Source organism: Drosophila rhopaloa, unplaced genomic scaffold (genome assembly GCF_018152115.1).
Source record: "Drosophila rhopaloa isolate 14029-0021.01 unplaced genomic scaffold, ASM1815211v1 contig_47, whole genome shotgun sequence".
In the NCBI taxonomy this organism is placed as follows: domain Eukaryota; kingdom Metazoa; phylum Arthropoda; class Insecta; order Diptera; family Drosophilidae; genus Drosophila; species Drosophila rhopaloa.
In genome coordinates, this window is record NW_025335142.1 from 2,842,270 (window position 1) to 2,967,792 (window position 125,523).

General features: G+C 39.9%; 13 protein-coding genes across 18 annotated transcripts; 10 read left to right on the forward strand and 3 right to left on the reverse strand.

Annotated features, from left to right (window-relative positions):
- The first annotated feature begins 537 nt into the window (after positions 1–537).
- LOC108038551 lies at positions 538–46,139 on the forward strand. The gene is given in 17 exon segments (XM_044461685.1): positions 538–804; positions 19,564–20,046; positions 29,030–30,264; positions 30,266–30,578; positions 30,581–30,984; positions 35,309–35,488; positions 38,191–38,288; positions 38,357–38,451; positions 38,519–38,640; positions 39,072–39,449; positions 39,512–39,739; positions 39,807–40,151; positions 40,795–41,275; positions 41,278–41,472; positions 42,057–42,228; positions 43,207–43,311; positions 43,613–46,139. Coding segments are annotated over 15 exon segments (4,440 nt in total). The 5' UTR covers positions 538–804; positions 19,564–20,046; positions 29,030–29,265; the 3' UTR covers positions 43,938–46,139.
- Positions 46,140–57,909: 11,770 nt separating this feature from the next.
- On the forward strand, positions 57,910–59,417 carry LOC108038650 (ketohexokinase). The gene has a single exon (XM_017115481.2). The coding sequence runs from the start codon at positions 58,293–58,295 to the stop codon at positions 59,208–59,210; it is 918 nt and encodes a 305-aa protein (XP_016970970.2). The 5' UTR covers positions 57,910–58,292; the 3' UTR covers positions 59,211–59,417.
- Positions 59,418–59,526: 109 nt separating this feature from the next.
- Positions 59,527–70,289, reverse strand: LOC108038651 (tuberin). The gene is made up of 16 exons (XM_017115482.2): positions 70,267–70,289; positions 69,925–70,065; positions 69,729–69,859; positions 69,417–69,668; positions 69,219–69,355; positions 68,984–69,158; positions 65,244–65,450; positions 64,277–65,188; positions 63,605–64,208; positions 63,257–63,456; positions 62,940–63,196; positions 60,772–62,851; positions 60,569–60,712; positions 60,131–60,301; positions 59,973–60,068; positions 59,527–59,908 (listed from the first exon to the last, which is right to left on the reverse strand). The coding sequence occupies exons 2-16, from the start codon at positions 69,977–69,979 to the stop codon at positions 59,786–59,788; spliced, it is 5,544 nt and encodes a 1,847-aa protein (XP_016970971.1). The 5' UTR covers positions 69,980–70,065; positions 70,267–70,289; the 3' UTR covers positions 59,527–59,785.
- On the forward strand, positions 65,739–66,959 carry LOC108038653 (ketohexokinase). Its single transcript, XM_017115485.2, has one exon. It carries the CDS (start codon positions 65,785–65,787, stop codon positions 66,901–66,903), a length of 1,119 nt encoding a protein of 372 aa, XP_016970974.2. The 5' UTR covers positions 65,739–65,784; the 3' UTR covers positions 66,904–66,959.
- On the forward strand, positions 67,183–68,708 carry LOC108038654 (peritrophin-48). 2 transcript variants are annotated; one of them, XM_017115487.2, is made up of 2 exons: positions 67,183–67,473; positions 67,532–68,704. In XM_017115487.2, exons 1-2 carry the CDS (start codon positions 67,467–67,469, stop codon positions 68,590–68,592), a joined length of 1,068 nt encoding a protein of 355 aa, XP_016970976.2. In that variant the 5' UTR covers positions 67,183–67,466; the 3' UTR covers positions 68,593–68,704. The 2 variants fall into 2 exon arrangements, with proteins under 2 accessions (XP_016970976.2, XP_016970975.2); XM_017115486.2 differs by having other exon boundaries at positions 67,452–67,473; positions 67,514–68,708.
- Positions 70,290–70,367: 78 nt separating the features above from the next.
- On the forward strand, positions 70,368–72,048 carry LOC108038652 (fibroleukin-like). The gene is made up of 3 exons (XM_017115484.2): positions 70,368–70,537; positions 70,593–71,729; positions 71,790–72,048. The coding sequence occupies exons 2-3, from the start codon at positions 70,885–70,887 to the stop codon at positions 71,881–71,883; spliced, it is 939 nt and encodes a 312-aa protein (XP_016970973.2). The 5' UTR covers positions 70,368–70,537; positions 70,593–70,884; the 3' UTR covers positions 71,884–72,048.
- Positions 72,049–74,790: 2,742 nt separating this feature from the next.
- Positions 74,791–78,863, forward strand: LOC108038318 (phospholipase B1, membrane-associated). 3 transcript variants are annotated; one of them, XM_044461591.1, is made up of 4 exons: positions 74,791–74,952; positions 76,258–76,458; positions 77,141–77,938; positions 78,421–78,863. In XM_044461591.1, the coding sequence occupies exons 2-4, from the start codon at positions 76,270–76,272 to the stop codon at positions 78,694–78,696; spliced, it is 1,263 nt and encodes a 420-aa protein (XP_044317526.1). In that variant the 5' UTR covers positions 74,791–74,952; positions 76,258–76,269; the 3' UTR covers positions 78,697–78,863. The 3 variants fall into 3 exon arrangements, with proteins under 3 accessions (XP_044317526.1, XP_044317525.1, XP_044317527.1); XM_044461590.1 differs by having other exon boundaries at positions 74,793–75,082; XM_044461592.1 differs by lacking the exon at positions 74,791–74,952 and adding an exon at positions 75,135–75,452.
- Positions 78,864–81,433: 2,570 nt separating this feature from the next.
- LOC108038317 lies at positions 81,434–82,089 on the forward strand. The gene is made up of 2 exons (XM_017115094.2): positions 81,434–81,498; positions 81,678–82,089. The coding sequence occupies exons 1-2, from the start codon at positions 81,441–81,443 to the stop codon at positions 81,992–81,994; spliced, it is 375 nt and encodes a 124-aa protein (XP_016970583.1). The 5' UTR covers positions 81,434–81,440; the 3' UTR covers positions 81,995–82,089.
- Positions 82,090–83,023: 934 nt separating this feature from the next.
- LOC108038316 (glutamate receptor ionotropic, delta-2) lies at positions 83,024–86,755 on the forward strand. The gene is made up of 5 exons (XM_044461544.1): positions 83,024–83,569; positions 84,456–84,795; positions 84,940–85,133; positions 85,625–85,926; positions 85,981–86,755. Exons 1-5 carry the CDS (start codon positions 83,114–83,116, stop codon positions 86,597–86,599), a joined length of 1,911 nt encoding a protein of 636 aa, XP_044317479.1. The 5' UTR covers positions 83,024–83,113; the 3' UTR covers positions 86,600–86,755.
- A 2,014-nt stretch (positions 86,756–88,769) lies between these two features.
- On the reverse strand, positions 88,770–93,638 carry LOC123038074. Of its 2 annotated transcripts, XM_044461568.1 has the most exons (5): positions 93,555–93,615; positions 90,208–90,577; positions 89,746–90,150; positions 89,440–89,658; positions 88,770–89,380 (listed from the first exon to the last, which is right to left on the reverse strand). In XM_044461568.1, the coding sequence occupies exons 2-5, from the start codon at positions 90,457–90,459 to the stop codon at positions 88,928–88,930; spliced, it is 1,329 nt and encodes a 442-aa protein (XP_044317503.1). In that variant the 5' UTR covers positions 90,460–90,577; positions 93,555–93,615; the 3' UTR covers positions 88,770–88,927. The 2 variants fall into 2 exon arrangements, with proteins under 2 accessions (XP_044317503.1, XP_044317504.1); XM_044461569.1 differs by lacking the exons at positions 89,746–90,150; positions 90,208–90,577 and having other exon boundaries at positions 93,555–93,638.
- Positions 93,639–94,171: 533 nt separating this feature from the next.
- Positions 94,172–96,054, reverse strand: LOC108037605 (leucine-rich repeat-containing protein 56). Its single transcript, XM_017114222.2, has 3 exons — positions 95,944–96,054; positions 95,656–95,871; positions 94,172–95,065 (listed from the first exon to the last, which is right to left on the reverse strand). Exons 1-3 carry the CDS (start codon positions 96,052–96,054, stop codon positions 94,172–94,174), a joined length of 1,221 nt encoding a protein of 406 aa, XP_016969711.2.
- A 3,731-nt stretch (positions 96,055–99,785) lies between these two features.
- Positions 99,786–108,465, forward strand: LOC108038373. Its single transcript, XM_044461552.1, has 5 exons — positions 99,786–100,874; positions 102,035–102,467; positions 102,845–103,255; positions 107,015–107,192; positions 107,266–108,465. Exons 1-5 carry the CDS (start codon positions 99,899–99,901, stop codon positions 107,419–107,421), a joined length of 2,154 nt encoding a protein of 717 aa, XP_044317487.1. The 5' UTR covers positions 99,786–99,898; the 3' UTR covers positions 107,422–108,465.
- A 1,793-nt stretch (positions 108,466–110,258) lies between these two features.
- On the forward strand, positions 110,259–112,088 carry LOC108038374 (fibrinogen-like protein 1). Of its 2 annotated transcripts, none has more exons than XM_044461614.1 (3): positions 110,259–110,494; positions 110,570–111,769; positions 111,825–112,088. In XM_044461614.1, the coding sequence occupies exons 2-3, from the start codon at positions 110,652–110,654 to the stop codon at positions 111,958–111,960; spliced, it is 1,254 nt and encodes a 417-aa protein (XP_044317549.1). In that variant the 5' UTR covers positions 110,259–110,494; positions 110,570–110,651; the 3' UTR covers positions 111,961–112,088. The 2 variants fall into 2 exon arrangements, with proteins under 2 accessions (XP_044317549.1, XP_016970637.2); XM_017115148.2 differs by having other exon boundaries at positions 110,595–111,769.
- The last annotated feature ends 13,435 nt before the right edge of the window (positions 112,089–125,523 follow it).

A 125,523-nucleotide genomic window follows, 5' to 3' on the forward strand; every position in this document is an offset into this window, starting at 1 on the left:
TATTTTTTTATAAATTGGAAGATGTAAGTTTTACAATAGTAAATATTTTTTAAAAATTGAAAGAATGGTTGATAATCAAAGGTCGTTCATTGATTTTTTTATAAAATGCAGAAAAGCTTTTAAATACTTGGTATAAAACCAGACAATTATTTCTTTAATTAATATAAATAGTTTTAATTTGTTTATCAACTATTTAATGTGCCTAACAATTCCTATAAAAATATGTTACACTTAATTTTATCCTACTACCCCAAATATATGTATATCATTTAAGAAAAATATTTTGAAACATCAGGAAAAAAAATAATTGTATTTAGAGTGCTATTATTCCATCCACAACTGTGCCAGTACAGTCATAGACCTATGCGTGGGTCTGGGTGGATGGGGGCCTTGTTTAACCAGACCGACTGCCGAACCCCATCTTCGTGTCGTTATCCTTATCAGGCGAGTGTTGTGGCAGCCTTCTCTGCTGCCTTCGTGGTCCTTTAAACGAGCGGTCGGCGTCGCAGTCGCCTCAGTTCGTCGGCAGCCGTCCCACAGTGCGGATGACCCAAAGCGGACCGCCGACCGCCGACCTTTGACATCAAGTTCGCTCGCGTTCGCGATTTTTGCCGCGCTGTCACCGCGGTTTTGAACGCTTTCGATTTGTTCTGTGTTGGTGCCGTAACTCCGAGCAAAAAAATATACTAAAAACAGAGTAAACAAGGCAGCAAGAGTTACATGACTGAATAACGTAAAGCCTCCTCGTTCGACAACAAATCAATCAATGAAAAATGTATACCCGCTTTGCTGGATGCACCCACGGTAAACAAGAGCTCAAACATAGTATGATTGTTTGTTTGCAAACATCGGATTCGTTACCAGTCCGATTTTTGGGAGACAGTGCGTTTCGCAACTAAGTGAAATTTGCATACCAAAGTGTAGGATAAACCCCAAAACCCGCACTTTAAAATGGGTTGCTAAGCAAAAAACCACTTCGAAACCAATTCTTAACAAAACAAGAGAATTGGGCTTAAATTAAGTTTTTTGTTTAGAATGTTTTGGGGCTAAGTTAATTTAAATCATTTCAAGTTAATTTCAATATAAGTTAAATGAATTTTATAAAATTTGATAAATAATCCTTAAACTGGATTTAATGAGAAATTCGGTTTATTTCTTAATGTTTCATTTAACTTAAAATAACAAGATATAAATATTAATTTAAAATCTCCGAAAATTGTGGTCACATAAATCTGTTTAATTGCTTCTAAAAATGAGGCTTATAATTCTGAAACGCACTGTAAGGTATCAATGGTAGATGTGTCACTTATCCTTGTTTGAATTCAATCGTATGTTGTCCTTGATTCTGGCGTTTGCTTGGATGACTTTAAAAGGGGATTTCTATCTAATAATAAAAAATATTCAACGATTATTTAGCTCAAACAGTGTTACTTTTATTGAATGAACGAATTCATTTGTTTACACTACGACGCGGAAATGCGTTATATTTCCGCAGAATAGCTTGCATTCAATTTAAATGTCCGAAGGAAAAGCGAATGAGGAAATGTGGCCATAAAAATTCAATGAAATCATTTGTTTGAATGGCTTACATTCTTAATGAATATTATGGACTGCCATTGACTCGTTTTCATTTAATCAGTGTAACCATTTAGCATATGGTAATTGAATCGATTCGAACATGTTGTTGTGATTATTTCTTTAAAATGAAACTTTATCTGAGAAAAAATAAAATTTTAATTAGTTGTAATTTATTGTTTAAAACTTCAATATTGCCGTGCTTTTTATATTTGGGTTATTTTATATTTTCATTTAAGTAACTGCTTCTATTTGAAATTGACTTGAAACTAAAACACAACTTTAAATAGCTGAACCTCCTGGTTTAAAAATGTTCGATTAGCAATTAAAAAAATAATCAATTTATACTTCAAAATTCGTAACTGGGCCTACTGGTTAATAAAAATTACTTTTTAATGTTTAATCAAAGCTGATAAGGTTTAATTATGAAATGCTTCATAAAATCTGCTTCACGTTAGCTGTGTTTCTTAATTTTTATCGCTTTTGTACTTATGTGAATTTAAAAATCTTAAATTGTCCCGAGCCCTGTAAAGTATTAAGTTTTATCTCCCATTATATCTCCTCCAAGCCGTGGATTAATGTTTGCCTCCACAAGGAATTGCTCTCGGCATTTATTTCTCTGCGACAGAGATTTGTGAATTTGTAATGCTTAACATACTTTCGGGCATAAAAAGTACTAGATAAATGTAATCATGGCGGAGCGTTTCCTTTATTGGAAACACAAAAGCGAGTGGAAGGCGATGCCTCCTGCCCCAATGCCTTTTTTTTTGGCCCCCATCGGAGCCTTCAAATATGCATAAACTAATTTTGGCTTATGCAACATACTTCTCGTCCAGGCCCACGGCATCGATGCTGCTGAGCCCCCCCTCCTGCTGTAATATTCATTACCTAGCCAGCCAGCCCATATGTGCACTCCCCGTCCGCCGCTGAAACATTTAAATGCTAATAAATTTCGTTTATGAGCGAGAGCCGTGCTGGACAGCCGTGCACTTGGAAAAATAGTTTGGTTTCTTTCTTTCGAAAAAATTCAATCAATGTTGTCTGGACTAAAACTTAAATATTATATGCATTTTATCGCAAATTTATGGTATTGTCCACCTTAAGTTCCTTGCTATCTCAGCTTTTGTTTACTCGAAATTTAAATGAAAACTGTGTATCAAAATTTAAAATTGGAAAATGCTTTAATCCATTAACAAAAGGATTTACTTACATTGTATAGTCCTGTGACGAAACAAAGCCAATCTCGAATTTTGTAATTAACAACTATTATTCAGGCACCTTGGTTTAGAATCGAAGTCTTTATTTTGTGATTAAGCAAAAGGCTATTATTGGTAAAATAATTCTCATTTTGGTTATCAAAACCAAAACATGTACCTGTCTCCGGAAATTAAATAAATAAAAATTACCTTAAGTAAGTCTTCACACTTTAAGTTGGCAGCGGTGCCTTAGCTAGTTTTCCCGGAGGAAATATATTGATCAATCAATCTATTTTTTATAAATTTGTACTATGTTTTATTCTCATTTTTATGTGTGAATAATTAAAGTAGGGCAGTGGTTTAGATTTGTAATTAAGATAAAGCTTGGGTTTGTTGTTACTATCGATAAAGTCTGTTTTTAAATTTTACATAACATGTCTTTAAAACACTGTTTAATTTTTCGACCCGAATATTGTTAAAGAACCGAAATGTGAGCCCTACTTGGCAGAGGTCATCAAATGACACGAGATGTAATTCTTTGAGTGTAGAAACTGGGACAGGTCTCCGATGACGTTCGTGCTAGGCACTCGTCGTGACGTCCGGGCTCCGAAAAAAAGGTGCAAAGTCAGGTGGGGACGGGAAGGAACAGGGATCCTGCCCAAGGAGGAATCCTCCGCGTTGCCAGAAGAAGAAATGGCCACGGGAAATGATTTATGGCTGCCAGCGCTCGCTAAGGCTGCAAGCCAATTCCATTCCTCGGTTTGTTTGGTCATCCGCTGAATGTTCGCCGGATGTGGGAGCCAACACAAATAGCTCCAAGATTTGTCGAATGCGTCGGCTGCTGAATATTTGGTGTATTGTGTTTGGAGTATGGTGGGTGGTTGGTGGTAGGTGGTGTATGTGTGTAAGCCATGGAGCGTCATAAATCAATTTTAATGTGAAAATTATTGCCGCATACTTTTGGGTTGTTGTCGGGCATTTTTCATAAACAAAACATAACAGGAATTTGTGTAAACAGGAATGAGGGCGGATTCCTAGCCATTTTGTTACACATGTGACACCTTAAATCCATAGCTTTTAAAGGCTCGGCTTGAATTATTTTACGTTTTAAGATGCTGCATCTTTTCGTTCGTAAAACATTTAATTTTATATCTGATTACTTTATTTCAATTAGGCTTAATTATGCTATAATGTATATCTTCTTGTAACGAACGAATACTTAATGGCTGATCATTATTACTAATTTTACGTAATCAACGTTCTTTACTCATGCTAAATTTTCTTTCTTTTCAGGTAATTGAACTTTTTTATCTTTGAAATGGTGCTATTAAATAAGACAACTGTTCAAATGTAAGTTTTAAGACCTTGACAAATTATCTGCCTATTTACGAGGCCAAAATTTCCTCTTAAGATAACAGAGAAAAGTCGATGCAAAGTTTGCAACGGAAGCTGCACACGCCTTTGAACATTTTCTTTTCAGCCTCTTTGGGGGAAAATTATTGCTTTTCCCTTTTTCTTGGCCAGCAAAATAAATATCCAAAGTTCAGGGCCTTGGAAAACTTTAATGAATGCACCCACATTTCTGCGAAATGAAAAAACATATTTGACTGAACCATTGACTTTGTGGAAATATGAATTCAAAATTAATTTTTTTAATACTTGTGTCAAATTAAGTTTAACTAATTTAGTTCCTTGAAATTATTTTAAACATTCGTTTTAAGTTTCCCCTACATTTTCACGTGAATTTTCACCAACCAGCTTTGGATAAAGTTTATTTTAGTCTTGTTATCTTATACGTTTTTATCTTCTGCTAAAACTTTCAATTTCCACGTACGTGTCACCTGAAGTTTTCTGCGTGCGGGGCCAAAAGAACTTCAATTTAACATGCCACAAGTTTATGAGCTTAAATTTAAGAGCTTGGAAATTTGAAAGAGAAAATTCGGTAGCAATAAATTGGCTAAAATGCGGCAAACATGGATTGCTTCTTCACTGCAGCATAAAATATATTTCGGCAATAAATCCAATCGAATTTGGGAAAGAAAAAAGAGAAAAACTTATTTTGTTAAATGGCTGTGTGACTGGAAAGTATTTTCTTTCAACTGCTTAAGAGAGAATGTTACTAACTGTGTTTTTTCTGTACTTTATTCCATGATTGCCAATTTAACTGAATTAAGTATCCCTCAAAATAGCTTCACTAGTCCTTTAATTAACGATTCAAAGGCTCAAAGCTAGAAAATCTCGAAAAATACGTATTTTGCTTTGTGACCTTCGCTGTTATTGATTTAAAGTAGGAATTAAATCCTTAAGTTCGCTTTCAACAAAGCAGGGCCCCTTCTGCTGTCTGGCGCAAAGCCATTTCAGAGCTATTTCTTGAATTAATCTCCTTGGAATGCTCCTGGCCCAGCGTGCCACATCCTTCGCAGGACCCAAACAGACAACGACAGGTGAGCGGTGAAGAGGCGGCCAAGTGGTTCCCCAGAAAACCAATTTGGTCATTATCTGAACACATAAATCAAAGTCAGTGCAATTAGCGCCCAGGTAGAAGTCCATTTTAAAATTAATTAAACCGAAAACAAATCCACAAAACGAACCGCACGGAGCCCACACACAGCCGGATCCGGATCCGGACCCGGACCCAAACCCGGAGTCGAAAATACAGAGACGGACGGGGACCGCAAGCCAACAACACGGGTGAAAATCGAACGCTCTTCTCCGGAAGCGATGGCCAAACATGGGACAGAAACAAATGGAAAACTCCTGGCTGGTTGAATTACAAACAAGCACCAGGATGGATTTCCCGGTGAGTCTGATTGCTCACTTTTGTGCCGTTGACGAGGGCGCGGAAAAGTGCAATACGACCACATTTCGAACTTTCTAAATAGAAACCAATTACCTTCGCACTGATACCAGGAAAGCCAAATGAAAATGTTTCATTTCTATCGCATAGATTTGTTATGTTGACTTCTTTTTAATAAGAAGTATGAGCCTTTATATTGCAGTAGACAATTGTATAGTTGCCTTTTTAAATAAAAGCTTATCTACAAATTCAACAGATTTTACTTCTATATTTAAAAATTAAATTATCCTTTTATGAATTCATAAAAAAGACGTCTGATAAAAATGCAAATTTGTTCAAGGAAATAATCGAGTTTAGTTAAATTTACAAGAATTCCGAATCAGGTGAATTAGAAAAATTCGAACCCATAATAATGCAAATGAGCATGAAAATCAATGAAGGCCTAGTCTTTCAAAGTCAATCAGGTATTGGGCTGTACAAAAAATACGAAACACATTCAATTATGAACGACTGCTTATTGAAAGTCATTCAGTCCATTCGCACATTTCGTTTGTTTTGGCTCATCGCATTCGGGGAAAAACTCGACGATTATCTTCCATTTATAATGGCGGCTTCGGCTGGAATTGAAATCTAGTTTTAATCAATATAAATCACCAGTCGGCCCTCGATGGGCGCGTCAGGGGCATAGATTCCGTGTTCGCTGAATGCGAAGTGATTTATGCACTATTGGTGGGTGGCCGTCACATGCCACCCACTCACCACCCACCGCCCGCCACTCTTCAGTAATTACTGCCGGTCCGGTTTGGTTTGGTTCGATACACTGAGAAGAAATAAAACCTTTTTTTGAAAAAATATACACTGATTTGTGAGTTCTAACAAAACTCAGATATTTTATAAATTCAATTAAAAGGGGTACAAATAAATGTTATCAACATCTTTAAATTGGGTCTTTTTGTGCTTTTTAAATTTAAGTTCCAAATTTTCTATATTTACCTTATAAAATGTTTTTGGAAAACCAAAATCAAAATTGCCTTTATATTTAAAACTTTCTTTCGCACTTGTATGGAAAAAAACCACTTTCTAGATTAAACTCAAAATTAAATTATAATTTAGTAATTGTTTAGTAACAGCATTTTTTAAATGCAAATTTTTTTTTAGGCTAAAATTATTAGGATATCTTTTTGGTTAGTAGCTTTCCACTTTAAAATGGTCCATTCATATGTGATAAATTTGTAAAATTCTTTACCTATTTGTTCCCACAATTTTTCTCAGTAAGTGGTGTTTTTTCGGTGTGGTCCGGTCTGTCGGTTCTTAATTTGATTTGTGTCCTGGGCGCGGCGTCCGGCGATGCAGGCTCACTCGGCTCCGAGGACTCCCGCCAGGTGAGAGGGGTGCGGCCGGACTGGACAATGGTCACTGATTGTGCGGCGTCGTCTGCCGGAGCTGCATAGTTGCGGCAGTCTGTGGATTTTCGCAAGAGCCTCTCGGACAGCCGACTTCTGTCCATGACTGGATAAATCCGAAAAATTAATTAAATTTTATAAATTGCGGAACAGTATTTTTTTTAGCTACATAGCAATTCAGCTCGCTACGAAATCTAATTAAGTGTAGCAAACACTATGTAGACAGGAACTCTAGTTTTTTTCTCTGCTCTACTCATCGAATAATAACTTTTCCAATGTATGTGGTATGTTACCAAACACAATAAGCTTATATAAAATTAATGTAATTACCATGTAGAAAATCTTATTTTTCCTTTTATAATTTTTTACGGAATACAATTTTTTGTTTATTCTTTCTGATTATTAAATGAGAAACTTTAAATTCCTAGCACTTTTTTGAACGTACCTTCAGCCTGTAAATCACAATTACAAAATAATGATGTATACATATATATATTTACAAACAATCCCAAAAACTTTAAGAAAATCTTTGAAAAATTGTTAAAAGTTTTAGAACGTTTGGTTTGACTAATTTATCGGATTAAAACAATTTTTCAAATGAAAATCTTCAAAGAAACTTTCGGAAAAACTTTGGCAAGTTAAAAAGCGAACGTTGAAGAGAGAATTAAGGATGTCATGGCAGACATGTGGGGTACCCTCCTCGGTCCAATTCCGCACTGACGTCGTTCGATATTTCATTTCTGAAATGGCGTATGAATTACGTTCACCCCTCAATTATCATGCTCAAAACCCGAAACCCGATAATGTCCGAGGGGCTGGGGGCAGTATCTTTAACCCCGACAACTGCGACGTCAAAAAGTTAAGGCTAATTAGCATGATGTGGATCAACAAGCGGGTAATAGCATCAGAATTTAATATTCCCGGGCGATTGCAAAAGCGGATGCAAAGTCTGAAATGTCCGCCCGCTGAGCATGTCTTTGTTTTTTTCTGGTCTCGTGTTTTCAGCAGATTGAAAGTTAAAGTTCCGCCACAGCCCCAGGAACTGCGACACCCACTTTGTTGCCAATTGGGGTCAGTGGAGATACAGGCCAGCCACTTTTCAGGGGGTCATCACTCAAAAAAATAATAGAATCATTTCAAGCATATGTCACTGAAATCTTCACCGTCACAAAAACTAATAACTTAAAACTAAATATCGAAAATACAGTTTATATACGATTGAATAGGGTTTTTTTTTATTTGTAGTACAGTTGGTTCTTAAGTCTTCTGTGATAATTCTTAGTTTATTTATCGGAAACAGTGAATTTTGAAGTGCTTTTAAACTTAATGAAAATTTAAGGAGATTCCAATATGTTAAATAGAAAGCGAAGAGATTTTCAAAATGTTTTTATCCTAGAAGAAATATAAGAACAGGTCACAACTATATTTGGCATTTTTCCAAGAATATTTCTGTATGTGTGCCGAGGGGCGCTTCTTGTTTATCAAATTTATTTAGCAAATGGACTTCAAGCGTTTTTCCTCGCTTTGTTCTGCCCTGTGCGCCGCCAGATTGGTTCGGATGAAATTGTTTGCTTTGAAACGGAAACTGGGTTTGAGTGGCGCATCTCCGAGGTCCCATTGCCACATCGCCAGATTGCCACGATGCCACGCCGCCACTTGCCACTCAGACAATAAAGGATAACCGCAAATGTCCTGTGAAGCGGAGCGTGCCCGAATGAGCCAAGTATGCGTCATTTTCCGCTCGCTTAATGAAACGTCGCCAACAAGCCATACGGCGGAGATGGCGGGCCAGCGATTCCGAAAACACCGAGAAAATCCCCAGAATGTTAAACTATTTCGCAAGAGCCCAGGCAGACACGCACAATACACTGGGAATAAAAACAGGCACTAAAATGCACTTTGCTTTCTATAGGAAATGTTTTAATTTATTTCTTTTACGGTATTTAGTTTAAAACCATTGTATGTAATTTCTTTAAAAAAGTATTGTTGAGAGTTCTTTTTTGTGATATTCTAAAACAGATTAATAGCTAAAACCTTACCATTGAAAATCTATAAAAAACTTAAAAAATTTTATAATCTTAATTTAATTTCGAACTAATGAATTCAAATTAGAAAGGCTTTAGAAATGTGGGTGCTTATTTTAACTAAATTACAGCAAGGAAATTATATTTTTGACCAACTACCTTTGACACTTATTGCTTCTTTCTGAGTGTATATCGATGGCATATATCTCAATGTCGGCGGCTTATGGGAGGGACGCCTCCTCTTTTGATCCTTTCAGAGCCATTCTCGGATTGTTGTAAATAATTGCCGGCACTTGAGGGGACGTCTTCGCCTCTTGTAGGCCCAAAATGGCCAACAAAGGAGGCATTGTCGAGAGTGTGCATGTGTGTGTGTGTATTAACAGTTTTGGGTCCTTTTGGCCTTGTCCGGAAAACGGAAACCAAATCAGGCTGACAAAGCCTTTCGAGCAACAAATGGCATAATGGAAATCGAATGTAAAATGCTGGCGAATGAAACGCTCGTAAGCAGCAATTTGCCTGAATAAATAATATTCGCAAGTGTCATCGAGTTTTCCCCTTTGGTCAACATACATATATGTATGGGTATGCCAGGGAGTGGTTATTTCAAGGATAACCCTGCTGGGGGAGAGCTTCCTTTGTCATCTGTTAATTACAGCCACTGCGGGGACAATTGTCTGCCATTGATTAAGGCAGCAAAACACTTGGCGGCGAAGCCCTAGAAAATAATAAGCGAGAATGTCATTAAAAGTTTCCAAATGCTTTCAAGTACCCGAAAGACGAAACTCAAACATGTTTGCCTCCGTGAGGATGTGTGTGCACAGTACACACTCGCTCCAGTCACAAAGGACACGAAAATGCTATCCTCGTTTCCCTCACCAGCATTTGCCATAATTGTAAGTGCTTAATCAACGTAACGTGAAGTGTCACTCCAGTTTTCATCACTTTGACTGTACGTTCTCGAGCATAACTAGCAGCTCGATAATTTGATAAAGTTTTTACTACGCCCCGTCAGATGCAAATTGCCTGAGACACTCAATTGATAGCCGGGCCTAATCGAATCACTTTGGATGCCCCACTTGCGGCATGTCATTCCGGGAATGGGTTATCCTTTGATGCCATTAGCGACACAATCGTTGCCAACATCTACGCCAAGGCACATAAGCGGCTCAAATAGGCAACTACGGGATTTCATAACACTTTATGTATGCACTGAAAAAAATCGTGTTTGTTATACCAAAATTAAATGAAGAAAAATGATTTAAAAATTGCAGCTTCAAATATTATATTAATAGAATTTATTTTACGTATTTTTCAATCCTTTTTTTAATTATGAAAAACTTTATTATTGTTTTTTTACTTGAAAAATAACATTTTTAAAATGTAATTTACGAAATGTTTATAAATAGACATCTTGTTATTGTTCTTCTCTCTGATTTTATATTTTTAAACGTTTAAAATTTATTGGAAATGTAGGATTTGTCGAATTTAAATATGGTTTTAACATATATTTTTGGATATAATATTTATATTCATGACATTTGTTAATATATAAACAAATTTAATCAGTAATAAAGTTAACTTACTAAATTGACTTTTTATCAATGACTGAATATAAATCAATTTTTAAATCTTTCTTATACTGTTTCTTAAGTAATAAACACTTGAGTATTCTACCGCAGTGATTTTTAACATAGGCTCTTATTTTTTAATTAAATAAAAAGATTAAATTCCAATTCCAAAAATACTTGAAGACTAGAAAAGTGATTAAAAAATTATTTAAAGAAACTAAGTTTTCGCCAGTGTACTCGTGTACATAGAGAGCACAGGTGTGCGGGGTCATATATGTATGAACGGCCAAGTGAGGTGGCAGGAATTTGCCATTAATTAGTCTGCAGGTGTCGTTGCCCAGAAGAAGAAGATGGCCAAGAATTTGACCGCACCACCGCATGAGTGGGTGGGTGTAATGTTAAAGTGGGCGGTGGGCGGTGGACGATGGGCGGTGCTCGGTTGGCGGAAGCGTGGCCTGCTCATAAAAATTGGCAAACAAAGGAAACTTTTCGTCGAAGGACGAGCCAACACGACAGTGCGTGAGCAAATGTGTCGGCTGAGTTTGGAAGGTCTGGGGCAATGTTCGGGCACGATTTACGTAAATTTTTATTACAATAATAACGCCAGGCGAGAATACAAACCAGCGGCGGGGGCAACGCGCGAAATATACTTAATGAAAGAAACCACAGCGATCGATTTGTGTATTGGCCTGGCCAAAAAGGCGGCGAATGGCCGCAAATGGCGGGACGTGGGGACGGGGGGAATGCACGACGAGCCCTAATGATGACACATCCTTCGCGGTGGGGGAAAATTGTGGAAAATGGGGGAAAACGTGGCCCCAAGCCAGCCAAAGCGAACCAGTTGCCGAGTGTTTCCCAAATGACGTAAGAAGTTGCAAAAGGACTGCGCGCCAAACTGGCACGGATCAATAATCGATGTGTAAAAAGTCAGTGACTGTGTATAAAGAAGAGGACCTCATTAAAACTGCTCTAAAGATTTCTTGGTTGCCTCATGGAACGAACTTTCTAGCAAAAAGTTGATACCAATATAAAAGCCAGCTAATGTAGTGGCAAGTGTTTGGCTCGTTACTTTTGACTACATTGGAGTTACAATCTTGCTAAAGAATATTTATTCACAATTTTGATTACATTGCCAGAGACATCCCTGGTATTTGTGTTAGGATTTATATTATTGGAGATTAAAAATGGCTTGAGGTTGTAGCATAACTCTTTTATATAATAAAGACATACGTCAACTACAGTTAATTTTAATTAAAGACCCCTATCATATTTTTTTATTTGCCTATCATCAATTAAAGTTTTATTTTTCTGATTGAAGACAAAATAAGAATAATTATAACTAACACAATTTTGTCGCTAATTCACAATACATGTAAATAAGTTGAAAATCAATATATGAAAGTCCATAAGATCACATTTAATGATTTACATGTGTTTCACATGTAATACAACATATTTAATCATTGTGAATATGTTCCAGCTTAGCCATCCGTGACATCTTATATTTGCATACAGTATAAGCATGTATTTTAGTCCACAATATTGGCATTTCAAATTTTCGGTTCAATAAATACAACAAGTGAAATGCTACGTGGGTTTAGGCTTTAATCTACAAGACATTTAACTACTCACTTGTATGAAAAATAAAAGCAATACATTCTGAGAACTGCAGGGCTCCATTCAATGTGATTTCCCAGTAATAATAGGTTGATTTCCTTCCAAGAAAAGTTCAACCCTTAGAAATGGCTCATGCATGTTACACAGGTGCGAATTACAGAAATTTATGCTGAAATCATTTGATTTGTAGGGCCGTTGGCGAAACTTTGAGTTCGCACATAATTCATTAAGCCGGCTGTCCCCGCTTTTTGGGCCATTTCGGCTGTCAAGCCCGGCGAAAACTAAATGTGCCCTAAGCCAGGCCGAGTTTGCGAGCTGTCACATATGTGTGTACGTGTCAAAAGTGAATCCAGCTCGCTCAGTTCGTGGACAGTCACTACCGACTACTGACTGCCGACTGACTGACTCACCCTGGCCTGGAATATTCGGGTTTCAAACTGTGCCCAATTTAGCCTTTTTCCGTCAAACGTACATTTTTTTCGACAATTTCTGGGATAAGTTCCTTTGATCGTTTTCCACTTATTTATATATTTCACCTTGCTGTCCTCACTGCGATAAAAAATGATGTCGGTTTTTAGCTGTCGAAATGAAGTCCTTTTTTATAAAAAAAATCCAACGCGAATTCTTCAGGATATTTCTCAAATTACAATATTATTTTGTTCAAAACATTTATTATCGAAATCGATGATTTATTAGGGAACATGTATAAACTATAGTTTTTCCAAGCTAACTATTTTTAATACTTTGTCCTTAGACTGACAGGGAGAATTATAACGTAATATTAAAAATTGTTATTTAAAAGTTTCCTTTTTTTTTGCTGTATTGGCAGTTACGTTTTTGTTTTGCCCGCCAGAAAAACTGCCAACTCTTCGCCAAAAGAGGGTTCGGTTCGGTTGGCTTGGTATGAAATTAATTTGACGTATCTGGCCCGGATCCGTTTGACTGGCCATCGACATCGGAGGACGGCAAATGGGAAGGTAACATATTAAAGCGCTCCGCACACGAATGAAAAAGTCGACTCAAAAGTGAAACATTTTGCCATCTTGCTCTTCTTCTGGGCGATGTCATTGCCATTTAGGTGGCAAACTGGAGGCGAAATGGCGTTTATGTGTTTGCATGTCAGCTCGTCTTTTGTGGGCGGTTGGCAGTGGGTGGTGGTTGGTGGGCGGTGGCTTATTGCCAGTGGGTGGAAGGGGGCGGTGGGTGTGGCCGGGCCAGTTGCATGCTCCACTGACACGGGGCAGACATCAGGCAGCAACAAAGTCCGTACACGTATCCTTCGAAAATTTGTGTTGATTTGCTTTGCAACAATGTATTAGGCAAACAAGTGCAACTATACTCCTTGGGGGCATACAAGAACCCACGTGTCTATGTATGTACGTATGCAATGAACTTTCCGCCCTGCACATAGGTGTTAACACACACAGCCGTGGTCAAGATTGTAGGAGGGGCTGTTGAAATATGCCAAAAACATGTTCGAAGGATGTCAAAGGAATCCGTGCCAACAGAAAGTTTAATCTGGGTGAATTAGAGGCCTGCCCAATTGTATACCTAGATTTCAAAACGAATGTAACATGTGCTTTTAGAAAATCATTTTAATCATTTATTAAAGAATATTCCACAGGCCAGATTGTAAAATAAAATTCACATCTCCTAAAAATATTTATTAAGCACTTAGGATTTATAAATAAAATGTTTTACTTTGGAAGTAGTACAGTAGACGCAGCATTAACCAACTATCTTTTTTGTTCCCAAAGCTGTTCCTTTAATAAAAACGTAACTTATTAAAGTGATACCAAAATGTGATACTATTATTTGACTCGCAACTGTGCAAAAGTGCAGGACACGTTCCTATTTGGAATGGAAATTGGTTCGCACTGACCCCGTAAGGATGAAAATTGGTTCGTGTGTCGCACGTTTGCTAAGCATATTTCAAATGCTTAACTAATTCAAAGGGACTTTGTTGTTTAGCCTCACGGAATTAGAAATGCAATAAGCTCAATTTTATATTTTGTATCAAATGAGCACGCATAATGATTTAAATTCTATAAGCTGAGATCATGTCTATTGAATAGTGGTATTATAAATTATTGTGAAAGGCTTTATCAAAAACTTGTTCACTTCTGTAATACATATTATATGTGGGTGTATAGTAGAGGAATCATTGCAATAACGCACACATTCATCAAGCTATGCTAACAATTTAATTTGTGTTTGTGAAAGCAGTAAAAAAATATAATTCGGGATTTACACTGTGGCAACAATTCCATGCCCCACAAAAAAAAAAACCAGCAAATGTTTGAAATTAAATATTCCCCTTATGGTCTTCATAAAATTCATCACAATCGATCGTCAAACAAGCCGCGACCCATTCGCATATTTGTTCGCTGTAAGTCCGTAATTATCATTGCGTGCGGTTGTCCCGAGCTTTTTAGTGGCGGTAAAATCGGTGAAATCTGTTTGTTCGAAAGCAATGCATCGCACACGGAAAGCGTATTCCCGGGCTGGGGAAACCATCAAAACACGTCGGCGTGGTCGGTTGAATGGAGTCCATCCTTATCAGCAGGTCCTCCGTTCCGGTGTCCAGGACTCCGGCTCGTCCTTGCGGCTTATCAAGCGCCAATCGAAATGGTGCACGCGGTGGAAGCGAGGACGGCAGATGCCACGTGTCGGGCTATTTAGCATGGAAACGGCGCTTAACGGCGGCGGCTCAAACCGGGACACAATGCGACTGCCGGACTGCGATGCACATGGAGAAATAATTATGAGTAGTCGGCGTCAGCTTTGTAACATATCAATTGTGTCTTTAGAAAAAAAGAAGCGCAATACTTTAACACAGCCATTTGCAAAACCATGGTCTCAGAAATACAGCATTCTGATAAGAAATTATTTTGTAATTTAAAAAGGACTACAAAAACTAAATTTAATGGTTAGAAGTTAAATTTATTATGGCTAAAATCTATGTGAGCTCGATTTGTTTGATTAGCTATTTCTCATATTGCTCTAATAACAACCACAATAATTTATTATTATTAATAATTGGCAAAGGTCATGTCTTTCGATATCGATACGTGAGCTTCAATCAAAGTTATGCAAGCTGAGGTATAACAACCTTATCATTGCCAAGGATCAAATTAAGCCCGAGACATCCAATTCAATATAGGATCGTATTTATTACTGTGTACAAATTACATAAAGACTTCAAGGTAACCGGCGGACTCAGAACACAGAACACGCAAACGGAGCATTTAAATCGATTTCGCCGGGAGTGCGGGATTGGGGAGTCCGCCGGAGTAGCTTGTTTATAGCTCCTGCAAATTTATCTGACTGTTTTGCCGTTATTTATGGACGCCCCCCAGGACCCTTCCACAATCCGCTCTGGTCAACGTTCTCGTACAATGGCCATTGCAATGGGGCTAAAGCCGCCCGAAAGTAGGTCCATTCAATTTGCAAATTTGAACATTTGTGAGTGGCCCAGTTGCAGTCGGGCCATGTCGGAAATATTTCCCATAAGACTTCCTGTTAAACCAAACGTAATCACACCAACACACTTTAGGCTGGCAATCAATTAGAGAATGTTGTTAGAATCGCATTTTGTCAATGTGGAAATATTTGTTGATTAATTTAACATATGTTTACTCCAATTGGTTTTTATACTGGGCTATCTACAATTAAATAAGCTTTTATTGTTGCATCTGAAAAACTTTTACTATAATTTAGAGTACATTCTGAAACATATATTTTTCATTTAAAAGGTTTCAAGTTTGCTTTTAATTCCATTAGGTATATAAAAACATTTTGCAGAATATTTTGTCTCCAAAAACATAAATTCCCAAAACATAAATTAGCACCATTTAAAATACTTCAATGAAAATGGCGAGCCGGGCAATCCGCTTATGGGAGTATTAGTAAAGAATTATTTATTACCCTTTCCATTTGTAACTCTTTAAATGTCTACATGTGTAAAACATTTATTTTAAAGGGAATCGATATCAGCTGTAATATAGTATTACTTATGTTCTCTGTACGTTTTTGTATCCTAAGGTCTCTATTTATATATTAGATACATTTTTGTTAAATTTATGTAAATATGTTTCATGTTTTTGGTATCTTGATAATTGATATTTCAATTATTTGTTTTTATTAATATTTAACAATATTAGGTAGTATTTTGGGGGTTAGTTTTGAGAATATCGACCCGAAAAGTTTCATAGTTCATAACCCACCATTATTACCTTTCTCAACTTAAATTACTTGACCCCCTAAACTTTTGAAATGATGTTTGCTGTGTTGTCAGAGGCAAAGAACCTGCCAAAAAATTTCTGCTCTGCCTGCGCCAACCCAAAATCCGACATGTGGGGCTCATTCGATTGCCAAACGATTATCTCCGGCCTCATCAAACACATCTGCACATCTGGACATCTGGACATCGGCACATCGTTCCTGACATCCGACGGCGACCCAACCAGAAGTCGATGCGAGCCGCCTGCAAATGAGCGGCGTTTGTTTGCGGTCGTCTGCGGATCTCCGGCGCATACGGGTACTGGATACTGGAGTGAACTGGACTGGCCCAAACTGGACACTCGGACATTTGTATGCCAGCGGGTGGATCCAATCTTTGCTCTGTGTGGACCCACACTTCCGACAGTGTGCACTCGACTGGATTTATCGACGGCAGACGGACGACGGACGACACAGGCACAGTGCCTCACAGCCATTGAGACCGCAAACTATTTCAGGTACCTAAGTAATCGCATTCTGACAAAAACAATTCGCACTCGTCGAGCCCAATGCCCCAAAAAAAAGGGCCGGAAAACTGCACCACAACAAAAGGCAAGTGGAGAACTGGCTGGCAAACTGGCAACAAACTGCCGCATTGTCATTGAAATTGCTGGCAGACTTTTTCCCTCGGTGTTCTTTGTAGTTTGACTTTATCGCCGGGTTTGGTTTTTGCTTTCGAGGTTTTGGTTTTTCCCTATTTTTGTATACCCCCTACTCGGGGAACACCGAGGTATACAGAAATCGTGAATATGCTAAGTCAGCATAAAGAAAGTAACTTTTGATTAAAAACAGGCCACTTAGGAATTCTTCAAATTGTAAACCTAATTACACTTGTATACAAATACAAAGCTTGTAGAAATACATTTTCAAACTATTTGTACAATTGGTTGTTAAGTAATCGTCTGCAATTAATAAACCTATTTCTAATAAATTTGAATAATCAAAATATACACACTGAAAATCGTAAAATTTTGTATCTTAAAATTTTTATTTTAAATTTTAATAATTTATTTTTACCACTTTCCAGTTTAGTTTGTCAGTATTAATTAACTTTGTAACAGTTAACTTCCAAAGATGCCTGAGTTTCTATAGTTGGGTTTTAAAATTGAACTGAACATTTACGTTTATGAAAAGTTTTTGTAGAATGTAATGTGTCTTTTAAAAATTTTTAATAAATTATATTTGAGCACTTAGAATTTATATTGAATATTTAACTTAATTATAGTATAGTTATAATTTTTTTGTATAACTATAGATTTGTGAACATGGTATCCTTAGGTCGGAGCACTCGACTGTAGCGCATTTGGCAGCCTTTTTTTTGGCGTTCCCTGAGCTTTTGCTTGGCGCCCGCCTGTCATCAGTCGCTCCCCGCCCTGCCACGCCCCCGCCGCCATTGGCCGAGGCACATCGGGAACTATAAATCAACAAATTTGACAGCAGAATGTGCAAAGTGGTAAACAAAAAGCGGCTCGAAAGCAGTTGCAAGCCAAGGACAAAAGGCAGAGTGGCTGTGGATTGCACTGGGGAATCGAGAAATCGAGGAATCGAGGACTAGCAGCTCTCTAGTCTCCGCTGTCAGAGTCCTGCCATCTGGATGTCCTTTGGTCGATGTCTGTTGCCTGATGCTGTTGCCCCGCCTGTTGGCGTTGGCCATTATTGGTGCTAATCAAGCGTGATTAATTGAATTGAAATTGAATTTTTGTTTTGCATAACATTCTGGGTGGGACACATGGGAGAAGGTTGGTTGGGATTTGTGGAAATGGGGTTGTGCATGGTCGATAAAAACAGTGTGCTTAGCTCTTTCTATTATTACACACTACACTCCAACACCTCGCTTACACGTTTTACGACTTATGAATTCCAGTAATTTAATCAAACAATTTGGAGCGAACAATCTTGAGGGAATTACGGATGAATTATAATTTACATATTCATTTTCTAGTCTAATTGGGGGAAAGTTAAGCAATTAATAAATAATTTGGAATATAAGCAAAAGGAATGTACTAAAAGCCTAATTATTCTTAATTACTAGCTTGAGTAATTTAAATACAGTGCAAATGCCATTTAATTAACTCGAATTTCAAGAAGTATAGTGAAAATATTTCAATGAGTAGGCCTAAAATGGGTTTAGTATAATATAGATTTTATCCAAGTTAATTCTATATATATTTGTCATTACTACAACCATCGAATACTGCAAAATTGTGTGTACAACCAATTTGTAAGTTTAGAGACGTTGGTTTAAATATATCTTCTGCAGTGCACCAATCTTCTTGTTTACCACATTAATTTGTTGTATTTTTTGTGGCGGTTGGTTGCTGGATTTAAAAGCTTTATTATCCTCCCTAGCTCCTCCAGATTCCATAAAAATTGCGGCGGCAGCTGTCTTGAATTGCCGTTGCTACTTGTACCTTGTCCGTGAAATGAGTAATCTGACTACGGAGTACACACGCCAAGCAAGTAACCCGTAATTGTGTTGTGGGTTCTCCGGGCCTTCGTGTTTACTCTTGTTGACTTTATATTTGTTCAAAAGAACACGATATGGAATAAACTGTGACAGGTCTTTCATTTGGTATATTTCGATTTAATCTAAGTATGTTTAAGAGAATTTTATGAAATGGGCAGGAAACTTATTTTAATTTATTCAGTTGAACTAATTTTTAACAGTCTTAATTATAATAACCAATGCTTAAGTTCTATTGACAAGTGCTTTAAATAAATACACTTGGCATTTGAGCACTAAAAATAATCTGGTCTTTTATGCAATTCACTTTAACCATTAAATTTACCTTGAAATTAAGTGTTTTTTCCATAAATGGGTCAATTTCATAATGGAAGCTGTATTAAAAATTCAACGTCAGCACATTCAGTTATTATTTATAAAAATATCTTTTAAATCTTTACACGAACAGCCACAAACAGCCATTTTAAAACTCGATTATAGCGGCTTTTATGTGGTAAAACTGTGCGTTTGAGTTTCAAAGTTCGATTCTTGGGCCTTTTTGGCGTTGATGAAATATGACAGTAGTGCAAACCTTTTAAGCTATATATAGAAGCAACGACTCATCACTAACCGCTTACCTGTGTTCTGTCTCTTTCAAGGTAACGACTCGAATCCAGATGATATATTGCATCGATGCCTCTCGTGCAGGCGCATTAAGTTCGCTTATTGCCGGCAATAAACTCATTTACGTACTCGAACCGAGCGCGTGGCTCCTTCTGGCAGGACCCAACTCAGTTACGGAACTGGGGAAAAGTACGGGGTCCTCGTCAGGAGCAGATACAGATACAGATACAGATACAGGTACAGGTACAGATACAGATACTGTGCCCAAGTACTTTTCGCGAGTGTTTAGGTGTGTGTGAGCTGAGCAAACCAACCAAGCAGCAGACAAACAAACAAACAACAAACTAACCGAGAGGCAAACAAATTGCTAAAATAAATGTACGGCGGGGGGCAGAGGCAGAAGCAGCAGCAGCAACAAAGACTCAACAAAAGGAAGAGGACTCGAAAAAAGAAGAAACAAAAATCGGAATCAGAATCGGAATCGGAATCGAAGAGGTCCCATTAATGAACCAACCAAGGTGGGTAAGTACTGGTGACAATCATCGAGGAGTGGGTGCACCGCGACAAAAAATGGCTTTGTTTTCATATAAAAATTGGTTAAGGATTTTACAAGGATTAATATTGTTAATAAAAATAATGTTAGCATGTAAACCTACTGATTTTAGAAAGAGTGTAATTTAAAACTAAATTTCAGTTTCAGTTTTGAGAAATATAAAATGTTTTTTAAATTTAAAATATGAAGAATCGCTATATTCCAGTGCCACTTTAATCAGAAACCCGTTATTCTTTTAACGAATCTCAAAATAACAGATGGCGTTATTTACAATTCCATTGATGCGCCATCTGGCGGTGTCTTCTGTTGTTATTAACCATTTTAAATTAAATTACAATTTTTTAAAGTGCATTTTATGAAGGGTCCCCAATAATAATGAGAATAATGTAATGAAAAGTCATTTTTTGTATTTTTTTTCTCTGTATATAAATGTAAAACCCAATGATAGCGGAATGATGGATGGGCATTGTTTCACTTTTGTGGGGCTTTGAGTTGTGTTTTTGTTTCGGTTTTGCACTCTGCACCCTGACCCGATTTGTTAAGACAAAACCCCAGCAAAAGTTGCCAACCTCTTTGCATAAATCACAGAAGCCGACTCTCTGATAACTTTAAAAATCAATTTTGGCCCGATGTGTCGCCGGCATCAAAGATTAAACTTTGCCTCTGACACGGGGCTCTGCTGGATTCAGCCGCCTCAATTTGCGAGGGACCTCGGTTTGCTCTGGTCGGGCTTGGGTTGGTTTGGTTTGGTTCGGTGGTTTGGTTTATCGATCAAACTCTGGCTGCAAGTTGGCCAGGTGGGCTCGGCAAACGGATGCGGTTCGTCCTCCTCCGCCGCAATCGCCCAGTGCCCCTCGAACTTGGAAACTTTGCTGCGCCTTTTGATTGCTCAGCAAAATGTTACATTACCACAGCCACATAAAAGCCGGCATCGTAATAATGTGCTCAGGCCAGGGGCATAATTCTAACTCAGCCCAAGCCATCACCGCGGTTGTCTATATACAGTCTATCCTCCATAACCCGAACTCTTATATTTTCTATACTTGGAAAAATAGGAATTTATCAATTTCTCTAATACTTAAAGTATACAAGAATTTGGTAAGCACTTTCAAGCATTTGTTTTTTTTAATTGGAATTTTAATGGGTATAAGGTTTCTAAATATTTAGGAAGTGCAACAAATAACTTTGAAAACCTATTTTCATTTGAACGCAAATTACAAAGGTGCCACAAAAATCACTATGGTTTTTCTTGGTAATCCTTTTCGAATTCGGTTCTCTAAATTATCTATTAAGGAACTCGAATTTTACCTATATTTTCCCTATAATCACCAAGTCAGAAGATCTTTCAATTTTTACAAGTTTTGATTTTTTTTTGTCTTGGTCTATAAACTTTTAATAGTAAAGTTCTGTTTCGAGTTATAGAATTTCGACTGTATTTGAAGTGACGGCACAGGGCAGCTGGCATTTCATCGGTGACTGGTCAGCGATTCGAGTAAATCCTGCTGGGCAAATGGCAATTCGCGCATAAATCGCTCTTGGACCCAAGGAAGACGCCGCCGGGGACCTGGAATAGTGGTTGTGTTATTTTAGCGCGGTTCTTCGACTCCATCACACTGCCAATTTGTATGAGCTTCACGTCGTCCGAGTGCGTCAGCGAAGTCTGAATGAAACTTGCTTTGGATGTGGATGTCGGGTATGGGGTCTGGGGTCTGGGTTTTGAGGTCTGAGGTCTGAGTTCTGGGCTTCATGGGTCTGGGGGCTGCAAATGGCACGGGCCTGGTTCTTATGCTGATGACATCATAACAATAAAAATTAAATTGTTGCTGCTCTGACAGGCGGCGGAAATGACGGCGCTTCGCGGCTAGTTGTTTTTGGTTTTGTGGCGGACGGATTTTGTTGCTGCACTGAAATTGAAAAACGCCTTGAACTCGCTCGCGACTTGCGACTTGCCACTTGCGACCCACATCCCCGAAACCCCCTTCATAACCCACTCCACCCAGCCACCTTCTGGAGTGGGGTCTTGAATATAAAATTTTATCGCAAGACACACATTTAATTTAATTTAATGAGAGGCGAACAACATGCTCGCTTATCTTTAAACGTTCTGCGATTTGCCCTGCCGTGATACAACGTATTTTTGAACCCACTCCAGGGAACCCCGGTCCTCACGGAATATTTAAATTGGTTTAGGAGGTGGCGGCAATTATGCAGGGTGGGCCTTTGGCTGGTTTATTCCATTTATATTACCAAATTGTGGGAGTTATCACCCCAAGGTGTAAACATAGACCACTTAAAAAGGGTGCCAAATATTTAAATTTTGAAAACGGTTCTACTTTAATATTGCATCTATTACAAAGTAATGTATATGCTGTAATGAATTTCAAAACTTAAATAATTCTTAGAAGTTATTTTATTTGGTTCTAATAGCTATGCGATTTTCTTCAGTTTTCTTAAAGTCATAAATACATTTAGGAAATTTAACAATTTATTGTTAAATCGCAATTGTTTTTCGTGTTTGCTCAGATTAAAGGCCAACTTCAATTTTAAAACGAAATGCAAGAAACAGGCCATTGAACATGATTTCCAGTGGGAATTTCCCAGAACGAATCTCTTCCCTTGGGTAGATGGAATCACATCATGTCACTGTTTTTGCTCGACCTTTTGTGCGGCTCCTTTGGCTTTGCAGTAATGTGATTAGGAGGCGGTGTCCCCAGGACCCGGGGGAACATGTCTGTCGATTAGGCAACGTGTTAAGAACACTTAATTGAAAATAACTTGCTAGATGCCCCTCCGAAAACCCTGCACTCCGGACCCCACAAAGGGGTGAAAATCTGCAAAATCCGGGGGAAGGACTCACATCCACCACCACCCACCAATCACCGTACTCCTCGTCCTTGAGCTGTCAGCACCCCCAATGTGTGTGTGGCATGAAAGATGGTTGGCTTTATTAAAGGCCCGGCCGAACTCTCTGCTCCCAGCTTAATTATACATTATTTTGGCCTAAACACAAGCAAACACCGGTGGGGTTCCCCCGCTGGCTAGCAACTAGGAGGTCGAGTATATGGAGGGTTAGACTCAAGGATCGGGATTGGGGGCATGTTGCGTGTTTGAGGGGCGTCCAGGCGTGTGCAATGATTTATTTGCAACAGCCAGGGGCAGGCTGGCTGTCAACTCTCGAGCTGCGAGTGCCACACTCCATCCACATACGCACTTTCTATGTTTATTTACTGTTATATTTATGTGCAAATAATATTAATAACAATAAAGTTTTCTGGCCCGTTTTATGGCCAAGTTTGCTTGCCCACGCTTTGCCACCCTTTTCCAAAAAAAAAAAAAAAAGAACCGAAGGAAAATCAGGAAAACAGGCCCAGGAATTGTTTATCGTTGCTTTAGCCAAAAGGTCTTTTCCATAGAAGAAGATCTTAAAGTTATGTTGCGAATATAAATGTACGATTATGGCCAGAGTGCAGAACGTGACTGAGCAGCAGAAATATCAATAAGCAGGATGAAATTAAGGCAAAAAACACAACATAAATTTAAATCTGTAAATATTTAACATCAATATTATTGATAGCGATTCATTTTTGCTGTGTTTTTGTAAAGCTTCCGCAATTCCTCTGATAGGAAAATTTTGACAACTTTAATTAAAAATTCCGATGAAACTGCATCAGACTTGAACTTCGACTCGTCAAATTGGTTTACCATTCTGCCTGATTAATTCAGTTTTGCCAATCGGTTGACAGCAAAATATGCACATTGATTAAACTTTTCGGATTTTCCATCGATTGCCAATCGCTTGCCATCGCATCCCGGATTCGGAAAATTATGTGAAAACCCGGCGGCCAAGCTCGTCGTCTCGTCTCTCATTTGAAATGCTAACACGTTTTCCCAATTTCCATAACAGCCGAAAACTTTAAAGGTTGCATACACAATTTTTTTTTTTTTTTTTTTTTATTTAACTTTGCTTTTGTTTATTGAATCTTCTCTTAATTTTGAGACTAACAATAAGTTTACGAATCTTAACATTAAAATTTAACTAACAGTATAATAAGACTGCATTCTGGTTGCGCGTGCCTCAAGTCGGTCGCTGGGTGGGTAAGTCATTGCGACGAAGGCGTGATTGGTTGATCAACCTTGTAAGACCTCTCGCCAGGTGGTTAGGGTGCAACGATAGCTTGGTAAAGTACTTTTCCTTCTGTTCTGCGATCACTTCTTTGACTGGTAGAATGTTTAAGTCGCGATGTATGGTTTCGTTGCGAACGTACCACGGTGCCCCGGTGATTGTTCTCAAGATCTTCGACTGAGCTCGCTGGACTATGTCAATATTGCTATTGCTGGCATTCCCCATAACTGAGCCGTACATCCATATAGGTTTTAGTACCGGTTATACAGCAGGACTTTATATTCAAGACTAAGGGAGACCGAGCGTTGATAGCCAATGAAGGCTACTGGCTTTTAGCTTTAGGTGTGTTCTTTTGGTTCAATGTGCCGGCGCCATGTGAGTCTTCTGTCAGTGTACTCCTAGATATGTCACTTCGTTTGCTTGCGGGAGTAGAGTATGGTTTAACATGAGCGGCGGGCAGTTTTGCCTGTTCAGGGTGAACGTAACGTGCTTGCATTTTTGTTCGTTCACTTTAATTCGCCAATCTGATAGCCACTTTTCTCATCGACCAGATGAAGAGCGAGCTGCGCGTTGCTTGCATCGGGCATTTTGGCGGCTGAGAATGGCTGTATCATCAGCAAACGTAGATGTTGTTAGTCGTGTGCTTGTTGGGATGTTGCTGTGTAGAGGACATATAATGTTGGCCAAGCACGCTTCCTTGAGGAACTCCAGCTCCAATAGTGAAATCGTCAGTTATAGCAGTGTTGCATCGAACAGCAATTTTCTGTCGTAGAGGTAAGACTCTAGAAGCTTATGGGTGTTGTAGGGAGCATTGTCTTGATCTTGAACATTAGACCTTCTAGCCAAACTCTATCAAATGCTTGAGAGACGTCTAAAAATATGGCAGTACAGTACTCTCGTTTTTCGAACGCGTTCCGAATTTCTGATGTTATCCGGTTGACCTGCTCAATTGTTCCGTGCTTTTCACGAAACCCAAATTGATGTGACGGAATTCCTTCCTGGATTCTTAGGTATGTGTTTATCCGAATCAATACGCATTTTTCAAAGAGTTTAGATAAGCATGGAGTAGGCTTATAGGTCTATCGACGTGGGAATTGTGTGGTCTTTTCTGGCTTTGCTATCATTATTATAATTGACTTTTTCCATTACTGGAAAGTGGCCTGTTTTGGATGGCATTAAAAGCTGGGTGATAGTGCAAACGGCGCAATATGGGAGCTCAATGATCATTTTGGGAGTTATGAGGTCGCAGCCGGGGATTTTTCGGATTCAGCTGATTTTTGATGATGTTAGCGATTTCGTTTGGGCGAAACTCAATTGGTTCATGTTGAGCTGAGGCTCATGTGGTAAAGTCGGCAAGGTGACGCACTAGTGGCAGGATTTGGTTTGAAGACATTTTTAGGTGGTTGGCAAACGTGCTGGCTCTGTCTGCATCGCTGGCGCCCAGCCGCCTGTGGGGTTTCTAATAGGCATCACGGTTACTTTCGGTGAGCTTAGAGTAGGGTGAGCTCTCCATAGTGAGTGTTTTGTGCTAGATGTTGACAATTGCTCTATGTAGCGTCGGTGGCATGTGCTTCTTCTTGCTGTAAAGCTTTTGTGAGTTGACGTGAGGCATATTTTAAGCTTTGCCTAGCAGATGGTGATCTGTGGGTTGCCACTCTCGACGTAAGCGTCGCTTTTCGAGGACGAGCTGTTCTATTTGTAGATTTGTCTTCTTTGGTTGCTTTGTGTACTTGTAGTTTGGGGTGTTGAAACTCGAGCTGCAGAGACGAGTACAGACTCCAGTGTATTAACAAATCTGTCTACGTTGGCTTCATCGTTGAGATGAGGACTTAGCTCAATGTGTGGCTAATGTATTTTTGTACTTAACCCAATTGGTTTTCTGAGATGTCAATTTAAACGATTGCTCCAATGCGCCTGGATGTCGGAGAAGAATAAACAGGACAGGCGAGTGATCCGATGAAAGATCCGAGAGGCATTCGGCGCTTATCAGATTTTTAGAAATGTTTTTGGTAATTGCAAAGTCTATTAAATCGGGTAGTTTCCTTGGGTCTGCCGGCCAGTATGTTGGTCTGCCAGGAGAAACATAGTCCAGCTTGTTCTTGGCTTTTATAACTGCATTATAGAGCTGTTTTCCTTTTGGAGTCACGAGACGTGATCCCCAGTGTGTGTGCTTGGCGTTGTAGTCCCTGCTGCTATGAAGTGGTCTCCTAGTGAGTTGAAAACTGCATAAACTCATCTTCAGCTATGGTGAAGCGGGGGCAGTATACGGCGGCTAGTGTAATTTGGTTGCCAGTATTTGTTTGTATATTTATAGATGTGGCCTGTAGATAATTTTTAGCAAATTTGTTATGATAGTGGTGCTTAATACGGCTTCTGATTAGAATTCCAGTCCCACCATGTGCTTTACCATCTGGATGATTTGTTCCGTAAATGAGTAACCTCGTAGTTGAAAATTGTATTTATTTGTAGGTGTGTTTCTGAAAGCAGCATTACGTCGATATGGTTGTCGAGTAGGATTGAGCTAACTCAGTTTATGCTGTGAGACGCCGTTAGCGTTCCACGTAGATATCCTTAGGGAAGTATTATTTGGATTGTTGTGAAACCAGCATTTGAATCAGTAGATTTTGGTTTCGCATTAAATCTTGCATAGTTGTGCGCATAAACGACATAAACTCCGTAAGGCTTTGCTGCAGGCTGTATATCATATCTTCGAGTTGCTTTTGACTGCTCCGGGAATTGTTGTGCTGAGCCGTGTTCGGTTCTTGGTATGCTGATTGCAGAAATGAACTTTTTGAGACAGGGTTAGCCAGTCCTGATTTTAAAGCGCTTGCGTAAGTCACATTTTATCAGAGTTTAAGGGTCCTAGTGAGGATCTGGCTGCAGTCGAAGAAGACTTCGGGTTTGATCTGGAAGCTGTCATCTGTTTATTTTGGGTGCGGGCGGCAGTTCCTCTCTGGTGGATGCGACTTTTCAGTCCTTGTAAACAGGGCAGCCTCTGTAGTTAGCAGTGTGATTGCCACCGCAGTTGCCGCACTTTTTCGAGTTGCAGTCATCTTTGCTCGTTGGGCAGTGTGCGGAGTATGAAGATCTCCACAAACTACACACACCGGGCGCGTTTCGTATGACCTTGTATGGCCATATTCTTGGCAGTTCGCACATTGTACCGGGCCATTGCGTTTGTGCGGTTCCTCAACTGTAATTCTGCGGTGCAGCAGGAACTGAAGATTGTAAATGGGGTGCACTTCGTTTTTTTGGGGCTTTTTTTGGTTCGAGCTCAACCTTAAAGAGTGGCTGCGGCTTTCTATCCCTGTTAAGGATGTTGAAGACTGTCTTAGCGTTAAATCCCTTCTCTTGAGCGCCTTTGTTATCTCTGCGGCGTTACGTCGGACTCTATGCCCTTAAGTCGACTTGCGGCCCTTGCTACTTTTTAGTGATACGTGTAAAAGTTCTTTTTATTCTCGGAAAGATATTTCGATAATACTCTGTAATTATCTTCAGACTTATTTGAACCTTTGTTTCCTGGATGTTGCCCTTTACTAGAGGTATTATGTGGAAGTTATCCTTTCAATAAGCTCGATAATTTTGTTGACAAGAACATTGGAACTTTTTTTCGAATATAAATAGGCGGGGTTTTGGCTTCCTTTTCGACTTCAGTGGATTCGGCCGCCTACGTCTAGGCGTCTCCAGATTTTAAATCGGTTTGAGTTCGTGGGCATTTTTTCCAGCTAGGCTAGCATTGTTCGGGTTATTTTGCGTTGGAATTTGAGGGCTCAGCTTCCTTTGATTTGGATGTAGCGATCCATACCAGTCTGAGCCGGCTAGTTTTTGGTTTTGTTTGTTTTCGGGCGCGCGTGGCAGACGTATTAATATTTGGCTGCTAGCTGATGATGTATTAAACGAGCAGTCGTACTGTTGCGTTGTTGTTGTGTTACAGTTGACGTTGTTAAAGAAATTGCGGTGCTAGTTACTGCTGATGAGCTTAGGTTATTGCTACCTGCATTGGAGCACTTTCGCGCTCTTTGGCCGCAGAGACGTCGATGGTAGCGGGGGAGCAGACGCGCTCTCGCTCGATACGTTTAAGAACTCGGTAGTTGGGGGTATTGCCCGCGCTTGATCGAGCTTGTTATTTTGGTTGCTTTAAAAGAAAGTAAGCGTTATTTTTTGTACTGGAGCCGTCTCTCGTCTTGTCGTTGACGTTGTGTGGAACGTCGTTCAGACTCATTGTATTCGTGGTAAGTTAATTAGAGTTTTAAGTGTTAGTTTTATATTAATTAAATGACCAATCAATATAAACATTCGCGATTTCATCGCGAAAGCGTCTTTTGCGTTATGTAGATTATTAAACGGTCACTGCCTTTTGTGATTTTATTGAATATTTTTCCGAGACAATAATACACTCACGGTTTTGCATACACAAATCGAAGGGCGAAAAATAGCAATAACGGTTGGGGATTATGACTGAATGGATTATCCTAAATTGATTTGCTCCGAAAGTGCTTATTTGCATTACTTATTGTTGCTTGCCATTCAGGGAGGTTAGTTTTGAATTTGAAATACTCATGTTAGGGAAAAATGGGTTACATGATGCAATACATTTCTGTATTCTTAAATTTATTGGGTTTAGCCGATAAGAGATTGCTGTGTTAGTAGTAGCTTTAAATATCTCAATTGTTACTACAAGAAGTTGAAGCCATTTAATAAATGTAGTATAAAGATAGAACGCCCACTCCTCGACAGATACCAAAGCCAAACTGACTATCCAATCAAAATAAACTATTTTATCAAACCAACTTAACACTTTTCGGATCCCCATTTCTCATTTCAGCAAACCAACGAAAGTCAAAATAATAGAATAAGCAATACGAGCAAACTATTTATAACGAAATCGCTTTAGTGTTAGTCAAAAAAAGGATCACATCAGAAGGTGTATCTTGGGGAAAATCAACGCTTCATAAATTAACGAATTAGTGAGTAACAAACCACGGACCAGCTAAACTAGAGACCACCCATCGGGGACAGCCGCCGGAGAAGCATCAACCACCACGGCGAAGGGCGGCCGTAATGGGTGGTGGCTTTGCGGCGCCACCGATTACACTTGCCAGCAACCAGCGACCGGCTTCCAACCAGATCCCCATCCCTGCGACGGCTATGCACGAGAAACTCCTGGAGAAGGAGGACAAGACTGAGAGGACCAATCTGCTGGGCAGGTCCAAGGACAAGCCGCCCAAGGACAAGCCGCCCAAGCAGTCCAAGTTCGCGGAGCGACTGCGCCGCTCCTTTCGCCGCGGCGACCATCGATCACTGGAGATCAAGCGGCAGGAACCCACGCCCGAGGAGCTGAAGGCTAAGAGCCGGGCCACTCCACCGCCGCCGAGTAGTCAGCACCCGGACAACAACAACCGGCTGCCCTTTGCCCTGAGCCACCTACACTTGCCCGGCTTGGGCTTGGGTGGCCACATCAATCCCGCCCTGCTGCTGGACAGTCCGGACGAGGGCACTCCGCCGGAATACGCCTACCGCCACCTGAGTAGCGTGGCCACCACCAATTCGAGTACTTCCCTGGAGAGCAGCTGCGAGTTGGGTGAGCTGAGTGGCTCCCAGAATAGTGTCTTCTATTGGGCCTCCATGGGTGGCGAGGTGAGCACATCGTCGGGGGGAGCAGGAAAAGGAACTGGAGGAGGAGCAGGAGCAGGAGGAGGAGGAGCAGGAGCAGGATCAGCCCCCTTAGTATCTAGCGAAAACCAGGACAGACGTCGCCTGGAGACACAGAGCAGCAATCGCAGCGATCAGCAAGCCATAACCACAACCGCATCCTCGGCTCCTGGGAACAGCAGCAGGAGCTGCAGCCTGACCAGCGAGAGCAGCTCCATCCGGCTGACCCGCCTGCAGAACTTCCTCTTCAAGAGCAGCAACGAGAGCTCCAGGAGCTGCCAGGGTCACTCGAACGAGGGCTTCACGGTGTCCTCGCACAACTCCTCCTCGGGAGAGTGGGAGCAATTGGGGGCCTATCTATCGAGCAGCAGTGGCGTGGGCGGAGGCCATGATTTCCAGGGCGGATCCTTTCCCCGAGGAGAGCACGCCCGACGAGACGGAGGGCACGCTTCCGGTGGAGACCAGTAGCAGCGGGGGCGGGGGCTACTATCAGTACACCCTGACCTCGCCCAACAATCCCTTCCTGCCGGAGATCACGGCGCGAACGTATCACAGCACCTACAGCGAGGATGGGGCAGTGGAGGGGGGTGAGCTCCGGTCGGATGACCTTCAGCTGGACGGGTGTGTGAAGTACGGCCGAGGGGGATCGGGAGCGGGCACCCGCTCCGCCCAGCTGCCCACGCCCTCGTACAGTCGGGCAGGATCGCAGGAGTCGACGCACAGCGAGGGGGAGGACCTCCGGGACCCTCGCCCAGTCCCGCCTCCAGTTCCTCCTCCACGCCGGGGAGGCATCGCCGGAAGCTGTTCAGCCTGAACTCGCCCACCCGGCTGCTGCACCACCAGCAGCAGCAGGCGCCGCAGAGCGGGGCCACCTCGGCATCGCCTCCGTCCGGCGGGAGTAGCAACGAGGGCGGTGGATCCGGGGGCAAGTTCAGCTCGGCCAGTCTGGTGCGGAGCCTGAACCCCTTCCTGCCCAGCGTGTCGTCGCCGAAGAGGGCGCCGCACAAGCAGGCGGCGGTGACCTCGCCCGGCTCCGTGACCCCTGACCTCAGCACTAAGCGCGAGGAGTTCCTGCGCGCCACCATGAAGATCTGCCTGGTGGTGTCGCCGCCCAACAGCAAGTTGCAGGTGAGTCCCGGAAATCGGCGAGGGGCACGTGGTCAACAAATTATGCGCGGCCATAATCAAATGTTTACTTAGCGAAATGAGAATAAACATATTTCCACTCTTATGCACGCTCGTATTTTTTGTTTTATTTCCCTCTGTTTTCGCTTCGCCTCGTGCTCTTGTTTGTCTTTTAAGTTGGGATATTAAATTACAGAATTACTTGCGAACAACAGCGCCAAATGTTTTCAGCCATGACGTCAGCGCGGATGTAAGTCCTGCATCCCCGAAAGATCCTTTAACAGCGATAAATTATTTAATGCCCTCTGAAACTTGTTATTAAACTTTATTTTTATTACTTGAAGCACTCGCTTTTCATTCCTTGAGGCAATCAGACAGTCCTCTTCAAAATATATGTATAAAAGTGTAGAATTAAGTAAGGATTATTGCTTTTAACAAACTTGTTACATGGTTTTCTTAACCATAAATAAATTAGTTCTTAAACCACCTTTTAAAAGGTTTGATTAAATATAAAAGAACAACTGTACAAATTTTAATTTGTATTTGAATATTTTTAAAAGAATGTTCTTGAAAAAACTTGGTTAATATTTATTTCTATTGCTTTAATATAGATTTTACCATGATGTTTTCTTTTAAAGAACGCCGTAAAAGCTCTGTTTTTGTAGTTTATGTATTAAGTAGAAGCTTAAAAGACTGGAAATTTGCGTAACATTTTATTTTAAACAATAATCCATTTAAATTACGTAAAACAACAGAAATAAGTTTATTATAAATTAAATTATTCTTATACGTGCGCTCCTAGCGTGGTCAAATGCATAAATTTAGTTTGCCATTGGTATGCCTGAATGGCATTGCAATAAACGACTATGACCGCCATGGAATTTATGAATATTATAACAGAGACATTACACATAACGTATACGCAGTGTGATTGCATAGAAACTAATGTGTGTGCTTATGTTCGTGGGGGAATTCAATTGTCGCCGGAAGATATTTAGAGGCATTAGCGCAAGTGCAGTGGAGCAATAAATTGCATCAGCGATTTGTCCGGCCCACAATGGGAGATATATATAACCCCCCCCCCCCATGAAAGCCTCGACAAAATTCTAGCAAAACGTTGCTTTCATTTCGCATGGCATTGCACTGTTTTGTTGGCGAGTCCGTGGCTTAACCATCTATTCAACTATTTAGATTATCATCATTCCATCACAGAATCTGGCAAATATTTTCGTACGAGCTGGCATTCACGGACAAATCTCTCTTTTTACCCCGGCCATCTAAATAGGCCACTCCCAAGCCGTAATCATAATTGGTACGTTTATTACAAAATCTAATCCTATTAGTGGCAGGCTTTCTTCAAAGGCATAGAAAACAGGATGAGTACACGTAAACCAAAACAATTATGGGCAAACGAAATAGATGAATAACAAAAACCAGGGAAAATAAAATGCCAACGATTTTGGGGCGAACGATAAGCTTACTTGACTTAAATTGAATTTATAATATGTAGGCAACCTCTGATGCTTGAAGTTTAACTCGAATTTCTTGCACTTCCTTTGGGAAATATCCTTTTACCACGATGCTAAACTTCTTAGCACACGACATAATTTGTCAGGGTGTCCGGCTTAAACCCCAAAGTGATTTACCATGTTACGTGTCATGTGGACCAAGTTCTTTTTTCAATCGCTGTCCCCTTTAAGTAGCCATGTTAACATGGAAATTACGAGGGCAAGACAGACGTGTTGAGGTCTTTAAGTGATTAGGTAATCGCGTTAGCCACATTCTACGTTTAAAAGGACACAAGAGTAGACTATGCAATGTCGCATTGCACTGTTCGTACGAAGTATAAACAATCAGAATTATTATTTCCTCAGCCGAGATTACACAACAGTAACGTGTTCATTTTATGGGGACCTTCGAGTATGATTTGCTCTTGAATATCTTTTTTTGTGTGACAAGCTAAAGGCCAAAGTAAGCCAAAAGTGCAAAGAGTCAAAAGGGAAAATGGGTTTATTTAACAGTAACAACTATAAGATATCCTACACTTTTAAAAACAAGTTAAATAAATATTTTAGAATTTCATTAATACAATTATACAAAATCATTGATGGTATTTCATTAGTTAAGCTTATTTTGATGCAAGTTTTGATATAATAATTATTTTTATTATCAAAATATTAATTTGTTGTGTGATAACTAATTTTTTTTAAATAAAATTGAAAACTGATTTAAGACTAAGGCAGCATAAGGGATTTTGATTTCACTACACGAGTATCAAGCCATACAAGCCTAGTATACCCGAATCGTGTGTGATTTCTGGACGCAGTTTGCCAAGCCGCAGTGGGCGAACAATTCACAATATAACCGGAAACAAAAACATAAACTAGAGTAAAGGGCAAGGCAAGCCGTCGCACTGTAAGGGCCGCCAGCTGGAAATTGCCAAAACAGAATGTGAAATATTGTCGTCAGCAGGAATAATAGACCAGACCAGAGCCCGTATCCTTGGGCGCACTCCGGGGGAGTAACTGGTCCTGGATGTGCGTTCCATGGCAGATTAGCGGCATCAGGGGGCTGAATGGCATCCGTCCCGGAGCTTAAATTCTCGCAGCTCGGATGCCATGAATGCCGCACCCTGGATTCGGATGGCAGATACATCCTGCATTTCATATTTCAGCATTGCGGAGCAATCCAATTTAAGACAATACCAAATAGCTGAGAATATGACAGGAAGAACTCACTAAAATACAGTGTCAATTAACTAGCTGAATAATGAAAGAAGTTTTTAGGAAGATGCTGATTTTCTGTCTGAAATTATTTATAATTTTTTAATTCTTTAAACCGAAAGAGGAGTCTTAGAAATTACTTTTTAAAGTTAATATGGCTTTAAATAGAGCACAATTAATTCCGCAAATTTATTTGCATTTATTTGAAGTATTTGCAAATACGAACTGTACAAATTTATTTGCTAAAAATATGTTGTTTAACCTAAAAATTTTAATAAATATTTTAAAAAGTTAAATTAATTGAAGTAAATAGTAACAATTACAATTAATTACAGGAAGCTTTTAAACACCTATTTCAGATAAACTTTGATCTGAAATGTTCTAGATGCTCCCAGTCCTAGCATAAAATGGCATGACTAAAAAGTATCCCCTTGGATTTTACTGCGGTTAATGCGAATTTAAGCACAAGGTTTTTCGTCGAGCACAATTTAAAGCGAGGCATTGAGATGTGTAAATCGCAGACGGATGGGTGGGTCCTTTACAAAGGACGACGGGTGACGAGGGACGAGGGACGGGCGACGGGTGAGGCATTGACTTTGGGGCGAACCCTGACTTTGGTCCACGTCCACACTCAGTCGGCCAGCTGGGGGCACTTGACTGATGTAATCTCAGTGCATTAGGCGAGGACAGGAAACCTTCGAGGACACGTCTAGGGCTCTTTGCCGCTGGCGCAATCTTTTTGTTCTCGATGCATCTTTTCGTTGACGGTTCGCCCTCGCCAAGTTGCCAAGCTACCAAGCTACCAGTTACCCAGTTGCCACGCCGCCGCAAGCAATTTATTTTCCCCGGAAAATGCACTGAGCTTTTCATTGTCTCGCAACGCCCGGCGCCAAAAGCATTCAAAACATTATTCTCTACATTAAGCGCGAAATATTCAGTAATTCGATGTGGCTCCAAAGTCCCTTGGATGCAGTGGCTTGATGGCTTTGTCGCTCCGAAGGTCGCCTGCAACACAATACATTTCTAAAAGCATCTTAAAATAAACAAAGCATTTCCGCAATATGTCCAGCAGGGCTTTTTATAGCTTATAAGCCTAAAAAAAAACTATTCTTATCGGGATTTTATACTAGATGCAGATTTATGGTCTGGTAATAAATCTTGTATCCGAAAAATCACTTCGATAAATTGAGCTCTTTTGAAATTTTTTAGAAACAACACATTGATCTTATATTCAATGATATGTCGCTGTTTATAATTTTTTATTAATTAATTTTTTTTTTATTATTTTAATATTCACATTCATCTGTCAATCTCTTTTTGTTTATGGGAGCAATATTTTACTATGCCTCTCACCTTTATTGACTATGTTGTAATTCATCTAGCAATTTCACGTATGCATCCCTAAAAGGGCGCACTTTATCCGCTTATATTTAAATTGCATTTTTTACTTGAATGAAACCAATCCGCAGGGCGTATCATGTGAAAAACAATACGTGAAAAGCCCTCAATAACGCGAATAAAATTTAATTATAAATATCTGCGCCACGCTTGAATGATTTCAACCCAGACTCACATATAGATTTCGATTTCACTTTCCGTTGCAGCTGAAATCGAAAAGTCTCACCCACTTGGATGGCCTCGACTCGGGAGTGGTGGCCTGCCAGCACGGTCCGCCGGGAATGGCCACCAGCACCACCTCCACCACCGCCGGCACCACCACCGCGACCTCAGGACTGTTCGCCACCGCCGGAGCACCAGGATCGCTGGGCCGGCAGGCCAATGTGGTAAGTGGAAGTCAGAGGGCCAAAGGCAAATGCTAATCCTCCGGCCAACTGCTAGAACTTGGCCACTTAGTCAGCACATCCATCTTGCCTAGAGTGTGTACACTGGGGGAAAAAGCATTCCAAAATCAAGAATAAGTTATAATTTTAAAATTCTAAAACATATCCTAGAAGTTTGTGCCAAAAAACATTCCTTATGTAAGATTGTATTTGTTTAACATTTTAACTTTTATTTGGTAACCTTAAAGCATCTTCTTCTTTATAAATTGCAATTTCATAATTATTTTGTAATGATTAACGATTTTTCAGAGTCAACCAATATATATTACATATATCAAAATTTCAATTATTTCAGTAATTCACATTTGTTATTCCATTTAAAGTTACCATTACAACTGGTCTTGAAAATGTTAAATGATATCCAATCATATCATTAATTAAAATTATATATTCTTGATTTTAGAATGTTGTTTTTCCATATGTAGTGTGTGAAGTGTAGTGTGTGCCCACTGTAGAATCGCCATTCCTGGGTTTTAGCCCCCCGAGAGGAAGTCCGCTCGCAAATTGATAACAAATTACTTTGCTTGCTGCTTTCGTCTGTCCTTGATTTGTGTCTATTTTGATTTTTTAGCACTTTTGCTGCTCTTCGTGTAGCTGTCATTGATTTAAGCACAGTCAGTTGTTTTTCTTTGCACTAACTATTTGTAACTGTTAGTCATTCGGAACACTACTCCGTGTCTTTTGTTGTCAGTTTTAAAGAGGACGTGACTTTTCCGCGATTTTAAGAGACCATTACTTTTCCTCCATTCTTGTTATTGATGTTTAATTGGTAGTGTAGAGATCTTAAACTAAGTTATCCTAGTTTATAGAAGGATTAAAAATATAAATTATAAGAATCACATCAATAGGAAAAATCTTTCTATTCGAAAGTTTATTTTAAATCGTGGTTCTATATGTTTTTAAAACATGTTTTTATTATAACAATCATTTTTTAGTTCAAAACAAATTATATTTTCATTAAAAAACTAATTGCGGCTATTTAAATTAGTATAGAATAAAAAACATTATCGAAATCCTGTAAAAAAGAAAGTCCTTGGCATCTCAAAATTAATTTAAATACTTTCTTTTAAAATAACGTTAGACAATATAGGGCGCTTTCTTTAATCTTTAAATATTTGCTTTAAATATTTGGTAGATACAATTGCTTTCTATTGGAAAATTGGAAAAACCAACACAGTAGATAGACTCTATGGTTTATATAGAGTGTATTATCAAGTTATCACCCAAAAATATGCCCACAATATCTGTATTATCCACTCTTTTCTCTCTCTCTCTCTCTCTCTTTATCTATCTCTTCCCCTCACTGTCTCTATGTATTTACCTAATGGGCTTTATAAACTTTGGTTTTTATTTGTTTGCTGACCGCTTTAAAACACCACGCTGATACCCAAAAAAGAAACTCGAAAAATCTCCGACTGAGAAGAAGGGTGAACCGGCGGGCGGTTGTCTGTCCCCCTCGGCACCACCACCCCCCCACGCGCACCCACCGCACCACCCACCCACAATTTACACCCAGGCACCGCAGATCGTGCGGCGGACGCCCTCGCTGATGCTCTCGCCGACGCTCGACGAGACCACGACGACGGCCAGTTCGTCCTGCTTTGGCACCGGTCACTCCAGTGCCGGGTCCTTCCACCAGCACCACCATCAGGGCCAGCAGCACCACCAGCAACTGACTAGCAGCGGCAGCACCACCACCGGCACCACCACGACCACGGCAACTCATGCGATACCCTCCTCCAAACACTTTCAGTTCGCCGGCGAGGCGGCCACATCGGCGGCCACGTCGTCCTCGACCCTGAGTCCCTACAGCAGCACCGCCGCACCACCGGCTGGTGGTGGTGGTCTGACCTCCCCGGCCGGCGGCTCCACGTCCTCCGGCTCGACGGTGAAAAAGAAATCCTCGTTCATGAAGCGCAAGAAGCCACTGCTGACGCGCAGCGAGGTGAGTGGGATGGCTCCTGAATCGCCTGGTCAAAAGACAAGCTGCTCTGGGATTGAGCACATCCCAAGTGGCTGCACAATCAGAAGGTCCTGCCACCTGAATGTCCCTCACACAAAATGAGTCTGCAATTAACGAGTGCCGGCGAAAGATGGTGATTTACACTCGGCAGATGACGACCTTTGAAATTTTTAATTTCTTTATTTGCCTTTGTCGCCTTAATCAGCAAAAGTTGTCGTAGAACTTTCCCTGCTTTCCTCTACTTTCCTTTACTTTCCTTCGCTTCCTTCCTTTCCTTTCTTCGGTTTCCCCTCGCCGCCGCTTTTCTGTCACTCGCCAAGCGGAGAATTCCGCCCCGTTTCCCCCAACACAAATACGAATCCGGAGAATATTTCTTGATGTTTGCATTTATTTCAGTAGTTTTTGTGGGCGGCTGGGTCGGGCCTGCCCCCTTTTCCCCAGCCTCCTCCAGATGCAATCTTCACACTTCGCAGGGCCATCAAAGAGAGTGCTCTGGCAGTCGCAACTCATTTCTGTCAGTGGACCTCTTTGTGGCCCTTTTGAAGGCTAGATTAAAAGGCCCTTTTTGTGTTTGGTCCTTGAATTTACAGATTAGGCTCTGCATCAACGGGAAGTGGTAGACCAAAAGTCCCTAAATGTCAGCGAATTCCCTTACTTACTGTCGGATTGTTCATTCGTTTAGGTATCCAGCTCCGAATTCTTCTCCGTGTCATTCTGCCTGGACTCGTCGCAGCAGCCAGATGAGGAGTTTATTCCTGCAACCAAAGGCGTGACACTACTGTGAGTCCTTTGAAATCCCCTTTGAAACGCAATTTAAAATAAAATGTATACCTGAATGCACTCTTTAGTAACGCACTCAGCCATGCTCTGCGTAGGCGAAACCTCAGCTTTACACAAATAACAATTACGGACAATAATCCCACGCCCAGTTTTTTAGATGCAGGTAAGTGGTTTACGTGGAACTCCCTCGGATTCGTTACCATTTCGAGCTTTTTTACCTCCCTCGACAGGACCTTCGCTCCTTCCCGTTTCGGTGGATGAGCAGACCGACGTGGAGAGCCTGGCTGGACACCATCTCTGCATCACAGAACGAGGCAGCAACCGCAAGCCCCTGCAAAAGGCAGCTTCCTTTGTAAGTTTCTCCCGAAATTGGTCAAGGGAAAATTCATATTTTGGCAGTCAGAACAAAAAGTTGAGAGGGCGAACCCTGGCCTGAGCTAAAATAAAATGCATTTCAATGAAAAATATTTATGCTTAAAAGCGTTGAATCTTTGAAACCTAACTATAAATAGGTAGCTCTCTTTCACAAATTATTTAATTTCACTTTCTGAGATTTCTTTTAATTATTGGTGTCCTTAAAAGCTGTTTATTATATAATAGTACAGTAAAAACTGCAAAACTAAAGTTAACATAGAAAGTCATAGTACAAGGACTTCGACAATGGTTGTTTTATACATAGCTTACATAAACCATCAAAGGGTAGAAAGTGCTTGTATAAAAGTCCATACATAACCACGAACACAGCTTATAATTATCTACACCTTATCCCACTTAATCCCACAGGGTTCCCGACAGCCTCCTCCCAGACTGCTGCCCTCCGTTTCCACCGAGGAGACCAGCGAGTCGGGAGTGGCGGCCGGGAAGCAGATCAAGCAGCGGTGGTCTTCCATATTCGGGATCAAGAATCCCCAGCAGAGCCAGCTCTGCGAGCTGCTGAACAGCTACGCCAAGAACGGAGTGCCCCAGCGAGCGGATAGCATGAACTTCGAGCATCCGGATCTGGTCAACTCACTGGCGTATCTGCAGGACATGCACAAGTCCTGGCGGGACTTTGTGGAGAGCGATTCGATGAGCGAGACGGAGATCAAGATCCAGACTGCCATCTGGGAACTGGTCACCACCGAGGTGTATTACATTCACGCCCTGCAAACAGTTACGGATGTGAGTGCCTGCCCCTGGAATCTGATCTTCAAAAGAGACTAACGTATGGGTGTACTTTTCAGTTGTTCCTGGCCTGTTTGGAGGCCGTTCAGGAGGAGCGTCTGCTGATCGATGTGGACCAGGCGCGATTGTTCTCCAATGTGCGGGCTGTGTGCGAGGCGAACATCAAGTTCTGGACGATGTGGCTATATCCCATGGTGGCACACAGTGTGGTCACCCACGAACCGCTGCGATGCGCCTTCTTCCAGGAGGGATTCATTGCCTTCGCCTCCATCTTTGCGCCATATAAGGTGGGTAGCCATAGCTTTTGTTTCCTTTACTTTAATATTTATATTCTTACTCAATTTTCTCCTGCAGATCTATTGTGCGGAGCAGAGCACCTGCCAGTTCTACTGCAAGGAGCTGAACCACAACAACCCCCTGTTCACCTCCTATTTGGCGTGGTGCGAGTCGCAGAAGATGTGCAACCGCCTGCGACTCGCGGACATTGTGGTGCGACCCATGCAGCGACTGACCAAGTACAGCCTCCTCCTGGCGGCCATCAAGAAGCACATGAGTGATGTGGAGGAGATCGAGGCCATTGACGTCATGATGCACAGCGTGGAAAACTTCGTGGGCAGTGTGAACAACCACTTGACGATGCGGCAGGAGAGCGAGCGGCTCAAGGGCGTGATGGTGCGGATCGAGTCCTACGATGTGGTGGTGAGTAAAACACATCTACTCTACATCGAAATCGAATTCATGTTAAAAGTAGTAATGTCAGTTATAAATAAATACTTACTTAAATAACAAAAGGCATTACAAACACCAAGACTTGAACCGAAAAAAAGAACCATACACTAACATGTCAACAAGATTTACAAATGTTAAATATAACGCTTACCGAGTTTCTTAGATCAGAGAAATAATAAAAAACATTATTTGAAAATAGATGGGGTAAAGGATTTAAAATAAAATATATTAATAACTTGCTAGGCTGCATCATTATAAAGATTGGGAAAGTTTATATAATGCTAAAATTATTAAATAATAATTATCTTACATTTGATGATTAAAATTTAGTTTAGTCTAATTTAATCCGATTGAATTATTTATAGTTATTGAACCTACGTACACGTATGAATATTATTAACAATGAGGAGTTTTCAATATATATCTTTAACGTAGTCTTCTAAAATACAATATGAGTGCCGTTTAAAAGTCGATTGATCTATGACTAGAAATAACATGTATAATTGTTGTTCTTATGCTTAAAAGCGTAAATTCTGTTTTTGTGGGGAATTAATAAAAGTGATTTAGTTTTGGGTATTTTTATTAAATTTGTCTTTTTTTGTCACCTTTACAGGACACCAACAACGAGATGCTGGACAAGTTGATCAAGCAGCACAGCCAGATGTTTGACCTCTGCGCCCCGATGCGCGGATGCCCCGCCTACCAAGTGCGCCACCTGTTCATGGAGGGCGACCACAAGTTCAAGGACAACCTCGGCAAGTCCGATGTGCACTGTTTCCTGCTGACGGATCTCCTCCTGGTGTGCAAGACCATTGCCAAGCGGGGATTGGGGGCGCTGAAGGTCATCCGGCAGCCGTACCTCACCGATCAACTGATTGTCCAACTGGCGGCCAACAATACACTGAACTGCGTGTACCTCAACGAGTTCCAGGTGGCCACCACGGCGTTCACGCTGCAGTGCACCGAGGCCAAGAACTGGTACGACGCCCTGTGGCGGGCCAAGACGATCTACCAAAGACTGAAGCGCGGGGGCGGCGGCGGTGGCGGCGGTAGCGGGAGCGGCACGGTGGGCGGCGACAGCTTCCGGTTCGGGGGAGTGGCACCAGCGGCGGCACTGCCGACTCGTTGGGCGTGCGCAAGTCGCCGATGAACTCCTCGATCTGCAGCCACGTCTCCAGTGCGAACAACAGCCACAGCGGCAGCGTCGAGTGGAACGACTCCCGCAACATCTCCGTCGACTTCGAAAAGACAAACTCGGTGTCCAGCGACGAGGGCTCCAGCATAATGACAGGTGCGTAGATAGTAAAGTAATTTGGGGGATAATAACCTAGATATGTTAGCAATCAAGTGCCTTTGGCTTCTGTGGGTATATCAGCTAAGCACCGTGTGCAAAAGTCTAATAAGGTCTTAATGTTTAAAAGCTAAAGTTTAAAAACGATTTTTTTTCAAATGGGGGGTGAGTAATCTAACAATTTAATTCAACTAAGCATATATTAAGGGTGTAACAATTTAAAAGAAATTGTTTATGAGCTGGTTAATCCAAAAAACACCAAAATAACACAAAAAATTATATACCAAAACTTTTAAAAAAAAAATTGTCACAGATTGAGTTGATACCCCTGATAATGAATATCTAATCTTCTGATGCTTTTTAACAGGCGATAAATAAAGAGTTAACTTAAAAAAGTTCCAGTTCATCTTGGAGTTTTTGCCTTTTAAAGACCATTTTAAAATCGCCTAAAGCAGTTTTTTCCTGGAGTATTCATTAAAAAATACCTATCAAAATTTTAAATATTGAGTATATACATTTTTTTAAACTACGAGATTTATAATAATCATTGTAACTGTATAACCATAATCTCAATATAACTGCAGGCAACCACGGAGTGAACCTGAAGGGCAAGCAGCAATTGATCAGTGGCCTGCACAAGGCCAAGATGGGCATCATCGGCCCGATGGGCTCCAAGTCGGCCAACACGCTCTCCGTGCAGCCGCTGAACCATCTGGGCCAGAGTCTGCCCAACCTGAACATGCATCACAGCCACACGTAAGTTGCGTAGAGGGTGCACCACCGCCACTGACCATGACCAGCTTCTAACTAAAAACCAAGCAAGCACACACCACCAAACCACTCTCATCCCCCGATCACCAGATCACAGATCACCAGATCACCAGATCATCAGGTCACAGATCAGATCCCCTGTCCAGTCACGTGTGAGCGTTCCCAGGGATCGGATTCACTCTGTTTATGTTGTACCATACTCTACATTTAGTCATCATATTTATACACTGTTTTTAGATAGTACGTACTGTAGTCATATTTTATAAATTAAAACAAAAACAACAAAATAAATATTTTTATTGTGAAATGTACGACTTGGTTCCATGACTAATCACCTGCTTCACCAAATCTCATTTGTGCTAATGGTCCTTTATAATTAAGTCATCTAGACATAAAATACCCTTGATTAGTTGAAATTATTTAATTATTTATGTGCATCCGTCAGTACCTACTTTTCCAGTTTTTTCATATTCTTACTTAAAGTGTTCAAGGCATTTATACTATTATGTATTATTTTCTACCCTTTATTGCCTGTTTTCTGAAATGGTTTTTGTCGTTTAAAAGTAAATCGCTTTCTCTTAAAAACGATAATACTCCGAAAACTCTTCAAAAAATATATACAAATTAATTTAAAAAAAAAAAAAATTAGATTGGCTTACAAAACACATTAACCAAAGAAGTTCACTTGAATAAAGTGAGACATTGATTCAATTTTATAAGTAACAGCTGTACAAGGGTATTTTATACTTCGGTTATCACCCGAAGATATCTTTATTTCCTTTATTTGCGATTGCCGCAATGCGTTTTTGTCAGAGGCAACACGACTTTTATCCTTTACTGTCACCGACCACCGCTTGCGTTTCCGCTGCCCCCACTTCCGAGACCGAACCCGAACCCAAACCCGAACCCGGATCCAAATCCGCCTGCGTGCTCTTTACAGTATAACCTTTGTCCTACTTGTAGTAACAATACTCTGCTCGTGCCCGGCTCCACGACGAGCCACTCGGGCAACATGTTGTTGTCGCCCAGCCACCGCGGCATTTCCTACCCGCCGCCGAGCCCAACGAGGTGAGTGTCTCTAGAGATTGGACCCCCACATGCCACGTCTGATTGTGTGTGTAATCCGTGTATAACCTGTGTCTTTGTCGCCCTTCCCCCTCTAAACCAAAAAAAAAACGAAAAAACTCTGCGACCTGTCGTCTATCCACATGTGCATCGTCCTGAAATCGATCGATCGTGAACCCTCATAACCCACATCCTGCGCCCCATCGCAATCGCCATGTGCCCTCCGCCGCATCGCCATCGACTAACCCACCGCTACCGTTGCTAATGCCTGTCCTCCGTCCTGTTGTTCCCGTGGTACCCGCAGAGTTCCGCTGCGACGTGGCCTGGCATTCTCCACGTCGACGAAGAACCCGCCGCTGCGGAAGACCAGGAACATCACCTCCCAGAACAGTATTAACTGGCACCAGATCCCGGCCACGCCCACGCCGCCCAGCCCGAGATCGCAGCACCAGTCGCCGGGAGTGGTCTGCCTGCAGAAATCGCTGCCCCTGCTGGCTCCCAACGAGGAGGGTCAAGATCAGGGTCAAGGCCAGGGTCAGCCCCCGCCCCCGCTGCACAAGCAGCTCTCCCACCAGGCCCCGCTGCCCATCTCCAATCACAACCAGTCCAGCGCCGAAACGGACGTCTGATGAGGATGGGCTTGCAGAGTCCCAAAGCCGCAGAATGTACTTACCAATAGATCTGTCACAAACTACCAGTAGCAAGTAGCAGAATACCCAGAACACTCCCATGTAAAATAATTATGGAAATTCGCCTCTAATTTGCAGTCTTTAGATATATTTGGTTCTCTTGCTAAATTACAAAAAAAATAGTAGATTAGGAAAAGAAAATTGTTTGAGAGGCTTAACTTATAAACATCTTTTTAAAATACATTTTTTTTTGAAACCATATAGTTTTGAAGGGCCCTTTTCATGTCTTTATAGTAAACTAAAATTCGGTTTAAATTCCTACTTTAAGCTTACGATAAAGACGAGAAAATGGGACCACCTATGAGGTAGTTTGTAAATTTTTAATTTTGTACTTTACTTATATCAAAAGTCAGCTAAAATTAAAGGCGAATTTCTAAAATTCAAATAAGATATCCTTTTGAGTGTAGGACATCGTGAACTTGTAATGTGAAAACCGCACTTTTGGGTCCAAAGCTGACATTGAACTTATCTACATTCCATAACTAACGAAAACCTTGGCGAGATTAAATTTCAGAACACAACGCCCCGCACACTCGCCATTTTAATCTTCCCATAACGATATGAAGACAAATAAAGTTTAACCAAACTAAAGTTAGTCGTACTTGTTACCATAGAATACGCATAGTCCGAATGCCATATATACAGAAACATACTTAGATTGATCACAAGCTTTATAAAAGTGTTTCCATACTATTGATGTAAGTCGTTAATTTCCTTAAGTAGATAAATCAAATGTTACGGTCAAAATAAAAATAAATAAACAGAATACATATATATACATATTACTGGCTGCCCATTGTCTGCATGTAACATAGAATCTAAAAATGTTTTCCAAAACATAACAAAGGAAGTGAGAGGAAATATATCCTTTTATTAAGTTTAGCTCTTGCAGTTTTTAAGTTTTCAGAACTTGATTTAAGGGCTAGGTTCATTTGCAGTATTAAAAAAAAGTTATCCTAAGTTTCCTCTTTTTTAGAGAAGAAAGCTAAAATAACTTCAACTCAACGTTACGTACAAGTTTGTATACCAAAATAGAGTATTATCCGATTTTCGGTCAATGTGTGTATAAAGAATAATATAAACTGTAGGTACGAAATTAAGATGGCCGTAGTCTTCTTCCACAAAATGTAGTTGGTAAAGCACACATTATACCACATGGCAAAGTAATATTGGAATACGACAGACTACGGATGGAATTCCAACTATAAAAAATTATCCGTCGTTTAAGCTATATTTATATGGGTGATACGTTTTTAATTGAGTTCAGGCAACAAACTGTAGTTCTAGAAAGCTCATAACATTCTTAAAAATATAAATCCATAGCCCCTGTTGACTAACGTTATTAAAATAAAGCAAAATAATATTTTAAAGTTTTTCTAGCCATCTCTATCCTCCCCTATAACTTTCCGGAACTATATACATTCTTTACATACTTTATTTGAGATTCAAGTATTGTTACCATAACTTTGGATAGTTGATTAGGGCGTAGCAACTGTTCTTCCTTCGAAAACTATTTCGACGAAAAGGATGTGACACATGTGAGGCGTGAATTTGCTAAATGCAGATTTTCTCCAAACGATTTGTACATATTATCAACGGGAAAGCGTGACATAAGTTCTAAATTACATATAGAGAGACAAACGAATACATATACACACCACATATATAGGGACTATATTTATATATATATATGTATATTGTAAAACGTGAACTTTTAGAGATAATGAGATGCATGTCTTGCACACAAGTGAGCTACTAAATAACTACAATATACAACTGCAATACAAAGTGTTAACTGTATTTTTATGTACGAATACTTACCAATATTTAGGGCTGCATAGAGCTGAGATCGCATTTTAGAGTCGTACTTAGTTCGAGGACATGAAGCTAACTTAATCCGTAACGAGATACGTTTGTGTACAAATATCTAACCCTCTCTTCGGGCTAATCCAAAGAGTATATTCATACATACATATAGTACGTGGTACTTAGAAGTTGAACTTAAATGTTATTGCAACTATATCTAATTGCAATTTATTTACAAAGGAATATAAACAAAAACAAAGAGTAAAGTGCAAAAAAGCTTTATTTACACGCTTGAACAATAAATATCAAAATTATTTGTAATGTAAACAACCAAAACCCCTCTTGTTTTACTTTAAATAAGTGCTAAATGGTTAAATGGTATGTAATTTATTTTTCAGAAATGGCAAAGAATAGGTTTCCCTTTGTCAAGATGAGCAAATGCCATTTAAAGCCAATTACCAACCGAAAGAGTTCAAATACGTACAAAATCTGTGTTCCTATAGTGACATCAAGCAAACTGCACTGGACAACATCGCTTATTTAACCATTAAAAAGTTTTGCGGCAGCTGCAGCCAACCAACAGAGATATCAAAGCAGGACACTGAGCCAAGGATGCAACTTGATAAATGAAGGGCCATCCTGCCGGGACAGTTACGTCATTGAATGAACTTTTATTAATTGGACACATCTTTTTCGAGCTAATTACCCATAGTAAAGTTGTTCGAAAACTATTGACAAAGCCATTAAAGGTTGGTATTAAATTGTAATTCATAAATTACTAAACGATATCCATGAATGCCATTTAATAAATAATGACTCCCAAATTCGAACAGTAAAATATTTGATTTACTGATTCAAGTCATTTGGCGTAATTAATAAACTAGTAAACGAATTAATTGAGCAAATTAAAGGTCATTATCTAAGCACAGGGAACATAAATTAGGGTAACTGATTTAAAACAATTAGACATCATTTTTTAAATCGAAAATTTTGACTAGGGGATTAAATGAATGGAATAAAGTTCTGAATATATATAGTTGGAACTAAATTCTTATTAAACTTCACCAGATATCCCCTCCGTATGTTGTGAGTCTGATAACCCATTTTAATTCATATTTTATTCTGCGGAATAAAACCGTAATTTTACAGCTCCCACAGGAGAACACTTAAAACAGGCGATGCATGCAGCAGCCAAGTGGATTATTTGCATGCCACGCCCCTAGACCACCGCCCACCGCCCGACTTCCACGCCCCCTTTGAAGCACCCCGTTCTCGAAAAGCATTATGATAAATGTCGTAATTCCGCGATTGAAGTGTTATGGCTGGCAGTTAGTCAGGCTGCCTGCCTCGGATACGCGGATCCGCGGCTGCGTTAGTTATATTTAGACGTCTCACAATGGTAGTCATAAAAATCCGCAATTTGTGAGCTCACCCTCCAGCGGAAAATACTCGGAACGACGAGCCCCCATTGAATTTCCACGTTTTCCGAGGTCCCACTTGAAGCATCCACTTTCCCCGAATTCACTGGCTGCAGTGCCAAATGGATTCGCAATCGTGTAAATGGGATTGTGGCTGTGCGTGGATGGAGCGTGCTAAAAAGTATAGTAGCCTAAACAAGTTGGCGGTTTAACCACTATTTGGATTGGTATTACTGATTACCGAGAGAACAGCACGTAATCAGTAAAATCATTCTCTAAATTTTGAAAAAGAAGTTATTTCCTCAAATCAAAGTAAAATAAAAAAGAAACAAATTTTCTTTAGATTGTTTTAATGACAGCTATAGGAATTAATAATGAATTTATTTTGTATTAAATAGGAATTTGCCTTATCATTAATGGAAAGTAATGCTTTTAAAATCAGGTTTCATTAGCATTAAAACAGAAAGGTTAGTCAATCAATTACTTTAAAAAAGTAATGCTAGTGAAAAATGAATTCTTAACTTTTGAGAAAAGTAATGCTTATGATTCTTTTTCATTAAAATTGTAATTGTAATGGTATACCATTATCTATAAGTAAATATAATATAATATAATATAAATAACTGGGATTTATTAAAAATACCTTTAGCCATAAACTTTAATCTGTCGAAAAATAAATAAAGTTAACAGATTGTGCGTCCACTTGACTTACTAAAGTCAAGCCAAAGTGATTGTGCAAATATTAGTTTTGCAGAACGGAGAGCAGAAATTGAAGCAAAACAAATGGAAATTAGCTGTTCCAGGTGGGGCTTTAAAAACAATTTTGCAGTGACAGGTCTGCCGGGGACATCCACCTGGCGCACTGCCTGGAAAGTGTCGACACCGTGTTAACCCTAGCCAAGTTGCCCCGCCACTCCGCCACTTTCCCATGTGCAGGCACGCCTCGCAAGTTCCTTTCAATTAAAAACATTTCCCAGCCCGGCGCTTTGCCTCCAGCCAGACGTCTGCCCGCCTGTGCGTGTTCGCCCCATTTTAGCATATTACTCGGGGAAATAATGAGCCCCGAGCAGGGAACACCGTGCCCAGGACACCGGTGCCCCGGGTCCTCCTCTTTGCTATTCCTCCTCTTTGTGAACGCCACGCATCCACGCATCTCGTCAAGGCGCACTTTAGACGGCTGGCCCACAAACTGCTCGGGGAGGATTCTTTAAGAGGATTTGGCACTCTTAAGCACAGCACTTGATGGACTTTTGGTCGCGGTTGAGTTGAGAATAAAGCAAGGATGTGTCCAAATAAAGGGTTTTGCATTCTGCACTGATTGTAAGACGCAAAGGTAACACCAAAAATATTTAAAGACAAATGAACTACAATTTTAAAGATAAATAAATCACCAGATTCTTTTTACCGCCATTAATCCAGATTTTAATGAACTCCAAAAAATAGAAGAGTTCAAGTGTTAAGTCCAAATGGATTTGCTGATAAATTTCTATCGTTCGGATATTGATTAATTCCTTCGATTTTATCAAATTGAAGTTGTATTTTAAATATATTTTAGATATATGTGTTTAAGTTGAAAAGCAACTCATTTTTATGGGCGATTTCCTTATATATATTTCCTTGTATATATAAAACGACGTTATATCTACTTTTTATAATGCCTTTTTTGTTAGAAAATTTATAAATTTCAGTTAAACAGATTAAATAACTGTGGAGGATTCATTATGAGGATTTCGCACTGGTAATTACAGCATTACATCAACCATCATCGCGGTTGATAAGAGATTAAAGCGATGAAGTTGTTCAGGAAAGACTAATCCCATTTCATTAAATCAAGTCTTATTTACCATTAATCAAGCTTTATTTTTAAATAGATTTAAGAATTTAATTTTGTTTTCAATATTTACACAAATTCCATACCAAGGACTTTTAAATATCCCGAAAACAATGCTCGCAATGCAATCAAATTTTTAATTACCCGGAACAAAGCTTCCAATGCAATCCGACTTTGGGCGGTGTTTAAAGTCGGACAGCTGAGACTTGGAAACCATTTTGTCTTCATAAAAAATGAATTCGGTTTTATTCTGTTTTTCCCCTTCTGCATTGCTCACTCGAAAAAAAGGAAAAAAAGAAAACAAGGTCCGTTGGCAGGTGCACAGCGACAATAACGATGTCAGGAAAAATGGTTCAATCCCCAAAGCAAAAACAACTCACATCGACCATAGCAACATGCTGGCATCAATGCACTCGCATGTATCTGCTGAAATGTTTTTTCTATGTCACGGAACATTTGTTTAAAATATCAATAGCACTGCTCAATAAATATCACCGATGTCGATGGCTTCTCCTCCACTGCACCCATCCAAGGCCAAGTCCGTTCGGATTATTTATGGGTCCACGTTCCCCATAACACACAAGAGTATCGAGAATTTCGGCTCGACTGCTTTTCAATTCTTATTTAACAATCAACTTTGCCTTAGGGCTATCGACAGAAGGAATTGAGAGCATATATCATAAATGAAATGAAACAACTGCAGATTGGTTTAAATAGAATTGCATCATCAGCTTTGGTATTTCTTTGGAGTCAGACAATTGAATGTGTCCATTCAGGACCCGAGGAAAAACGACCATTCGTAGGCCGGACATAATCTTTAGAGTCTTCAACGCCATATTGGCAAATAAACTAATAGAAACATTCATGGGGATTTTTAACCCGATTTTAAATGGCATACATATTTCTACGAATAAAGTAATACTTTGTACAAGAAGCCTTAATAAAAAAAAAAAAAAATGGTTTTAAATTTTGTGTATATCCGTGTTTGGTGCTTTAATATTTATTGTTTAGAATTGTCGATGGAATGAATTCTTCTCCTGCGATTTTTGTCGATCTAAATCGACCCACATTTTTAGACCTATATATTAACTAAATATGAATATCAAGAACTCTGACACTACATTACATTCAGAGTTTAACTTAAACTCAATAGTGTTCTTCCTTATCTAAAACCTAATTTAACAAATCAAACTAAAACTCCCTTTAACAGGTAAAGATCTATTTGGCTTAAAAATATGGAGTAAGCTAACACTCTCAATTAAATATGAATTTAATTTTTCCTGCAGCTATATTGATTTCAGTAAGTTTGCAAATGATACAGTTGAGTGTACACCTTCCATCGGAACCCATCAATATGGACAAGCCGAGTTTGCGAAGTGACTGCGGAGAGCAAACAACAACTGGTCACTCACCTGGGCACTTGCGAGTCCGGAACCATCGGCTGGTGGTGCCCCACCCCCATCCCTTGACCAAAAGACCCAACTCAGGGGCCATGTCCCGGTGTCCAAAAGTCCAAGTGTCTCCGAGTCCTCGACTTGACGGGCAGTCGGTCGTTGGGTCGTTCGGTCACTTGGTCCGGTGCTTGAGCTTGAGAAATGGCACTGCAGCCGTCTGGCGCTATTATCCCGTATTTTTTCTCGCCACTTTCGTCCTTTCGTTCCCGGTGTTTGACTATTTGTTTGTTTGTTGGCTGTGGTCGTGGACTGCCAGTCGACCATTATAAATTGTTGTGTAGACACCTCGTGGCCGACGCTCAATCCAACATGCCGGCCACAATTCCAGGTTCCACTAAAATAAAAACGGAGGTTCCACTAAAATAAAAATTAAGATGCTGGATAATACAGAAATCAATATAACATTATGTAAAATATGGACATAACTTAAAAATAATAATAATAACCACTTAAGTTAAGATTTAAGTATTTACTTTGAATAAAATGAAACATTTGTACTTAAACAAAAGAAAACATTTGTAAAGTCCAAAACACAAATGAATAAAATTGTTGAGATACTAATTTGAAATGCCTGGTAATAAAATGTTACATCTTATTTTGGATAAAAATCGAACACAGCGCTTGTTTTTCTCACAGTGTCCTTGTTCTGCACCAATCCCCCAGCATTTATTTGCTTTACTCTGGCCCAATTTGTCTGGGTGGAATCGTGTGAATGGGTTTTCCCTCCCACATCAACTGGCGCTGGCTTTGTTTAATTTTCCAATTGTTGTTACCCGAGAGGAGTCATCGCCACCGAGGCGAAGTGTCATTAAACTCGTGCCAATGCATTAAGTGTTTATTGTTTGCCCATTGCTCGGCTCAATTGTTCATGCCTAATTACCGTTCAAACTTTGTCACCGAATGGCCCTCGATGGCGACAATTCGAATGAGCTCTTGGCCAGTTCAATGGGCCAGGAAGTGTCCCGGGTTTGACCAGTGCCACTGCGTCGGACGTCATTTTCTCCGGATGAGGCTCAAATAGTTGCGGCGACACCTGCACAAACACTGCACTCAAAACCATGATATTATTGTTATTTAAAGAAAAATTAATTTCAAAGTACCATATGCCTATTTTCAGTTCTCTTAAAAAATGTTTAAGCTTTTAAATGTACAATTTTAAAATCGATTTAATGTTATTGATTTTCTAATACAGATTAGAAAAAATATCTAGCTTTAACTTCTGCCATTTGGTATATGAAAACTAATGTAACGTGGCCGATCGCCACTGCCGGAAACTTGGCGGTAATCTCTTAGTCTTCGATAGTCAAGAAGAACAAAACTTTACCAAATGTTAAAAAAAAAACAAGAGAGAACGCTATAGTCGGGTGCCCCGACTATCAGATACCCGTTACTCAGGTAAAGGGAGTGCGAGGGAGATGGAGATAGAAACTTTGATCACGCATAACTTTTTAACGAATGGTCCGATTTGAAAATTTCTTCTACATTTCGATAGGTATTGATAAACACAATAAAACTGCATTTTTACTTTTCCGAAATATTTAAATTTTTAAAATCGTATATAAGCGATTGTGGGCGTTAAAGGGGCGTGGCACCTTTTTGAAACAAACTTGCGCTGGTAGGAACTCCTAGAATCTGCATGCAAATGCCAATCTTCTAGCTTTTATAGTTTCCGAGATCTCAGCGTTCTACGGCGGACAGACAGACGGACAGACAGACGGACAGACGACGGACAGACAGACGGACAGACGGACAGACGGACATGGCTATATCGACTCGGCTAGTGACCCTGATCAAGAATATATATACTTTATAGGGTGGAAACGGCTTCTTCTAGCTGTTACATACTTTTGCGAATACAATATACCCTTTTACTCTACGAGTAACGGGTATAATGATCCAAAAGTGTGTATTATCAGAAAAATTAGTAAATGATTTTTTCGATGAGATAAGAACTGGAATTCAGCTGAAAACCTCCATTTCTTATTTGTTTTTTATGTCGACTTTTATTGCATGTTTTATATTTTGTCAATTTTTTCAAAGTGTTCATATTGGACACAAAAAGAGGCGGAGTGCCGGAAATTGCGCTTCACTTTCAGCTGCACACACTCGACCAGAGGCTCTTTGTCCGAGCGGTGACCTCTTGGCCATCCACGCCCACTCCCATTGGCCCACCCCACCGGTGGTTGGCCACCCACCCGACGACCTTTTGCATGTTGCCAAGTGCCGGAAGCATCTGCATGATATTCCTTGCATACATTTCGACGCCGCCTCCTTTGAATTCAACGGTCTGTGCATCCGGAAATTAAACATTTTGCCCGTACTTTCTCAAGCCCTGCGGTCGTCGTCTCTGTGCCCAAGTGTGCAGCCATTCTGCGCTTGTTTTCAATTCAATTCACTTAGAAGGAATGCCAAATGCCAAATGCCAAAAAAGATACTTGCAAGAGGGGGTGACAGTCGTAGGATGCACCTTTGGAGAAAACCTTTCAAATTTCCATTTTACTTTGGGCCCATCCATTGTCCCTCAAACGTACACATGTGGGAAGGAAGCCAAACATAAAAATGGTCAGATGCACTTAGCTCTTTTATCAGTTTTTCTTGAGCTCATATATCGCTTTCGACATATGGAATTGTCAGCGAGATTCTAATACTACTCCCCTGCCTTTCAGCATAGTAAATGCTCATCATAATAAATAAATCTTGTTAAATGACTTTTCACATTTCGACGTGATCCTTGGGGACTTTTTCAATTCATTGTTTTTTTTAATATAGATTCATACCATATCAACATAAATAAAAATCATTATTATAATCCTAACATACGCGAAAGGAGCTTATCTGGAATTAAAATATTTGATTCAACTCATTCATAGTGACAGTCATGTTTAAAGTAGTATTAAAAAGATTAACATCCTGCCAACATATTCAAAATGAAAGTCAACACTTGAGGAAATGGGAAACTTGCATATATAAAATTGGGTGAACCTCATTTAGGTAAAACTACTTAACCTTTCATCTCACATATAAAATAACTCATAATCTTTTTCGACAACTCTTCATGTGTTAAAAATAGTTTATATCTCTTAAACCTGAAAATACAATTTTCTGGGCTTAATATAATGTTCCTTTACTTTCAACGTTCACTCCATGTGTGACATTCTTGTAAATAAATTTAGGGTGGGTTGGCACGAAAAGTTATCGCGTTTGGGAAAATCCTTAGCGGCTGTCTTTTCATCTCGATACGGTGACAGACAATTATAATTGTATTTAATTCTTTTGATTGATGCTTTGTGGGCTTTTCACGAAGACGCATTTCCCACCCAACCGCAAAGCAAAGATACTGGCACAAGAGCACGAAAATCGACGTCAGCAAGGTGTGCGGTTGGCATCCCCTGTCACAGGCGAAAATAAATATTATTTATGGGTCCCATTGATAAATATAATTTATTTCTCTAATTTATACCATGGGAATTTCCTATATGCTAACAATCCTGCGGTTAAAGCATCCCCTTCCCTCTTTGAAAGCGTAGGTGACAATGCTTGAGTTATTGAATTAAATGTGTGGCCCACAAATAAGTGCTATAGATATTATTAAATGCCTAAGCCTTGTTTACTGATTTAAATCTAAAATAATTCTGGTAAATTTAATAATTATAACGATACCATAGAAATATGGTATCCTGTTATTATCGGCTAAATTCCACATGATTGGCCCTGATTTTAGTTTTTCATTTAATCACAATCATTTTAATCTTTCGGAATAAAATCAAAATTTCTTTGTTCGTTAGCCCTTGAGTAGCAGCAACTCTTAAAACTCCACCTTGGGAAACTTACGATTCACCGTGCACCTTTATGTGTCTCGTCGATGGAAGAACGCCAAGCCATTGGCTTTTATTTTCGAAGTGCATTAAACACTCTAGAACTGAGTTATGATTCCTGCGTTGGTACGTGAGGAAAAGTCTGGGACACAATTCAATTTAATTTTGTTGTTCCCCAGAGCGTGAATTAAAAGCATTCGTCATAAGCAAGAGCCGTTTCATTTGCTGGTCCATCCCTTGTTGAAATATAATCCACAGTCATATATTTTTATTGGCAAGGAAAAAGGATTGGAACCTGGTCTGGCCAACGGTGCGAATGGTTTTATTTATGAGTCGAGTGGGCATGCTGATGTTCTCGAATACATTAGCCCAATCAGGTGCAACGGCTCACAACGGTGCAGATAAAATGGTTTCCATAAACACGAGTGATTCCATAAGGTTTAGATTGCGAGTATCATAAAACATTTGTATTAAATAAAAAGGCTAATGGCTTGTGAAAACCACCATTGATGCATCACGAATAATACATTAATTAAAAACCATTTGAAAAACATATGTGTGTAAATCTATTCCCATTTGCCATTTAACATTTTATGGGAAGAATTTATCTTTATTTTCGCACTCAGGCAATGGTTTATTTATTTGGCATCACATAAAATATTATCGTATGTCAATCAATGTCACATCTTAATTAATATAGTTTGAAGCAGAGAATCTTTGGCTATGATTTTTTTTTTTTTTTAACTTTTCAATTGCGATGTGGCTAAAATTAAAATGATTTAAGTTATTTTTATTAATGTTAAGGATAATAATCAATAGAACTACATTAAAAGCGTTAAGTTAAGTTTATTTTCCTATGCTCACGACTGTGAAAATCTCTCTTTAAATTGTTTAAATATTATAATAAATCAGGGGAATAAAATAAACTGGTGCTGAGCATCCAAGGGCCAAGGGCTTAGCTCTGCAGTTAACAAGTAAAAAAAACAGGCTCAAAGCCCCAGCTCAAACAAAACAAAAACAAGTTTTCATGCGTTGAACGGATACAATTTTACACCTGGTTTGGGGAGGTGTAACAGAGGTTATGCCTTACAACATATAGTATATATATTTATTTGTATAGGATATACCCTCTTGCACACTTTCACTCTTTCAGGGGGCTGTTCGGGATTCTCCGGAGTGCGATTACCGCTAGCTATTCTGTGCTAACAGTTGCTTTGAGCCATCGGTGCTTTCAAAGTTTGCCTCTGCCACTTGCCATTCAATGGAAAATGTTGAATTCGTTAACTAAAACCAGCACGCACTCGATAATCCCCCAATCGCTATACAGTGGGCGGTATCTATTAAAATATACCCAAGGTCTGTGGAAACCGGCATGAATTGCAAAGCCCTTTCGCATTTTCTATTATTTATGAAAGTTAAAAATCTTTGCAGCGAAAATCTTTAGAGGGGAATTTCCTAGATTTCATTCAGCGCCAAAACTATTTAATGTATTGTTCGAAAATAAGGAAATATATATAATTTCTCTGATATTTAAGAATTGTATTTAACCTCTTAACTAGAGGTTATTACCATAAGAAAGAACTTGTAAGAACTTTATTATATAGACAATTTTTCAACAAAAAAATAAATATTTAGCTATTGCCTTTTTGTGGTAACCAAAGATGATTCCATTGTACCCATGATTGCCGTGCAGGTATAGAAATTCCTTAGGTGTCAGCAGGTTGAATGAGAGTATCAGCAAAAAAAGAGTCGCATCTAGGATTAAAGTATAAGAAAGTTTTATTTTTGATAGTCCAGGGTAAATAACAAAGTGATTAGCCCACCTGACAAGTATTAAAGTACCCCAATAAAGCCTAATAAATCACATAGACTTGTCAACAGATCATTTAAGAATCGATTATAAATAGCTACCCAGTTAATCTTTAATAAGCAGCCCAAAAATTCGCAACGAAAAATTCGCTCGGAAATGAGTTCTTTTTCTCGAGAATGTAATTAAGGCATCATCAGACGATTTCATCAGTTCGTTGTCCGCCTACAAGGTGCCGAAGTGGGCGGGGTAATTAAAATGGCGAAAATAAATACCTATTAAGAACGTTTACACTGATTGACACTTTAAGGCAATTTCCGGCCATAATTCCCTGCCACAAAATGGTGCCCCAAGAAGGTGTTTCCCCCACGATGGCGGCACAACCAAATGTCGAGCTATCGATTTGTGGCGGGATCGGGGAGTGTATTTAGGCCAGGCCCGACACGCTTTACATTAATTTGAAAATTTTGACTGCGTCCGCTTTAAGTTGCCCTCCTTCCCAGAAGGCACTTTAAATAAGGGTTAGATGGGCGTAAAAAGGAGTGCTAAGTAGCCTAAATGTTGAAAATAAGTTTAAGAATTACATTTTCATTTGGTTAAAATGATACTCAAACTATTCAATTTTAGGTTTTTTGAATTATGAGGTTAAAATATTTTAGAAAATTACTAGTTTTTCTTTAAGCGGAACGATTTATATAGAGTATATTTTATATTGTATATATATTTCTGATTAGCATATAAATTCATAAAATGAAAAACTACATTTCAACTTAATGCAATGATAACCATTGCGTATGAGTAATTTCTGGGCGTTTAAAACCAATACTATTTAATACATAATTTACAAAAGAGGTCAGAAATGTTTTGCCTAGATTCGCAAACAAATTAAATGTTCATTTAATTTGTAGCTACTGGCCTGACAGATAGACAGTCATGGGGCATCAATCCCGCCTCCTGGGTGACAGCTTTTTGCCACTGACTGTGCTGAGCTCACTGTTGTGGTTGACGAAGCTGCCACATGCGTCTGGTATTTTATGCTATATGTGTCTAGTCAGGACATTTGCCGTGGCATCCTTTCATTTGTGCACCGTCATGCTGCACGGCTGTGTGTTTGAGACACGTTTGTATGTGACTAAATCTACTACATCCTAGGCAAATTGTTTTAATTTCTATTAAAAACTTTGCTAGAAAATATTAAATTTCTAAAAACATGCAAACATGCTTTTTATTGAGAATGTTATAATTAATTTTACTTCAAATTAGTTTCATAGAAAATTTGTTTTTACTTAGGACATTTTTTTTGTATGTTTTAATTTCATAAAAATGTATTATTGTTAAAATTAAATTAAAAATGTATGAATAAGCTTACACACTTTAAATGAATAATTTAAATGAATTAAATTAATTAAATACATTTTATAAGTTTACTTTAATTTAAGTTTTGGTTAGTTTTTGTTTCCTGTTTCATGTTGATTAGGTAGTAATAGTTTGTTTAAATTTAAAAAGCAGTATTCCATACACTTCAGTCCATATAAAACATTTTCTGTTAAATTGTTAAATACTGGGAATACCATTTCTCCTAGTCAAGGTAGACCTGTTTCATAAATTAACCACCTATTTGATTTTGTGCTTTAATTCAAATTCGTTTTTCTATGATTATTCATTAATTTTGATCGTATTATTTTATAGATCATAAAATATTATAGCAGTTTCAAGTATCGGTCACACTACTTATGAGAGACGACCGAAGAGCGGATCAATGGCTGAGACGTTATTTAATTCTCAACCGCCCGCAGCTCTCTCTATATGCGATAAGAAAAGTTAAAAACAAAAACAGCTGTAATACTCGAACGACAATAAATACTATTAGCAGGTGAAAATCCACATTTTGATTAGATTGAACTGAAAAACTAGAGCAACCTGAGGGGAACACAACGTCTTCAGTCCAGGCGGCAACATTCCTATTTAAATTTTTGAATAATTACTATCCAATGAGTGTTAGATTGTTAGGGAAGTAGGTCAGTTTAAAAGTTTGATTAGATTGAGATCTGTAGGAGGAACAGGTACCCAAAAACTTTTTAAACTGGCAGCATATTAACCTGTTAAGCGTGTAGGATATAATTTATTTTATAAGAACAAGTATATTTCCGGTTAATAATTTACGATGAGCCAGGTAAAATCCGTACTTTGCGTGGGCTGCACTGTGATCGACTTTGTGACCATCAATGGCAGTTATCCCAAGGAGGACACCGATCGGCGTTGCCTGGATGGGTTTTGGCAACGTGGCGGGAATGCCTCTAATGTGAGCACGGTGCTCCGGGTTCTCGGTTCCAGGGTGGACTTCTTTGGAATGCTCAGCAGATCGGATGCATTTCGAGTGCTCCTCGAGGATCTCCGAAAGCGGGAGATCGGCATTACGAATTGCCCCCAGACGGACAGGGATCCGCCCTTCTCTTCGGTGATCTTGGCTCAGGATTCCGGCACCCGCACTATTATCCACTGCAATAAGGACTACCCGCAGACCACCTGGGAGGACTTCAGCAAGGTGGATCTCTCTCGGTACGAATGGGTGCACTTCGAGGCTCGCAACACGCCGCACACATTAAAAATGATGCAGAGCATTAGGGAACACAACGAAAGGAGCGGCCAACGCATCATCATCTCATTGGACTTGGAAACTAGGTACGAACAGAACCAGGAACTGTGCGCACCCTGCGACTTTGTGGTTTTCTCTAAGGAGCTTGCCGCCCAGTTGGGATGGAAGACACCGCGGCAAACGTGTCAGGAGCTGGCCGCCAATATTCCAGGAAGGGGGCCCAAACCCGTTTTTATATGTCCCTGGGGAAGTGCCGGAGCCGGAGCATTGGATGCCAATGGCAACTACCACGAAATGGCTTCATATAAGCAGCAGAATGTGGTGGACACACTGGGAGCCGGAGACAGCTTCATGGCCGGATTCATACACGCCACTCTCGAGGGTCAGCGAAGCCTAACAGAAGCTGTGGACTTTGCCAACCGAGTTGCCAGCCACAAAATCACCGGATTCGGATACGATCATATTGCACAACTCAGCTTAAACTAAAACTTATCTTAAGTCCATCTTGGATTATTTGCATAACACTCTTCGAAAGAATTTATTAACATTAAAACTCGCCAGACAGAAATAAGTTTTTGTTTAAAAATCAAAAAAATATTACTAATGCTAAGCACCAATATTATTAATTTTTACCAGAGATTAAAATATTTGTTTAAACAAACATAAGGACATCGTGTTACAAATTTTATAATAAACATTAAAAGGCCGTATTGGATTTATCAATTATTGAATGAAAAAAGTTTATAACCTCTGCAAAGTAGAGAAAACCAATTAGAACATCCTTTGCTAAAAAGGCAGTCAGTTTGGAAATGAACAGCGCTTATGTATTCTCACAAATTTTATAAACTTGTCAAATTCATTATGATTATTTTATAATTATTTTCGTGATTATTGGTTAGGCAGAGACATCTTCTGTTCATGGTCTTCTGGTACTTGACGTCAAATCATCCGCTCCGTTAAAAGGGTAATATCCACATCGCAAATCAAGAGCGATCATGGCAGGATGAGTGCAGGTGCTCTGCTCTTTCGTGGTTGTTCAGTTTGGAGCCTCTCGTTGTTGTCTATGTAAATTTTATGAAGTCTCCCCGTTGGTCTTCAATATCCGAACCAATGGCCGATGCATTGATTCCTATGCCGCTTGAGGCACTGCCGGATTTTTGCTGGCTTTTCATTCCCTCAACGAGCTGTTTAAGGATTCGAATACGATTTATCAGATAATCTCTTTTAACACCAAAACAATGTACCAACCTTCGATCTCAGTCGCTTGAGTTTGCGCAATCGTTCCAACCAATTCGATGCATAAGGATGCTTTTTCTGCACACTTTGGTAGACTAGCGAGGCGAGCTACAGGATAATGATATTATTATTTAGTTAGATTACACACTCTAAGCCCCAACTATACTCACATTGGCGTGAAGGGCCATCTGTCGGGCCAGCAGAGGAGCACTGCGATCGGAGACGATCCGGTGCTCTGCATGGCACACGAACTTTGATATTTCCGATCGGGCCTTCACATACACCCTGTTCGAGTTCAACTCGAGTGGCTCCACGATCACGCAGGCGTAATTGAATTGGCCCTGAAAATAATTGAATAATAAAAATATTCAAAAGTTTCTTACTTTTGGCATTCGAAAAACATTAAATTGAGTTACAATTTTCATTATTATTTTTTGATAGAATAAGAAAGTAGATAGATAACAAAGGTATCTACAACAAATAGAAAAACAAAAATAATATGACAAGCGTTTCAAACTATTTAATGTTTTAAATTCTCAAATGCTTAATTACTCAAAAATTTGTTAAACATTGAAAATTTCGTTAGATGTTAACTGATTATAACTCACGGATATTGTGTTCAGATTGTATTCCTCGCCGCTCTCGTTGTAAATGATCTTCACATAGTCGTTTCCAATGTGACTTTTCTTTTCGTTGCAATTAGGATCATCCTGCAGATTGGTGGGCATCAGTGTGGCCACGTGGAAGGTGACCTACGGAAAACCATATGGGTTATTTAGAATATCTGAATTAGGGACGAGTTACACCTCACCTGCAGTATGTCATCCTTCCAGATATAGGCAAATTTGCCATCGGCCCCGTTCGTGTCCAGCATGATGAACAGATTGTTCTGCTGCGCTTCTTTTAAGCTAACCAGGGTACCGATGTTCCGAAGGAACTCCACATATCTAGCACTGCCGTGCGAATTGCGCAAGATCTCCACCTCGTTGTTGCACTGACCTTGTCCCACGTACAGCACGCCGATCTTGTGCGTCTCGAATGGCGGAACCAGGTCTATCAAGGTGACGGCGCTGTTGTTTTCCGGTCCCACCTTCAGTGGCACATCTGTCACGCCCAGTTGGCCAGTGCTATAGAGCTGCAGGAATATAAAGCTCGGGTTCATGCACAGCTTGGCGTTGATGGGCGGCTTGGCCGGCCCAAAGTTCCGGAAACTGCTGGCCTGCGACGGACGAGTATTTCCGTTGTTTACCTCCCGCACCACCGAAATGGTTTTCGATCGCCCTCTCATCATGTCTCCGTTTCCGTTGTTGCCATTGTCGTAGTCGGAGGTGATGACCCCGACATTGGCGCCATTGCTACCACTGCTACTTGACTTGGCCAGAGCACCGGGCTGCGGGACAGAGGTGCCTCCGAAGCTGGTTATTCTCCCCGTGGCCAGCAGAGGCGGCTGTCCGGGCGAGAGCGGCGGTTTGCCCAGCTTCAGAGTGGATCCTCCTGCTTGCAGGGTGCCACTCCCCGCCACATGGCTGCTCACATCGTCCGCCGAGTGCTGCTTGGGGGGCAGGGTGCCACTTTCCGGCTGCAGGGCCAGAACAGCAGCCTGCGAGGGCGGCGTGGAGCCTGCGATCTCCTCCGGAATGGCCTCGCAGCTCACGCGCATATCTTTGGTGCTATACTGCACACTCTTCTTCTTTAGAGTCAGCTGCGATTGCGGCTCGTCGGCGGTGCTTTTCACGGGCTCCTGGGACAGCGGCATCGGCTTGTTCGTGAGGAACGACTGCCGCCAGCTGGAGCTCATCTCCGGGCTGGAGTTCACCCGGCGGACGGGATTCCGTGCGCGACTCTGTGCATCCTCGAAGGCCAGCGAGTCATCGTCCGCCTCACCATCACTCACGCTCCCACAGAGAGCAGCCTCCTTGCCTCGCTTTCCGGCTGAGACCCGCGGTATGGGTATAGCAACTGCTGCTCCACTACTGGATGCATTTCCATTGCCATTTCCACCACCATTGCCGTTTCCATTTCCATTTCCTCCGCCAACAGAGTGAATCTCCTCCTGACGCTGGAGGGCTCGAGCCTTGGCCACCATTCGGCTGCGCAGCGCACTCGCCTGTGGGGCAGCAGCTGGATTGGCATTAGCCTCCGGTTCGGGTTCCGGATCAGCCAAAGGATGGGGGGGAGCCTGTATGGTGTTGTCTGGCCCAAACACTCCTCCATGGGCAGTGGGCAAAAACAGTGAGACCACATAGTTGAACGGGAGATCCTGGCCAAAGCAATCGTTAGTGATGGGGTTCTGGATACGGGTTATCCACGAGATGTTGCCCGTGGGCCGACGGATGAGGACCTCCGCCCAACCAGTGCAGGCGCGCACGCAAACCGGCTGCTGCACCACGGATCCCGACGAAGGACTCATGCTCACCGAGGATTGGGACAATGAGTTGCCCAAGAGCGAGGTGTTGCTGCCGGTGTGTGGTCCCTCGTTCAACCCAGTGCCCAATGCCTCGGGGTTTGAGCCTCGACGGGACAACGCGTCCAACGACGCCGTGGAGCTGTTGGAGATCTGTCGGTGCGGATGGCCGCCCGTGGCCGCCGAGTTCGAGGAGGAGGAGGAGGTGAGCTCCGTGCTGCCCGCCGACTCGTTGCCACTGCTGTGCTGCAGGCTCACTTTGGTGTAGCGTCGCTCCCGTTCGGGCGAAAGTGGAGGCGCTGCATCGCTGAGGCTCTTCGAGTTCAGGTTGATGCTGGGGGCCTTGCCCAGCTGGGCACAACGCTCGCAGAGACCGCTGCGCGTGGGTGCCGACGGGCAGCCGGAGGTGGTGATCGTCACCAGGTTGTGGCCCACAAGCCAGGTCTGTGAGACGCCATCCTTAAGCAGAAACTCCGCAGCAGGAAGTCTAAAAAACATAATCCATTATTACAAAGGGTGTGCAAACTATACAAAAACAGGAAGAATAAATTCCGTTCTATCAAAAAAACACCCACCGTTTGGGCATCGACGGACAGGGGGAAAAGGTGTGGCGGTCCAGGAAGTCAAAGCAGGTCTCTGCCAACTCGGCGTGGAAGTTCCGGAGTACGTTATTCATCTGCGGCCGCATCTCCAGATCGTTCCAGGCATTGGCATTATTACGACTGACGCGCTCCGTGAGACTGGTGCTTCGTTTCCGGTTGGACGAGTCCTCGTTCAGAGAGTTAAGGTTCACAATGTCGCTGGACAGCATCTTGGCATTCGACTGAATCGACTGTAATTGAACAGACTCATTTAACCCATGCCCAACAATAAGGATGTTCCTTATACTTACGCTCTTTATGTAGCTCACGCAGTTCTTGCGGAGCTCCAGCTTACATTTGAGGAACCACCCGGCGATGACGTGGTGGGCCAAGGAAACAGTGTAGTGATCGTAGCGATGCGGCTTTGTGTACGGAAGCGTTATGGCAAATACGTACATGTTGTGCATCAGGGTGAAGTTTGCAAACAGATGCTTGGACAGATGTATAAGCACTGCCAAAAAGGGAGAAATAAAATGAAGCTATTTTCAAAAAGGATTTTTAAAGATATCTAAAAGTATTTTTCGAAATATGAAAAAATTCTTAATCAGGCAGTACAGTTTAATGTAATTAACTTATGACCTTATTATATATATACTTACACGACAGAAACTCCAGGACTGGAGTGGCCAGCGCATTAGTGTCCGACATCTTGCTCATTTGGAGCAGGACGTCCGGCAGTTTCCGCATCAAGGCCTCCGGCATCTCCAGAATCAGGATGGTCATGGTGTTGATGCAGACGCTTGCAATGCCAGTGAGAACCCTCGAATTCAAGGCCGTAATAATGTCGTAGTGCTGGTGCGGCTGCAGGCTTTCGTGGTAAATAACTAACGAAGCTACTGCCGGCAACACGAGGGCGTGGAACTCGTCCGTGGGCCGCTTAAACTTGTTGCTGACCGAGTTGATATTGAGGAGCGAGTTGGCAAGCTCCTCGATGTCGTTTCCCTGGACGAGCGCCTTGTTCTGCAGAACCTTGGGCAGCTCCTTTATGACCAGTTGAAACACCTGGTAGTCGGTGTCGTGCTCCAGACAACGCACGATCAGCTTGCACACTCGTCGAATGGAGACCGCTGTGGTGTGAGGCTGCGGCAAAAGGGGTGAATCAATGCCCAGATAGTGGCTAAACTTGATCACCTCGTTGCTGCCCTCCGGATAGCCAATATGGTAGGAGCCATTGGCCCGGGCCTTCAGCAACCAGGCAAATATCTAAAAGGGGAAACCCATGGGACATTAGAATTGCAAATAAGCAACTCGAAATGAATATTATCACTCACTTTGTGGCGCACAACACTGGTGTGCTCGAAAATCTTGGGTAGGTCGTAGTTCAGTTCCAGGTGATCCATCAGAATATTACATATTTTGAGGGCATGGACCGCTGGCATGCGGTGCAACTTGATGGCGAATACCTTGACCAATCCATCAACGGCGGCTATGATATCCGCGATCTCCGACTCATTGTTCACCACGCCCACCGCCACATCCGGTAGAGAGGCGTCTCCAGATGAACCATGACGCGTGTGCTTGAAGGGACGATTGATAAGCGCCTCCAGAATGTCCAGAATGTCCATGCACCGCTTCGTATCGCAGTGGGTGGCAAAGTTGGTCAGGGCCCGGGCAACAGCCACTCTGACCTGTACACTTGGCTCTTGGTGGATCTGCGACAGGTGCACGAGTACCACCCGACTTAGGATCTCCTCCTCGTAGCAGGCACGATTCTGGTCCATAATTCGCACCAGTGCCTCGATCGTCTTGATGCGCACGCTTACATTGGACATGCGGTAATAGCGACGGACGAACTGGGCTAGGACGTTGAGCCAGTCCGGCCGCGTCGCCGTCACTCGGCGGGATCGGTACTCGATGAGGGCGAGAACGGAAGCCTCCGGCCTTCGATCCGCCACTCGCTCGATGAGATCGTAAATAAGCTCGACATTGCCCAGAATCTGGGATCTATCCGTCTGCAACAGCTTCTCGATGCAGTCGATGTTCTCGTGGAAATTGATCTGCAGGTGATGCAGGCGATCCTTGTTTATGTTGGTCGCCTCGTAGTACTCGATGTTGCTAACGATCGCCGACATTATGTCGCAAATCTGGTCCCAAATGATCTCCGAAAGCTGACGCTTGTTGATCACCATGCGTACGCTGAGGATCACCTCAAATGTTACGATCACCTGGCGGCTATCCAGTGCCTAGAGCGATATTATTTTGTATTTTCAAGGTCCAGTTAATAATTGGCATGCTTACCCGCCGGAAGGCTGACAGCACATTCGTTGCATAGGTCATGGGTGAAACCTGGAAAATAATGTTAGACCCGAAAATGTTCATATTCAGGTGAAAGACAGCCCCACGCAACAGGTGCCCGTCGTCGTACAGAGGAGGGTCGTTAAGGATGTTGCACATCATTTTCATGGAATGGTATCCCAGCTGGGTGCCCAACAGATTCTTCATTATCTGAAAATAAGGAATCACAGAATCTTATCACATGATACAATCAATACATATTAAAGTGTTGCTCTGGCGTTTATAATAAAAAATATTCTTTGACATTCTAAAGAACTAAAAACCCAAAACAAAGATATTTAAAATCCATATTTTGTATCATTCAAGATAAGCTTTCTTAAGATATGTAGGTGATTGGTTAAACTGTTTAATTTTTTGGAATAGAATTTTACAAGCCCCAAAATATTTGCTTAGAACGTTTTAAAGCTACACTTTAGTTTCGTTGACATTTGTGTCAGTTTACAATCACATTTGGAAGGAATCAAAATTCAGAAGTCCCCAAAAAATGAAGAAGCAAATCGTGAAGGAGTTTATAACCGTGAAGAAGGTGCTCCGCCTGCCGCCGGACCCACCTCCACCACCGCCACCTCCGAAGCGCCACGTGCTCGCCGTGGGCACGTGCACGCTGGACATGATCACCATCGTGGACCTGCCCCTCACACCTGGCCAGGTGCAGCGCACCAAGGAGGGAAGCTGGCGGCGCGGCGGTCCTGCGGCCAATATCTGCACCGTGTGGCGGCGACTGGGCTTGGAGTGCGAGTTCCTCGGCGTTTTGAGCCAGGTGCGGGCATTCGAGAGTCTGCTATCCGGATTCCAGTCGCAGGGCATCGACATCTCCCACTGCCCGCTGACAAACCACCGTCCAGCCCATCGGAGCATCATTGTCCAGCGTAACGCGGACGATCGCACCATCCTAGAGTTCGCCAACGCCGATCAGGAGCTCACCTATCAGCAGTTCGTGGGCGCCGTCGACTACCAGAAGTACTCGTGGATCCACTTCGAGTGCCGCAATCCCGTCGAGATGCAGCGCATGATCCTGAAGGTGATCGACTTCAACGAGCGCTGTCCCGAGTCGAGGATCGTGCTCTCCGTGGACCTGGACAACATGCGCCCGGCCACCATGCTGATGGCCAGTCTGGTGGACTACGTCTTCGCCCGAAAGACAATGATGCGCACGTACTCCTTCATGAATGGACGGGAGGTCGTTTGGGCGCTCAGGGATGAAATGCGGTCGGCGCGGGCTCAGTGGGAGAAGACGCAGCCCCAGAAAATGCCCTACCTGCCACCCGATCCGCCGGCCGAGGATTCCGACGAAAAGTGCCGTGGTCCGCCGCTGAAAACACCCATCGTCATATATAATAACTACATGAAAGGCGCCAGTTGCCTAATGGCAGATGACACCTATTTCAAGGTGGGCTCCCAAATCCCATTTAAAATCGTGGACGTGAACTCCGTGAATGACACATTTTCTGCGTCCGTAATCTATGCGTTGCATAAAGTCAAGATGCGACTACGGGACGCTTTGGAGTATGGCACCCGGGCATCGGCGCTCAAATTGACCGAGAACGGATTCGAAGTGCTGCGATGCATGCCCAAGGACCTAATCGGTTGTTACTATGCCTAAAACACGATGATTTTGTACATTAAAATATACTTCGATTTGTTTTTTGTTCTCGTTAAAAAGTTTAAAAACTAAATCAAGTGGGCCAAAGTATAATAAGTGAATATTCCCCATAGAGATCGAGTACCAAAATGATGCCCCACATTTGCTAAGCAAAAATTTTAAACCTTGGACTAAGGTCACTTGAAGAGAACTGGGTCGGCGCCCCTAACATTTACCATCGGTATCTTTAAGACCTTGAAATAGTGTTTTCCACCTTAAATTTACAGATTCAATGATCACTTCTTATTTTAGGGTTAATCATCATCATCAACCGCAACATGTTGCGAGATAAGAGGCGCTGAAGTAGAGCCCCCTTAAGTGGTGAAAATATCGAGCCAGATAAAGACTGAGCAGAATACTCATTAGTGTTAATAAACAAATGTCGGAGCAATCTCCGCCAGCGATTGGCAAATGACAAAGTTATCTGATAATTCCCCCGCAAAAGCGAGGACATAAAAAGCGAAGTCAATTCCAATCAACACCGCATTCGACGGATTCTTTGAATTAACGCACATCACACGGAAATGGAGAGTGAGTACGCGAAAAACATATTGCTTCAGCTTAAACAAAGAGTTGTGGATGTTTCCAGATCGCTTATTGGTGTTTTTACTGCTTTTGAGCACCACAGCAGCATCGGTTATCGCATATCCAGATATAGCTTCTATCTGCAGGGTTTCCGATGCCTGGCAAGTGCTGCCCCATAGAGACCACTGCCAGAGGTTCTATGTCTGCACTGGCGACGAGAAGCTGCCCTTCCAGGAGTTTAGCTGTCCCGCGGAGTATAATTTTAGCAAGAAGCTGCGGACATGTGTGCCCGGATCCTGCTCCGATGCGTCCTTATTTTGTGGAACAAGAAATAGTGTAGAGCGGATATCAAGCGATTGCTCGTTATATAGACATTGCTTGGAGGGAGGAGTCTACTACGTGGCCAAGTGTTCCGCCGGAAACTACTTTGATCCTGGCCGCAAGGCCTGCCTGCCCGTGGCTATAACAGCGGCTCATCAGTGCAGTTGTGTGCTGCCGGAAAATGCCACCCTGTCCAATTCCAACGATTGTGAGACGTATTTCCGCTGCCATTCAGGACAAGCTGAGTTGGTGCAGTGTCCAGCAGGAAATTACTTTGATGAGAGAGTGGGCAGTTGCATTCCGGATCACACGGGCATTTGCCTGGAGAAGCCCACAATGCCACCGACGCTGACGGATCAGGCCCTCGCCATGAACGAGTGCATCCGGACGGGCAGCCGTTTGGCGCCGCACAGCCGTGACTGCCAGCGATATTACGTGTGTGCTGAACAACGGGTGCTCGAGATGCGCTGTCCCCGGGGTCAGTACTTCGATGCAGTTCAGCGGTACTGCAGTCGTGATCTGAGAAACCAATGCCAGGAACAGCAGGTGGAGAAACTGGTGCAAGAGTCGGAGAAACTGGAGCAGGAGCAGGAGTCGGATAATCTGGAGCAGGAGCCGGAGGAAGAGGTTGCGCAGCTCGAAACTCTATTGAAAAATACGACCAAAAAGGAGGTGCAGAAGCAGGTTCTGATTGAGACGGCAAAGAAGGAAGAATACCAAGAAAGTGATGGAGTGAATGCCAAGCAGCCACTGGAGGCAGTTAGCAACTACGACAAATTCTCATCCAAGTTCATTTCATTTTAAACTGTTTGTTTTAAGCAAACAATTAAATAAATAAAGCAATATCTAATATAAACAGTTTAAGTAGTAAGCTGTTGACTTAAATTTTCACATATTTAATACACCAATCCTAATTTATTTTATTTTGAAAAATCTGAATTATTTATTAGAATGTTACTTTGATTGGGTTACGTTTACAATTAAGCAAATTACCATAAAGAAAGAATTTAAAAAAAATTGTGCACAACAAGAAAACCAATGAATAAATAAAATCTAAAATCTAAAGCTATTTAGTTTAACATTTAAAGCAGTCAGTTAAGATAACTTTTAAAGTGTCTTTTAACAAAAAAAAAGGTCCAATACTTCATTACCAACGAAAATCAATATTTCATTAAAATATAGTCCAACAACTCACCTTGAATGAGGACGGGCAATATGGGGCATAGTTGACAGTCCGGCACAATGTGGTGATGCACTGCGGCAGCGGCTCGCTGGGGAAAATGGTGTACCCGATGACCATCTCAAGAATTGTGAGGCACTGCAGTCCGATCTCATTCACGGTGACGCTGCAGCTCAGGTCGCAGGCATTCCTGAGAAAAATATAGGTTCCTAAGACAACATTATTGTGTGTGAATGATAGGGTCACCTACTGCACGATGCCGACTAAGATGTCCTTGTCCAGATGTGCGGCATTAAACTTGATCAGGTTGACCAGCATGTCAAGATAGGGGCTGAGCAGATTGGCTTCCGTGATTGCTGGAATCCAGAGCAGCATAAACTTGCCAATCTGTAACAGCAAGGCAGGACATTGATGCAGATTGCCCAGCATTAATCAATCCATGACAGACCTTTTCCTCGAAGTTGGTGATGTCCTTCCCGTTGTCGGTAAGTGTGTCGAGCAGCTCAAGCAGGTGGCGCAGATCCTCGCGTGCCTCATGGTTCTGGATGACCAGAAAGAACTTCTCCCGCATGATGGTCAAGTTCTTGTACTGTGTGTGGATCAGCCGCTTGTAGAAGCTTAAGGCAATCTGGCGCGTTTCGGCCGGCTTGTTGGGCACGATGAGATCGTTGGTGAGATTGAACAGAATGGTGATGGCGGTCTGCAAGGGAGGAGCGGAAAATAAAAATTCTTTACATGGGACAAACCCGACTAAACACACCTCGTCTAGATTAAAGTTGTGCAGCTGCATGTCGCCCAGCTCCTTGAGCATCCTGCAGCGCTGGGCCACCGGCTGCTCCGGCCGCAATTCCCTCTCGAACTCCGGCCGCAGTGTCCGCTCGCCCACGTAACCTGTAAACCCAAATGCACCATTTGAGATCTCTTGACCAGGGAGCACCCTAGAACATTTTCTTTACCTGCCGGCAGCGATTTAAGGAAGAGCTTGAACTTGGACTTGTCCTTAGAGCTCATGGTGGTGGGATCTTCGCAAGGGGCGGTGGTCAGTGAAGCAGTGACGGAGAGAGTGCAGGTGCAACCCGTAGTTCCTAGCCTAGGTCCTGATAAAAATGATTAACTTTTTTGTGGTTCAAGTGACCACTCTACCAGTAAGTAGTGTGGTTTTATTCGGCCGCCCTCTTGATTACAAGGTAAACGCTATACAAATTTAAGTGGAACTAGTACGACGCGCACTTTTCCGCTGAATTCTTATTATTCTTATATTCTTATTTTTATTTTTGTCCATATTTTTGACTCCATACCAGGCTGAATTAGAGGTGGGGCCAGAATTAGAGGTGGAGAAACAGCGATGATAAAATCGATGTCATCGATGTTTTCAGAACATCGGTAACATCGATGTTTGTCTGTGTCCAGTTCTTGTTTACTGTTATCAATTTCCCTCAACCGCACCTCGCCAATAAGATTATTTATTGCTAAAATATATCGCGAAAAGTTATGAATAAGAAGAAACTGGGCAATTTTTCGGAGGAGCAGCAGGGATCTTTGGAGGATACAGCATCAGATAATAATTCTGTAAGTAAAAACGCAATGTTTATTAGAAATAATCAAATATTTTGCTATGACTCAGCCCAGCAGCGATTCCGAATCCGACACATCAAAACAAATTAGGACTATGAGAGAGCTTAAGAAAACTATTGAAATCAATCAAAGACAACTCCGAGATCTGGGTGAAAAATTAAAAGAAGCTGAAACATTGGTAAATTTTTACAAGGAAAAATGTAAGGACAAAGACGAGCTGATTGCTTCCTTAAAAACATCAATCGAGTTGAGCAGTGAAACTATAAAACTAATTAAAAGTCAAAAGGCAGAACTGCAAACTTCTCTGCCACTTCACAACAACTTAAACATACCAAAATTGGATGGGAAATCCTACCAACCTGAGCGATATGCCTTCAAATATGGCTTTAAAAAATCTCGAATCTAAAATTAGAGAGAAAGAGATCATGCTGGAGAAACTGGAAACTAAAGTAGAAACAGACGGCAATATCATATCTAATCTCAAGTCCCAAATTAGAGATAAAGACATTCTACTGGTCAATTTCGAAGACAAAGCCCAAGCGGACAAAAATGAAAACAAAGAACAAAGAAAGGCAATATCAGGGTTAGAAAATAAAATATCAGAGCTAGAAGACAAACTAAAGCAAACAAATGAAAATCTAGCAATATACAAGAAACAAGGATCTGCTGAAGAAATGGTTGCAAGTTCGCCAATGATTTTGTTTAACTACACGAAAACATCAATGGAAATATTTAAAGCACGCAATGTAGAAGCCCTTCATAAATTGGATTTGATTAATTTAACTATAGGTTCTGGATGGATAGTCGTACAGAAACATTTTAATGATGGTGAGGACTTTGACACTCCAGTTATTTCGAAAATTTCAGATAGCTTTCAAGACCAATCATTGGGTACCCCAGAGGAGAGTTTCTGGCTTGGCTGCGAGTTATTGCACAAAATAACAACGGGACGGAGGCACGAATTATACATTTTACTTTCATACTTCAATGGTCATCAAATATATGCCCTATACGATGACTTTGTTGTGGGTCCGGGTCCAGACTACAAATTGAAATCCCTGGGTAAATACGAGGGAGACGCTGGCGACGGGCTTCGGAGTCATGAGAATCAGAAATTTCGTAGTTACTCACTAAGTTCGGAATCGGTTTGCTCTCGATGGTGGGAAAGTAAGGACGACGGATATTTGTGAGTATCATTTCAAACTGTTTAACACATTTTTTAAATCAAAAACTTTTATTTTTATAGCAATTTGAATGTACCATATAGAAATGGGAAACTTTATATAGAACCCAACGAGTTCGTATGTGCCAGTAGAATGTTTATAAGACCGCGGACATAGCTTGCAGTTTTAAAAGACTCACCAATTAAGACGGGTGGTATTCACTGAATTAAATTTGATACCTGTATCGATGCGAAAACTTTTTATGTAATTTAAAAAAGTGAAATTGTTAATATGTAAATTGTATTATCTTCTGGTATGAAAATATAAATTTCATCAAAGGCATTTTAGTTCTTAGGATGTTTTAGTAGAAAATAATAAAAGAAAATCGATAACTAAAACATAGAAAAGACATCGATGTTTTCCGTCTTTTCTATGTTTTAGTCTAGTACTCAGATCGAAAAACGATCATTTAAAGGAAAACTCAGTGGCCACTAAGCTATCGATAGTTCAATGGCTATCTACCACAACGATGTTTTCCCACCTCTAAGGAAGGGTATTAAATTATTATTAAGATCGATGTCATCGATGTTTTCAGAACACTGAAGTTTTTCTATTACTCTGTTACAAACAACGTTTTCCTAATTTATGTTAAAGAGCACCTTATAGGTGGAGGAAAACATCAATGTTTGGAGGGGCATCAATGCAACCTCTAAAAACAAATAAAATATTGGATTAAGTCCCCGCTAACTATAACGTTGGTTTCTACTGCTTGGTGTCTCCGCTAACGTCGATGTTTTTATCTCTAGCGGGTATTCAAACCAAAAACTGCTCAATTTTAAATGTTTATTATTGAATTGATTATAATATAACGCGGTGAAATTAGCTTCCCAGCTGCTTATCGACGAAATAGGAAAATCGAACTCCAAATTAAATGAAAAAATATTTTGTTAAACAAATATAGAATGTAAAAATTAAGGAAATTTAGAAATGCCAATATTTATTTTTAATCTGGGATGTTATATATGCCTAAGCATGCCTAGGCCTTAATCGAACGCTTGTCCCTTAGTTTTATTTTATTTTCACTGGAGGTTACCCATAAGAACAATTATTTTAGAGGACAAAAAAAACTCAACGCAAATGTTTTGTTATCTACAAATTTGCTTAACATCGATAAAGTTATTTATAGCCTCCAAATGACAAAAACCTGCTAATAAACATAAATAGCGAATATGATCCAAAATCCTATTGTTAATTTCGCGTTTGACAGGTATAAAACCTTTTTTTGTACAAGTTATGGATATTTTCCCTTTTTTACTGGAATAAAATATTTATTTTCTTACGAGGAACTCTTTCTTATTTTAACATTAATATAATAATAATATTTTTAATTAATGTAATGATCGATTAAGATAAATACATTATTCACGAATTTTGTAAAGAAACTGAAGCGAAACGATTTATATTTAGGATCATTTCATCAAAATGGATTTGGCCTGATAAACATTTTACACGATTTTAGACAGTGTCTTTCCCTCATATTCAGATAGCCCCACCGTTGACATTTGATAGATGATTTTGGCTTGCAAAATATTCACCATTTAAGTTACTCAAAAAAAAAAAATTAAATTAAATTCGAACAGTTTGATGGTGTATTTAATTACCATTCAGATTTGTCCCAACAATAATAATAATAAACTTTAATCAAATAAATTCTTTAAGGCATAACTTTCAACCTTGCTTACAACTAAAATGTAAAAATAATCATATCTCGTTCAATATATATCATCCAGATCACCAAAACCGTCTTCATACTCCATACACCCCTGGCCAAAGGAGACACTTCCATTATTTTGACTCTGGATGGCCATCCAACCTGGAAAGGCGGAAGGGATACCCTCAAAGCAGTCTGCAAAGTCATCGAGGAAGCCTGGCCAATTTACTCGTAGAGATCTTGGTGCAGTTGGAAAACACCAATGGATCTGTGATATTTTGCAAGCTCTATACTTCTGAAGGGAACTCAGCAAGTTTTTGATCATTTTCATTAAGCATTGCTTTATCCAATTAGCTTGTTCATCTTTGTCTCTCAGATTGTTTTTTGAATTCTGCAAGGCTATACAAATGACTGAAAAATGGAATGCAATCCTTTTTAACTAACAAGGGATAGGCAAAAGGTTACAATTTCGTATTGCCCACAGATCAAGTGGGCTGAACCCCCTCAATTGAGTGATATCAGGTCCAAAGCCATGCACAGATTATCGTCGGCAGACACTTGGATCGTATCATCCTCCAAAGTGACATCGAGTACACCGTTTATAAGTTGGAGCGTTCTCCGGGCTGTCTGCCTACGTCATAAATCAGCCACGAAGCTGACTTGACTTGAGGCGGCTGTATTTTGTTGTGCTTTGACGGTTCCTTCTTGTCGATTGGGCCCGTTGATTTATAACAAGTTGCTGCTGGTGCTGCTTCTTCTCCGGATTCGTTGTTTGGCTTTAATTGCTTCTGGCCGTTAGTATTGTATTGATACAAGGTTAATCAATTGCACTAGGCGGCGGGCAGGCACAGGGTCTTGTATCGGAAGTGTTATTTGCGACTTTGGATGATTGGCCATCCGTACACGATTGTAGCTGGTTCCCGGCCAGTGCAAATGTGAATTAATGTCTTTGCTCTTTTACGGCATTCCCTCCCGGCTATTAAGAGTCCCCATCGGCCAATTAGCCAATTAGCCATAAACGGCAGTCGTCTGGACCAAAGTCTGAGCCTTCTATTTATAACGAGTGCCTGATTTTATCCCGGTCCGCAAGACACGATGACTGGCTGGTTAGAATGGCGATCGCGATTGGCACGCATGGCAGGTGTAATAGCCGGGTCTGGGGACTATTTTTATCGGCCGAACGAAAGTGAACATCACATTTATAGCTTCGCAGTCGCGGCTTCAACCGGTATGTGTCTGAGATTTTGAGTCTGAGTCTGGTTCTCCGTCAGCCCATATATATTTTGTACTTTTGTTCTGTTTCGCCAGTCGCGCACATGCGATTATTGTGGCTTTGTTTTTAGTTGTATTCCATTTATTCTATGCGTAGTCGTCGACCGCCGTCCGCCGTCCGCCGGAGTCCCAGTATAAAATCAGCATAATCGGAAATTCTACCCAGCAGTTGGTTCTAAGCCATCGACGAGGCCGGTCGTCCATCGCGCTATTGGTCTGGAATAGTTGATCGTTTCTCGATTTTCTACGCCCTTCGACCTCGGGTAATTGTGCAATTCGTGTGTGAAAATAACAGATTGCAAGATTTACACACCAAGCAGTGAAGTGAAAATCGCCAGCTTATACTGTAGCCCGTTATTCGCATCTACTTAAGTGGTATATGAACATAAGAAGGTATGATTTCGCGTTGTTCTATTTATGCGCGTTCGCTTCCTAAGTCTTTTGTTTCGCGTGGCGCTGAAAGGAAGCAAATTCGCTTGGCTAAATGAAATCGAAATTTAAATCAATCTTTATCACAACTGGATTTGGCACGCTCTCTAGATGTCTTATATAGCCCCGCTTCGGTTTCCCTCTTCCTCGAGAACTTCCGCATGCAGTCCAGTATAATTTGGATAATTTTAACCATTTTCGGCAACCCTGTGAACTGAACAATTTTTTGCAAATTTAATGAATGTCTCAAGAGTCGCATGCATAAATATTGTGGCCATTTAAATCTGAATAAATCGTAGTAATAAATAATGGAACAAATGGAATAGCTTTTAAAGTAATTAAATGAACTTTTTCACTTCTTTTGCTCAAAGTAAAGTTAATAAAAATAGATTTTATCATTTAATTATCAGCAATAAATTAACTGCATTAATTTGCCACTTTAAGTTAAAACGGCTAATAATAGAAATATTTTTGTTCGAAGCATCGGGATAACAAATAATTATGATAAGAAGTTACGTTAAAAACCCATTCCATTCATGGGGCATTACACAGAGAGAATTCCGACATTCTGAAACTGAGAATCGAATATTCAAAATGTTTTGAGTACACATTTTGGTCTTAATTTTTTCCCATTTTTAGTAAGCTAAGTAAATTGAAGAACTTATAGATTTTTTAATCAAATATACTCAAGCGAAGTGCAATATACTTAGATAATTCTCTCTGTGTATAATTCTTAAAATGTAGTTTCCACACAATGCGGAGGTATTTCATCAAAACACAATTCTCACCTATCCAAATTGATTAGTCATTTCGTTTTATTTTGCGTCTCCGAAAGATTTGGTACCATAGCAATAAATTAGCATAATTTGGTCAATATTATTTAATGCTAAAATGTTGAAATTAGTCGTCTCCATGCCGCCGAAGCCAAAACAAAGCCAAAAACAGCCAAAGGTGAACAAACTGAGGAGGCCTGAGCTCGGCTTCTGTGTAAAGTGTCTTGGCCAAAAGCTTGGGGAACTGGTTCAAAGTCGAGGACGTCATCGGCGAAATCGAGAGTGTGGAGAGGGCCGGTCCACAGACCGGGTTAGGACTTACATGGCATGTCTCTTACCATCTTACCATCTCCTCTCTCGCCCCAGCCGCCATTCGAGATGTCATCGAGTCGCCTCATTAGCTTCGGCCTGCTCTTCCTGGTCACTTTCGGCCACGTGACGTCACAGCGCACGTCACTGGACGTGGCTCTCAAGAATGTCTACCGACCACTGCGCCTCCTGGGCCTGGCCTTCACCGGGAGATCCGGCGACGATCCACAAAACGTGCAGCGCGTGCAAATCGCAGGGGTAAGTCCAGCGGATAATGCACTCATTGATCCGGATTCGATGGGGTTCGATTTCACTCGAATTGCGGCCAATGTACTGTTATTTCGTTTTAAGTGACCAAGTGTCACATCGCTCTTTAATGGAGGTGTTTTATGTATATGAAAGGTCCCAATTATTGGGAACCATTTATATCTTGATATAAATAACAGTATTTGGGTTTAGTTATGTTATTTTGACTGATGGTTTGTATATATAGAAGATTTATCAGGTTGGTTCCAAGATTAAAAAGCCGATATAACATTTTAAATAAAAGTTATTTAAACAGTGTCACAGTAATTTTTATATCAAAGGTTAGAACAGTCAGTTTTCATTTAATATTCACTTACAAATAAATTTAAAATACCTAGAAAAAAAAAATATATAGAATGAAGACACTTGCAAGGAAATTACAACCGAATTTGTTCACATTTTATTTAAAGATGAAAAATGCTAAGTTACTCTTTTTGGGTTGTTAACTATAAGAGAGAGGGAATTAATGTTATTTACCATTCTTTAATTTTTGATAAAAAATATGGTTTATCAAAATGATTCCTATTTTCTGAAGTCATTTGGTAGTAAATTCAACTTTGCATTATTTTAAACCACAATTGGCGAGGCGAGAAGATGATTTTGATACTAATGGCCTGATTTCGGTCCCTGGCAGAAAACGCAGAAGTCGAACCCCCGCACCCGAGCCCTGCTGGAGTTCTGCGACGCGGAGCACGGGCCGGGAAAGCGGAGCCAGGAGCGACCGAGCAGTGTGCACCGGCTGCGACCCGGGGACATCGATGTGATCGGGGCGATGGGCGACTCGCTGACCGCCGGGAACGGCATCTTCGCCACCAATTTGCTCCACGTGACGGTGGAGAACAGGGGCGTCGTGTGGTCGATTGGGGGGCAGTACGACTGGCGGAAGTACCTCACGCTGCCGAACATCCTCAAGGAGTTCAACCCGAACCTCTACGGATACGCGATCAAGGACGGCATCTCCACGGACCGCACCTCCCGCTTCGACGTGGCCGAACTGGCCGCCATGTCCAGGGACATGCCGTACATGGCCAAGGTCCTGGTGCGGCGCATGCAGCGCGATCCCAAGGTGAACATGACCGCCGACTGGAAGCTGATTACCCTCTTCATCGGCAACAACGACTTCTGCACGGACATCTGCTACTATCCGGAGCCGGAGAAGACCGTCGACTGGCACGAGCGGAACATGCTGCGCACCTATCGCTACCTCAGGGACCACGTGCCACGCCTCCTCCTCAACGTGGTGCCCGCCCCCAATCTGCGGTTTCTCACCAGCCTCTCGGGTCTGCCGCCCACCTGCTACAGTACTCTCCGCTTCGAGTGTCCCTGCCTGATGGGCAAGGGCAAGGGGCAGCTGGACTACCTGGAGGGCATCATGAAGCGCTGGATAGCGAGGGACTACGAGATTGCCAATAGGGACGAGTTCAACACAGAGGTAAGACTCACTAATATTCTATCATTACTGTCTGAAATCGTTTTCTTTTTGCGGGATTTTATCTGAAAAAGTGTAGGGTATATTCCATTCTATTAAGTATCTTATATTTGAAAGCAGAGAGGTCTAGTTTTGAAATTAAGAAGCTGTTCTCTTAGTTTTTCTTTCCCTAACCCATTACTTATGTACTGAATGTACAAATTAATAGCGGATTTCAGTCAACACTCTTATAAACAATGAGCTTCTGTTATTTTGATATGTGTACTTTATGCCAAATTTGTTATTATGATGCCAAATAAGTATCTTATCTTAAGTTAGTTTTATAATGAAAACTTTATTGACCTAACCCAATACAATCACATTATGAGATAAGTTAAATCGCAAGATATTTCAGTGGCAACCAGATGAAAAATTACTGGTTTCCAGGCTTTTCCTTTTCTTTGAGATCCCACCTTTTAAAACGATTATTCCTTCTCCTGTTTCAGACCTTTACGATAAACGTGCAGCCGTTCTCGCAGTTCCAGGACTTTCCGCGCACGCGATCCGGCCAGACGGACACCCGGTTCTTCTCGGAGGACTGCTTCCACCTCAGCCAGCGAGGACATGCCTCGGCGGCGAACTCCATTTGGAACAACATGCTGGAGCTGCCGGGGGAGAAGAGTGGATTCGCCACCCACCTCTTCGAGACCTTCCGCTGCCCCACGGAACAGCGCCCCTTCATCATCACCCGGGAGAACAGTCGTCCGGAGTTTGTGATCTAACCCAAAGTCGGCCCGACTTCTCCGCTGTGAATTACCCCCTGTGATATCGCGCCTAAGTCTTTCCAAGTTTGCTTATATCTGTATGTTTGTAGTGTAAATTAGCCACATGCTAAGTGTAAATATTCGATGAGAATCGGCAAGTCAAATAAAATGATATTCTTGAATTACGTGAGTGAATTTTGCATGGCGGATCTCCAAGTTACTATCGTAAACGGTGGGCACGTGGACTTTTTTAGCAGAATTTGCAAGACTTCGATGGCAGTTGACATCGATTACAAGGGATCCATAATAATGAGGCAGCATAGCGCCTAGGTACATAGTTATTTATATGCTCAGCTCAAGAAATTCATAAAGTTTCTGCCAATAAAATACTATCAAATCTACAGTTGAATCAAAACCAAAATTTGAATATCATGATAAAATACAGAGAAGGCTGAGAATAAATAACGAAAATGATTTATAATTTTACAAAGCAACTTATGTTGTTTAATATTAATTCAGTAAAGAAGGGTTTAGAATAACCCGATTATGATATAATTTTTTCTAGAAATATATTGTGTGTTTTTTCGCTGGTGTAAGCTGGCAGTTATTAATTTTCTCACCCTTACGAATAAAGCGTAAAAAATGAATCACCCATTAAGGAGCAGCAGCAAGGCAGTCATATATATTTAATAGATCGCTTAACTCAAATTTATTGTAAATATATAATTGTTTACAGTTTAACATAACCATTAAAAACAATACTCCGGTACCTGAAATAAATGAAGTAAATTAGTCACTCAATATTTGTTTAATCTCAAAATAAGAGCACCTCCTAAATAATGAGATAAAGCTAATGAGCATGTGAAAACGAGACCCTAATAATAATGTTAATTATGTGTTGGCTGTTGTTATAATCGCCTTAACAAATCGTTTCTTTTGTGCCTCAAAACGGAGTAAATCACTCACCTCAGCGAATAGAGTAAAAAATAAATAACCCATTAAGTGCCGGCAATAAGGCAGTCATATTATTTTAAACACATCTCCCAGCTCGTTATAAAGTTGCAAATCACCCCGTGATAAGCGATAAGAGCTGCCTGCTGACACACGACAAACAGTCCGTAGATGGGCGCGTCATAAAACCAGTTACAATTTATTTTCCCAGTCAACGAGGCGCACGCACCAGCGAACATCAATAAAGCCGGACTATAATTGTAGTTTAATTCGGTGGCCGGGCATAAAAAGCGAATTGCCGCGTGAGTACCTGATTCCGAGCGAAAACACAGCTCCGCCTCCAGAATCACCCGCTCAACGGTTTCGCTTGCCGGTGCTAAAAACTAGCAACAAACATTCGGTAAATAAATAAAGAAAACAGCCAAACAGCAACGTCAATTATCGCATTTATTTCGAGAGCTTATTGCAGCATTTCAAAGCCGGCGCACTGTCATTGACTTTGAACTTGAGCCCCGTTTCCCCCGCATATCGGTCAGCACATTTTTGGGTCTCCAACTTTTAGGTTTTACACATGCGTACATATATGCAAAACATGGTCAACGAGTTTTCGCATTTTTGTTTAATTTTTCCATTTCAAGCACAAGGTTTGGAAAAGTGCCTCCAAAACTAATTATCATACTGCTTTTTTAGATATCCTTTTAACACACCTTTTAAAAACATAAAAATATATATTTATAAAAAAACTGGGTATTACGAATTTTAATTTATTTTCAAAAAAAAACTTACAGCATTGCTTGAGTTTTTTTTTTATTTACTTAAAACAAACGACAATTTAGATTCCCTTCAAAACGTAAAAATGATAGCTAGTAATAAAAAATACAACAATCTAAAATTGGAAAATGCAAATTTTATCTAATAATAATTGTTTTAACATCCCGTAAATAAACAAAATGTGCTAGGCTAATGATATTTACATTACCTCAATTAATTCTCCGCTCGTAAAGATCTAATTGCAGTGACATCAATAAAATCCGGGGACTGCTGACCCATTTTAATGAGAGCTGGGGATAAATACACAAGTATCAATCAATAGATGATGATTACATTAAGTCACAGGCTGCAAATATCAAAGGTATCAAAGTTACCTGTTTTGCATAAGACTTTGTTTAGAGTATTAATTCAAACTTGTTTGCTTTGGCGCCAATTAAATCATGATCTAATAGCCGAGACACTGAAAAGCAAGGACACACACCGATAATTTCCCGAGCTTGGCCTAAGCATATCGATAGTAATTTGAAATGTTGATTGTCTATATTGATCACCGATTTTTAGTACATATTAAATTTAAAATTTGGCGCTTAAATTTCCATTTAGGTTTCGGCAATAAAAAGGAAAATTTAAAAGCTTTAATTCAGTAAGATTGAAACATTCTAAAAGGTTTTTAGAGTTATATATATAATTACCATATATATTCGAATAATAATTTTTTTTTAGTTTAAGTATTTGGGTGTAGAAAATTAAAAATTATAATTATAATTATAAATATTATAATTGTAATTAAAATTGTAGTATTTAATTAACAATAATAAAATCATCATATAGATAGCAGTTTGCTTCCTAAGGTCTTTGGCATAACAAAGTTTTAAAAAAGTGGTTTCAGGTATTTTGGTAATGAAGCGAATGACCGTAACAGGTGAACCAGAAAACCGTTGACAAAGAGTTCTTGAATTTTTCTGCTTACCTCGCACTCTGAATATTATAAATTGCGATACACTTTACCCCGAGCTGCGCATTTGCGGAAATTTCAAGTCATGAAAGACGACAATCAACGACCTAAACTCCAAGCGGTGGCACTAGTTTTCTTGTTGGGTAAGGTTCTGTTTTCCTCAGAAATATCAGGTGTGCCAAAGTAATGTCTTGCAGCCAAAAAAAATCAAATGTGGACTGGATCGGAGTTTTAAAAACCCACATATTTATGTATTTATTTAGTCAAGCAATAGTTATTTATGTATTATTGTATTTAATGAATTATATATTTTCTTAATTAGTCTTACAGCTCTGCTTAGCCCTGCCCTATGGTTCCTCCTCTGGCAACGACATAGACATCGATGGGAACTTCCCAAGCTCCGGCGGTGGACGACCGGTGGACTATCACACGGTGGTGGGCCACTTCAAGGACTTTTTCATGTACCTGCCCGTCATGATGACCACCCTGAAGGAGACCATGTCGGGATTCCCCAAGTTCGCCGAGGGAGTGCGCATCCTGACTTCCGGCAAAGGACGAATCGATGGCGAGGACTGTAAGTGCGGCCAGAATGGACTAGCAAGCGGGGAACTTTCGGACACTGGTAGTCGATTCGGTTGATCCAAATCGAGAGCTGTGCCACCACCATTGTTGATACTGTACATAGGCATACCGCACCAATAAATGAGAATTGTCTGAGAAATATGGAACATAAACATTCAAATTTATGTGTTACTTCAGCTCGCTGGTCTTATTTTATTGCATGCAGTTAGTTGTTTTCAAAAATCTCAAGTGCCACTCTGCAAATTGTGTGGATTGTCCGAAATCAGCGGCAGCAAGAAATGGTTTCAGATTTTGAAGAGAATTTGAAACCACTTGAAAGAAAAAATAAAAAAGTAAGGTCTGCACAGATACACACTTCTAAATTTGTATTCAATATTCATTGTTTTTTGAAACAAAGTTATATTTTTTTGTTAGTAATTACTTAAGGACGCAATTCTTTTCTAGGTAATATAACTTTAAAATAGTCACCATATTATTATACAATAATATATGCAGTAAAAGCCATAAAAATAGCATGTGGTAATTATTATTTCATAGCCATGAAGCGAAACTATCGACAACAAATGATTTATTTGTTTGCCAATGACTTTGGGTTATAGTTACCCAATAGGAAAATCAATTCGTGTCACTGGATTGGGGACATGTTCGAATTCAAGAATCCCGAGAAGCTTCCATGCCCTTGAAAGGAGAAAATTGGTTAGACAATGACTATGCAAGACACTCATAACCCACTTTGGCTGGACTTGAACTACATGTGTGCGTAAATTTCCAGGTATTTTCTTAAGCTATTAGCCGACTTATTAGCCGGAGTCCTGGGAATGCTCGCAACCTGCACGGGCTCTGAATAGAGTGGAGTCTAATCAAAGCCTCGAATCTGCATACGGGGGTGGTCAGCCCCCGAAGTGCCCCTGCCTGCTGACCCACTGTCATGTTTGCACTTGTCATTATTGTTAATTGTATTTGCGGGGTGGCCGAGCTTGCATGGGCTCTATTTACATAGCACTCCGAATGGCCGAGGCGGGACAAGAGTCGAAAACTCGAAGTGGCCACTTTCCGTTTCAGTGAGGTCCGCGGCGTTGGAAGGAACGCAACAGCATGCCCAGGAAGCGCAGGAAGCGGAACCACTAGAGAAGCCACCGGAAAGGACACCCTCTTGCCCAGGAACAGTACAGGACGATGGCCACTGGCATCGAGCTGCTGCTGGCCGCCGCCCTCTGCGCCGCCTGTCCACCGCCCAATGGATCCCTGCCGGCGAACCTCATCCTGCTGGGCGAGGACGGCGGCCCATCCACCGAGCTGCCCATCGACCTGGACACCACGGATGCCGGAGTGGACGAGGACATCGGCGAGGAGACGCTGGAGACCATCATCAGCAAGAAGCCGAAGCTGCACGAGATGCGCGAGTGGATCGGGGGCAAGCACCTGCGGATCGCCACCCTGGAAGACTTTCCGCTCAGCTACACCGAGCTGCTGGAGAACGGCACCCGCATCGGCCACGGCGTCTCCTTCCAGATCATCGACTTCCTCAAGAAGAAGTTCAACTTCACCTACGAGGTCTTCGTCCCCCAGGAAAACATCATCGGCTCGCCCAAGGACTTCGATCGCAGCCTCATCGAGATGGTCAACAGCAGTGTGAGTAGTCTGGCGGGGATGTGATGTGGACAATCCCATTGCTTAGCATTTTGAAGAATTTTAATTAGTGAGAATAGCAGTGGTCACAAATCGATTGAGGGCTTACTTATCACCCTCATTACATAAGTACATTTTGAAAAATCTATTTAGCTAATTAAGAATAATAGAAAAGTAGTCTAAAAATAATCTTAGTAAAGATAAGGCAAACTTATCATACTTTCCATAATAACATATATTTGTGGTCGATTTACGAATTCTCATCCTGGGTAATGGTCTTTTTCTAAAATATAATTTGGAATGTATACAAACATAATATATATCGGAAGACTTTTTAATAACATACTAAAGTTAAGTTTATCTGAGAAAAATATAATTTTATAAACAGATTATTGAAATTTTTAAAATTCTATTATAGTGTTTGAACAATTATATTGTATAAGTGCACAAATCATTATATTATTGATTTATATAAATACTTGCATTTTAATAGATTTCGCTTACCCATTATTATATATTTAAAATTGGTATGGAAAACTTATCATACTTTCCATAATAACATATATTAATGGTAATGGTCTTTTTCTAAACTATAATTTGGAATGAATACAAATACAATATATATTGGAAAAGTATTTTTAATAAAATGCTAGTAGGGCACATAAAGATAAGTTTGTCTAAGGAAAATATAATTTTTAATCAAGTCTTTTTTAAATAATTACAGTTTTAAGCTATCTAAAAATAGCAAAAAAGTTAAAAATGGTCATGAATTTAGTTTAGTTTCGGGATAGTAAGAACCCATTTTGAATACACAATACTTTAATACACATTTTGTATACACAATACTTGAATACCCATTTGGAATACACAATACTCTACTACCCTGCAGGTGGTGCACCTGGCTGCGGCCTTCATACCCTCGCTCTCCGACCAGCGGAGCTTCGTGTACTACTCGACCACGACGCTGGACGAGGGCGAGTGGATCATGGTGATGCAGCGGCCGCGGGAGTCGGCCAGCGGGTCCGGCCTGCTGGCGCCCTTCGAGTTCTGGGTGTGGATCCTGATCCTCGTCTCGCTGCTGGCGGTCGGGCCGATCATCTACGTGCTGATCATCCTGCGGAACCGGCTGACCGGCGACGGCCAGCAAACGCCCTACTCGCTGGGCCACTGCGCCTGGTTCGTCTACGGGGCGCTGATGAAGCAGGGCAGCACCCTGTCGCCCATCGCAGGTGGGTGCAATTAGGTTAAAGTGCAATCGGCGGCGGAGATAGCCATCGCGCGGCGCTAATGGGTCCTCTGATTGCAGTTGCATTCGCATGCCGCCGTTTGGCCGCAGTTTGTCGTTTCATTTAACTCATTGGGGCCCATTTCAGACTCGACCCGGCTGCTCTTTGCCACCTGGTGGATTTTTATCACGATACTGACCTCCTTCTACACGGCCAACCTGACCGCCTTCCTCACCCTCTCCAAGTTCACGCTGCCCTACAACACGGTCAACGATATCCTGGCCAAGAACAAGCACTTCGTGTCCATGCGGGGCGGGGGGGTCGAGTATGCCATTCGAACGGTGAGCGGGAATCCCTGGGAGGAATTAATTGGTTAGAGCAGATGGAAATCAGATGTGAAATATCAATTCGATTTAATTAGGTTTTGTTTTTAATTCGACTGCATTTTACGGTGTAGAAGTAAGGGGGAAAATAATGGAATTGCTAAGTCTTATACAAAGCAATCACAATATGAATTACTACGGTGGTCAGTTAGAAGTATTTCACCTTACAAAATAGTGAAAAGTATTATTATTACCATTTTAATATTAAATTATAGAGTTTGAAAGTTCTTAAAATCAAATTCGCCAACGAAAGATTCAGCAGCTTTCAAAACTTTTTAAAAACCGATTTTTGTAATGTTTAACAATTAATTAATTATTAATGATTTATATAAATACTTGCATTTTAAAAGTTTTGGCTTACCCAATATTATATATTTAAAAAATCCAGAGAGTGGTGAATTTCGCTGGGAAATATTGTTGTCTTACCCTTCCATTTCGTTCCATTCCAGACCAATGAATCCCTGTCCATGCTGAACCGGATGATCCAGAACAACTACGCCGTATTCTCGGACGAGACCAACGACACTTACAACCTGCTGAACTACGTGGAGAGCAACGGCTATGTCTTCGTGCGAGATCGGCCGGCGATCAACATAATGCTGTACCAGGACTACCTGTACCGCAAGTCCATCAGCTTCAGCGACGAGAAGGTCCACTGTCCGTTCGCCATGGCCAAGGAGCCGTTCCTGAAGAAGAAGCGCACCTTCGCCTATCCGATTGGGTCCAATCTGAGCCAGCTCTTCGATCCGGAGTGGGTGAGCGGAGGGATAACACCTCATGGATGATCCGATTTCGCACTTTGCAGGCTCCTCAACCTCGTCGAGTCGGGCATTGTGAAGCACCTGTCGTCCAAGGACCTGCCCAGTGCCGAGATCTGTCCGCAGGACCTCGGCGGCACGGAGCGGCAGCTGCGGAACGGCGACCTGATGATGACCTACTACATCATGCTGGCCGGCTTCGCCACCGCCCTGGCCGTCTTCAGCACGGAGCTGGTGTTCCGGTATGTCAACAGTCGCCAGGAGGCGAACAAGTGGGCGCGCCACGGGATCGGACGGACGCCCAATGGTCAGTCGGTGGCTCCATCCCGCTGGCTCCGCGGCTGGCGGCGTTTGGACAGTGGACACGGTCAGCTCCTGGGCGCCTCCACCCACAACCAGAACGTCACCCCACCGCCGCCGTACCAGAGCATCTTCAACGGCGGAAGTCACGGCGACGGGGATCCGCTAAACCGATGGCGTCGTCCCCTCGGACACGGCAACGCCATCGGCACTGGAGTCCTACTGGGCGGCGATTCCGAGAGCGGTGTCCGGCGTCTGATCAACGGACGCGACTACCTGGTGTTCCGCACTCCCAATGGTCAGAGCCAGCTCGTCCCGGTTCGATCGCCCTCGGCGGCCCTCTTTCAATACAGCTACACCGAGTAGAGCTAAGATCATAGGCAGTGATGGGGAAGTACTTTGTTTTTAGAAAAGATAATCGCTATGTATCGATTTAATAATCTAAATCAAACAAGCGTTGTTCTAATGGTTGCGAGTTCTGAATGTTTGTTGTTTTAAATTCAATTTATTTTTAGATAATATAAAACACAGTTCAGAAGCGCGGCGTTCTCAACTAATTTTTGTGTTATCTCAAGTCAGTTCTGAATAAACATAAAAGATTGTCCGAGTCTTGGGACTGACAAATAACCCAATAAAATTTCATTTTAATGAATATTATTACAGATCACTAGACAATTCCCATCACTGTTAATATGTACTTGCAAAACACCTCTAACCACCGCACTCAAAACGTAGACATCCAAAATGTATTAATTTTATAGAAATATATAAATAAAATGCACTAAATAAAACAAAATAGCATTTTCTGGGATTAATACAAAAACAAATTAATATTTTTTTATTTCAAAATTAAACACAGAGTAGATTATTAAAAAAAAATGCAGACATAACAATGCATTTGTTATTATTTGGGTCTTATTAACATTTTACAGGCTTTAATAGGAAATAGTTTGCCCAGATACCAGTTACCCCAAAAAATGCCACAATAAATGTTAAGCAGTTCCTCTTTGGATGCAACATATGGACCGTTTAAGTTGCTGCAAAAAACACAAGACATTTTTAAATGGTAGACTTAGTTAGATTTTAATAAGTGATTTCTTACCACTGAGGTTTAGCAGATCTCCACCAGGTTGAACCATTACATTTATAAAAATCGTATTTTTCATGACTGCGCAAAGCATCGCCTGCGTTTCCCGAATAGGAACCTAAGGAACTTAATTCGAAAGACTTGTCTTTGTTTCCAACTATAAAGTGGTCATATCTGGCATGAGCGGTTATATTGTCGAAATCAACGAGTTCAATGTATAACTCATGTCTGCGGTTTGTGGTTATTTCGTGAATAATATTAGTTCCAAGCCAGAACTCTCCGTTAATATCACCAAATCCTGCTTTAAAGTCATTTTTTTCAAAACTTACTGTACCATCGAACCTGCGTTGAATGACCATCCAACCAGAACCTGCATTAGGAATATCTTCAAATACCGCTGTGTACGGCGAAATTCCTTTTGTGTGTACGAATTTAATATTGCGCGGCATTGAATGGTTAAGAAATATGATTTCGTTATTTTGGCTTTTAATCAGATTGTCATTAATTGCTGATTTGTCTTCTAATTTCGCCAACTTATCTTCAATCTCCTTAATTTTTGATCCCAGTTCCACCATTTGAGCCTTATGTTCATTATTTAATTCTTTAAGAGTTTGCAAATCCTGAAGTTGGTTTTTATCAATACCTTGAGTATCTAGTTGCGGGTCTTTAGATAGATTATTAGGAGATTCCTCTTCTTTAGTTATATTAATATTTTTTGTTAAGTCTACGGTATTCTTTAAATCAGTAATTTCATTCTGCAAGTCTTTATTTTGGGTCATTAAATCAATGGACATTTTCAGCGACTTTATTAAATCGTTCTGATCATTTATGATAGCTTCTTTTTGCCTCAAACATTTTTCGTTATCAGCCAATTTTATTTCCAAATTACTGATGATTATTTCCTTTCTGAGTTGTGTATTGACAAAATCATTTTCTTGTTCCAAGTTACAAGCAATCTAAAATACGTATTTTATTTAATACATTTTTTAAAAAATTACCATTTTAGGCATTATTTTACCGAAAAGTTATCAGACATTGAATCCTCCTCAGATTCTCCTTGCTGTGTTGATGGATTGGATGGCGTCCCTAATTTCATTATGTATTTTATTTCACAAGTTATTGTTACATAAATACTAACGATCTTTTAAATTCGTCGAAGAATAAACTCGTGGCATTCAATTTAACAGGCATAGCGTCATATCTCCGCGCGACATATCTCCGCCCTTCTACAAACGACATATCTCCGCGCGGAGATAAGACGTTTAAAAACGACAGATCTCCGCTCGAAAATATTTCGTTTTTAAACGACATACCTCCGCGCGGAGATATGTTGTTTGCAGAAGCGCGGAGATATGTCGTTTTGAGACGACATAACTCCCCCGCTGATCAACGCGGAGTTATGTCGTATAAAAACGACATATCTCCGCCCTTCTGCAAACGACATATCTCCGCGCGGAGGTATGTCGTTTAAAAAAGAAATATTTTACCTCCTTGTAGACCCTGCCTTGGATCATGCCGTCCCAATTCAAAGAAAAACCTTGTATTTATAGGTATTACTTCAAACTTTTTGTTTTTGACAGCATTTTATTTTGTTTAAGACTTCTTATTTAATTGTAAATAAAAACATTTCGAATTGCCTCATCAACAGGCTGATTACAGCTGGGACATTTCGGTTTTAAATTTCCACTTTCATCATCGTCAATGTCATTATCATTCAAGGAATTATTTTCGACAATTTTATCCCAACATATGCCGCAGACATTAACATGATTACATGGTCGCAGCAAAACAGATTTAGGATTCAATAGGCACACATTACATGGGTTCATTTGGACAATAGCAGTATCCGACAACTGACTTAAATTGGAACCGTCTGAGGAAATTGATGATGTTGAAGAATTAAGCTCAGACGAATTAGTTTCCATGTCATCCACACTGTTAAAGATATCCTTCTTCTCAATAGGATCGCTTAGCGAAACCGTGCGAGTTAAAAATCCCTGAATATCTATTTCTCCAATATCAAACAACTCCATTGCGTCCATGATTTTTTGAGCACGATTCTGAAAAAAATATTTGTTCTTATGTATAGTTATCTCTTAATAAGATAACATATACTTACACGTAGCTGTTTCGTTATTGGTTGATTTCCAACACCGCCGTTTTGGAACAGGAGGGCGAATTCCCGGCTTTTCTCAAATTCTGCATCAATTAAACATTGTACAAATTTGAAAAAATGCCCTTTTGCTCGAATCTTATTGCCTAAATTCAAATTATACGCTTCAACAGACCCGGTGGTTCGAGTTGAACGCTTAAAAACCGATATGTTCTCGGGTCCTTCCTAAGAAATAAAATAAGGTATTATTATATACCAAAAAACTAATACCAATACAAATTTATAAGTTATAACTTATAACATAGAACCAACCTTTTTAAGCCACTGTTTTTCAAAATATTTTAAAAATGGAGAAAACATAATCTTTTCTAAAGATTTTGCTTGGCATTTCAACATATTAAATGCTTCGACTATTTTTGTAGCTGGTAGAAGCGGTAAATACAAAAACTTGAGAAAGAGTACATATGCATGTTTATTGCAATTTAACATTTTTTCAAATCCGGGCGTTTTTTTGCATGCTTGTGTAAAATGGAACCAACAAGCAAAGAAATTCATTGAAGGATGCAATTTTTTTAGAGCGTTACGCATTGCTTTTTCGTAGTCCGAAATAAAGGATGCACCTTTTAAGCAACAAATGTTGGAATCAATATACAAAAACAAGTGCTGATAGCACAACTCAGTTTTTCGCGTCATCAATACGAATATAAACGGCGTTATCTAAAGCAATAAAAAAAATAAAATAATCATTTATATCAATTAAAAGAAATAATTTACCTTCTGCATATGTTTAATGTAAATTATTAAAAGTTGCTTAAAATCTCCAAAAGGACATACTTTAAAAGTGGCATCAATGAGGTAATTACGATTTTTCTCTTCAATATTATTTTCAATTAAGCCAATTATCTTGTCCGAAGAAAAAATACAGTACGCAAATGAGCTTGATACGTGTACTTTTTTGAAAAAACATTTTGGAGAATTTCCTTTGGTCATACCAAATAGGTTCATGACGTTTTCATCTTCAAACATTAAACGAACACCCTCTGGGGTTGTTGGAGACTTTGGCAAGAATGGCTGCCTTATTCTTTGTAGAGTTCGTTTGACAGTGTCGTAGTTGACCTCAATTTCCTCATCACCTTTGGTTTTTCTTTATCAAACAGAAAATTTAAGAAAAGTAATAATTAAATTTTAATATCGAATTTTACTAAAATTACAAAAATGTAAAAGTATGTAATACATTACATATATATTTTATATATATTGTGAAACCAACTTTATCTACATAGAAAATACACAAATATGTAATCTACAACGTAATCTCTAAATACAAACTGTAATAAAAACAAATTTAAAAAGTTTTAAAATCACAAAAAAAATCGTAATATTAAAAAATAAATATTTATTTAATATTAGCTTTTTAAATTTGTTATTTTTACAAAAGATTTTTACTTTCAGAAACATTTAACATTAATTTTTTTTTCATTCAGAACTAGTTAACAAATGAGGAAAATTTGACTTGAAAAAATTATTATTTTTGTTTACTCACTCTGCAAGAACATCATTAAAAACTTGTTTTATGTCCAAATTTGTATTGTCTTGGCATTTTTGTTTAATTTCTGACACCGCACCGAGTTTTGCTATTTCGCGACATTGGGACGGATGATTATGCACCATATTATTAACATTCGAAAAAGCACGTGTTTTATCTGAACTTAAATATAGTCTGGCTTTGCAGCCTTCAACGCGGCAGACGTATGCTATATCACCGAGCTTCAATATTTTATTTTTCACAAATAACTGCTCATCACACATCGAAACCAAAAGTTGTGAGCCCTTACGGCTTCCTTCCCGAATTTCAAATTTAATGTTTTCCAAGTCCATTATTAGGTCAACTGCTCGCTGTGAACTTACGAAGTTAAATGACTTCTTCTTGTACGTACGCAGCACTTAATAAAAGAACAGATAATAAAGAACGGTAAAATGCAATTTGGCGCGTGCCACATAACTTCTCACTTCTCATAGTAAAGTGGTACAAAACCTTAAGATTTCCAAAAATGGGAAATATATTTATATTAATTTTTATAATTAATAGTAACTTTTAAAACTATTATAATATATTTATGTTTTTTTTCAGAATATTCAAAGTATTTGTGTTTGAACTTGTGTTTAATCAAATAATGATTTTTAATTTGCCTTTTTTCCACTGTTTCACACACACTATAGGACATCAAATTCAAAAGGGAATGTGACAATATATGTATGTATGTACGTTTGTGTATGTGGGAAAAAAAATTTAGAGCTCTATAATTTGCCCTGATTTTACATACACAAATATGAATATGTACATTTGAAAATGAGTATATATGAATATATAAAAAAAATCAACTTTGTAGCTATGAAAACTTCGCGGGGAGATATGTCGATTTAAAGCGACATAACTCCGCCCTTCTACAAACGACATATTTCCGCGCGGAGATATGTCGTTTAAAACGAAATATTTTCGAGCGGAGATATGTCGTTTTTAAACGTCATATCTTCCCGCGGAGATATGTCGTTTTTAGACGACATAACTCCGCGTTAGTCAATGGGGGAGCTCTGTCGCTTTTAAGCGACAGAATTCCCCCAAATAAATCACGACATATCTCCGCCGACAAAATACACTGGGCGGAGATATGACGGCGGAGATATGTCGTTATCCCAAACCAAACTGAAGGGTTTGTAAGTCAGTTTTTTACTTATTTAATATTTTGTGAAACTAAAAGTCAGCCAGCTAACTCTTTTAATTTAATTATACAGTGCTATCTTTAATAATCACTAGAAAATTAAAAATGTTTGTTATAATTTATAATTCGAAAATGTTCAATTTTGCCTTAGATTTTTTTTTTGTTAATAGGTTTTACGCTGCAAGAGTTTTTACCAAGAATGAAGAAAAATATATACTGATATATACACATACATTAGTCGATTTGCTTTTATTGTAGAGTATTATATTTTCAGTGAAAATTTTGAATTGTTTTTCTTGATTAGCATTAACAGTGCGCCCGTTTGTACGGAAGTAATCTCTCAGCATTTCTAATTTAAAATGTTGGTCAATTAATATGATAAAACAATAACATTTTTGGTTTTTATACCCTTGCAGAGGGTATTATAATTTCAGTCAAAAGTTTGCAACGCAGTGAAGGAGACATTTCCGACCCTATAAAGTATATATATTCCTGATTAGCATCACCGGGAGAGTCGATCTAGCCATGTCCGTCCGTCCGTTTCTACGCAAACTAGACCCTCAGTTTTAAAGCTATCTGCTTGAAACTTTCCCAAAAGTTGTCTTTCTTTTTCAGGTAGTATAGAAGTCGGAACCAGTCGGATCGGGCGACTATATTATTTTGTTCTTTGGTATTTGGTAATAAATAAATATTATGGAATAGCAGTTTTAATTAAATTAAAATCGGACAACAATACCATATAGCTGCCATAGCTTCATTGTTTTTAGTAATATAGAAATATTGAAATCGAAATATAGTCGATTTGTAACAACTGCAAGGGTAAATAAACTTCGGCTTGCCGAAGTTTGCTTCCTTTCTTGTTATGTATACATTTAATGGCGAACTGAAGTCTACATACGACCACTTATTTTAAAAAGCTAGTTAATGTTGCATAAATATGTAATTTTGGTTTTTGTTTAATAATTCCATTCAAAACAAGACTGCATCATTACTTACTCTAAATATACTTTTTTAAATGCAAATGTCTGTATGCATATGTATGTAACTGTAAGGGTATATGAAGTTCGTTTTTAATGTTTTAAGTTAAAACTCTAGTGGTAATTACTGGAAAATCGCCATGAATATTAAAGTGAAAATATAACGACGCACACGGTTGAATTGCTCTTATTCTTTAAAGTTTCTTATTTTTTGTGATCAAGATATTGTCTCCATATCAAGAGATTTCCCTTTCTGTTTATACTGAAGTTGGGGACTTTTATTATTTGTGATCGAGATAATGCTTACAATGCAGAAAGTGCGATTTTAGACAAATATGTACATATTTATGTATAGAGGTCCGCATAAAGACATGTCCGGACACACATACATACATATGTAAAATAATGTATTGATTATAATTACCAATCCGATCATAGATTCCTGCGATTAAAAGAAACGGAAAATTAACTGCGCAACACTTCCGAGAAGGAAAACGAACAATGTGAAGCGAACAATTCCAAAAAGAGTGTGGTCAACAAAAACGACCTTAGTGTTGTAAAAAGCTCCTCCCGAAAAGTTCCTAATTTATTCCTCAACAATATACTACAAATTTAACAAAATACCGCAATGGGCTGATTGCCAGTGCTACCACATCAACCAAGTTTGTAAGTTAAACTTTATTTTTAAGCCGATCAAATTTAAGATTTTTAAGATTCTATGAATCATAATTTACTTTTTTCTCAAAATAATTAGTTCGAATAGGTCACTAAAGTTTAGAAGAAATTGAACTGAATTTAGTTTTACAAATTTTGGAGAAGCTTAAGTGATTAATAGTTAGTATAATAAAACAAATGTGTATACATGTTATATTTAACATTCTGTTAAGCTTGTAACAAATAAGAGTTTACTGCGTTTTTAACCAACCTAAAGGCAAGGATTTAAAATCCCAACTTACATAGTTCACCTAATTCACATGTTTTCCAATACGAGTATTAATGTTTACTTATTTGAATAGATCAAGCATGATTCAGCGATGTGGACTATTCCAGCGTTGACTGTGCGCTGAAGGCATAAGTGGATGACTGGACGTCGAGACTGCTGTTGGAGGAGCCGGAGCTCATCGAAGGCGCCCGAGTGGACCTGGCCGACGAGGCGGACGACGATCCGCTGGAGGAGGAGGAGGAGCTCACCCAGGCGTGGCCACTGCGCCTCCGGCGCTGGCGCACCAGGCCCAAAACGGATCCGGCCACCGGAGTGGAGGCGGAACTGACCGACATTTGCCGCCGAATGCCGGGACTTAGGGTGATCTGAACGGGCTCTGGAGCGTGAGCGGGAGCGGGAGCGGTGGCCGGACGTTGGGGTACCCCCTCTGAACCGGACTCCATGTCGCTGGAGCCCGGGGACGGGCCGTCCTCGGGCATCTCCGCCGGAGCTGCTGGAGCGTTCAAAACCCGGCCGTCCAGCAGCTGCAATGTGGGCACACTGCGCGCAAGAAGCGAGCGGTAGAGAGGCAGCCGGCACACGGGATTCCCCTGCAACTCGACCTCCTGAAGCTGCGGGCACATGCCCAGAAAGGAGAGCAGGCCCAGTTCACTGATCCGGTTGTTCCTGGCCTTCAGAACCCGTAGGTGGCCCAGTTCGGCCAGTGGGTCCACCCGTTGGATCATGTTTCCGTCGGCGATCAGCACCCGGATGGCCGGCAGCCCGCTGGTGCCATCGAAGCTGTTCAGGCCGCAATTGCTGATGTCCAGCCGGGTCAGCTGGAGCAGTCCGTAGCCCAGGTCCCGCAGCGAGCTGAGCACACTGCCACTCAGGTCGAGGCTTTGGAGACGCGGCAGGAAGAGCGACAGGCGGGACAGGCTGATCGTGTAGGAGATCACGCGCAGGCGCACCGACTCCACCGCCTCGAGGTCAGTTCGCTGGGTCACTCGCCGCTGAAAGGATGTCACAGGATTAATTAAGTTGGATACGAATGCATTATCCACCTACACCAAATATCAATAAGAGAGGGTTTAAAATATAACTTCAGCTAGTTGCAATTATATTATGAACTTAATATATTCTAAATAATTGATATATTTCCAATTGCCACACTTGTCAAGCTAACGCATATTAGCATTCAACTAACCGACGTCTTTTTAAAGGTTTTTTACTAGGCTTACTAACGGAATTGGCATTGATGTCCAAATAGTGCCATATTAATATATTTTTATTTTCCCAGGTAATAGCAGTTATCTGATTATTATCGAATTCGATTTGAGCTGGGAACTATTGTATGAAGATTATAATTTTAGTCATAAGTGTAACCAATTCAAGCAGTAAATTTTGATCCTAAATGTCATTACTTAGAGTTACTGTATTTTTATTGATAGTGAATTAAGAAGGGAACTATAGAGAGCTCATTGGTGATATGTAGCTCCTGTTAAAATCGAAATGTGACCAAATGACTACTCAAACTAGGCCGAGCATTTCGGGATTTGGTTCAGATATGTTTCGGATAATACTTTGAGTCGATTTGGCCTACCAGCAGCTCGTCCAAGGTCGGTTCCGGGGCCTGTTGGGGCAAGACCACGGGCAGTAGGTGCACGAAGGCCGGAAGGTGCTGCGCCTCCTCGGCAATGGGCACATCCCGGTCGAAGGAGTTCCGGCGGGCCAGTTGCCGACGGTTGAACTGGGTCCTCTGGTGCTGCTGGGCGGGATTCGGCTGGTTGAGTCGTACCTCAGGCGGAGGCATCCGAACCTGGTTTATTACAATATAATGATTTATTTTACAATAACATTATCCTACTGCAATATCGTCAAATATAAATACCTGGGCCAAGGCCGCAGGACCTGGAGGGGCCAAAAGGAGCGGTAGCTCCGCCTGGAGGGAGTGATCCGGCGAGGACTCCAGATACTCGGCAGGCGCCTCTAGCAGTGGCATTGTCGGGATTACTTTGTTTTTCACTCCTTTGCTATTGCTAGTATTTTGACTGTCTCCATTGACAAAACAACCTGAAGGTTTCCACGGGCAACGCTTAGAGTTGTAAGGGACTCACTCTGTGTTTATAAATTAATTTATTGGTATTCACAATCAAAAGGAATTGGTTTTGGGTTGTTACAAATAAATAAGTTAGACAGATAACCATGTTTTTGCAGTTTAAAAGTTTTCAAGGAAATTTACCGACAGGAATTAAAAATAAATACATTTTTTTTTAATGAAACTTACCTCGGACAACATTTATTGACAATTTCTACAATTAAATTGAAACTAAAATATCCATCGAAATATGTAAGTAAATGATAGCTAGAGTAATCTCAAAGTTTGTTAAAACTTTAAGAAAATTATTTTGATCTAAAATTCAGGGTCTTATTAATTTTTTAAGTCATTTCATAAAAACGATGTATTTTATTTTTCGTGCGTTTTACAAAGAAGTGTAAATGTTTGAACTTTAAACTGCAAGTTATTGTTGGGTGAATAAACTTTCCAAATGGCAACGCATAAGCTCTATAAATCTTGTGAAAGGTCTTAGTTTTTGGCGTATATGTACATAAATGTGTATGGGTATCGACCGGTTTTTTTGCAGCTCCTTAACCGCATTTTATTTTGGCAATAAGCCCACTGACGTCAGTGTTACGTCATGGTCATGACGTTCGCTTTTCGCACAAACACACTCTCTCTCGCGTACTTTCTTTCTTTCTCTCGGGATGTCTGTCTGCTGGGGAGAGTTCTCGAATCGCTTGATCCAGTGGCGGATCAGAAGGGGCTTTTGGGATGAGACTTGTAGAAGCAAAACATAATATAGATTGCAATATCATTATCATCGATCTTTTAATTTTCTAAGGAATTTGTATTTTAAAATTTAAATAAAATTCATGAGTTCATTGAATAATTTTCTTAAATATTTTTTTTTAATTCAATATATATGAGTCTTAGAGAGATGCAACACAAAAAATAATTTTATTTGGATTTCTATTAAATATGTTTTGTATACCTACAGATACATTTTCAGGATCCGCCCCCGTCAAAGACTTCGCCTTTTCAAGGGCCATTAGCTAACAGCAACTCCAGAAGGATTCTTCGTCGGTCTCTTTCTCTCTGCTCTGCCCTCTCTCCTTGGCTTTACTATAATCAAATTTTCCTGACGCCTGTCGAGCTTTTGCCGGCTTTTGTGAATTTTCCGGGGGAAGGGGGTGGCTCCTAGGGGAGGCACTGTTGTTGTTTTGGTTTTTGACTGGAGCTTTTTCCATTGACGTCATCAGAGGCGAAACCTGCGCAGTGAGCTGACATCCTACCACGCATTTATCGATTACACAGACGAGAGAGAGTGGGAGAAAGTAGGAGTGAGCGGGGAGAAAAGTCGTACGTGTGGGCGAATTCGGTTTTCGCAAAACATGTCACTACAGTTGGGGAGAAAAGAAGGCAAAAAACTAATTTAAATGCAAATCCAAAAAAAAAAAAAAATTTTAATTAATAAGAAAGTAATAATTTTATAAATCTAAGGAATCACAAATATTTTTCAAACTTTTAAAGCCAAACGACTTTTTCTCTCAGTGCAAAGCATCTGCTATTTAAGTGTGGGTTCAGGTGTTGCAAATAAAATCCCATATTCTGCTCGCACATTTTTATAGATGCCTAAAAATAGAATTTGTCAATAATACCAGCAAACATCAGCCCAAACATGCACACACAGACATACTCGTAATGTGTGGGTGCACGGACACGCACTGTTGACGTCATTGTCCTTAAAGCTCTCGCGCTCTCATTTCGTCCCGTTACTACGTTTCAACGACTGTCTCCCAATCTCTCCTTTAAAATACCGTTCGACTCTCGAATTCTCTCTTCGATGCCGACGTGTCGTTGGCGTCGCTTCCCCAGTTAACAGTGAACAAATCTTAACAGTGGTTTGCGTCTGTGCTAAATACATTTAACAGTTTTATACGTGAAGTTGAGGTGCTAAAGACTATCCAAGTTAAAATATATTAAACGCTTTCCAACTAACTTCCAGATTTTTATACCCTTGCATAAGGTAATATAATTTCATTTAAAATTTTGCAACACAGTGAAGGAGACATTTCCGACCCTATAAAGTTTATATATTCTTGATCAGCATCACCAGGAAAGTCGATCTAGCCATGTCCGTCTGTCTGTCCATTTTTACGCAAACTAGTCCCTCTGTTTTAAAGCTATCTGCTTAAAACTTTCCCAAAAGTTATTTTTCTTTTGCAGTTAGTGTATATGTCAGAACGAGGCGGATCAGGCGACTATATCATATAGCTCCCATAGGAACAATAAAAAAAAAAAAATTTGAAGTTTAACTTCTTGTTTTTTTTTTTATTCTTTGGGACTTTAAATAATATGAAATCACGATTTTAATTTAAAAAAAAATGAAAAAAAATGTTGCTGTTTTTCTATCAATCAAAATATTTCTTTGAGATATAGTAATTATTTACTATATCAGATTTACTCATTGAGTTTAGTCAAAATTGGACAACAATATATTATAGCTGCCATAGAAACGATGGCAAAATGCAGTGCAAAATCGACATTGTTTTTAAGCTATTGGATTGTTTTTAGTAAAATAGGCATAAAAATCGAAATGTAGACGTTTTTTAATAACTGTAAGGGTATATAAACTTGCCGAAGTTTGCTTCCATTCTTGATTGATTTCCTATTTGGTTGCAAGCATGACTTTTTGGCGAAAAGTGGTCAAAGCATGAAAAGTTATACCTCTAAACATTTGTGAAAAATATCCTTACCGATTGGCATTCTAAACTGAAAATCCTTATACAGATTCCAATCGATTTGGCATTCTAAGCTCAAATTGGAGAGAAATTTTTTTGTATTTTTTATTCTGTAATTTTAAGCACCCATGGTGAGATTTCAAAACAGAAAATTATTTCTTTGCTGCCAGATTCACAAGAGCATGTTTCTTATCCCCGGTAAAAGTTTTACATTGATATTTTATATCAGAGCACAAAATTTATAAGTTTTCAGGTAAATATTATTGTAAATTAGCTGTGCAATATAATAATATAATATAATATTTTTTGTGTATGACTTGCCTATTTTTGAGTGGTCAAGAAAACGAAAATCGAGTTATCTTTATTTTAAAACTATCCTCCCTTCACGTAAAGCTTGCCTTGAGAAAACATACCTTAATGTGGGTTAAAGATTTTTCGTTGATTATGTTTACCGCGAACACAAACCTTGGTAGAAGTATTTAATATTAACATTATTTAATATTCCCCACTGTTAACGGCGGCAGAGCAGTCGACGCCGAAGAGAAAGTGCAGCTCCAGGATGGGGAGAGCCAAGTCTATTTAAGCCCCGCGCAAAGCCCAAATCGTTGTTATTGCAGAACAGATTTTCGAACGCGTTGCATCGGTTTCGGTTCCGTTCGCCTCGTGAAACATCAAGGAATATCAGAGAAAAGCCATGGATATCGCCTAGTAAAAGAATCGAGCGAAGCGTAACGAATAGATTGATATGCAGACATGTTTTTTGGCCATTGGTAATGTACTCAGTAGCCAATAGCACAGTGAAGCCTTGAGGAAATGCCACCCGCCCGCAGCTGAGCTGCATTCTGTTGAGCCGTCGTCGTAGTGGTCGTGTGCACCGTCGCGAGTGTGTGGGTGTAGTGCAGTGCTATTTGGGTCAAAAGCTGCAGCAGCCCAAAGTTCCCAGGGGGTGTTGTCGTCGTCCACCTGTTATGCAGCTGGCCTAGGATCGGATCGGAGTCGGGTAGCCCAGTATCCAGGGACCACAGCCAGCCGGAGGACCAGCGATGGAGGCGAAGGTGCACCGCCAGCACCAGCGGCATCGCCGCACGGAGGCGCGTCAGCGGCGCCTGGAGCGCGAGGCGGCCGCCACGGGGGCACCACCCACCACGCCCGAGCGGGCGGAGGCCCTGGACTGTGCCACCGCCCTCAACGAGGGCGTGGCGGCGGACCCGGGCGGCAGCGGGGGCACGCCCAGCAGTGCGGGTCGCATCAGTGCCCAGAGCTCGGCGGACAGCATCGAGCTGGTGGGTTCGCCCAGCCAGACGTCGCAGCAGACGGTGGTCCTGGTCAACGGCCACGCCCCGCCGGGCCAGGGGGAGGGGGAGGGAGAGGAGGAGTCGCCGCTGGGCGCTGGCAATCCCCGGGAATCCCCGCCGCCGCCCAAGCAGAGCGACGGCAGCCGCAACTCCTCCGGCGATGCGATGAGCCTGCGGGAGACCCTGCAGCAGCTGCCGGCCACGCACCACCATCGCTCCAGGCGCACCCACTCGCCCGCGGATCCGGACGCCTCCTTCCACCGCGGAATACTCGGGTACATGGACAGGGAGCTCAAGCAGAGCTCGCCCACGCCCTCCGCCCCCGCCGGAACGGGAGTCGGAACAGGAATCGGGAACGGAAATGGAAATGGAAGTGGCCACGGCAATGGCACAGGCACGGGCGCCTCCCGCAAACAGCAGTCGCTGTCCGATCCTCAGGCCAGTCCCGCCCAGCGATCCCTGCGCTCGAGGAGCAGCTTCGACAAGAGTCCGCGGCGCAAGAGGAGCAAGTCGGAGTCCCGCAGGCGACGCGAACGGAAGCTCATCGCCGCCGGCGAGATGGAGGTGCGCCAGGCCAACGAAACCCTGATGCGGTACCTCAAACAGTGCTCCGACATGCACGACGCCTCGCTCTCCGGCGAACTGGAGATCGACCAGAGCCTCGAGGAGCGACGCGTCCACCGGAAGACCAAGTCGCAGAGGGACAAGCGGGGCCAGCTGATCAGTGAGTAGTCTCGTCACCATCAGTTAAACGTTTTAGCAATTCTTGAATTTAAATATTTAAAATGTAGTTTTAATGTCACACAAAATCTGATTAATAACAAATCTAATTTAACTCTTGGCGGCTATTACATTAATTTAAATTAAAACATTCCATTTTCTTATCAAGTATCCGCAAAAGATAACCAACTATTAAATAAATAGTTTTTCTTTCCAAGTATTCAACTTAAATGTCATATGGAAACAAATATTCAGATACGAATTAGTTGGACAACAAATGTTAACCGACTCTAAAGTTTTCAGGTGGCAAAATAATAAAACGCGACTATTGTTTTTTTTGTGAATATTACTTACGCACGTGCATATTCCAAATATTGGCAGTTTTTCTATTTAATTGTCTGAGAACCATTAGTTAAATAATTATATTGGAGATTTAAAAGTGACAATTAGCCTCATCAATATGTAATGTCAGTCCAAATTCGGTAATATTTTCCTGTGTAGCCCCCGTGTTCCCCACTTCCAGGTCCCATTTGCCATTGAGTAAAACCAGCTGGGGCAAAAGCTCCACCCTACCTCCCTTCCACCTGGTCACCCACTCACTGTGCTCTGGATTCTGCGCACTCGGTCATTTGTAGCACTCGAAGAAAGCCATGGGATATTAACTGAGCTTGTGGGCGTCCAGTCTATTTAATTTGGTACCTCATATTGATTCTGCTATGTCATTCATTGACTGTCAAAAACAATTTTCTTAACATAAAATGTATATAGCTAGAATTAGAATATAACAAAGATGTATTATTGGAAAAGATACATTCACAGATAATATAGTTATTTTATGCCTATTTATATGGTTGTTGTCTATTCGTTAGTTTTATTAACAAAAACTTTCAAATTTCCATTTATTTGCTTTCCTATTAAGAAGTTAAGAATGGAAAATGTGAAAAATGTCAAAAAATTTAGGATAACTTTATAAAAAAAAAAAAATGTTATTATTCGTACACAAAGTAGAAACATATTTAATACCAGTAGGAAAACATAATAATGTTTAATCAATCAACTCTTTTTTTATAAAACCCCAAGAATATTTTCTATAAGCCAGTTACAGTTTTTGATTTCTTTCGGTGCAGCCACCTAATCCCTCTGTGTCCCTCTTCTCTCCCTCAGGCAAACTGTACTCGGCCGGCGGGATATCCTCGATTCTGAAGGAGCTGGCCGACGACATCGCCCCGGCGGACGGCGAGGAGATCTACAACCCATTCACGCCGGTCGTCTCGCCCACGGACGATGCGCCCGCGCACATCGACAAGATGTTCCTGCAGACGTCATCCGGATATCGACCCGTGGAGCACAGCTACTACAAGCGCTCCTTTCTGGGCGCCGCTGTCCGCGGATCCGGCGGACTTTCGGCGTCCGGCGGAGGAGGAGGTCGCCTCGACGGCATCTCTGCCGCGGAGCTGGGTGGCGCCGGTCGCCTCTTCCGCTCCAGCGGCAGCCACGCCCACGGCGGCGTCGGCCTGGGCGCCACTGCCGGCGGCTCGGGAAGTGGGCGTGGCAGTTACGGGGATACCCGCTGCCTGCTCGATGCCGACTTCAATCGGTGAGTTTGAGGAAAATATTTAATTGCCCTGCCCAGCCTAAGAATTTCATGTACCCTTAAACGGATTACATGTTAAATATCGAAAAATCTAATTATTAAAGTTTGATTGCCTATAAGCATAGTTTATTTTGTTCCTTGCTTATAAATTGGGCGAATTTTGCAGTATAATTAAAAAGCATAGAAATTCAGATAACTCAAAATATATAGTACTTATCTTTGATTTCAAAATGATATTAAATAAGATTTTTGAAATTTAAAAGACGTTTTTAGGACAGGAATTAGATTAGAAATTTAACAAACTGAGCAATAGACCAAAGTTATACTTACATCCCCAATTTGTGATCCATATTCTAATCCAAAGATGTGTCCCCTTGCAGCAATGGCATCACCAGCAACATACAACTAGCCTGTGTAGTTCAACGAATCTGGCTGCTCATCTCGAACATATGCCACGGCCTGCTAGCCGGTCTAGCTCTGGCCCACCTTCTCTTCGTGCTGAGCAGCCACCCCATGGACTGGGCCAAGGTCATCAATGGCATGAGTCTCGCGGGCGAGACGATGTCCTCGACAGCACCAACCCCATCCGCATCGACGCCATCGGCAATGGACCTCGATCCTGGCGATCGGGGCACGGAGTCGGGTGGACCCCCATCCTCAGGCTCATCAGGATCCGGGACAGGAGGCAGCGACGCCCTGGCCCTGATAACCGACTACGCGGGATTCGCGGAGATCTACTTGAATACCTTCTACTGCTTGGCCATAATCTGTCTGGTTTCTGTATTCGATCGGTGAGTCAAGAGGTTAACGCCTTAATAGTTTTGAAAACTTTGTTTTTCAGTTCATCTTTAAAGTCACGAAAGGGTTCCAATTTAAAGATGATTTTTATACCCTTGCAGAGGGTATTATAATTTTGATCAAAAGTGTGCAACGCAGTGAAGGAGACATCTCCGACCCTATAAAGTATATATATTCTTGATCAGGATCACCTCCTGAGTTGATATAGCCATGTCCGTCTGTCCGTCTGTCCGTCTGTCCGTCTGTCTGTTTCTACGCAAACTAGTCTCTCAGTTTTAAAGCTATCGAGTTGAAACTTTGCACACACCCTTCTTTCCTTTGCACGCAGTATATAAGTCGGAACGGCCGGGATCGGCCGACTATATCCTATAGCTGCCATATAACTGATTGATCGGAAATGCCATAACTCTGCTGTTTGTTAAGTTAGGAAGTTGGGACTTTCTGTGGGTTCAATATTTGGCCAATCAATCCGACGTACCAAATTTCATAAGGATCGGCCGACTATATCTTATAGCTGCCATATAACTGATTGATCGGAAATGCCATAACTTTGGTGTTTGTAAAGTTAGAAAGTTGGAATTTTTTATGGGTTTTATATTTGGCCAATCAATCCGACCTACCAAATTTCATAAGAATCGGCCGACTATATCTTATAGCTGCCATATAACTGATTGATCGGAAATGCCATAACTTTGGTGTTTGTAAAGTTAGGAAGTTGGGATTTTCTATGGGTTTTATTTTTGCCCAATCAATTCGACATATTAAATTTCATAAGGATCGGCCGACTATATCCTATAGCTGCCATATAACTGATTGATCGGAAATGAAATAACTTTGGTGTTTTTAAAGTTAGGAAGGTGGGATTTTTTATGAGTATTAAAAATGCATCATATGAATAATTTTGGAGAATATAATTTGCAGAATATTCTGCAAGGGTATTTCAACTTCGGCTCCGCCCGAAGTTAGCTTTCCTTTCTTGTTTAGACTGCGTTAGATCACAAGCTACATTTTTGAAAGGAACTTTGTCATTTGAGAACCACTGTTTAATATGAAATGCGAATTTTAAGGGGATGGTTCACAAAGTTTAGTTTATCCTAATTGGTGGCTCTAGTTTTTCCTAGTCTGTAGTCACGCGAATGTTCCAATCAAGTGGTTTTTCTGTGAATAGATAACAAATTATGAATAAATTTCAACAACTTAATTATAATTTTAAGAATTATGTTTTCTTTCAGTGTAGATCAAAAGTAAAATTTGTAATGAGAATTATGTCATTTGAGAAATACTGTTGGATTTTAAATGCGAATTTTCAAGGGATGACTTCTAAAGATTAGTTTCGAGTTTTCCTTAGTCTTTTTGGTGCAAATGTATCTGCCCCCAATCGAGCTGCTTCGCCGTTTTTAATTGCGTCCTTAGGGTTTTTCGATGTCCTTTGGCTTGATTGAAAGTCGATTTGGCCTACGCGCAGCCTTCGTCAACACTTGGCTAAAAATAGGAAGCCGTGGGAGAAACCTTTCCCCGGCGAAGGAGTACGGCTCAAGAACTCATTGACCTCAGCTGCGAGTTTCATTGAGCCAAAAGCCTGCCGGATGTGGGTAAACCTCCCGAATACTCGCCGTTTTCTATTTTTGGTCTAGGGTCTAGACTCTGGAGGTGCTGGAAAGTGTGCTACAATGTGTGCGTTTCTTGGGCTTAATGAAAATGCGACCTCAATTCGGTAATTTGGAACTTGTTCGGCTTCGCGGTCGCAAAGAAATAATTTGTATGGCTCGCATTGCGTGGTCGCTTTCATCAGCCACAGAATATTTTAATGCCCTTAAACTTTGCTCTTTTTGCATGCCAAAGTCGCTGCCCACACACAAGCAAGCCACTCTGGCTGCACTCTTGACCTTTAAAGGCTGCGCCAGTCGATGGCACAAGTGTGTGGGTGGTTTGGGTGGTTTGGGTGGTTCGGCGGTTGGGTGGTTGGGTGGCTGGAACTATCTGCCATTCGAATTGTGCCGTTTTCGACTGGCAAAAGTGTGAAACTGTGTATGACATTTCGCTTCGTTATCCCAGCGCCAGTTGATTTATGTGCGGCTGACTCTGTGCTAAATGTTAAGTATCTCCCGGCAACGGAGTCTGTGTGCTGACCTTTCCTTCTCTCCAAATGGAGTGCGGACGAGGATTTGCTTTCAATTAATATGCATGCGATTAAATGGCAGGACATTTCGAAATTCGCAGGCGAGAAGGTTACTTTAAATCCCTCGAGCATTTGAACTTTTTCTAAGTCTGCTTGCTCCTGCTTAAAAGTCCTTTGGCAATAATTTTGACAATGGTATTTTATTGCAAGAATGACATTTTTGTTAAAACCTATTTCAGAAAATAGTTGTTTATGGGTAATTAATTATTAGTATCTTTTTCATTTGCGGTTTATGCGGTGACGTCACACTTTCTTTTCCATTTCTGGTGCTTCTCTATTTCCCCACTTCCACATTCTTATCAGTGATCAAAATGCGAACGCCTCTTAGTATGGTAATGCAACCGCCAATTAGTTCTAAGGTCAGCTCAAGTTTATTAGATGTAGTATTGCGTGAAACGACGTGGCTTTGTTCTGCAACAATTGTGAGGTGGCTTCTTTTTTCCGAAAACTTTTTCAAAACTAATCTTATAAAATAAAACTTTATAAAATGTATAATAGGAATAGGATTAAAACTATTACCAATTGTACAATTGTACTAAAATTCTGGTTAGCCTTTTCTATCCAATATGTTAAGGATATCTTTAACATTTTTTATAAACGTTGTGATATTAAACAAGAAAGGAAAGCTAACTTCGGGCGGAGCCGAAGTTGATATACCCTTGCAGAATACTCTGTAAATTATATTCTCCAAAATTATTCATATGATGCGTTCTTAATACTCATAAAAAATCACAACTTCCTAACTTTAAAAACACCAAATTTATAGCATTTCCAATCGTTCAGTTATATGGCAGCTATAAGATATAGTCGGCCGATCCTTATGAACTTTGGTAGGTCGGATTGATTGGCCAAAAATAAAACCCATAGAAAATCCCAACTTCCTAACTTTACAAACACCAAAGTTATGGCATTTCCGATCAATCAGTTATATGGCAGCTATAAGATATAGTCGGCCGATCCTTATGAAATTTGGTAGGTCGGATTGATTGGCCAAATATAAAACCCATAGAAAATTCCAACTTCCTAACTTTACAAACACCAAAGTTATGGCATTTCCGATCAATCAGTTATATGGCAGCTATAAGATATAGTCGGCCGATCCTTATGAAATTTGGTAGGTCGGATTGATTGGCCAAATATAAAACCCATAGAAAATTCCAACTTCCTAACTTTACAAACACCAAAGTTATGGCATTTCCGATCAATCAGTTATATGGCAGCTATAGGATATAGTCGGCCGATCCCGGCCGTTCCGACATATATACTGCGTGCAAAGGAAAGAAGGGTGTGTGCAAAGTTTGAACTCGATAGCTTTAAAACTGAGAGACTAGTTTGCGTAGAAACAGACAGACGGACAGACGGACAGACAGACGGACAGACGGACAGACGGACATGGCTATATCAACTCAGGAGGTGATCCTGATCAAGAATATATATACTTTATAGGGTCGGAGATGTCTCCTTCACTGCGTTGCACACTTTTGACCAAAATTATAATACCCTCTGCAAGGGTATAAAAAAATATTTTTTCAATACCAAGGCTAAGCATATTTTTTCTCATTTCTTATTTTAGCATGGACATTTGCCGCTGGAGCTTCTCGAATGCCAGCGAACTGATCTCGTTTCGTTGGCTCATCATCACCATGATATATGTGGCGACAATAATCCTAACAATTTGCTCCGACTCCATAGACGAGAAGCTGTACCTGTTCAACAACAACGCCAACATAACGCTGACCCAGCAGGAGATGGTAAGAGGGCTCTGTTCGATTATATTTACAAATCGGTGCTTTATACCCAATTTCTATATCCTATTGCGAACAGCTGAGCAACAGTGTGCAGAGCGTTTGGAGCAGTCTGTCGGTCACGAGGAGTATTGCCGCCATATCGGGATGGATTATGATCGGACTGACGCCGCAGGAGGATATGCTGTATGAGCACCTGGTGGATCTCACCAAATATCAGTTGACAAATAATTGAATTTAAGGCGAACGCGACATTTCGACACGTTGTAAATAGTTTTGTAGTTGAACTCTTAGCAGCTATTGTTCAGTTATTGGCTTTTTATATGTACGGCATAATCGAAACGCAATAGGACTCTTATGTGTACCCAAATCTTAAGCTTTAATGTCGTCTCCCAAGGATTCACGTTGATGCCCTTCGCAGGCCGCTAGAACAAACCAAACCCAAGAAAACCAATTATATGACAACCAAAGAACCTAAGGGTTAACCTTCGAGTTAGTTAACTAAGCAAAGTAGTAGACGCTGGATAAAGATGCAATATAAAGAAGGAAAATTATAAAATACTATATTTACCAGGTAGATGTATCCGTGTACTTATGCATATATACAATATGTTACCTATATAGATATACACATGCTGATATACATTATATATGCGAACATAGAAATATTTACAATACTTGAAATAATTTTCCTTACACATATCGTCTAAAGAAACCGAATCCTTTGTTTATTGATCGTTGCGGCAATTTTACAACAAAAGGCTTCCCCAAATTAGATCAACAGTCGATAAAGGTTGAGTACCGACTATATAATAATTATTTAAGCAGATGTCATTTGTAAAAAGTTTTGCTATGAAGCGAAAATATATGTGTACATAGAAATATATAGAAATTATTTACACAGAGAATGTTGAATTATATACATACCCAAATATTAAGCCAGTATGTGAGTACTGAAGTTTTTAATGATTCATTTTAATTTCCTTAGACATTTTCTTATTTCGTTGTTTATATATAATTGTTAAAATTCCCTTTATTTTTTGAGGCATTAAAAAGACAATTCGAAATTTTACCTGAGCTGTATATAAACCGAGTGCAATAAAATAACGAATATTAAAGTTTTATTATACACTAACCAATATACAGAGACAAGTGTAATAAATATATAGAAAAATGATCTAACGAATCGATCAAAGGGAATGGACAAGGAAATCTCATTGTAAACTTGTATATAAAAAATATAAACGCAAATAAACAAAAATAATGTGTAACAGCAAGAAAAAAATCATATTTTGAATATATTGGGGTAATAATTTTCTCTAATATCATTTTATTCCTTGCAGTATAAACAACAAACAATTGATTAATTGCAAATATTACATTTTTTGCGAGATTGTTGCATTTTTCAAATACAATTTCAAAGTGACATTTTAAGATTTGTAAATGGATATAAAACCTCAAAAACGAGTTTGATTCCTGATTCTAATTCAATGATAAGCTTCTGGGGCTCTTAAATAAAAATGGCAACTAATTAAATATCTGGTGTGATGGCACCTAGCTCGCTGTTCTTTTATGCCAATTTTAGTGGCTATTTGGTATTTTATTCATATAAAAAACAAATAAGCCACTTTTGAACTCGATAATTTTTTAGCACGCTGGCATAATTTTTAAATTCTTCCAGATATACAGCTTTTTTGATGAGTTTCGCAGTTTCTTTTTATAAACAAAAACAGAAACAAGTTCTGTTAGTAAGTGCATACATATTTTCATTTTATGAAATTGCAGCGTACTTGCGGAGAAATAAATGAACATGAAAGCTAAGAGTGAATTATCTTGAAGGAACATCCGGGAGATCTCTTTGGAATCGTATACTGACAATAAATCCGTAGGAAATACATCAACGACTTCTTCCGAATTTCTTATAGTAAAATTGCCTTTTACAGTTTGGGACACAATCGGACGCAGAAGATGTCCATATGTATGTATGTTCTGCAATCTACTAAAAGAAGGAAGGATTCTACAAACCATGAAGCGATGTCGTTAAAAATGGCGAAATTTTTAAGCATTAAACAGTGAAGTTATCATTTGTTTCCCTTTTCCCGGTAATAAATATATATTTCTAAAGATGCTCAAAAATACTGTATTTCTGAGGATATATATATATATACATATGAAACAACAAAGTTATAAATGTATGTCCCTTTTCCCGATTGTTTCTATGCCAGCTTCATAATGCATGTCGTCCGATTTTGATAAAACTAAGTCCGTATTTCTGAAATTCTCTAAAAGACTATATCTCTAATTGAATGAATTTATGTTAATAAACAACGTAGTTACAATTTAATTCTCCTTTTTTCAACTTATATGCTACCAGCAAAAGAAAGAAGACTTTTTGCAAAGTTTTATTCAAATAGCTTTAAAACTGAAACACTAGATTGAGTAGAAACGGACGGACAGATGGACTTGGCCAGATCAAGATTGTATATACTTAATGCCATTAAGTTTATATATACAAAGTTTATGGGGTCGGAAATGCGCCCCTTAATGCATTTCAAACATTTGAATTTCCGTTAAAATTTTTCAATATATACATATGTCAATTTTCATTTCGCCTTTTGACACAACACAATTCAAATTTGTCTACGTATCATTTTGTTTTCGGAGCAGTAGCACCATTTAATTTTTTTTTGCTAGCGCTGTAAAGAGTCATCAAAAATTATTTTAACTGAATATTTGTATAAACGGAATCTTTACGGTGTAATACTTTATACAAAAAGCTACATAATTGGATTACATATTTATTTATTTCATTGCATTTAAAAAGAAAACCGTGTGTTAAAAAATGACTAAAAAATGTTCTGCTGTTTTCTTGAAACTTTAAAGTTTAACGGATTCTAAATAAAATATTTATATGATCAGATACATATATGGTGTGGTAACACTGAATATGGTATAATATATTTTTTTAGTATTTCATTCGAACGTGATGTGTTAAATAGGTAGTTTTGATCACCATGATTTTGCAGCACTAGATTTATCCCACGCTTGGCGTCATCTTCAAATTGTTTCAGATCTTATTACAGCTTTTCGGATGAATTACGCAGTTTCTTTTGGACAACAAACAAGGGATTAAAGGTCTTAAAAAATATCAGTTATAGCCGGATAATATTGTTGTCTAAACATATTTTTGAATTGTTCGCGAATTTCTGAGAAATAAATACAACACCATGAAAACAGCAAACGTTAACAATCTAACGGAGGGGGGCTCCTCCTCCTCTTCTCTGGGATCATCTACTGACAATAACTCTGTGAGACATACATACATACATATACACGTACATATGAACATATGTACAATTACAATTCTTTGAATCTCCTTATAGTGAATATGTTTTACAAATATTTCAGTTAAACAGCGACTCGGACTCAGAAGTGGCATGTGCACCAAACGATCGAAATAGAAAGATGCAAAACTCAATAATATCTTACGAGCAGAGCAAAGTCGTAGATTTAGAGGAAAGGCTGGCCAATTCTGACAATGAAAAGATTAGACTTTATGAAGCATTGATTAAAGAAAAGGATGAAGTAATAAAATCTCTACACTTTTCGGTTGACTTAATCACCGAAACGAAGGACTTTAGCATTAAACAAATGAATAGTCAAATTAACGATTTGCAGAATGCGCTTGCTTTCAAAAACACTTTTAATTTACACTGCGCCCAAGGAGTTGGAACAAACATTGATCTGAAAGATAATATTATTGGAAAAACCAATGTTAATCAACTGCAGGACATGCAAAAAGAAACAGAATTACTTGAGACAACTAATAAAGAAGATAAGGTACTGATTTCCGAGTTGAAATCAAAAATTATTGAAAATGATACTGAAAAAGCGAACCTTAAGGTCAAAATCGCTGAGCTTGAATTCAAAATTAAGGAAAACGATACAAAGATGAAGGAATTGGAAGCAAAATTCGAGAAGAATGATGAATGTCTGAAAGCTAAGATAACAGAACTAGAAATTAAAGTTAAAACCAACTCTGCTGAGCTAACAAAAAAAGATAATCAACTTTCTAAAATTACTTCAAGCGCTCATTTAAACTTAACTTTACCGCTAAACTTTACCAAAAACTCAAAAATAAAAGTTGCCCATCCAATTGGTATTGACCCCTTTATGGGAGTTTTCGAAAATATTCCATCTGCTGGTTCTAATTGGATGGTAATTCAGCGCCGTATCGATGGAAATCTACTCTTTAATCGCTTTGATCAGTCAGAATATGACAATGGCTTTGGTGACTTAAAAAAAGAGTTCTGGGTTGGTTTTGAAGTACTACACCAGTTAACAAACATGGGAAGGTTTGAGCTATATATACAAGTTGTAGACTTTGATGATGTTACTGCATATGCCCGATATGATCACTTTGTAGTCGGAAGCAAAGCTGAGGGCTACATCATAAGATCCCTTGGTGCCTATTCGGGAAACGCTGGCGATGCTTTGAAAAGTCTTAAGAACAAAAAAGTGGGCTATTGGAGGTGTCAAAACCATACAAGTTTTCAGTGGTGGTATTCAGACCAGATGAAATGGTAAGTAAGAAAATATATTTTTAAAATTGCACAACTACCTTTTCTTTGCTTTTAGCAACTTAAATGGCTCCTACGATTCTTTAGAACCAAGAACGGTAGCAAAACCTGGAAAATTTTGGTGGGGAAATTGGAAGATGGCCAAATCAGAAAAGTATCTTAAATCCTGCAAAATGCTGATAAGGCAAGTTTGAGACAGAAACCACCGAATAATTAATATAAGATTGTTATGGATTTAATTCGCCTCTATTGGAGATATTGAAACCCTTTAAATAAATAAGTTGGTCGATTAGCCCAAAAATCAGGAAATGCTTCATGTAAACACTTTTAATTTTCTTTTTGTGTTATTTTATTAACGTGATAAACAGGATTAAAACAAAACAACCTCAAGTTAATGTAGAAACGAGTTTAAAAGTTTTCTTATTTTAATGTAAGACCGAATATAAGATTTAATATTTGTGCATGGTTTAAAGAATTTTTAAAGGAAGGCATATAGTTTTAAAGACTTATATTAATAAATACAAAATATATTAACAGCGAAAACGATATTATTATAACATAGTTTTAAACAATTCAGAGACTGGTATTTTTATTCAAAAGTTTGCATCGCACTGAAGTTGTCATTTTCGACCAAATAAAGTATGTGCATATATTATTGTTGATCAGCATCAATAGTCAAGAAAATTTAGCCATGCCCGTCTGTCTGTACAAGCGTTTCTACGCAAACTAGACATTGTGTTTTAAGAGTCGGATTTTTTCATAAAGCTGTCATAGGAGCGCTGTTTAATTGAATTTTGATTTAGCATTTTGGCTTAAGTAAGCATACTCGCATTTTATTTGATTGTAAAAATGATTTATTTAATTTTATAAATTTCGGACAACTTTTTCCAATTGCTGCAATGGGAATCGAGTGCCTCGGCTATAAGATACCCAAATCGCAAGCTCCTATAGTTTCCGAGATCTCGACGTTCATGCGGACAGCAACTCGACAGCCATTAAAACTCTTAATGGGTGCTAAATTGATTAAAATCGGAAGCAAAGCAATTTAAATGAGAGTAAAACACTTCGCCATAAATTCGTCTGCAGACACATGCTACGCCAATATCACATTTAGGTATTCGACTTAAGGGGGTATAAATTAAATTTTTTTTGGCCTCTTTTTTTTAATTTTGTTTCAGAATGCACAACATTTGAAGAATATTGCGTTAAAATTTTAGATTCATCCGAGCTCGCTTTGTATGCGATTTTTCGATGTCCAAAGTTCATCCAGTTCACCGCAAAACCTTTTTTCTTGGAGGCGCCTACTGAGCTTTGCTGTGAACGGCTCATGTATTTTTTATAGCCTTGCAGAGGGTATTATAATTTTGGTCAGAAGTTTGTAACGCAGTGAAGGAGACGTTTCCGACCCCATAAAGTATATATCAATCAGGATCAATAGGGGAGTCGATATAGCCATGTCCGTCTGTCCGTCTGTTTCAATACCGTTTGCGAGCTCAGTTTGAAAGCCAGCGATCTGAAACTTTCACACTCGTCCTAAAACATGTGTACGCAGATCAAGTTTGAAAATCGCCCCGATCGGACGTCTATATCCTATAGCTCCCATAGGAACAATCGGATATATCTAGCAAGAATTGATGTAATTTCGCGCAGTGTAAGAGCTATTGACATGAATCTTTCCAAATCGTATTTTTTTATGCATACCTTGATCAGGGTAAAAGCGCGTGGCGATCGGACGTCTATATCCTATAGCTCCCATAGGAACAATAGGGTAAAATCGGTCCAAATTTTATGTTTTTCAGAATATTTCGCGCTGTGTAAATGCTATTGCTATAAATTTTTTCAAATCGTATTTTTTTATGCATTCCTTCATCAAGGTAAAAGCGCGTGCTGATCGGACGTCTATATCCTATAGCTCCCATAGGAACAATCGGATATAACTTTCAAGAATGGAAGATATTTCGCGCAGTGTAAAAGCTATTAACATAAATCTTTCCAAATCTTATTTTTTTATGCATACCTTGATCAGGGTAAAAGCGCTTGGCGATCGGACGTCTATATCCTATAGCTCCCAAAGGAACAATAGGGTGAAATCGGTTAAAATGTAATGATTTTTAGGATATTTCGCACAGTATATAAGCAATTGACATGAATCTTTCCAAATCGTATTTTTTTGTGCATACCTTGATTAGGGTAAAAGCACGTGACGATCGGACGTCTATATCCTACAGCTCCCATAGGAACAACAGGGTGAAATCGGTCCAAATTTGATGATTTTCTGAATTTTTCGCGTAGTGTGTAAGCTACTGACATAAATTTTTCCAAGTCTTATTTATTTACGCTTGATTAGGGTAAAAGCGCTGCCGATCGGACGTCTATTTCTTATAGCTTCCGTAGGAAAAATAGTAAAAGGCTGCAAAAGTATCCCTTTTTATACCCTTGCAGAGGGTATTATAATTTTGGTCAGAAGTTTGTAACGCAGTGAAGGAGACGTTTCCGACCCTATAAAGTATATATATTCTTGATCAGGATCAATAGCGTGCCGATCGGACGTCTATATCCTATAGCTCCCATAGGAACAATAGGGTGAAATCGGTCCAAATTTGATGATTATCAGAATATTTCGCGCAGTGTGTAAGCTACTAACATAAAATTTTTCAATTCTTATTTATTTACGCATATCTTGATTAGGGTAAAAGCGCTTGCCGCTCGGAAGTCTATATCTTAAAGGAGATAGGAAAAATTTTTAAAGGCTGCGAAAGTATCCCTTTTTTTCTATTTGTATATGACATTTTTGCAGTATAAAAGCAATTGACTTGAAACGATGCAAATCTAGTTTACTTATGTATACCTTATTCCTTTCGCTACTTTTTCACTTTTAGCAATTTCGTCAAAGTCTGCAAGGGTATTAAAACTTCGGCTTGCCGAAGTTAGCTTCCGTCCTCGTTTTCTATTTTTTTTATGACATTTTTGCAGTATAAAAGCAATTGACATTAAACGATGCAAATCTAGTTTATTTATGTATACCTTATTCCTTTCGCTACTTTTTCAGTTTTAGCAATTTCGGCAAAGTCTGCAAGGGTATTAAAACTTCGGCTTGCCGAAGTTAGCTTCCGTCCTCGTTTTTTTATGAAAATTTGTGAAAATGTAGTTTAAATGTTGTACTTTAATATGGTTATAAAATAATTGATCTGACATTAACCGTATCGCGTAAAAAAATCTTGAAAATAGGCTTTTTTTTGGCCGAATTAACCATACCCCCCCTTAATTTTCCAGTTCATTATACCCTTGCAGAGGGTATTATAATTTCAGTCAAAAGTTTGCAACGCAGTGAAGGAGACATTTCCGACCCTATAAAGTATATATATTCTTGATCAGCATCACCAGGAGAGTCGATCTAGCCATGTCCGTCTGTCCGTCTGTCCGTCCGTCTGTCCGTCCGTCTGTCCGTCCGTCTGTCCGTCCGTCCGTTTCTCGCAAACTAGTCCCTCGTTTTAAGCTATCTGCTTGAAACTTTCCCAAAGTTGTCTTTCTATTGCGGTAGTATATAAGTCGGAACGAGCCGGATCGGGCCACTATATTGTTAGCTGTCATATAACTGAACGATCGGAAATGCCTAACTTTGGTGTTTTTGAAGTTAGGAAGTTGTAATTTTCTATGGGTTTTATTTTTGGCCAATCAGTCTGAACTATCAATTTCATAGGATCGGGCGACTATATCCTATAGCCGCCATATAACTGATTGATCGGAAATGCCATAACTTTGGTGTTTGTAGTTAGAAGTTGGGATTATCTTGGGTTTAATTTTTCGCCAATCAATCCGACCTACCAAATTTCATAGGATCGGCCGACTATATCTTGTAGCTGCCATATAACTGACGATTGGAATGCCATAACTTTGGTGTTTTTAAAGTTGGGAAGTTGGGATTTTTATGAGTATTAGAATGCATCTATAATAATTTGGAGAATATATTTCGACTTCTGGGTTATCCTTCTCCGCCCGTTTGCTTCTTTCTTGTTTTTTGTTGCTTTTTTGCTTTCGAAAATGTTGTCAACCGATCTTCGTCGTGTAAATTTATAATGTGAAATTCCATAATTACCCAAAGCTGTTTACGAAATTTCATTGAAGTCTACTAAGCGTTTTCCTGGTCCATGCCAGAATTTGCATAAATGATTTTTAAACATTTTTTTGTGTCCAGGGTAAAGTTATGCCCAAAAAGTTTTTCCTGTTATTTTTGCTAGCGAGCGTATAATTTTACAAAATACTTATATCTGGGTGAGTGGGTCTAAACTTCATATACATAAAAACGATGTATTTACAAGCTTGTTTAACCAATTTTAAATACAATTTAAAAAAGCCCATGGCAAAGTTGGGCATTTAAAATGCAAATCATGTTTCTGCCAAGAAAATTGTCCCATAATTAGATGTTTGCGGCATATACCACAAGTCATTGTGATCATTATCACAAACACCAACGTTATCGGAGTAAACGTATTATCAGCATTAAACACTTGCTGCAATTATGGCGCTAATTGAATTTCTAAATGAATATAATGACTCGACAGCAACAAGAACAAACGCAAGCGCAGCACAATAGACCAGAATACACATATACAATGCTTTGTGGCCTAGCATCTCCTTTACGGGGCCGTGGAAATTATAAATATAACTGCCCTTAAGGAACGACCCTGTAATGCCCTTTAATATCATGACTCATGATCTCAGGTAAATCTTTTGTCTACGAAATGTTGTATTTTCCTTTCTTTTGGTTCCCAACAAGATGCAATTATTGCTCATTTTAAGCTGCCGAAATGTAGGTAATGGCAAATCTAATTAATCATTATAATCCATCATTTGAAGAAGACTTTTTCTTAAAAGCACATTAAAAACAGAACTGAAGAAAGTTGTTATTTTATTATGTTGCAATAACTGACTTCCTTAGTTTAATAAATAAAACCTATTTAAATATTTTTATACCCGTTACTCGTAGAGTAAAAGGGTATATTGTATTCGTGCAAAAGTATGTAACAGCTAGAAGGAAGCGTTTCCGACCCTATAAAGTATATATATTCTTGATCAGGGTCACTAGCCGAGTCGATATAGCCATGTCCGTCTGTCCGTCTGTCTGTCTGTCTGTCCGTATGAACGCTGAGATCTCGGAAACTATAAAAGCTAGACGATTGGCATTTGGCATGCAGATTCTAGGAGTTCCTACGCAGCGCAAGTTTGTTTCAAAAAGGTGCCACGCCCCCTTTAACGCCCACAATCGCTTATATACGATTTTAAAAATTTAAATATTTCGGAAAAGTAAAAATGCAGTTTTATTGTGTTTATCAATACCTATCGAAATGTAGAAGAAATTTTTCAAATCGGACCATTCGTTAAAAAGTTATGCGTGATCAAAGTTTCTATCTCCATCTCCCTCGCACTCCCTTTACCTGAGTAACGGGTATCTGATAGTCGGGGCACCCGACTATAGCGTTCTCTCTTGTTAAATTTGGATTCCTGATATTGAAGCGTTTGAAAAATACATTTAAAAAAGGGTTAATAAATATTTTGTAATATAATTATTTTTTATTAGTTTAAGCAATATTTAAATAATAATAATAAATAATAATAAAATAATTAAGTATGGTAAGTGCTATTATATACCTACAAAATACTCAGGGATGTTTTCAGCATCCTTTACCTGGATTTTAGTAACAAACACAGCCGGAAACCCAATAAGGCCTAAGCCCAAGTATCCTGGCAGTGAGCTCTGAGTGAAAAGGACGAGTCTCCTGTAATTAGGTTAAACACACACGTGGCTCCAAGTGCCTTTCTGCGAGTATGCGAGTGTGTGGCCAGGCTGGAGATAAAACCCCGCAAAAATGAGGTGAGAAAATGAAATAAAACAACCAACGGCTGGCACAACGAATAAAAATGGCGCGTAATTTGCACGTTTAACCGCATGACAGCGAAAAAATTGCGCAACCCATGCACAATAGACAAAGTCACAAACACGTACACATCCCGGCAGAGGCGTTTTCAAGGGAATTAGCACCAAAAATGAATCCTTTTCTTAAATTTTAATTTTCGTATAGGATAAAGATAAATTTAATTTAATTCAAAATTTCACATGATTCAGTTTTATTTAATATATTTATAATTTTTAGCAGTCTCAAATAAAATAGTATTCCAATATTATTGCAAATTGTACATTGCCAAGATGGGCTTTAAAAATATATTTAAAAAGATATTTTTATTATGTAATATTCGTTTTATTTATAGTTCTTAACCAACTGACATTAATGTCATGAATGTATACGGATATGTTCCATATGTTTGGGACCATATAGAAGTCTTCATAAAATAAATGGGAGAACCCCCTTGACATGATCCTGCCGACGGCACTGTTCACTCGTTTGAGCTTGTGGTGTCTAAATTACAATTACATCGCAGCAAAAGCTAGAGCACTCAAGTCGGCCAACTGGCCTTGGGTGGGCTGCTCCAGCTTTGGCTCCTGTTGCTGCGGCTCCTGGGCTGGACATTCGAGCATATGGTCGAGTAATTATCCTGTTGCTCTCCAACATCTCGGCTTAGCCATCCGCCACCGCAGTGCCCTACTTGAGCGTCACTGCTTATCGAAATGCCCATCGAGCTGGCTGTTCCGAGATGAGTTGATTAATTGAAATGCTCCGAGCCTACGAGTGCGGAGGGAAAACTGAGTAAAGGGATAGCTCATCGAGAGCATATGTTGGCCCCACACCGGGGATATTCAATAAGGATAATATCATTGCTAATATCATAGAGAATGATGTGCTGGGAAGTGTTTTTCACTTGTCAATACCGGATACGGTATACGGATTCAATACGGATTTCTACTGGTTTAATAAAAAGTTGTTTGATTATTTCTTTTATAAAATAAAACTATTGCTCTTTTTCTGAGATCTGCATGAATCATTATTAGAAAGTATTTACATAATATGCACAAGTGTAAAAATAACTAATAAGACTTCCATATTTGTTTCAACATGTTATTTTCCATGTTTAATTTAGCTTTTAAACTTTTGTAGACACAAATAAAAAATAATTTTTAGGCAAATATGTAGAGAATTAGGTGTTGAAAACTGCCTTAGAAGGGTATCAGAGTGTCTCTGGGACTTTCCTGACGCTGAACGAAAACTTGTTGCCTTAACTTTTAATTAAGCCAAGAGTTTGTGTAATGTATCTGGCCGTGCGTCCTTCTGTGCTCCTAGAGAGTGTGTGCGAAATTAACAAATAAGCGTATAAATTATGCCACAACACGCTGACAGCGCACACACACGCGCCCGAACTGGGATGTCCTTTGGCCAGGATCAGGGAAATATGAGCACCGACTGTGGACGGGCGACATCTGCAGCTTTCCTGCCATTCGGCGTCATTGTCATCGATGTTGCTGCTCCACTGGGCCAAAGAGGGGCAAGGCCCAAAGACAGTTGCCAGTTTGCCAGTTGCCACTTGCCAGTAGACCACATTCCAGCCAGCTTCGAATTACATTGGCTTTAAAGCGCAATGCGTTGGCATGTGTGTGCTGGCCATTGTTATTGTTGCTGCTGGTCAAACATGACACTTGCCAAGACTTGCCAGAAGCTCTCCGGACTCAAGGCAGCGACTCCGAGATGGCCCTTAAAGTATAGTAATTAAATTGAAATCCAAAGAGCGGTTTAGATTCAGAAATGTGTACCAATTTAGTAAAATCTGCAATACGTCGAACCTTATCTTAGGGAACGTATTTAAAAATGCAAACAATTTTGTTGCAGTAAGTGTTTAATATTATTTCACATTCTTACAGGATTTATTACAAATATTAAAACTGATTTTTAAACTAAAGTTGGTATTGGATTTAAACGAATCACATCTGATGTAGATACTTCACGCACCGATTATGTTATCTAATTCAGTACTATGCTTTCTATATATTTATTAAAAGTTAATAGTCTTATATTAAATTGATTTTGGCAGTTGCAATCTATATGAAACCATTTGCAGTCAAAATATGTCGGGCTAGTTTTATGAAAGTAACATATTTCTTCACCTTTTCGAAGTAATCCAGTCCTTTCGAAATGAAGACCATGTTTTCAAAGGGTATCAGACAGAGCTCCTGGCGCCATCTTTAATGTCGCACTATGCGTATGCGTGATGTCGACAACGAACCACAGAGACGCGTCGGGAAAATACCGACAAAGTCAGGCAACCACAAATCCTCGTATACCTGATGGTCCAGGTCAATGTGGCAGATACCCAATTCCCAAATCGTTAACATGGTAACGTCTATGTTGGCCAAAACCTTGGCTGAAAGAAGAATGAGAATGGAAAACAACATGCTTTATTGTTTGTGTTTTTGGGAGGAGATAATGCATAAAGATTTTACGACTTCGACTTAAAATTACTGAGGCATGTTCAAAAGTAGAAATTCTTTAGCCGAAATGTTTACTGCGAACTTCCCTTACAGCAGAACTTTTCCCTTCCATTCCATTTTAGTCGTAAAATAAAAAAGAAAATGACAATAAACTGACCTAAAGGGCAGAAATTATTTTGCCAAACGAGAACAATCCTTTGAGCTAATGAAAAGCACTTGGTTGTCTTCAAATCGCCATTCAGGAGTTCAGGAAATGTATGGAATTGTTGTCCTTTTGAATATCATATGAGCTTAAATTAAATAAAGAATACCTTTTGGGCAGCTATTTGTCTAAAGAAAATCTTTTTATTTAAATATTAAATTAAATATTTAAAATATCCAATAGCAAGCAATTCCTATTGATGATATTTGTTTTTAGAATTTGTGATGTGTTTTACCATTAGACTTAATAATGGGATTTTATGATATTTTTATGTTTTATGTTATTTATTTTATAATTATAATTCTAATCGTAATTGATACAGCATTAGTTTAGCTTTCTGAAATGTAAAACATTCGAACCTTTAAACTGGTTTACTACATACCAATTATTCTTGTTTCTCTACCTCGACGTAGGCTCACCAGCATTGACTTTGATGCTTCAACGTGTTTCTTTTTCATAATTTACGAGCCGAAATGTTTCATTTCATGTTTTATGGGATATAAATTATGACCCAGCCCAGTGTTTTCCATTGACAACGTCAACGAAGGGCGGCCAGCTAAGCCGGCGATAAGGACTTTTGGGCCAAAAAAAAAGAAAACGCAGACACGAAAGATGCCAAAATAATGGAAGAAGAACTGCAAACGGATAGAGGGAAATTTATGTGCGTTTATTGATTGCCGAACGGGAGAAAAACAGCAAAGGATGAAAACTTGTCCAGAAACCGAGGCGAATTTATGTAAATTTCACTTTGGTCCACAAAGCGACTTTTATGAAGACAGAGTGCAGCTGGGTCTGGCCAAAAAAAGGAAGAAAGAGAAAGAGTCCCATAAAGCTGAGGGATTCAAATCTTGTATGTTTTGTCTCCTCGTACACTGGATTTAATAACCAACTATTAACAATTGTGAGTTAAAAATTACAGGAATTAAAGCAAATTTTTAATCCAAAACGAAATATGATTAATGTTATATATATTCTGAATTAATGTGTCTTAGGCTTTTACTAGAAAATTTATGAGCACATGGCACAAAAAATAGATTCGTAAGTCTTGCTTTAAATTAGGATAAGTTTCAATCAATGTATTAATTTATACTTTTGTCAAACTTAGATTAGATTAGTTTCATATTGAATACCGCAATTATCTCTTCAGTCAGTTTCATATTCAATACCACAATTATCTCTAAATATAACCAAAATTATTTTAAAATGTTTGTTAATTTAACTGTTATCTAAATGACTCAAATATCAATGCTTAAACGGCCACTTACCATTTAGCATCAACATAAACTTTTATTAACCCATGAAGTCTTAAGGTATTAAATAATTCGAACAATATAGCAAGATTTGCAAATTCAAAGGCTGTTACTGGTTAAGAAACAAATAATTTAAAGCTGAATTTTGAAAAAATGCATTATAAAAGTGTGTTGTGGAAGTGATGTTTTCTCCCAGTGCCCAATGGTCGGCATCCAGTCAATGAGCCATGAAAAGAGAAATCGCCGGGAGTGGTTCTTAAAGTGACCAGACCAAGAAGGATCCGTCCCGCTTGAAGGATAATAGGTTTAGGCAGTAGCTTTAACGCCGCATGTGGGCCAAGTTTGTATGCATGTGGGTCATTTATATGCAAAGCATAACCATGGTTTCACAACATGTGGGCTCTAATAAGCCGGAGAGATGGGGACCTCGCTACAATCACGTACCCGTACCCAATTCCTTCCACAATGCACAACTCAGGTAGTCTGGACTATAATTTGGTCTCGTATCGAACTCCTCCAGCAGCAGCTGCTGCCATAAATATAATTTCAATAGAATAAGTTGCCAATATAAGTGCCAAGTATTGTTCGTGCTGTGCGGGAACCAATCGAACTTCGAACAATTGTAGTAGTTTTCCATTCCACATTTTTGCAGGTAAATTTTCTCTGGTTGTTTAGCTTTAATATTGTTATTAACTTGCTTGCTGCACCTTTAAAATATTTTCTTTGTAAAGACAGCTTAGTTCATACTTTGTGGCGATTTTCATTGAATCACCCACCAATTAAATGTCATAAATGCCAACCAGATAATAATCGGAGTCCAACGACCCACAATAACTAAAAATGAACCAATATACATGAATAAAAATCGTCGTTAAAAATTAAACACAAAGGATCTACATCTATCAAAACAAATCAAAGCAAAAATTGACAATAATAAATGTTCGAAATAGTCATTATTCTGAATGCCAAAGAATAATAAATAAGAAGTTTGTAGAACCAATTGTTTTATTTGGAGTTTAAGAATATAAGATTAATTTGTGATATTATTAAATATTTAAACCTAATTAATTATCTTTAATTAAACTCAATTTACTTTCATCCCGCAGGGTCTTAAATTTTAATATCGGTATGCTTAATATAATGTACACCAGATAGAGACTACCTTTAGTCTAAAATGACTCCTCCAGTCCTCTTAATTGAAATTATAATTCCCTCTGCAAAGGTGTAAAAAGTATTACTTTATTGTTTTTGGGATTGGTAATATTTAAATACTATGCAATTACGTTTTTATTTAAATTAAAATCGGACATCTATATCAAGTAGCTCCAATAAAAAAATCAAAAAATTAAAAATAAACAAAAAAATTAAAAAAAGCAAAACATGCTATTTTTCTATTTATAAAAATATTCTATTGAGATATACTAATCATTTGCTATATCAGAATTACGCTTTTAGTTTTGTCAAAATCGGACAACAATAGCATGTAGTTGCCATAGAAACTATGCCAAAATGCCGCGCAAAATCGACATAGCTTTATTGTTTTCAGTAATATAGGCATATAAATCGTAATGTAGTCGTTTTGTAATAGCTGCAAGGGTATATAAACTTCGGCTTGCCGAAGATTGCTTCCTTTCTTGTTTTGTTTAATTTTATAGTAGTGGGAGTGTAATTGCTCCGTTCCCTCTGAACCATCTAAGACGTTTTATTATACGATGGAAAGAACTTTTAAATTAAATGCTAAATATAAGTCCAACAGATGAGAAAAAGATGTATATACATAAAACATGTGTATATTTATGTACTTATAAATATAGAATCACAGCAAAGGTCAGCGACAACTGAGCAGCTGAGAGACAAAAATATATAAAAATTCTAGGGAGATGGCCAAATAAACCAAAACGAATTTGACGTCTTGCGCGCTTTGCCTTTGAGCAAATGATGGGCTCTGTTTTAAGCTTTTCAATTGAAGTTTGGTTAATATGAACATTATTTAATATTTAAACAAGGAAGGAAGGCAATGTCTCCTGCTCAGCGTTGCAAACTTTTGACTGAAGTTATAATACCCTCTGCCAGGGTATATAAAGTGTTTATGTTTAGTTGTACCGAAAATATTAATTACAGCAAGTGTAAAGCGCAACAAAAGTTTACATTAAAAAGTAAGCATACTTTTGCATTTTCGGATGATGTCGTGCGACTTTGATCACTTCTTAATTTACAAATATTATATTTTAAACTAATCAAACAATTTTAATTTTTTATTAGCAAGGTTATTTATATATAAAAAAGTTATTACAAATTATAGAATTATGGTGATACTTATGTGATAAATTATTTATTCACAGTTAACAAAACTAGAAATATTTTAATGTTTTAATACCTAAATGGTACTTTTACCATGTGTTTTATTTAACTTAAGGAAACCAAATCCCAAGGGAGATTTCCAAGCTTACCAAATTGTTTAATTAGTACCCATTTATGTTACTTTGGTTCAACTTTTTATTGAAAAAAAAAACAAATCATGAGTCCCCCTATTTTAGTATTGCCTTTAATTTCTACAGTGTGTCAACACCACCAAATTATTAGATTTACTTAAGTTGGTAACGTTCTCTGTGAGTGGCATTTATAATTCTTCTTTGAAGTGACTTTGAACTATCTTTACAGTGTTAGATTTTAATTTAATATAAACCGATATTAAGGTTGGACATCAGTATTTCATTAGAAATATCTAAATATTTGATTTACACAAAATAATCTTACCAGAAACTCAATATTTGCACTGCAACATTGCTCGTTGGGATATACGTAATTTTAAAATTTAGTTAAATTTAAGAGTCAATAGCCTATGAAGCAACACACACACGCATCCGAATTGAGGCTGTGATTTGGAGGCGTTGTCATTCACTTCTTCAAAACATTGCCTAGCATATGCGGCGTATGCGCAACTCGGTCTTACTTTATAATGTCAACGGAGCGTTCTTCTGGCCGGCATATGTGTATGTACGTATGTGGGGTGCGTTTAGGTGAAGATGCCTGCGAAGTAAATAAAAATTCATGAAAGCAGCGCTTGAATATGTTACACAAATTTCCACTAAGAGGATGAGGCCCAGCCTGAAAGTAAGGATGAGCCGTCTCAGGTATAAAGTTGCCATTGTTTATGGTAATCGGCTAAAAGGGCGAAAAAGTGGAGCGGAGAAAACTGGTAGGACCCTGCGAAAGCGGCCACTATTCACTTCACTTGTGCCAGAGCATAAATGTGTCAGGCGATGTGCTTAAAAAATATAAAGCGTAATTCCGAAAGCGGGGTTAAAAAGGGAAGAGAGGAAGCACTGGCTCCGAAGGAGTCTCGCCCAAAGTGGAAACTGTTTGTCGACTTGGCTTTAATAAATAAATCGCAGCTGCATCAGTTGGCACATCCCTTGAAGCCCTCTCAGAATGCCCTTGACTGCTCGCGATTTCCTGTGGAACTTCCTGGCGACAGATAACAAAACAAATAAGAACATGCGATGTGGGCTTTGGACTTGTACATACCCACTATGGGGTCTTCTTGTCTCCAAGAAAAGAATATAATGTGCATAGGCCTCAAGCAAAAGAAAATGTAGATCATAGTGTGTAGATTTCGGAAAAGTATAACAGAAAATATGTTTTGAAAATTTTATAACTGGGGTCTTAAGTAAGCAAAGAAAACATTTTTTAACAAGAAGTAAATCTTCAATTTATATTTTCTACGTGGTAATATTTAATTACAGTTTGGAATTTAAATTACAGTTTAATTATACTGACATTGTGAATACTTTTGTAATCCCGCAATTGCCGGGGTACTAAATTGCGAAAAGTGACGGAATGAGGTGGCGAACGTAAGTTAACCATACGTGAGCACGTTGAGTAAGGTAAGCAGAGGCTGATGGCGATGATTGGATGAGATAAATTT

Bases quoted from the DNA above. Each gene is read 5' to 3' on its own strand.
- LOC108038650 (XM_017115481.2), top strand. From the start codon at position 58,293: ATGAGCCAGGTAAAATCCGTACTTTGCGTGGGCTGCACTGTGATCGAC.
- LOC108038653 (XM_017115485.2), top strand. From the start codon at position 65,785: ATGAAGAAGCAAATCGTGAAGGAGTTTATAACCGTGAAGAAGGTGCTC.
- LOC108038651 (XM_017115482.2), bottom strand. From the start codon at position 69,979: ATGAGCTCTAAGGACAAGTCCAAGTTCAAGCTCTTCCTTAAATCGCTG. The intron at 69,356-69,416 runs GTCTGTCATGGA...TTGCTGTTACAG, and splicing joins TCACCAACTTCGAGGAAAAG to ATTGGCAAGTTTATGCTGCT. The intron at 63,457-63,604 runs GTAAGTATATAT...CCTTTTTGGCAG, and splicing joins AGTCCTGGAGTTTCTGTCGT to TGCTTATACATCTGTCCAAG.
- LOC108038652 (XM_017115484.2), top strand. From the start codon at position 70,885: ATGGGAAATCCTACCAACCTGAGCGATATGCCTTCAAATATGGCTTTA. The intron at 71,730-71,789 runs GTGAGTATCATT...TTATTTTTATAG, and splicing joins AGTAAGGACGACGGATATTT to CAATTTGAATGTACCATATA.
- LOC108038318 (XM_044461591.1), top strand. From the start codon at position 76,270: ATGTCATCGAGTCGCCTCATTAGCTTCGGCCTGCTCTTCCTGGTCACT. The intron at 76,459-77,140 runs GTAAGTCCAGCG...GGTCCCTGGCAG, and splicing joins AGCGCGTGCAAATCGCAGGG to AAAACGCAGAAGTCGAACCC. The intron at 77,939-78,420 runs GTAAGACTCACT...CTCCTGTTTCAG, and splicing joins GGGACGAGTTCAACACAGAG to ACCTTTACGATAAACGTGCA.
- LOC108038317 (XM_017115094.2), top strand. From the start codon at position 81,441: ATGAAAGACGACAATCAACGACCTAAACTCCAAGCGGTGGCACTAGTT. The intron at 81,499-81,677 runs GTAAGGTTCTGT...TTTCTTAATTAG, and splicing joins GGCACTAGTTTTCTTGTTGG to TCTTACAGCTCTGCTTAGCC.
- LOC108038316 (XM_044461544.1), top strand. From the start codon at position 83,114: ATGGCCACTGGCATCGAGCTGCTGCTGGCCGCCGCCCTCTGCGCCGCC. The intron at 84,796-84,939 runs GTGGGTGCAATT...GGCCCATTTCAG, and splicing joins CACCCTGTCGCCCATCGCAG to ACTCGACCCGGCTGCTCTTT. The intron at 85,927-85,980 runs GTGGGTGAGCGG...CGCACTTTGCAG, and splicing joins AGCCAGCTCTTCGATCCGGA to GCTCCTCAACCTCGTCGAGT.
- LOC123038074 (XM_044461568.1), bottom strand. From the start codon at position 90,459: ATGTTTGAAGATGAAAACGTCATGAACCTATTTGGTATGACCAAAGGA. The intron at 89,659-89,745 runs GTTGGTTCTATG...TTTATTTCTTAG, and splicing joins AAAAACAGTGGCTTAAAAAG to GAAGGACCCGAGAACATATC. The intron at 89,381-89,439 runs GTAAGTATATGT...TATTTTTTTCAG, and splicing joins CAATAACGAAACAGCTACGT to AATCGTGCTCAAAAAATCAT.
- LOC108037605 (XM_017114222.2), bottom strand. From the start codon at position 96,054: ATGCCACTGCTAGAGGCGCCTGCCGAGTATCTGGAGTCCTCGCCGGAT. The intron at 95,872-95,943 runs GTATTTATATTT...GTAATAAACCAG, and splicing joins GTCCTGCGGCCTTGGCCCAG to GTTCGGATGCCTCCGCCTGA. The intron at 95,066-95,655 runs GTAGGCCAAATC...ACATCCTTTCAG, and splicing joins CGACCTTGGACGAGCTGCTG to CGGCGAGTGACCCAGCGAAC.
- LOC108038373 (XM_044461552.1), top strand. From the start codon at position 99,899: ATGGAGGCGAAGGTGCACCGCCAGCACCAGCGGCATCGCCGCACGGAG. The intron at 102,468-102,844 runs GTGAGTTTGAGG...GTCCCCTTGCAG, and splicing joins CTCGATGCCGACTTCAATCG to CAATGGCATCACCAGCAACA. The intron at 103,256-107,014 runs GTGAGTCAAGAG...TTCTTATTTTAG, and splicing joins CTGGTTTCTGTATTCGATCG to CATGGACATTTGCCGCTGGA.
- LOC108038374 (XM_017115148.2), top strand. From the start codon at position 110,414: ATGAAAACAGCAAACGTTAACAATCTAACGGAGGGGGGCTCCTCCTCC. The intron at 110,495-110,594 runs GTGAGACATACA...CAAATATTTCAG, and splicing joins CATCTACTGACAATAACTCT to TTAAACAGCGACTCGGACTC. The intron at 111,770-111,824 runs GTAAGTAAGAAA...CTTTGCTTTTAG, and splicing joins TATTCAGACCAGATGAAATG to CAACTTAAATGGCTCCTACG.